Source organism: Pempheris klunzingeri, chromosome 6 (assembly GCF_042242105.1).
Source record: "Pempheris klunzingeri isolate RE-2024b chromosome 6, fPemKlu1.hap1, whole genome shotgun sequence".
NCBI classification, from domain to species: Eukaryota; Metazoa; Chordata; class Actinopteri; order Acropomatiformes; family Pempheridae; genus Pempheris; species Pempheris klunzingeri.
In genome coordinates, this window is record NC_092017.1 from 19,180,286 (window position 1) to 19,302,181 (window position 121,896).

At 41.0% G+C, this 121,896-nt stretch overlaps 2 protein-coding genes across 2 annotated transcripts; both read right to left on the reverse strand.

Annotated features, from left to right (window-relative positions):
- Positions 1-59,703: 59,703 nt before the first annotated feature.
- kdm4b (lysine (K)-specific demethylase 4B) lies at positions 59,704-108,349 on the reverse strand. Its single transcript, XM_070832392.1, is given in 24 exon segments — positions 59,704-61,886; positions 62,589-62,681; positions 64,101-64,220; positions 64,887-65,063; positions 65,252-65,440; positions 69,218-69,326; positions 69,528-69,583; positions 69,833-69,909; positions 72,170-72,374; positions 72,994-73,154; positions 74,180-74,300; positions 75,291-75,529; positions 76,427-76,674; positions 76,749-76,945; positions 83,457-83,594; positions 84,803-84,906; positions 91,166-91,215; positions 98,922-99,115; positions 99,637-99,751; positions 101,243-101,418; positions 103,080-103,475; positions 103,477-103,490; positions 108,257-108,292; positions 108,295-108,349. Coding segments are annotated over 24 exon segments (3,771 nt in total). The 3' UTR covers positions 59,704-61,385.
- Positions 108,350-108,905: 556 nt separating this feature from the next.
- uhrf1 (ubiquitin-like with PHD and ring finger domains 1) lies at positions 108,906-121,684 on the reverse strand. The gene is made up of 17 exons (XM_070832078.1): positions 121,618-121,684; positions 119,217-119,379; positions 118,787-119,053; positions 117,964-118,109; positions 116,280-116,495; positions 115,889-116,004; positions 115,479-115,665; positions 115,072-115,195; positions 114,493-114,600; positions 114,282-114,386; positions 113,585-113,691; positions 113,301-113,463; positions 112,938-113,075; positions 112,295-112,397; positions 111,873-112,021; positions 111,198-111,296; positions 108,906-110,748 (listed from the first exon to the last, which is right to left on the reverse strand). The coding sequence occupies exons 2-17, from the start codon at positions 119,367-119,369 to the stop codon at positions 110,602-110,604; spliced, it is 2,328 nt and encodes a 775-aa protein (XP_070688179.1). The 5' UTR covers positions 119,370-119,379; positions 121,618-121,684; the 3' UTR covers positions 108,906-110,601.
- Between the last annotated feature and the right edge of the window lie 212 nt (positions 121,685-121,896).

Sequence of the window (121,896 nt, forward strand, 5' to 3'; positions counted from 1 at the left end):
AAACAAACCCTCTAAAATGAATTTCCCTGCATACTTACATAAGCATGTGGGATTTCTACCACATGCCGCTGCACTGTACACATTTATATACACATGCTGTACACACTCCATTAATTAATCATTGCCTGCAATCTGTACCACTGCAGTTATAATTATGCTATCATTCATCATTTCATGAGTAACTGAGTCTAAATTGAAATAAACCCGTCGCTGTTGCTGTGTCTCGGCAAACATTCAAATTGGTGTCTTACCCAAACCCTAAAGGTCAGCTCAGTCCTTCTCACGGTACGATCAGAGAAGCAAAAATACATGCATGCTTGTTCTAATACTTTAAAAAGACTGCCTTGTATTCCAGACATGTTCTCTGCTGCTAGACAATGTAACTGCCTGGATCATTGTACATTCATTATGATAATGTTCTAATACACAGAACTGGAAAAGGTTAAGGCATGCAACACACCGCAGACATGAAATAAGCTTGTAGAATACCCATGACGGGTCAATACGTGAATCAGTGCATCAATCCTTCATCCTCTCTGTAATGTTTTCATATTTCGTGTGCATTGTAAGCATTCAGTGCAGCAACTTGTCCTGCTAAGGAAACCTAATTATCTCCCCTGGGATGCACGGAGTATGTCTGCATGTTAAGTTTCTGCTTAAATGTTGAATTAAACATAAATAGTGTAAATTAATCACATTTTCCATGTTGATATATTAATACAATTGCATATACAATTGATATTTTTTAGACTTTTTATAATTGTCCGCACTGATGTGGCAGAAATATTGTGTAATGTTTGTTTTAACACGTTCTTGTCTGCTGTTGTTATTGTACCATTCATGTGAACACTCATGTGAGCCCAATTTTGACGTTATTCATTTACATATTTTCTACTTAATATGTAAGGCTGTTGGAAATGTCAAAAGGGTTGTATTCATAACATCCATTTTCTCTTTTCTTATCTCATGCTCTTCTTCTATCTTGCCACTGCTTGCTACTGCAACAGCAGTTTCCCCACAGGGATCATTAAAGCTGCATAACTTCACACACTGGCAACCCTAAATAGTAATGAAAGGGAAAATGTTTGAAAAGTTTTTACTTCAGTACTGACATATCTTGTAACGTGATATACTGTAAGTAAACTGCACACAGGACAGTCATGGCAACCAGCAAGTGCCGAGAAATTCACCTCACATGACCCAGCATGCAAGTCGAGAAGTGTCCGCTATTCAGGTCTGCCAGTTATATCAAACTGTCCAAGCACACTGCAGTGAGCTTTCATGGCCATGGTAAGTCCCAAGGGAAGAACATGTGTCACCACCCACACTGTGAAAAGTAAGCTACAGTTTGTCACAGTAACTCAGACAGTGTAGACTGAGTTTGCAACACTGAATTAAGGCCGATTTGCTTCCTTTGCAATCATTGGCAGTGTGTGGTTTGTGTTTTATGAGGATGCAGAGCCAGGGAAAGCTGTTGTCAGACTCAGTGAGCAGTTGATTTACATGAAGCATTATATACCACAGTGGACCAAGCCTGAATCCTGTACATATATGATCTGGTTGTGTTTTGTTTAAGCCCAGAACCAGTTTGTCTGTGCAGCCTTGCACCAAACAGCTCTGTCTCCTAGAAATTATGTATATATACAATTAATTTAAATTTAACGCAAATACATTTTAAGGAGAGCATAATGCTGACCAATTTACCTTTTCTATTAACATAATGGAGAAATGTTTTTGATTAATCCAGCAGGCACATTGGAAAAGTGTTGATACGGAACATATCAGTGAAACGTTCACAGACAATGTATTTAATTTGTTTACTGTATTTCATTTCATATGTATTTCAGTTATTTTTCTATTTATTATTTTCTCCTTGGCCTTAACCAAAGTGCTTTCACTGCCTAAAGTTAATCACAGACTGGAGTCTGGATGTGAAAGCTTGACTCTGGTATGACAGCCCTGCACTGTGTTCACCCACCACCATGTGAACATAATCCAGGAATCAATCATCATTGTCAGCAAAACATTATTATGAAAACAGCTTAGTAATATACAAATGTAATTTCTATGAGACAGAGTTGCACCAAAGTATACCAAATGTATGTGTAAAAAAAAATCGCACTTTTCATTTCCACATTGCTATTTGAAGACACTTAGTATTTTGTGTATTTGTTTTTTTCTTTTCTTTTTCACTCTGCATGCAGAGAAGTTAGTAATGATGCTTGTGTCCACTGCAATATTTTTAACTGACAGGACATCTGTATTTTACATACAAAAAATAAACTTCCATCCCATCTCTGATGTGATAAAATAGATGCAGTATAAGCATTGTCTTAACACAAATTATTGAGGCTATACTATCACTGCCTCCACCCTTACTGGATTGGGCACCGGGCCTACTGTTCCTGAATCCACACTGCTCACCAAACCATAGCAAATTGTCCTGATTGGCCGACATGGAGAGGAAGTCAGGGCGCTTGGGTTGCTGCCTGATGCGATTTATTGCCCTGCACACAACAGACTAATGGCCCATTGGCATGGAGCAAAAAACGGCCGCTGCTGCTAATGAGGACTGTTTTCCAGACGAAGGTAGAGAGAGGAAGACCAGAAAAGAGGTGAGGACAGACAGCGACAAGTAGAGAAACAACATGGGCCGAAAGGGAGGGGGGGTGGCAGATGGAGTGAAGGGGTGACAGTGAGAACGAGAGACGGAGATGGTGACAATGTGCGGAAGAAGTGACAGAGACAGAAGTGAAGAGTGGGAGGAGAAAAGGAGAGAGGGGGCAGCCCGCACTGTGAGGAAGAGAGTGAAATAGAAATAACAAGGCAGTGTGGGATAGTAAAGCATCGCTGAGTAACATGCTATAATAATTCATTGACTCTCTGTATGAAGTGTATGTGATACAGGTCAGTTTGAAAGTCGGTATATCACAGAAATGCTCGGTTACTTTTGGAATTTTGAAGGTCAGCCTTTTTGCTGTCTTGCAGGGGGTGGTAATAATAACTTCTACTAAAATGGAGGAATACACCTTCCTGTAACTTCTTAAGTCGTCTTATCTAAGTTTTCATATTTACATTTTGTGTACTTTTTACAATCATCCACATCATTCGGGGACAGGCAGACTGTAGGGCCCACTGTAGAGGAGTATTTTCCTTGCTTTTACCTTTAACATTTTTACTCCTTTCTTAAAAGAAAATATAAAAATAATAATAAAAAAATATATATATATAGCCAGATCTTATTGTCTTACATTTAAAAGCTTATATAGAGACATAATACTTCATAGCTTCATGTATCAATACTTAACTTTAACTTTTTAAGATGGTAAAAGGCATCAATTATTCAGTAACAAAGATCAATTCATCAAACCTCTCCTGTAAAGAACATTTCCTTCTTCTTCCCAGTCTCTCCCTTCAAACACATTATAACGAACTCAAAACAAAACAAAGCAAAGCGTAGCCCGACTTGATTACAATCCCAGCATAAACCGGGGTCGCGTCAGCCAGGCAGAGTTTGCCATCAAATTAATGTGAAATAAGCACATCGGTAAGCTGGCAGCATACCCCAGGGAAGTAGACTAATCAGGTGCATCCAATGTTAGAACGTCGAACACTCGAGAGCTCCCACAGTAGGGGGGAAAAGTAAAGTAGGGGGAACAAAATCAGGATTTCAGAGATGGGAGTCGATATGTCCCTCTGTCCCTATTGGATGTTACGGCCAAGCTCAGGACTTCTGAAGAGCTGTGTGTAGTCATCAGGCCTGTAAATACTTCCGAACTGTAAGCTAGCTGCCTGCTGAACCACGATGCCTTGTTTTTTGTTTCTACATGTGTATAAAACTGGTGTGATGTGTGTGCGTGGCAGCACTGGAGTTGCTGGAACCTGGGTGACAGAGTTGAGGTGAGGAAAGGAAAATGAAGTTACAACAGGAGATAGGAGAAAATGGTAAAGAGCTAGGACAGATAAACACGGAAGAGAGGGTGGACAGTGCAAATGCAGGTGAAGAGAGGAAAAGTGCGGAAAAGGAAACGGAAGAAGCGAGAGGAACAAGAAAGACGGATCTCATAGCGTTAGAACAGTGTAGGCTGACTCCTGACAGCTCCCACTTAAATCGCATAGAGCACATGGTGAGTACCAATCTGACACAAGAGCAGAAGGACTTGTCCGTGCTGGTTTAAACACGTGTACTACATACACTGGTACACACACACACACACACACATTTATCAGTGTAGTTTGTGTGCAGTGTGGTAGCCATAGAGACCACAGACTTGTAACCAGAGGGTTTCCAGTTCAAATCTTTGCCTTTCCTACAGGGATGAAATACTCTGCCCACCTGCAGCACACCGCCTTTGTAAGGCTTTTAATTTCCAGCAGCTTCAGTGGAAGCTGCTCATCGGCTGCTGTGTGTCTGTACGCATGTGTGCTACCCACACAAAGAGAATTAAAAATGCATCCTAAAACACTACAGGATAAACAGCTACGGGAGATGTTCTTTGCACTTCCTGGTCAATTTTCTTGTTTGGTCTGTGTGGTTCTACAAAATTATTTTTGGGCATAATTATGGCACATTTGGTGGCATTTACATAATAAAAAAAAATACAATGCCTGCACTAGCTGTCATGGCACTTTTAAGAAGGTGGTCAACATATTTCGATACAAAAATAGAAAAATTGAAATAAATCAACCTACCCACATGTTTATCTTAGTCTTCAGTGTTTATTGAACATGTATATGTATGCCAAGTGATAGGTTGGCCTGGAATGTTTTCTCAAACTCCCTTAATCTTTTTTCAACTTTATGTTATCCCCCCCCCCCCCAAGTGTCTGACTAGATTGGCATGTCAATGGAGCAAAAGTTCCATTACTGGGGATTTATGACCATCCATAGGTCTGCCCTTGCATTGCAATGTGTTATCTTGTGTGTGTTGTGTTAAATTTAGATGCGTCACCTCAGGGAACACGATTGCTAGCTTGTTTGTGAACTATTGACATAAGGAAGTTTTCATGAGGGGTCAACTTTATCAGCCAGCAGACAGGTGTTATTTTAAGTTTGTGACTGTAACACCAGGCTAGCAGCAGGGCTGACCGCGATAATGCAGTGCGATCGTGATGTCTGTCTGTCTGTCTGTCTGATGCACCGCGGGTCTGTCCATACACTATCAGTGTGTGCTACAAGCTGTAACAAAAGAGTGAGAGTCAAAGCAAAGCCTCATACATAAGGAGAGATATTCTATTGAGAGAGATCTATACACACATTTAAACCCTGTAACGCAAATGGGATTCACAGAATAATACCACACAGCTCATACAGTTCAGTACTGTGCATAATTTCAACATTTCAAAATGGTCTGCTTTGAATATAAATATTCATCTGTTTCTCACTCTGTTCTCTCACTCAGAGAAATGTATCTCATCCTGTTGTATTGATTCTGCTGATGTAGTGTTTGTGTAATGTACAATATGTTCTATTCAGCTCAAATCAACAATCTGTTGATTTTATTTCTGAATTGTAATCTAATAATTGTGATTGACCAATGCCAGGAGGGGAAGACGAAACTCTGTGTTGATATTCTCTGCATATACACCTCTCAACATTTAAGGACAATATATTATCTTGCCCTGATTTGATGGATAGCTCTGACAGTTTGACTCTGCAACAAATCATTTAGGCTGGTTAAAGTCAGGCAGACAGGCAAGACAGGCCATCATTTAATCAATGCATCATGCTGCAATGGTGCATCATGAATCGGTATTTATCCTAGTTCTTATTTATCATACAGTGCCACGGGTTAATAGCTAAATCTAGCTGCCAAGGTGTCGGAAGATGAATTGCCTTTGTGCTCTCTTATCAGCAAATATGTGTAAAAGCACTTCTGACATAATCAGTAAGAAAAAAAAAAGACAAATCCTAACAAAATAGTTCATAATATTTTCTTTCTCTTCTATTTCTAGGCCCAGCTTTGTTCTCTGGACAATTACTTTATAATTTCACTAGAATAAAGTGTTCAAATGAAATCAGCATTTTCTGATTGAGTTAAGTCTTCTGAATTAGGCTACGATGTCAAGAGGTTGGCAAGTAATTGACTAGACTTGTCATCTGTAAGTGCTTTCAAATTTTAAACTAAATTCCTGGGGCTTGAAGGCAACATTTACTTAGCATTGTTGGGGATCCTTAATTTGCAAATAATAAATAGCAGGTAATTAATGCCTCTTTTTAAGCAGCAGAAGTGAAAATAAGAGTGAAAATTAAATTATCATCTTCAACATTTGTTTTGTCATGGGTTTAGAGAGATAAAGACAATTAGAGAGCAATCAGGAACAGGATGTTTTTTCTTGGGTAACTGTCATGTTTTTTCCAAATGGTGTGAAGGTTTTTAGGATGTCGGGCTTCGAAAATACTGCACATAGATGCCGTAAACTGGAAATAAAAAACTCCCCAGGGTCACATGTCCATGGACCCAACTAGATTTGGGCTAAGCCTTGAATGTTTACAATATGAGACTCCACTCCCGATGGTATGTGTAAAAGGTATGACGTGTTGGGGTATCAACCAAGTCCAATCTCTGTGTACTGCTGAAATGTAGTCTAATAGATAAGATTGAATCAGCCAAAAACAGTTTTGTTTAAAGCATGCATTTGTTTGCACAGTAAGGTATTGTTCTCACATATCAATGTATTGTCATGATGAGGCCTGTCCTCCTCTCTTCCACTCTCTTTCATTACCTACCCCCTAGATGCCTTCAGAGTCACCTGACCCTGCCCCCTCCCTGCACACCTGTAGGTCATCCCTGCAAGAAGCCACCTGTCCCTCATCAACTTCCAGTGTGAACACCGCCCACTTTCCCCCTCTCATTTTCCAGATTGTCAGTGTTGCTTAGCTGCCGTTGGGTTTCAGCCGCTCCTGCCTGTAACCTGCTCCAGTTCCTCCTCTTCTTCCTGTTTTAGTTCTAGAAAATCCTTCTCTATTGCTCATGCGAACACCTGCTGCCTGTCAGCAGCCTGCCTTCCTGCCTCTAAATATTTGTCCGGCTAATTGGACTGCCTTCAAAGATCCAGAGATCGTCAAAGATGCGATAATAAATAGCCATAAGAATAAATACAAGGAAAATATCTTAATATATAATAATAATATATAATAATCCGTGTCTAACACGTGTCTTTGCTCAGTGAGGCAGCGAGGGAAGCGAGGAGACAAATTAGCATAATGACAAGCACCCCTTGAGTCACTTTGAACTTGTTGACTTCTCCATAGCCCTCTAGTTCCTGTACTGTAAGCCTGTTGAGCGACCACTGATTTGAGTTAGGTAATCTGGGTCTTGTTGCTGGGTCCCAATACCTGAGGTGTACCCAAAAGAAAAATCATATCTGGAGATGATATTAGAAGCACTATTACCACCTAAAATTGATTGAAATAGTTTAACTAAAGTGGCTTGGATAAGGCAACGATGCTACTGATTTTTAATGTTTGAGGTTTATCTGGAGAATTACATGCTCCTCGATGAGATGTACAACCTCTAGACATGAAAAATCCTTCCATCACTTTCTATTTTCTTAAGTAGTGGAGTATTCCTGGATGCCTGTTTTGCCTCTGACGTTGGGTGTGGTCAGAAGTGTGCTTGGTTGCACCTGTAACCACACCCATCAGTTATGTCACAGCGACTTGGAGTACACCCGTACATCAGCGCATCAAAGTGAAATGGCACACTAAATCAAATCAAAAATCAAATCAGCAAAAACAGACACAGAGAAAAAAAAAATCGGTTTTGTGGCTAAACTAGAAGGCAGCCAAAGCACACAGCTGTTTAGCCACCAGTGCCCACATTACAGTCATCAGCACTGTTACCCGACAACCTTGATGAATCTAAATGAGTGTGTCTACCTTCAAAAGAAAAGGAGCACATTTGCTCCGGTTCCCTGGCAAGTTTCCTGGCAATTCAAGTAGTTTCCTTCAGTACACTTAAACATGTCGGGCCTCACACCTTCAACCTCTTCATTCTCTGGTTAATAGAAGCATCTTGCAGTGCCAGGCATATTTTAGAGCAATTACACAACAGACTAACAATGTTTCACATCACATATGAGGAGTGGAGGTTTGTTATGATCACGATCTTTTGGATTTACGGCCTCTTCTGTTGTTATCATCCTGTGTCTGAGCTGAGCAACTGATCCCAAGTCTGAGATCTTAGACACTCATCACAGCACATCACAGCATGGGACAACAGAAAACTCCCACTTCCATCTATTTTTTTCCTGCTTTCCCCCGCTCTTACCCCAAACTCACACTCCCCCCCTCACAAACACCCACACCTCTGCAAGCAGCAACCTATTAGCAGAACAAAAAACGTACATTATCCGTCCACCTGTTAGATTTGTCTGCAGGACCTGCAGAATATATATCTACTGTATATAAAGCATCCGCCTCCTCTCCCTTTTTGATTTTACTGGCTGTGCCCCGCAGTGGAAGGTCTCCAGGGTGTTAAGGTCCACGCAGGGAGTTATTCCCACAGCAGAGCCGCAGAGCGAGCTGTCACTGGCTCAGCAAACAGGAGGCACAGAGGCTAAACGCCTGTTCCTGCCAAGGGAACAAGGAAGCGGAGGAGAAAAACGATGGAGGGGAGCAAACGGCACATCACTGCCTCCATTTAAGTTGCAGGAAAAGAAGGATTTATACAACCCTTTGCTTTACGAAGGGCTGAAGAGGTAGCTACTGTACAAGCCTCACATTCCTCCATTCATCTTATCTCTGTTTTGTCTCTACTGTGCAGAGCCATTGCAAAGCTCCATCTTCATTGTATTTGTCTTTAAACAACTCTTCACTAATGCTTCAGTAGCTTCTTTTCCTGCTAAGAAAAATCATTCCTCTCCACTTCTCTTTGATCGAGCCAAAGTGCATTATTGTTCTAGTTTGGTAAAAACAATAATAACAATAACTGGGTCTCCCACATCAGTCTCTGCGTGTGTAATTGTAGCAGTGAAGTATTTCCAATATAAATCATAGCTGTGAGTAGAAACAGTACAAATTGTTAGTTTGGGTTTAACAATGCCACAGAATTGTTACTGTAAATAAAGAGTCTTTTATGCTTGTATTTACAGTAATGTGCAATCCCTCCATGATTAGGAAGGGTGTTAATGTTTGTGTATCTCAAAGCAAAGACTGAAGAGTGACACCCAGTGGCCACCTGTAAAAGTTTCTGCCCCACCACAGCTTCACAGGGAACTGTGAATTTTTACAGCAGTGTACCTGATGGCCCAATCACAGGGTACAATCCCATCTGTCAGGCCAGAATGATAGTTAAAAGATGCATAAATGTAGAGAGAGGTTAGTTACAGAGTCTGATCATACTAGCGCTGGCCCTTGCAAACCGACCGTGTCCTCATGTCATTCATGATTTAGTCATCTACTTGAATCTTTTTTTTGCACGTTCCTTCGTTTGCCAGCTATTTTCATCACTACCCCTCTGACGCAACAGCACAGCATCCATCTCGTCAGTTATTACCATCAGAAGTAACACATGAATTGAAATGGATGCGGTCGAATTCCTCGCTTTGATCTATTATTTCTAACCTTAAGTTGAGCTCACATTACTTAAGATCATTTATGCATGTTGCATGTGAGGAGAATCTTAACTTATTGGGCTTAAAGTACATGTGGTATGTAGAAGCTCTGGCTGCCAGACTTTTTGTATCCATAAATGTAAATGACCTTGGAATAATAGTTACACAGCTGTTCAAACAGAAGGGGAAAAGCACAGTTCAGTGCATCTTGTCTGTTTCAAGTTTTTAATAGTCTTCTGACAGTAGAGACTGAGACTTTAATACAGGTTTATGACAAATAATTTGACATCACAAAAACTGTGCTGCTCAAAACAAGACAAGGACAATCTGGATTTCCACTTTTTGTGTGGCAGCATTTTGGTTTTTTCCGTAAGGGAAGAAACCAGCAACAAGACAGCTGACAAGATAAAGAGAAACTTGCAAGAGAAACTTGCTTCAGAGTAAATCAAATATCAGGAATATTTGCATTGCAGCTATTTCTCTTTGCAGTGCATGTTTCATATCTGTAAACTTTAAGTGGTTGTGGTTTTAATTAGCATCAGTGAGGTCTTACAGTTTGTGAAACAGAAATTTTGTTTCATTTGTCTTCGTGGCGTCCACCACATATTAAAAGACAGATTCTGCTTCAAACATCGTGATCCTTGTTTATACTGTATCATTACATTCCCAACAGACGGGTGTCGCATGTACAATGCATCAACGATTCCTCCAATAATTTGTAAGATATTCATGAACTGAAGTTAAGTAAACAATACAAAATTCATTCTTAAGAAAACAAGTACAGTTTCACTTGTTTACCCCAAAGTGTTGCCTGGAGCACAGCTGTTTTGCATCGGCATGATGCGAGTACCTTTTGAGAGTGCTTGGTATTCTCCTGTCTTTTTGCTATCAACATATTTAAATAAATTAATATGATACACTAGTTTGAAGAAAAATCTATTGGAAATATCTGTCTTTGCACATCTCCTCTCTTTATTAAGTTATCCCAGTTTGCTTTTACCTCACTTTTCACCTTGCGTTTTTCCATCCAGATTGATTTTGTGCATCGAAAACAAGCTTGTTTCCCTTTTATCAACTTGTAACACCATAAACTTTTTCAGCTCTTTCCGTCTGTCTCACCTGCTCAGTATATGTGTTTATCTTCCTCACATTTATTTCATTTTGTGGGTATTTAAGTAGTATTAGTAGTAAGTGGTAGTAGTAGTATCCAGACTTAGAGTGTAACATTACAATAAGCCTTTGCAAAAGGTTGTTTTGTATTCTATAGTCTTTAATTTGATTATACTGCTCTTTCAACATTGGGACATGACCAGGATGTCTTAAAATGCAGATAACTGTGGTCCTATGCCATAAACACCTTTACCATATAGAATCAAGGGTTAAAAGTATAATAGCCTGAAACTGTAGCAGGTTGTTCAATGTCCCATGATCCTCTCTGTGTAGGACAATGTATTGGTTTCCATGTCATCTTTGATTTGCCTTGATAAGGCAAAATAAAGTGCTTTAGTTTTATCACTTTATTTTTCCTTCTTTCCATTTCTGTCTGTTTGCATCTTACTTTTGCATCCGTCTCCCCCCCACCCTCCCCCACGTTCTGACCTTCCAACCATGGAGAAACCTGGAAGCCATACCTCACAGGCACAGTGGAAGCCATCTGACACGCTCCATTACATTGTGCTTGTTCCAATTAAAGCTGACACCATTTGCTGTCAAGAGCATGGTGATACCCTGCAGAAAGGTAACCCAGCCCTGCTACCCCCGCTGCCCAGGGGGTTTAAGTGTTTCTAGATGTATATTGTGTTGTTACAAGAAGATCTATAATGTCAGATGGCGATATAAAGGTTAGACCTCCAAAGTTCTCCCTGTGGAAAAATGTGTGCTTAGCATATGTGCTCACAAATGTTTCAGATCAAAATGAGAAACTGATAATTTGGAAGCCTCCGAACATCGCAAAAAAGAATTGCAACTTTAAAACTAGAAAAGTGCACATTACCCCCGGCAGAGATAATGTGTGTAACTCAGGGTCAAATTGGTGATACTTTTGTATGCTGAACTGTTTTATTGAAATTTATTTCATCCTAAAATAAATGTCAACATCAAGAAAATGAACCACTCGAATGAACTGACTTATCAAGGGGGAAATGATGAATGTACTCAAAGCTAGAAATCTCACAATCTCCAAAAAACGATTTTTTTCTCCCAATCTGAAATGGCAAAAATATCAGTTGCACTGATCCCTCAATGGCTTCCTATTCACAAGACACAATGAAGATTAATATCAAGTTCTATAAAATGAGGCTAATAAAGCCATTTTGTGATGTGAGATGTGAAATTTAATTGAAAAAAGAAAAGATTTAATTAAAAAATAATTTAATATGAAAATCCTTCAAACAACACAACTGTGGATGATTAATAATCAGTGGCAAGCAATCAAACTAAAGGTTGATTTTCTTTAAATTTCATCTTAACTTACACATTTCAAGACAATGGGCCTTGTGCATGAATCATGACTTAAGAACTTTTTTGGCATGTATTAAAACTTGCTCAGTTCTTATCTGTTCTTAGGTAAGATCAGAAGTTAAGAGTGTCCTAGACCACACGTAAGCCGCTACGCAGAAAGGCCAACTTGCATTTTGTGCTATTATTTATTTATTGAATCATTTTAAATGTTTACACTTGCTTAAGATGGTTAGGTCTAGCCTAAATTACAACAAAATTGTACCAATATGTTCTCACACACACACACACACACACACACACACACACACACATACACCCAGTCACTAATTAATTATGACAGCACATGTCATTAATTAGGACTTTTCATGGTGTATAAAGTAGAACGAAGTGGCGGCCAACTGAGTGACCCGTAGCTCATGAGGCAGATCATCAATATCTGTGTGCCGTTTTGGAGTCTCAACTTAGACCAGAGACAAACAATTTAATTCCACTCCATTTTTTTTCTTTTTGCTGCCCTTAAGTGGAATTTCCATTCCTTTTTCCTTTATTTTCTTCTCTTGTCTGAGTTAAACATTAAAGTGCCATGTTGGTTAAATGGGTGGCGCACGCCACTTAAGTCTGCTGCCCTTACATGGATTTATTGGGGCACTTTCGTATGCTGATTGAGAACTGCCTGGCACGTGCACCAAATTTAAGACCTAACGCAATTCATCAACATACTCAGGTGGGTGTCAGTGCATGTTTCATGAATCCCACATTGGATTTTCTTATTTGCCTCTTATTACTTTAAGCAAAAACAAATATAAAAGAAAGTTGAGGAAAATATTGACACATTAGGCCCATTATTATCTGCTTAGAGAGAACTGTGTGGAGGTTTTAGCGGTTTTTAGCCAATACAAAGTATGTGACGCATAACTATGTACATAAATCATTGTGTCCCATGTGAGTCTTTGATACTTAGATAAAAGGTAAACACAATGTAAATGTATGTATTCTACTTTGTATGCATGTCCTGTATCGACTTTTTGACTTTCACTTTGTGATGCTTTTCTGTGAGGCTACTTTTAGAAAATTCGCCCATGATAACTGTTTACATAATTTGCTTTGACTGGAACTTTTCTCTGAACGTCTCATCAAGCAGAGTAATGTTAATGTACAGAATCAGGGGACAGTAGAGCCCCCATGGAAACTATCTGTTTGGCACTCAAAGCAATGAGGCTGAGAGAAAGTTAATCAGAAGGCCCCTCCTTTGATGAAATGACCCCAAGTAAAGTTGTGGAAAAGCTCAATATGTTTCCTCTGCAGTGGGCTGCAGTCCACCGACCACCCAGAACCAATCTGAGGCTTATGACGGTGGCAGGGGAGAAGATACATTAGGCCTCCCCCCAGTGGGTAATGAATGGAACTAATAGGAATAGGCAATCCTGGTCCACACCACTAATATATGTAGAAAATACTTGATGCAGCCTCTGTTGTTTTTTCCAAAGACATACTGTGAGGCCAGTTTTGAACACAACTTTCTAGTTCTTAAATGTAGCTGTTTTGATCTTAGAAATTTGTGTGACTACACCGGCAGTTACACCTGATGTGTACTTGGACTGTTTTTCTCCAATTGATCTTGCCGAATTGACCTCAATAATCTCCTCATCTAGATCGTCAACATGTCTCCTAGACCCCATTCCTACTGGACTACTTAAAGAGGTCCTGTCCCTAATTAACACGTCCTTACTGGATATGACAAATCAGTCTTTACTAACAGGCTATGTACCACAGTCCTATAAAGTAGCAGTAATTAAACCTCTCCTGAAAAAGCCTACTCTTGATTCAGGTGTGTTAGATAACTATAGACCTATATCCAACCTTCCCTTTCTCTCCAAGATCCTGGAGAAAGTTGTAGCTAATCAGCTGTGGAATTTTCTAAACTCTCATAGTCTATTTGAGGATTTTCAGTCAGGTTTTAGAGCGAACCACAGCACAGAGACAGCACTGGTGAAGGTTACAAACGACCTCCTTATGGCATCAGACAGAGGACTTCTCTCTGTCCTGGTCTTGTTAGACCTGAGTGCTGCTTTCGACACCATTGACCATCACATCCTGTTACAGAGACTGGAACAGTTCATTGGTATAAAAGGAACTGCATTAAGCTGGTTTAAGTCCTATTTATTAGATCGATTTCAGTTTGTACATATTAACAATGAATCCTCTGTCCACACTAAGGTTAGACATGGAGTTCCACAAGGTTCAGTGCTTGGACCAATACTCTTTATCTTATATATGCTTCCTCTGGGTAATATTATCAGGAAGCACTCCATTAATTTCCACTGTTATGCAGACGATACACAATTATATTTATCAATAAAGCCAGATGAACCCAATCAGTTGGCTAAACTTCAAATCTGCCTTAAGGACATAAAGTCCTGGATGAGCAGCAACTTTCTGCTGCTAAATTCAGATAAAACTGAAGTTATTTTGCTTGGCCCCAGACACCTCAGAGACAGCTTTTCTACTACCATAACTGCTCTGGACGGCATTAATCTGGCCTCCAGCTCCACTGTGAGGAATCTGGGAGTCTTATTTGATCAGGATTTGTCCTTTAACTCCCACATTAAACAGATTTCTAGAACTGCCTTTTTCCATCTACGTAATATTGCCAAAATCAGGCCCATCATATCCACTGATGATGCAGAAAAATTGGTCCATGCATTTCGTCGTTAAAGACTCTCCAGCTGGTCCAGAACGCTGCTGCTCGTGTTCTGACGAGAACTAAAAGAAGAGACCACATTTCTCCTGTACTGGCTTCTCTTCATTGCCTTCCAGTAAAATCTAGAATAGAGTTTAAAATCCTTCTCCTCACCTACAAGGCTCTTAAGGGTCAGGCCCCATCATATCTTAAAGAGCTTATAGTACCCTACTACCCTACTAGAACACTGCGCTCCCAGAATGCGGGTCTACTGGTGGTTCCCAAAGTCGCCAAAAGTAGTGCAGGAGGCAGAGCCTTCAGCTATCAGGCTCCTCTCCTGTGGAACCTCCTTCCAGTTTGGGTTCGGGGGGCAGACACCCTCTCTACATTTAAGAGTAGACTAAAAACCTTCCTTTTTGACAAAGCATATATTTAAGGGCTGGATCAGGCCTTAGACCAGCCCCTAGTTATGCTGCTATAGGCTTAGACTGCCGGGGGACTCCTATGGTGCACTGAGCTCCTCTATTCTCTATCCTCCTGTTCCTCTCCATCGTTATGTCTCATGTCAGCCAAATGTCTGCCTCTAACTTGCTATCTTCCCCGGAGCGTTTCTGTGCTTTCTCATCTCTCAGGTTCCTGTTGATCCTGTGGATCCTGGTCCTGGCCCTGCTGATGTGGTTCTCTGGTTCCTGTGGGTCCTGGACCCGGTCCCGCTGATGTGGTTCTCTGGTTCCTGTGGATCCTGGTCCTGGTTCTGCTGATGTGGTTCCCTGGTTCCTATGGATCCTGGTCCTGGTCCCGCTGATGTGGTTCTCCATCTGCCAATGGATCTGCGTCTGTCCAAGGCTACAGCCTGTCCGTTCTTGGGAGCTGGATCTCTCCTTCACTGTGGTGCTCCCGGAGGTTTCTCTTTTCCCACTGGGTTTTTTGAGTTTTTCCTTCCCGAAGAAGGAGGGTCATAAAGGGCAGGTGATGCCTCGGACAGATCCACCGGACTGATCCTTTGGCCTCATCGACTGCTGGACTCTTTATTAGATTGTTTGTTCGCTTACACTTGTTTATTTCAGTGAACTTTGTAAAGCACTATGAGACACTCTGTTGTGATATTGGGCTATACAAATAAAATTGAATTGAATTGAATTGAATTGAAAATTGAATTGAATTGACTGAAGATTAAATGAAAGTGTAACAGTTTTACATGGTTTGAGAAAAAGAAACAGACTGATAGAAAGATACATTATTTATATAATGAATAAGAATATTTTAAGCCACATTAGCAGTGGGGTTTCAGGGATGACAGTACCGTTTGGTCGGTTTACCACTTACAGTGGGGCAAAAAAGTATTTAGTCAGCCACCAATTGTGCTCCCACTTAAAAAGATGAGAGAGGCCTGTAATTTTCATCATAGGTAAACTTCAACTATGAGAGACAGAATGGGGGGGAAAGAATCCAGGAAATCACATTGTAGGATTTTTAATTAATTAATTGGTAAATTCCTTGGTAAAATAAGTATTTGGTCACCTACAAACAAGCAAGATTTCTGGCTCTCCCAGACCTGTAACGTCTTCTTTAAGAGGCTCCTCTGTCCTCCACTCGTTACCTGTATTAATGGCACCTGTTTGAACTCGTTATCAGTATAAAAGACACCTGTCCACAACCTCAAACAGTCACACTCCAAACTCCACTTTGGCCAAGACCAAAGAGCTGTCAAAGGACACCAGAAACAAAATTGTAGACCTGCACCAGGCTGGGAAGACTGGGAAGAATCTGCAATAGGTACGCAGCTTGGTGTGAAGAAATCAACTGTGGGAGCAATTATTAGAAAATGGAAGACATACAAGACCACTGATAATCTCCCTCGATCTGGGGCTCCACGCAAGATCTCACCCCGTGGGGTCAAAATGATCACAAGAACGGTGAGCAAAAATCCCAGAACCACACGGGGGGACCTAGTGAATGACCTGCAGAGAGCTGGGACCAAAATAACAAAGGCTACCATCAGTAACACACTACACCGCCAGGGACTCAAATCCTGCAGTGCCAGACGTGTCCCCCTGCTTAAGCCAGTACATGTCCAGGCCCGTCTGAAGTTTGCTAGAGAGCATTTGTATGATCCAGAAGAGGATTGGGAGAATGTCATATGGTCAGATGAAACCAAAATAGAACTATTTGGTAAAAACTCAACTTGTCGTGTTTGGAGGAGAAAGAATGCTGAGTTGCATCCAAAGAACACCATACCTACTGTGAAGCATGGGGGTGGAAACATTATGCTTTGGGGTTGTTTTTCTGCAAAGGGACCAGGACGACTGATCCGTGTAAAGGAAAGAATGAATGGGGCCATGTATCGTGAGATTTTGAGGGAAAACCTCCTTCCATCAGCAAGGGCATTGAAGATGAAACGTGGCTGGGTCTTTCAGCATGACAATGATCCCAAAGACACCGCCCGGGCAACGAAGGAGTGGCTTTGTAAGAAGCATTTCAAGGTCCTGGAGTGGCCTAGCCAGTCTCCAGATCTCAACCCCATGGAAAATCTTTGGAGGGAGTTGAAAGTCCGTGTTGCCCAGCGACAGCCCCAAAACATCACTGCTCTAGAGGAGATCTGCATGGAGGAATGGGCCAAAATACCAGCAACAGTGTGTGAAAACCTTGTGAAGACTTACAGAAAACGTTTGACCTCTGTCATTGCCAACAAAGGGTATATAACAAAGTATAGAGATGAACTTTTGTTATTGACCAAATACTTATTTTCCACCATAATTTGCAAATAAATTCTTTAAAAATCAGACAATGTGATTTTTCTCATTTTGTCTCATAGTTGAGGTATACCTATGATGAAAATTACAGGCCTCTCTCATCTTTTTAAGTGGGAGAACTTGCACAATTGGTGGCTGACTAAATACTTTTTTGCCCCACTGTATATATCTCAGATGATTAGCACAAAATTTGGCATTTTGACATTCATGGTTCCCAGAGGATGTATCCTAATGACTTTGACGATTCCTGACTTTTCACGTAGTGCTACCGTGAGTTTGACATTTGCGGTTTTGAGTGAAATGTCTCACAAACAATTACATCCATCACTGTGAAATTTGTCACAGACGTTCATGTTCTCCAGAGGATAAATGGTTAAAGCTTTAATAATCTTAACTTTTCATTAAACATCATCAACAGAAAAACAAAATTTTAATTTGTCCACTACTTTGGATTATGACTAAATACCTGTCTTTGGAGGAGGCACAATAGACGGTGGGAATGTTGGTGTATGGGATTATTACTTCACGGTGATCAATAAACAATCACATCATTTCAATTTAATTGAGCCCATGGGACTGGAGCTGACCAAAACAACTGTGAAACAAAATCCACATTACAGAGCTGGCCAGAAGTGATTTAATCAGATACTGGTTCCTAAATCATTATGTTTAATCTTTAAACTGAATTTGATGTTTTTATAATTTAACACTCTTTATGAATTGATTAGAATAAGTTTAATCCTATTGAAGTATTCTACCATATTTCACCATTTGAAAAAAATAAAATGATATGATTTATCCTGACACATTAATAAATCCTACTGGGAAACTTTTTTCTACCTTGTTCAACAATTCAAAACAAGATTAAATTATTTGTGCAGATGAATATTTCCTCTAGCGTGAAACTGAGATGCATAATATGCAGGCTCACGTCTAAGACATTTTCCTTGGGCCTTGGCCGTATGTCAGAGTGATGTAACAGGTCTGTATGTCAGGCAACTCAGTATCCACTATTTATGAAGGCTCATAAAAGGGAATATAGAAGTGTCAGTGACCATTTGTGTAGATGTTCTAATAGTTAGTCTGACTCAGCCTTTGACAAATGTATTCATGAAGCTCTTCTAATCACTGTGGGACCATGTGCTTTCAAGAGAACAAAGTTTATGAACACAGATTAAAATATTCAAATATGAAATGTGCGAAAGTCACCCTTTGCATTTATGGAGTATCATTCACAAACAAATCATTAAAAAGAATGAATATAGCAAATCTTTTGGATTAACGAATTGAGCTGAATGACTTTCATAAACGATCCATTCCAACCTTGTCTCCTAGAAATTACATTAATAAACAACTAATTTGCAACAGCAAGTATGCTTTGAGGGAAACATAATGCAGATTTTCGATTAACATGATGAGGAATTGTTGGAAATAAATGTACCTGGCAAGTTGGACAATGTTGCTACTAAATGTATCAGTAAAATGTTCACTGACAATGTATTTCATTTGTTTTCTGTATTATCTTTCATATTTATTTCATTTGTTTTCAGCCAAAACAACAATCTTTCCCAAAGTGCTTTTACTGCCTGAACTTGAATACAGCCCAGAAAATGGTTAACTGCCCTATTCCCTGTGACTCTGCCGCGGTGCATTAATGTAGTGATTCATTCACTCAAAGAAACATAGGTGAACATAATCCAGGTAGCGATTTTGTTAGAAAAGAAAAGCAAATTAGTTTTATACACGTTAACAAGTTAACTCTGAAGATATTTTTGATATCCATCCTGTAAGCTACAGTTACTCAACACAAGACTCAGTATGAGTTCACCATTATCAAAACACAAGGTATCAATCTACCCAACATTACCACATACATTACACACAATGGTTTGTCGGCTTAACAGCAGAGAAAAGTGGATGACAAAAGAACAAAAAAGAAACAGATGCTTAAATTTCCAGTTTTCAGTATGTACTGAACAATAATCTTATCTACATTTTAGAGAAAAACATCAAAATTAGAATCAAGGCACCAACGCAAGCACCCTCTACATTTCTTTTCTCAAAGATAAGCTGCAGTAAATAAAGCAGCATTAGGTCACATTGATTGCTTAGTGGTGCTTTAACGATTATTTGTTGAGATTTCCTGTGACATTAAACTCAAATGTAGGACTTCATGTGTATCACTGTGACACTCTGAAACAATGTTTTCTTACACTTGCTGAGGCGGCAGAACGGGCGACAGTCAACGGTGGAGAAATCAATTTCACTGACTAGGCTCACAAACAAAACATCATCAGTGGAGAAAATGGCTTTTTACAACCACTGCAAATTGTAAGCTTTTATAAATTTTGCAAACAAGACAAAGGTAATGTTGGTCGTAAACATTTAGCTCAGCATAACTGCTATTCGGAGGTGCAGTTTATGTGTTGGTGTGAAGCCAGTGTGTGTGTGTGTGTGTGTGTGTGTGTGTGTGTTGGGAGGGGTCTTTCAGTTCATAGTTTCTGGAGCTAATTCACCTTAACGACAGCCTTATTACACATCCAATATCTCTGTAAACTGAAATTAGATCATACTTGCTTTTATTTTTCTCTCGTATGAGTTTGGCTTACTGTTATAAAACCAGATCTTGTATTGCATTTCTGAATTTCATTGCAAAACTGCACACAAAGAAATGCTGGGTTGTTTTATCTAACCAATCGCAGTGTTTGATGCCATTTTACTGGGATTTTTCCAAGGAGTCGATTTCATGTAACTCAGCTGCTGGTTTGCCAGCCGCTCTTTGTCAGCTTTGTGGTCTTCTCTTTTGGGCTCACCTACAACTCAGGAAGGGGTACAACCTCCTTGTACATTTGAGGGAAAAGTAAAGTAAAAGAAAAGGGGTGCATACACTTACCTAAGTCACATACAAACTAAAAACGAGTGTGTCTGTGTAATATTATTTAATGCCACCATGTTGCAACTTTTGGTCACTGCGAAGCCACATAGCTTGATAGTTGTGTTTTGGACCAGCCAAAGAATCCCAACTGTCTATTAAAGGAAAAGCAATAATGTTGGATGTCAGCTCTCTTTGCAGAATGTTAATTTGAATCAGAACTGCACGCCATCCTCTGCTGAACCTTTAGACCAAAAGATGAGCTACCACGGGGGCCTGAAGCACAGCAGGTATGTCTATTTAGCGTGAATACTGCAGCCTGAGTCAGCTGTCTGTTTTTACCGCCCAGGAGAACCGTGAGTATTTACCACCACTGTTCTGCAGAGGGTGCCAGGGGAGCTAGCTGCAGGGCCGGGCAAAGGGTGGCAAATCTGAGCTGGTGTAGTGACGGGACACTGATGGTTGTTGTCTGTTTCCCTTGAATGAGCGGAGCACTGAAGAGAGGGCTGCGGTGGCCTCAGGGTGAGAGGAGCCAAGGACGATGCAGCTGTTGTCATTTGAGTTGGATTTAAGGTTCCAGCAACTGAGAGACACTCAGAGTAACACACGCCGGGAACACACAACCTGCCTCACGTCTGCGTGGCAGCTGCCACACTGAACTGCTGTGGCTTGCATGCATGTGTTGTCCACACAGACAGCTTGTCTGCTGCAGCACTGTCTGCCAGCCTGCCTATCTTTAATAATAATAATGATAATAACAATAAAGGAAGGGATTCTGTCTACAGAAATGCTACAGGGCTTTTACTTTGAGAGGGGAACAGGAAGTGTTTATTTTTTTCCATGTATGTGACATATTGTACAGATATGGACAATGATCTTGCTAATTTGATGTCAAAACATATTAGTTTCACTGTGTTTCTGCTGTGAACCGCGCATCACAGGAAAAATAGGTGAGACTCCCAGTCTCTAGATGAGCCGCATGTGGCTGCTCTAACCTGTTAACATGGACGCCGAAAATACACACAATAGGACTCTTATACAGTTTGTAATTGCCCTTTATATGTTGTTTTATGGTAAGAAACCTTTTAAATAAATGTTAACCTTGGTTTTAAAAAGAACCTGCTCAGAGGCCTGGGGCGCTTCTTCACTCACTCCTGGGAGGCGTTGTCAGCATTTTAAATGTCATCTTAAACATTACTAATATTTGTTTTTTAGTGTTTTCAACCAGGTACTTAATTTAATCTATTGAATTAGCTCAGCCACAGCACAAACCTTTCTGGCAAATTCCTTTTGTTAGTATGAAACAATACTTATTTTGACAATACTTATATTTCAGTAATCTATATTTATACATTTTCATATTTTTAGAATATTGTGTGGTAGAATTAATCCAGCATAGTCAATATGAACCAGCATTTGGATTGAATATTCAACAAATCTTGCAGCCACACAGCATTTTCACCCTCACTCAAGTATTTTTGTTACTTAAAAGGAAAACTGTTAATATTCAGTGTCTTTAACATTGGTAGGCACACACTCTCAATGGCATTCACCCTCAGGTCAGATCCTGTATGACGAGTGACTTTCATGTTAATGGGCTTTGTAAGAATTAAAACAGCTAAAAATAGATGCCATGAGTTTTATTTTGTTTGCAGGTCAGCGGCATTTATTTTGTGGTGGACTAACTGGTCAGCTGCAAACGTCTCATCTTCCAAGAAAATCCTTCAAAGCAATTAATGCCCTGGAAAGCATGAAAAGAGGAGCTCGTCAGTAAAACACGGACAGCATCCTTAAGGATGAGCTTTGAATAATGCAAGGCCACGGCCTCCATCAAAACGAGTTTTAATTGCATTTTTTTCCTTTTTTTTGGTGGTGTAGCTGTAGTTTGGAGAAAAAACAAATTTTCCCCAAATCCTTTTGAAATAACAAGAGGGTAGAATCAATCGCCTTCTACTTACAGGGAGGCGCAAGTGTGTGTCCACAATGTGTACATATAGTTTTGGCACATGTGAACCTGTGTCTTACTGTAAGTGCATTGAGTGTAATCATATGTTCCTATACTGGTCAACAGATAAAGGTCCCATAGCTTCTATCTGTCACCACAACGAAAGAGCAGAAATGTGACGGCTGACATGTTGCTCCCCATTTTTTACTCACATTACTTACACTGCCACAAAATGATCCCTCGGCTAACTTTCTTCTGACTGGCTACTTCTCTGAGCAGTGGTGGAAAGAAAAGTGAGGGGTAAAATCAGCAAATCAGTCCTCTGAGAAGTTCCTGTTTTCCTTCCTTCCCTACTGCTCTAACTCCCAGACTCCTGCCCTCCAGTTCTTCGCACAGAATGCTTTATAGCGAGTGCAACTTGTCTGTCACAGCAATTGCGTCTGAAGCAGACAAATGTGTCATGGGAGGTGGCACTAATGTTAATGTCTACAACTATGGGAACAGCTAACCAAGGGAACAAACAGAAGTGACCCCCCCCCCATCTCTGCAAAAACTGGGGGAAGAAGGAATTGCTGCTGCGTTGCTACTTCCTCACTATACCCACTGGAGATATGACTGAAGCTTGGTCGTCAGAGGGGGAGTTGAGTTAAGGGACAGGAATAGTAGAGAGATCAACAATACAGGGAACAAAATGATAAAATCAGAAGAAGAACCCTTTATCTTAGTCAGCTTACTGATATGTAAAGTAAGTTATTTGATGTTTAAACAAGAGACGTGAAGCCACATAAAGTGAACCGTTGATGATAGAACCACTTTACATTACATTGTCCCTAGAGAATGAATCCTACTCACTCTGGGGCTCCCCTGACTTTTCCTCCACCACATTCATAGGGTTGACATTTTTTGGATTGCAGTGAAATATCTCCACAAGTATCTGATGGATTGCCATAAAGGTTGGTGCAGTAAACTGTGGTCCCCAGAGGATTAATACTAGCGACTTTGGTTATACCTCGACTTTTTATCCAGCTCCATCAGCAGGTCAGAGTTTTTACTTCACCAGTGAAACATCTCAACATCTACAAGGTGGATTGGCATAAATGTTTGTGCAGACATTCATGGTTACCAGATGATGTATCTTCATGATTGTTGGGAAATTCTGACTTTTCCTTTTTGTGGTTTTGAGTGAAATGTCACAACAGCTACTCGATTGATTGCCATGAAATTTGGTACAGGCAGTCTGTATCCATACACATTAATTTTATTAATCCTGATTTTTCATCTAGTGCAACCATTGGGTCAGTTTTACCAATACTTCGATTTACAATCAAATACCTGCAAAACTAACGACACACCATTAACTTCAGCTTTGTTTTTCTACATTGTGTTTAGCACTAATAAGCTAATGCTTTGTTCTCATTGTGCTCGAAGCAGCGGCTGTACCAATAAGCTTTCAGTGCCCTTACAACGGATTGAGGACACAAGCCTATTCATTCAGATTTCTGAAATATAATCATAAGGGAAGAGAGAGCATTCCCACCAGGATGTCAGGCATTTAAAAAAGAACACGTGTCTAATTTGACGTCTGAAGTGGACAGAGCACTGATAACAGCCTAATAATTAACTCTCAAAAAGCACTCAACACTCAAAACAGTGGAGGACTGAGGATGAACTGCGTGAATGTCAAGTGGGGCATTAGATTAAAAAATCATTCCTGCATCCTTGACGGACACAGAGACGTAATCGTGCCCTGAGGGATGTCAGTCCTTCAGCAATGCATTGCGGTAAACTTTTATGAAAACATTTCCAACCATTTCCCCGTGTTTGCCGTCGCTGAGCGAATTCTCACTTGACATCTGAAATTGAGTACAGTCGAGGCAGGGATCAGCATAACGCAAACACTTGTGAGGAAAATAATGATCCAAAGAGTAAAAAGAGATCCGCACTAAGAGGAGAATTACAGCTCAGTATCACAAGTACGAGCTGATCAAGCTCTCGCTTTCCACTACACTACAGCTCTCCCCTCACAACAGGAGAGACACTTGAAATATGAATTCACTCCAGTGGTGTTCTCTTTATTTAGCCAACAGCAATAATATTTGAGTTACAAGAGATTTAATGGTTTATTGAGTTTTGTAATTTTCTCATTATACGTGACAATGGGGCAGCTAGCAAGGCATAGAAGTAAAAATCAATGTAGACAAAAATCTGAATAAAATTTCTGCAGTTGTAATTTTTTTCACAACAACCACAAAGATTATTAAAGATTAAAAAAAGTGACAAATAATTAGCCATAATAATACATAAGAATAATATGAGTGAAAGCAATGAAATATACTGTGATGCATGAATTTAAGATTGTGTTTATTTATTTAATTGCAGTGCTTTTCATCTTTACCTTTTCAGCAATACAAAATGGAATATCAGATTGTGTTTCTCCAAACTAAGGTTGTTGAAAATGTAATTAACAACACATAATGTCCTAAACAGAACAGGAAACAAGGAGGAAACTAAAGAGAAAATTCAACCCCTGAAGGAAATTAAAAATGCATTTTATGAAAACAAAGTTTTCCTCAATCTCGGAGGATCTCTAAGCATATCTAGTCAGGGAGCCAGTGTGTGTGTGTGTGTGTGTGTGTGTATGTGAGAGTGAATACATGAGAGCAGATGAGCAATGCTTCTTTCTTGGCACCTCTCAATCAGGGCTCTTCCAGAAATGTGACTCAACTGGACGGTAAAAAAAAAATAAAAAATCACATAAAAACACTCAAGTGGCAGAAGCAATCCCCCAAATCTGGCTCAGAAATCAGATTCACAGACACACATACACTGCAAGGAGTCCAAACATCTTAGTGAAGTATTGTTCATGGTGTGCGCTAATTACAGTAAGAAGATTGTTTGGAATCCACAAACAAAACAGTCGGGGAATAAATTTTTTAAAGTGTGATGATTAATGTATTTAAATAATATTTTTTAATTTTAAAACATTATGAATTTGCATTTTTTATGGTGATACATAATATCACATTTAGAGGTATTGACAGGATGCATGCTCCGTCTCTCCACAGATTTGAATTCAAAACTTAAAACTGTACAAAGTACATTGGATGATCACAAGTGAGCCAAACACAATCGTATTTTTCTGTTTCCCTGCTATGATTTTAAGCTTGACCTCTGGAGTCGACCAGCCGCTGTGTCCAGCAGATAAAACATTACTGTTTCCTGTTTTGTTTACAACCATCCCGCAGGACGTCTAAAAGCTCCGCTGGTGGAAAATGTGGTGGCTGATTATTCACAGTCACACTTCACCAGCTCCTCTCAGTAAGTGAGAGTGATCACATCGATACCACAGCCTCCAGGCTGTCGATATGCTCCTCTTCCCCAACACTTTTAAACACGGTAAAAACTGTTTGTTTCAACATGAAGCAATGAATGGATTCATTAATCTGCTAATTAAGTGATTTAACAATGTGTTAAGAGAGACTTTTATTGGGTTTAAAATTACAAATTGGAGCTGCACAAGACAGTTGTAATTTGTTAAACGAGATACAAGTCAAGTCAAGTCTCAAGTCCTCTGAATAATTCACTTCAATAATGCCTATTTAAGAAAGTCACTTGCAGATTAATTATTGTTATTAATTAAGTTTAATAGGAAATACTTAAAAACATGAGTTCAGTCAGCAACCTTGATGTTTAAAAACTAAATTTCTCAAATGCTAATGATGTTGACAGATGTTGTTTTTATTTTTTCATTAAGAGGACAGTGAAAATGTTGAGGTCATTATATCTGACATTGGAGATAGAACAACTGGGGCAGTAATGTAGTCTTGCATGGTTCGAAATGCAGAGAGATCACCAGAAGACAAATAGATGGTCAAAGACGGACGCTGAAGCCGGGGAAGAACACGGTTGAGTTTGGACAATCTTGTGATAAGAACCCTATGCAGGACCTTATACTGTACTAGTTTTTGGGTTACAGGTCGTGTAAAATATGTTAATGCTTATGCTTTGCCAATTAGTCAGCTGCCCATTTGTCTATTAGAAGAGATACAGTTGGGTTTGACTTCTGATGTTGCTGATACCTACTGTCTGTTTTTAATGCTTTCAGTTGAATGTACTGGAAGTAGAGAAGTCTAAGATCAAGGTATCACTAATTAGGTACTCTAGGTGCCCACTCTATTGCAATACTGGCAAAATAAATGGTTTATTGTTGATCAGGAACAGAGAATTATTCCGCGTTAACGTCTCTGAACAACACCTGTGCACAACAGCTTCTGTGCAGATGGAGCAGACAGTGTCCCAGCCTTCAGAGGCTTCGCTCGAGTCATTGGAGACGCCCTCCTCAAGGGCAAGTTGATGGGAACCGGTGGGGGAGAGGGGGCAGGGGCACTTCATTTTCCCAAAATAAGTCAAGCTTTCATTAATGCTAAATTATTCTGCATGAAAAGAAACTGTTTTTTACAGCATCGGCCCTGGTCTGAACAGGGCCCAGTGTGGCACCATCAGATCATCCTCAGCCCCTTTTCTAAACCAGTGGAGCACAAACGATGCTCTTACTGCCAAGATGTTTTAAGAGGGCAAAAAAAAAAAAGCTGGTTGTTGCTACTGTCGCTAGCAGACAGAGATGAGAACAAACCTGTTGTGACATGGACACATTTAGCACCAGGTAAAATGAGGATGATGCTGACATCAGGCCACAGCAGCTGAGGAAACCATTAATGGTGTTTGCTTGTTATGTCTTTGTGTTTCTCATCCCGCGGGTGAAATGTCCTCAACTGCCTCTGAATATTTTTGTGTGTGTGTGTGTGTGTGTGTGTGTGCGCAAAAGTGTGCGCGCCCTTTTATTTTCTCATAAAGCCCAGATGTCTGCCTGCCTTACTGTCCTCACATGGATGTAAAGATGAGAAACATTTTATCCATTTTCATTTCTGCCACACTACAAAAACAGAAAGATATATCTAATGCCAGGCTCACACTGCAGGAGGTTTAAAATCCTGACCAACTCTGAAATCAGTTTACATCACACACTTAAGGAGCATTTCCACAGCTGTTCTCTCTAATTTCAGACATGCACACGCTGCAATATCTGAAAATAATGGTGCATCACTAAGTACAGGATATGATGAAGATTATCGTGCCGGAGGGAACAATAGGCAACCTCACGCAATCTCGCAAAAAAGCAGAAGAAAAATGGAGACTAACTTGGTGCTTTGTAGTGAGATTTTAACTCGGTTAACAGTAGCATGCTAACATTAGCTTCAAGAGCTAAGATGTTAACAGTTGCTTGGTGATACCACGGGACTCCTGTTGCTCTTGGCACTCTATCCAGATTTTGATTTCTAGATATCAAACATGTTTGAAATTATCGGGAAAGCCCCAATGAGTCTGTGAGCAGATCTGGAGGGTTTAGATTGAATTGCTTGTTTTTTAAATTTCACTACAGATTGCTTTTAAACTGCTATTTTCAGAGTAAAACTAAAGTAAAAAGACAGATTCTCTTAAGTGTTACATGAAACCAAAATCCTAGTGAGAGATAGATGATATCTCTGGTTCTTCTGCATCCGTTTTGATCCTTTAAAATAAAAACTGTGCATCATGAGTCTGCCTATGTTATATGAGTTATATCAGCGGAATACTCTTTTGGTCTTGTCTGTGCTGCATCTTTCTACTTCACTTAGTTTGTGTCACAACCACAACAAAAGAATACAAAATAAAAGTAGGACATCAATATGCAAGGACATCATTCCATTAACACCCACCTCGACAGAGAGTTTGAGGGAGTTTGAGAGTTTCATCTGAGGAGGTCTAGTGTGTAGGCAGGTGGAGTTATAAAGAGGACGGAGGAAAAAAAACTATTTATAAGGCACCAAAATGGCTCCCGACTTCATTTATATATAAACCAGCCCTCACGCTGCACCACATACAAAATTGCAGCTGACCTGCAGTGGCCAGCTCACCTGTGACACCTGCAGTTTGAAAATGACAGCAGCTGGCAGCACCTGCACAGTTCAAGTCAGGTTCAGCAGAGACAGAGTGCATCATTTGATGATGTGATGCTGAGTTGTAAACTAGAATATTGTTGATGAAGTTATTTAGGTATGAAAATATGAAAGCCCCAAATGTAGAAATTGTAACTTTGATTAACAATTTGCTTTCTTTATTTTTGATCACTTTAATTTATAATAATAGTGGACATTGTGCATGTTTGCCTGTTGCACCTCTGGGCAGGGGGGGGGGTGTCACCGTGGCTTAGGGCAGCAAAATGGTCAGAGAAAACCTTTTCTCTGGCTGCAACTTCAACCCCCAAAACTTTGCTACAGATGATCTCATTAGTGTCTTGGCAACTCGTGGGACAAATTGTCCAGATAAGTCGATCCCCAATGCCGGGGAGAGGCACCGTGAAGCATCACTAGACATTTTAAAAAGCTCCCGTCTCATCCGGGTGAGTGCCTCGACAAATAGGGAGGAGAGGAACGACAGGGGAAAGAGATGGAGGTGAAGACAGAGGTGGCAGAGGAGGGGGAATCAGCCGGGCGGAATGGAAGCCCTGTCGAAGGTTAATGAGCAGAAAGATAATGTTTTAGCTCCAAATACGACCCTGTCACTATCTGGAACCCTGGCAAGAGGGATTATGGAAGGAGTGGAGTGTCAAGACAGTGAAGTGCATGAATGTGAGTGTGTGTTTGCCAGTGAACGCACCCTTGCATGTGTGCTTTTGTGTATGTTACCTTTACATTTAAGGCGTCTGGTTGACTCTTTTCTCTAGACAACTTTACCAGCAGATCCTTTCAAAATGAAATAAAAACTTCAGGACTTATGCTGTTCATTTTTTTCCCCCACAATTTATCTTCATATAGGCTACATTTATTCAGTTTGACAGCAATTTGAAGTACATGCACATTTTGACAAATTTGCTGACAAATTTTCACGGATCAGAGGCATGAATCGTGTAGTTTCACCAGATGATGTGACTAGGAGCAACCAGTACTGTCAGTTTTATTTTATGTTTTACTACATTTCTGCACCTCCAGTTAGCTGCAGTAAATTCTACCAACAGGCTTGTGCACTCTCAGATTACCAGACAGCAATAATACAGCATGCCTGCCATATTTTGTTGTCACTACACCTGCCATGACAAACACAGTTGGATATCGTGTTCCTAAACATTTATTCTGCTGTTGTCCTTTGTCTTACACTGTTGATTTGTCGTTTCAGAGCTTTCATTAGCTTTGTTCAGTCAGAAACGGACGCTTTGCAGCTGTGACACAGATCTCAGTCACGTCTGGTTTATCGTGCAGATGCACTGGAGAATTAACAGCGTGCAAATAAGACCGTAAAGACATGAAAAATCTAGACAGCTGAAAAAAAGATTGTTATGGTGCTGTAAATCAGTTCACAAATGAATAAATAATCATCTCAATAAGTAAAAGTGGCATATGAAGTATTCTGATCTTTTTCATCAATCTAAATACTCTGTTACAAGTAAAAGTCCTACTATCAACATTTAAAGCACTAAAGTATGAACAGCAAAATGTACTTTTGGTAGTATTAATTAAAATATATCAGTTTTATTAAGTTATAAAAGTTACATTTAAAAAAAGATAATATTTCCATCTAAAATGTAAATGTACAGTATAAAGTAGCATAAGTACTTTAAAACTGTATCCAAACGCAGTTCCTGAATGTAAGTATATGGTTCCATTCCACCACAGATAATTTATATAAATAAATCAAAATTGTAACAATGTTATTTGGCAGCCTAAATAACTCTGAAAAGAGATTTTTTTTGACCATGTAGTTTTTTTCCTCACTGCTGTTATTGGCTGAAGCAGTCTCCACGTCTTCAGGATATCTGATGGGAATTGATTGTTAGTGGAGCAGTAATTGCTTCTTGGCCCTTAACACATGACAGTGGGATTCATCTTATAATTCATGAACCTCCACAGAAAGAAGCTTCCTCTGTGTTTGACCTTCACTTTCACTCTGCCAGCCTCTCTGGACCCTGATAAAGAACCTGCCTGAACCTCTCGCTCAGGCATTTTCTTTCATGGACGCTGTTACCAGCTGCTTTGTCTGCTAAGTCTCATTGTTTTGCTCAGCAGCTCCATGTAAACTGTTTTCTTGGCCGTTTCTATGTTGCATCTCTCTTGCCATGTTAGCGCTTTCTTCTTCTTGGAGCTGTCTTTTTAATAGCTTTAGATTATTAACCTTTGCCCTGGCCGACTCTGTTGTCTGTTCTCAAAAGCTCAGTTAAGGATTTATTGAACTCCACTTAATGTTCTTCAAAGGTCACATTTTTGTAGTGTTCGCCGAGCTATGCTTTTTTGTTTAGCTCCAAATAGTAAAGTTTATATTTGGCTTTCTGAAAGTAACAGGCAATAGCAGAAGCCAGAGAACCGGCAATTTGGAGTTATTTTTGCCAACCAATTTCAGCCATCCACGGAGCAACAAGCATCCAACTTCATAACACACTGATCCTCCATAGAGAGAGAAACAGACAGGTGGAGGTAGACAGCGAGTAACAGGAGGCAGAATGAAAGCCAGCACAGGAGGAATAACAGGAAGAACTGATCATGTGTTTAGGAAGAGTCGAGGGGGTTCCGGGGTACAAAAAACAGAAAATGAGAGGATGGAAAATTGGACAAACGTACACACAAACAGAAAGCAGACAATTTCAGAAGGTTGTACAGACGTCTAATCGATTTCGTTTCCCTCATTCTCAGCTGAAGCAGCATACATACACACACACACACACACACACACACAGGGAATGACAGCAGGGTACATCATGAATACTGTAATTGAAGGAAACATCTCAGATGGCTCCAGCATGTTAATATTGAATAATCACTCTCTCATTTCTCTCTCTCACTCACACACACACACACACACACACACACACACAGTTTCTTTGACTCTCAGATTTATTGACAGAATGAAAATCAAGGCTGCTAAAAGAACAAATTAAGGGGTTGGAGAAGGAACACTTCCCCTGCGGGCGAGGGGACTTCAATTACAATGGAGAGCCGTGTTTGGCAAAAACGAAATAAATAAATAATCATAATCATAATTCAAAAAATATACAATAAAAATTGTCTGATGGATTTGCCGCTCGCCTCTCCCCAAGAATCAATTTGTCATATTCAGCAACGTACGTATACGAGAAGCAATCTATTTCACACTCTGAAAGAATTACTCATTTCCAATTTTCCTTGTTGACATTTGAGCCGTAGGGGTGGGGGGCACTGTTTGTGTGTATGCGTCTGTGTTTATGCGTGTGTGTGTGTGTGTGTGTACATAGCTGCAGTGTTGGGAACTTCACCTCCCTTCCTCAAATCTTTTTCTATTTCTGTTTCTGTCATCTTTACTTCTTTTTCACTTGCCTCCTCAGAGATACGCCACCCTATTCTCTCTCCAACACACACTCTTTTCTCCTTTCTCTGCCCACTGTGGTCCAGTGGGTGAGGTGTGGGTCAAACGGAGACAGTGCAAAAGACGGAGAAATGACAAAAGGACTCGTCCCACATCAGCAAACTGATCTGTGCACCAAAGTAAAACTCTTAGGCATCGTTTTCTGCAAGTGTTAGCGCAAGCGTTGGTTTTTGCTCACAGTTGAGCCTGATGAAGCAAAACAGGTTGTTCCTGCCAACAAAGTGCTGTAAAAGTATTGTTTTGGTTACTTCAAACACTGCAACAAACCAGAATGATATTTTTACTTCCAACCAGATCTAGAAATGTTGTGTGTTCAGTCTCAAAGAAGAGGACATAAACTCAAACACACAAATTTAGCTGATTTTGATTGCTGAGGGTAAAATATCTACTGTAAAAGTGGGGTTTTTTTGCCCTATAATCAAACTCCTGTCTGACGCTGTGTTGTAAAATTTGTTGTTTTCTGAAGGAGGAGTTTTATTTTGCCATAATCAGTCAGTCGTGACTGTAGTATCCATCCTGCTGATGAAAGTCAAATGTAACGTCCTAATACGCCTTGTTTTGTACCACAGTCCAAAAAATGTCCAAATTTGAGTAGTTGGAACCAGAAAATGTTACATTTTGGTTTTTAAAGTGTGACTAAAAAGGGTTATTTAAATGGTTCCCAAGATTATTGACTAATCAATTAATTAACTCAGCCAACTAATGAACTTGCAGCTCCAAAAGCTGATTCAGAGTCAACTTATGACAACCTGTGTATCGCATCCACGCTTGTTTCTATGTTGGTGGCTCTGGCAGAGGAAAGCGATACCCCTGTTCTCAGTCTCTCCCACAAAGCTCTGATGTGAAATGAGATCTGGAGAGCGGTTCTCTAAAGCAGCAAATGCTTTACATTTAAAGAGCAACTTAACACCCCCTGAAAATTTTGCTTTTGCTGACCTCCAGTGGTTTTACTTTTCACCTTACTGCAGTGATGGTGAGGTGTAGTGCAGGACCACGCCCATCAGAGATGTTGTGTGGAAGTAAAACAGAGGAAAACATTGTTTTTCAACCAGGTTGGGCTTTAAAGTGCAACTAAACTCTTTGTGTGAATTCCTCACATTTCTGTGGTCAAAAAATGACTGACTGGGCCTTTAATTCACATGCTGTCAGCATACTTAATTTGACTTCTGCCCTGAAAACGTCCTTACTCTTTTACTGTTTTGCTGACACAACAGACAATTGTTTACCTCTCATGACTTTCTCTCACATTATTTCCTTTCGTGTATCTCACATATTCTTTTTCCTGCGTACTGTCTGTCTCTTTCTCTCCCACACACTCTCCCTCCCTCTCTCCCTCTGCTCGGCTGCACCGCCAACTGGGGTCAATTAATCATCAAATACTATTTGCATATTTACAGTGGGGCTAAGCTAAGCTGATTACTAGTCCAATAGCCGCTGATTCAACGGGGCTTATGCTACGAAATAATGTGATGAGGATTTGGGGAAAACGGCTTTAGAGCGATCTGATTGGCTCTCATCCCTGAAAGCCTACATAACAGACGAGCGCATCATCAGTGACCTTCACAAAACACCTTGCTGTTGTCAAAACCTCACGACCGCAGATATCGATTCCATCCTCTCACCTTGCTTTCTCTCTCTCTCCTTTTGCCTGAGCTTTCTTTCATTCTGCCTCCACGTAAGGATCATAAAGGAACACACACTCTGGTTTGGGAAGATTGGTGTGTTGGTCAACTCTCCAGTCGAGTGACAAGTAAATAGAGCCACCGAAATCCAGTCCTTTCAGTGTGAAGGTCTTCTCGGGTCCACTTGGTCCCCATCCAAATTATACTCTAATCTGGTCTGTGTGTCAACCAAAGAGCAGACACGCCATGACACAGAGTGTGTATGTCTACGTACCCCTTCCCTTTCCACCATGACTGCTCATTACAGTAATTGGTTGTTGCTGTGTTGCCGTTCTCTCTCTATTTGGGTCTTTTCGAGTCAGGCATTTTTTGGATCAAGTCTAATTATTCTCAAGTCAATTTCAGACAAAAGCCCAGACTGTCCTTGTGTCCCTATCAGATTGTGTCTTTGTTTGACAATTAATTTATGTGCGTCGATTTTGGGAAGGTAGTCCAAAAAAGATGCCTCGGGTCGAAGTTGCATGTAAAATGCAAGTCACTGTGCAGCTGTGAAAGCAGCTGTTAGTTAGGTCGCGATCAAACCGGCTTGAGCAGCGTGTGAAGAAGCACAGCTCTCTCGTTTATTTTAGCTGAGTCCTGTGGCCCAATGAGCTTTTTTTTTTTTTTTTTTAAGACACAAAACTGCCATATCTGTATACATTTCATGCCATCTAAGCGATAAACTTCAGATTTTCTTACTCCTGAGATACTAATCACATGGTGCAGAACAGTGTCTGCTAATGAGCTAGCAATCTTTTCACATGTCAAGATAATCAAACGCTCCCTGTCACACATACAAATGCTGTCACCAGACATCACACGCGTGCAAATGAACTGTTTGTCATTGCAGATCTGTTTTCCACACGAGTATACACCCATACAGTCCAGTAGGGGTACACTGTCTGAACCAGATGTAGCTTTCCTCATCTGCCTCTCATCTCGGCTCCATTCTGCCCCTCAAACACCTCCTCACCCCTTGTCTTTACTCACCTCTACACCCCTCGAATCACCCTCTCCTTTTCTGATTTCCCTCACCCTCCTCCACCCTCTGTCCCTGCTTCATAAAATGGGGCGGGGAGAGGGGGGGTATTACGCTGGGATTAGGTCTCAGCCAGCTTTAATTCCACCTCCTGAAATGAGATCCATGCTGCAGCCAAAGAGAAGGCTGCTCACAGCCCTCATACACACACACACACACACACACACACATAAATACATACACAAAATCCAGGAATGTACCGTCCTCTTTTTATGTCTGTGTGTTTCTGTGTGTGATAGAAAAACCAAGTGTGAAGAGAAGAGTTGTCAAAGAAGAAACTATGGTTTGCAAATTAATTTGTATGAAGACTCATCAAACTCGCTCCACAATATTTCAGTCAAACTGTCAGATAATCTAATATGAACACATTTCACTTGACAGGCATTTTAAATGATCTTTTCATAACAATGATCACAGGAAGTGGACAATGAAGTGGCGTTTTCATCTTTTCTGTCACATTTATTTATTTTGTTCAAGTTCTTGAACAAACACTTTTTTTAAAAAATAGATTTTCTTAAACTGAAGAGATTCACCCACTACCACACCATATACTGTGTGTTTCTGCATGTTTGTGATAGAGAGAGTGGGTGTGGACGCATCAATGCAACGTTATCATGTGTGAACATGTGGAGTTTTACTGCCCCCTAGTGGCGACATACGGACAGAGAGTTGAGCAGTTTGTGTGAGAAAGGTGCTGCGAGATAAATTCAGGCAGAAGGGTTGTGTGCGCCAAACACATGAAGGAAAAAAAAAAAAGGACCGAAAGGATGCAGGTTCAGAAGAGTGGCAGAAAACAGCAGATAAACAGGGCACAGGCTCGGCCTCCGCAAACACACACACACACCGCCTCTCATTCAGTCGACAAATTCAAGACTGTGTTTCCTTGTGGCAGAAATTGTGAGTCCATCTAGTTTGAGAGACAGAGTGAGACTGACCTGTAGTTCAGGACATATTGATTGATTTTATCCTTGTTTATATGACTGCATGGTGAAGGTTAACAAGGAGAAGGGTAAAAAACATGCTGTATAGGTGGATGAGCGGGGACACTGATAGACAATAAGGACTGTGATTAAAAAACGTGTATGATTTAAATCTTTGGAACACTCTACTCATGTCCTCTTCTGTCCTGGGTAGTCATAAAACATAAAATATATTTCGAAAGACATAGAAAAAGAGACTAAAAGTCCATCTAAACAAGCCAGCGTGTCCGAGCGCAGTGTGAGGGAGCAGATGGAGGATAATAGCATTTTGACTTTCCATTTAAAGGATTAATACACAGCAGTGTTGCTGACCCTTTAACTTTGAGGGGCTGAGCAGCCAACACACACAGCACAGGACACAGGTCACAGATGTTCACATCTGCAACACACACACACACACACACACACACACATATATTCACTCATCCATTCATTCCTATAACTGGTTATTTGTGTTCAGGGCCATCCATTCAGCACTATTCTAGGCGTTAATTAAATGACAGCAGGTGCAGACATTTTGTAAAGGTTTATGGCACAGTGAAGTGCGTGCACAAAAGTTCTAAGTGTTGTGGTGAGGTGCCAAAAGAGCTGAACTCATCTGTATGCGGGTGTCTGCAGCACTTACACAGATACAGTGGCAAGAATCCAACTGATTGATATGAGTTTGCGGAACATTATGTTCTACCTGAGTCCAACAAGTTCCAATTAACATGCGACTACCAGTCTACCTTTACATGGTGCATCCCTGCGTGGGCACAAAGACTAAATGAGGAAAGCTCTCCAAGTCAGTGATTAAAAAAGAGATTAGTGCTACAACTAGCCCTTCAGAATTTTTTTATTTTTTATTTCTAATGTCATAGCATGGGAAATTTCTGATTTTCTGACTTTATTTTTATACATCACTGATGAGTGAAATTTTCCACGTGGAATTATAAATGACCCAATTTGAAGGTGTTTCCCCTTCTCGTATGTTATTTAATCAATGAGAAACCTGCAGGATTGCAACAGCATAGTGGTAAAACTGTTAAAGCAACTTATGTTATGAGCCAGAGGGGGAAGAGGTTAAACTCTGCAGCAGGTTGTGGAAAAGCAGCTGGAGGACACTTTGACAAAAGATGGAGGTACAGCAATTCCAGTTGTTTCTGTCTGCTTTTGGAGCCTCTCTCTACACTGGGGCTTCTTGCCATTGGTCCTTGTCAAGCGGTTTGTCGTGGTGGAGCAGCAGCCTGATTAGGTGCTAAGGTTGCCAGTTTGAGTTGTGAAGTACAGAGCAGAGAGCGAAGCCAACGGGCAACCTCTGCTTGCCGGGCCAAGAAGCAGCTACAGCTCTGGAGCTTCTATGTTGGCAGGCAAGAAAGCCAAGCTGTCTGTGAGTCTGTCTGGTCCTGATCTCTGGCAATTTGTTCACATGTCTACTTGTACGTGCTCATCTACAGTCCCGCTCATTCAGAGGCAAACATTACCTCAGGGTCACCTTTAACAGCTGTGGAGTTTGTTTGTGATTCTAAATCTACGAAACCATGTCTGTAATTTACAAAGTAAAAGTTGCAACACAAATATTACTGATGTCATGTATGATTAGGCAATGAAATTACAGTAAGCCTGGGTTACATGGATTCTATGAATCCCTTGTGCACGTGAATGCAACTTGAATCCCAAGTAGTCATGGCGGACTCCGCCACTAGCGATGAAACGTTACCAGAAGACTACCACATTGAGACGTAATAACAGAATGGAAGTGGAATGGAAATAACATTGACTTGTCATATTAATAATTGTTTCAAATACAGGTTTTGATTTCATTGAAGGGGTTACAAAAAAACTTGTTTCACTCAAATCACAAAAACATGTTTTCTCACCTATTCAATCGGTATCTAACCATGCACAATCTTTTTGCTTTTATGTACCATGGTTTTAAGGTATCTGTGTCTGAATTACACCCAACTACAATGGAGGAAAATGGAATTTAGTTTGCGCAATTCAAAGAATTTAAAAAGTCCACAAAAACTCTTGAAAATAGGGATGTGGTGATGTGTATACGCATAATGCCCCCCGCCTCTGGGGCTTATACCTACCTAAAGTGAATTAAAGATACAACCAGCAGCCACAGTACACACACCCACTATCCACTAGACAATTATTTCACTGAATACAGGAAGAAAGTTGATTAATGTGATAAAGAGTTATATATATATATATAGATATATAAATATTCTGAATTCTGCCTAAAATACAAACAGAAGAGCACAAATAAGATTACAGGACATTCATTTGTGGTTGTTATTGTACAATTTTCATCGTGCAACATTTGGTACTGGTTATACCGACTGAGTTTCTCCTTCACATTCACCTCTTGCGGTCGACTTTAAAGACAGTACAGGTAAGATTCCTTTCTCGATACAACGCTATCAAAGCAGCTGTGGTGGTGAGCAAAATTCAGCAAATCCCACAGCTTATCACTACCACTGTTTCTAAGCATGACTCTTAGTTTTAAACAGCAGAATATTCAGTGAGAAACAGCACCAACATTAAGCTGCTTTGTTCTTTCATAAGGCAGGATTTGGGAGGTTTGGGGTTGGATTTTCCATGAAAGCTGTAAATTCCTTTTTAGCGGGATGTTAAATAACATTTTCATTAGAGCAGAGAGGACGAGAACTGTGAGTGGCATTGCTAAACTGTTTCAAATGGTAAGAAGAGCTTCTGTGGTTGAAATGGTCTTGTGTTGTGGACTAGAAAAAGTAAAATTGTTTTCTGGCAATTAAGGTCACAGCAGTTCCCTCCTCATTCATCTGCTGCCACCTGAATCTCATTTCAGCTGTGCTGCATGAGATGAGGACATTACAAGTTCGCAAGAAGCTGCCAATTACTTGTTTTCTTAGAAAGAAACTACATGAAGTATAATGAAAGGTCCACAGTCTGTAATATTTAAAGTATGGTGCATAAACAGAGGGTCACATGTGCGTTGTTTTTATTGCTCCAGTGATGTTTTCCTTTCATTTGTCTGATTTCTAGTTCAGGGCTACAGCTGTTGCTCATCTTTCAATTATCATTTAGTTGATAAAATGCCAGAAAACAAGCAAAAAAATGGCATCAGAATCCAAGTTAATATCTTTAAACTACTTGCACCCATGAAAGTTGCAGTTTTTTCTGCTAAAGTCCTTACGAAGGGTAATCGATGATCAAAATTGTTGTAAATTAATTTTCGGATGATCCACTAATCAAGTAACTCAGTAAGCAGCTTATTATTTCAGCATTATTCCAGGGTTAAATCTCATTTTTCTAGTTCCACATCCACCAAGGGGCTCCAAGTAAGGATAATTACCTCATAGCTTTCACCTGTGGACAGGTTTTAAAAGCTCATGCGGCGTGAGGGTTTTCTGCTCATTTGCTGATGGCACTCCCTCCTGTGCAGATCTCATCACTTAGCCCCAGCGTTTGCCTTTCTTTTATTCTGTTATTTTTGCCTCACTGAGGGGGCCAAGCTTTCTTTATGAGTTAGGTTAATGCTTATGATCCATCCTTCGAGTGCTCAGTCCACGTCTGCCATGACTCTTACCAAACAACTCAACCACTTTTTTTTTTTTTTTAAACAAGCCTTAAGCAAGGCCAGACTAAATTAGCAGTGGTTGTCTGCAGTTTAAAAAAAAAGCAAATGTATCATGATTTAGGCAATGCACAACTCTTTATCAATTACAACCTTTATGATGTGGGTTATTAAGATTGTATATCCAAGGTCTCTTCATGAATCAATGAAACTTTCTGAGTGCTGAGTTTCTCCTCAGAAATAATCTTCAGCTACAGTCTGTATTTTTTAAACAGTTTCCATTTTTCTGAATGTTAATATGCCACAAACAGAAAAAATGTAATTAAATTTGATTACATTTTCCACAGATCAGCTGTGTTTGCCATCTGCTCTTGGATACCTGAGGAGGCTTTCAAGGCACCAGTTAGGACAGAGCCTCCAGATTGTATGAAATGCGTGAAAAGTTCTGAAATTTAACCAACTAAGGTGCTGTAAACATAGCACAGGAGTGAGCATCATAGCGGGGTTAACAGGAGGAGTCCACAGACTTGTCAATCATACAGCGTTTTATCAAACGTCTCGTCATTCACCTCTGTCACTGCTGCTGCACTCACTACAGCCAAACAGCATTCTGTCTCATCTTATCTTGTACTATATCGTCATGCAATTATAAAACAAGAACATAAACACACTTTTTTCCTGAATGAGAGCTCAACTCTGAGAACAAGGGAGCTAAACTTTAGAGAACCTTGCGGTTACACGTGCCAAAGATCAATCAGATTGAAGTGGAAGCGAATGTCCCTCAATCCATTTCACACTGAAATAAATGGGAAGAGAATTTCAGTCTGTGCCATCAGAGCGACAAATTACAATTACAGCACTGACTCATTAAGACCATTCTTTATCATTAATAAATTAGAGTTACAAAGAACAAGGTCATGCGGGGTGTCACTCACAGCATCTGAAGCACTGAATAATGAAGTTGTATCTAATTTCTCAGCGTGGCCACCTCTGAGGGTGGCATGACCAGAAAACATCCATCAAAAACATGTGAGAGAGACATGATAGCATCATACAGTTGCTGCAGATTTATCAGCTCATCAGCAGATTCATATTGTGAATCTCCCCGTTTCATCGCCCAAAAGGTGGCGACCTTTTGACTGTGGAGGCAGTCGGAGTGCACTGAACTCATTGTCTGCTTTGTGACATGGCACATTATCCAGCCGGAAGTAAGCATTAGAAGATGCACATGGTCAGCAACAGTACTATGTGGTATCGAAACCAAACTCCAACCCCACCACCAAATCAAGATTCTTCATACCAGGCAACGTTTTTCTATCCTCCACTGTCCAGTTTTGGTTTGATTGAGCCCAATGTAGCCTTAGTTTACTGTAGCCACCACATCTGGCACAAGCTGTCATTCCACCAAAGTTCTGATGTTTTCTTCTGAACAACCGACAACTGGTTCTCTCAACCATGTCTGCATGCTTTTATTGAGTTTACCGACTTGCTGGCACGTTGCATTGTTGCAAAGGGATTCATGCAGAAACAGCAACTGAAGATTATGTTTTGTTGATCTCCCTCCTGTTGACTCGACGGTGCATCAGTAGACGGTGACGATGTCAAACACACTCTTGATCAAAACCGAACTACTTACTGCCACTCTGTGTTTCAGAGGCAGTTTTCCCCTCATTTCAGGCTCTGAGCAGCATTTCTTTTGTGAGCATGAATTAACCTTTAAGTCCGACTCTCTTAAATCTGTTACCTTCAGGTTTGCCACAGTCTGTGGTTTGGAAACCTGCTGTGCTGCACATGGTGTCCGTGAGCTGAACTCATAACTGTTCATTCACTAGAAGTCTTATCGGACAGACAACAAAGTGACTGAAGCAAAGACTTGTAATCATAATCCTTTCGGACATTTAAAGTTTTTATAGAACTATTTGAAATTGAGTCATTTGTGAATAAAGTCGCCTTTTCTTGCAGACAGATGGTACTACTTTCTGTTCTGCGAGCAGGCCTCTGCAGCAGGCGATGAGCAGTGTCCTGCTCCACAGCTGGGAGGGACGAACAGCCAATTACATCTTCTTCCCCTCTTAAGTCCATTAATCACCTCATTACAAAGGCCTCCTTTCCCTTAAAGGAGAGTTCCGTCCTGTTATAACACTTTATCACATTAGCGTTTTAATTAAGAATTATGTCCCAGCATCTTGGTTTTAATTATCTGAATGCCCGGCTCCATTTGTAAAGTAACTGCGTGGTGACATGCAGCCGCAGCAGCCGGCACTGCAGGAGGGGCGTGGAGGGAAAACCGGCTGTGGCCTTTTTGTTGAGGTAATGAATTTAGCCTTAATGATGGAGGAATATGATCTGGAGCTTCCAGGCACTCTTACTTATTTGTAAGAGTGAACACTGATGCACTCAAAAGTAAAAGAGGGTTGTGAAGTATGTTGCATGTCACCTTGTGCTGCCAGACAAGTTTCTGACATGAAGTACTTAGATATGGTCAGCTTGACGCAAGGGCTGCTGTGGAGAGGATGTTCGGGGGTCTTTCATCTTTCTCACGTTTGTTTTGAAGAAGAAGGATAAGAGCTGTTATTCACAGGGAAGCTGATGAGGCTGCGGCATCTTTTGTTAAGGTGGTTTAGATCTTCCACACCACTCCGGCTGAACTTTGTTTCCCAAGCAACACATGCTCAGAAATTGATTAATTGTCAGTTAATGTGGCAAGAAAATAAGCTGAAAAATATCTCTTCATTTATACATTCAACCTTCTTTACTTATACAGGTCGTGTCCAATGAGAGCAAGCACAAAAGTAAGAATGAAAGATTTAGATAAATATTAAAATGTACAAAACGGCAAACAAAAGATAATGGAGAGAAACATGAATCAAACTGGCATTAAATAAAATGTGAACACAAGGGTATGGGATAAAGGCCTAGCTGACCTTAAAAAAAATCTATTTCCTCAAGTCTAAGCATTGTAGGCACAGCTGAGCTCTGGAGGACTCGGTTAGAACTGTCTAAAGAAATGCTATATGTCCTATAAGACTAATTTGAGAATCTCAAAGGTGACATGCTTTTATTTTGGGGGTCCTATGTGAATATATTTATATGCTGTAAAGTTCAAAAAACACTTTCTCATACTGGACATGGCTGCAGCAGCTGTTTTTCACCCTGTTTCTGACCACAGGACTCAGCAGGTACCACCAACCAACTCCCACATCAGCTCTAAGAAAGGGAAGCACATTAGCCAAGCAACATGCTAACTCCAAGTTCAACAGAACCTCTTAAAGTCTGAAGTCGGGTTACATACAACTGATATCAATCCATCCTTGAGCTTGAGCTTGAACATTTTGCGCGCTTCAACATCATATTACCAACCAAGCACTGGCAAGGGAACAACAATGGTGGACGGCGAGGTGGATTCAGGTACTGACAGCAAGCTGAAGGGTTGAAGGAGGTCACATGTTCAACAGGACAGCCTCTTACTACTTCCTGCATGCAAACACGCCAGGTTTACATACAAGAAACAGAGAGGATGGTCTTTTTTTTTTTTTTTCTTAGTTTGAGGGTCTCATTTTCTTTTATTAATTTGGCTAGTTTTAGGCCTGTCTTAGACTGTTGGCGTTTTGTTGTGGTGCGTTTGCTGTTTTGTGTAAATACAAAATTGCAAAAGTTTACCTTTAGCAAGTATTTTGTTAGTAGAAAGAAAAGGTATCAAAAGATTGTTTTGGCAATGATGCCAAAGCTCAGGTTTTTATTACTAAATCAAATATGGTAACATTTTAAGTTTTATTCATTAAAACTAAAGCTCCATTTGTTAACCAGAAAACAATTTTTCCTCCAGAGAAAACTCTCTTCTGATTGATCTGCCTTACTTCAGATTACAGATCAAATCATGTCCCTCTGCTGAAAAGAAATCTGTTTTTCTGACCAGACAAACTTGATGACACACGCTGACAAGATGTTGCAAAATGCCAATTAATTAACCAGCTTTGACAAAATATAACTGTAATAATCATAATAACTGTGATTAACTATATTTAGTTTTTCAAATCCATATGAAAATCCATATTCACAACACTAAATTAAAGTGGTCATGATTTATTGATTTAAAAGGCTCCACTGAGCACATTGGAGCTGAGGAGCTAACAGTGTGATGGTTACCACAAACTTAAGGCAAGAGTTAGTAATTACCAGAAGCTAGAAGATGTGACTGAATATTTCTAATCCTGTTTTTTATGCTGAAAGAGTGCAACTATTCAGCTGAGAAGCAACATAATCAGTTTTGATCAGCAAGATCAAACTAAAAACCGTAACTTGTCCTGGAAACTAACTCAAAGATCTGTGGCAGTGTTCCACTTTCACAGAGAAATGACTACAGAGTCTCTTGAAGCTGAAGTTCCTCCACATTTAAAGAGATGCTTGCTTACATTAACTCCTCAGATGTTTTTCATGATTTGAGATTAGGATTCCTACATACGAATAAACATGCTTATTGTTTTAGTCAGTTTTCAATTAGCAAGAAAAACAAAAGGCTGATCAGTGACGGGGGCTGAGGTTGGGGTGTTGGATGTGAGAATGATCCAGAGGTTCACACAGGATGCGACAGGGAGGAAGGGCTGATGAGGAGGTGTCGGTGCAGAGAGGGGTGGCTTCTGCCAGGGTGTATTTCTGTCAGACGTTTAAGGAGGGACAGCCAGTCGGATATGGTGAAGGTTGATGTCTCCATTCCCGGCTTCCGGCTGATCTGCTGCATCGTTTCTGCAGATGTAGCTTTCTGCACAGACTGACGTTCACAGTGGTTTCGATAACTGCTGGAGTCAAATCGCAAATCGATTTTGTGTATGGATCTGATGTTTCGTTTGGCAAAATGCGATCTACCATTTGAATGGGAGGCCACCTATGCTTTCAAAATGATGGATCTGGCTCCATTTTACACAGTTAATGCACCAAACATGGTGATTGTGTGTGTGTGTGTGTGTGTGTGTGTGTGTGTGTGTGTGTGTTGTGGGGACAAATCTGTGTACACAGTTGCTTTCTGTGGACTCTCCATAATGTAATTCATTACATTTTAGGGTGAGATTGGTCTATGTTTGGGGTCTAAGTCTCCAGGGAATGAATGCAAGTTAATGTAAAATATATAATCTGAGGCTCAATTTGTGTAGCAGTTGGCCAACTTTGGCTGATTGGTACACGTGCTGCTGTGTAATGCAGCTCAAAGTAACAGAGGAAGCTGGTCTGGGGAAACCAATGCCAGATGATCCAGCTTTTTTTATTTATTTTTTTTCAAATGCAATTTTCCTGAATTAGATCTTATGTTCTGGCGAAATTGATGTTCAAGCCTCTAACTTCTGTAGATGAGCTGCGTAGTCATCACCAGAGTGGGGTACTTCTTAGTCTGAAAATAGGGCTGTGTGGGCTACTTCAAAAATAAGTAACGCTGGTCAGAGTTGGAGGGAAAAAAATCAGTATCTGCTTTTGCCACAGAGGACATCGGTATCATCCAGCAATATGTTGTGTGGCAATTTGATTATGTGTGAGCACTCATCTCGTAAATTACGCTTTAGCATGTAGCTTGTACTACTGCCCCTGAAGCCTTTTTCACACATTCACTGCAAGTCACCAATGTGATGCTCAGACAGAAATGACTGCAAACAGATCAGAGAAATTGAGTAAAATAAGCATTTGTTTTACAACTGATGTATCTTACATGCTGTCCAATTCTGTTTATGCAGAACAACTGACATGGTTTAACACAACATTTTTCCCCATGGTGTGTGGTTGATGCTCTGGCACCCTCTGTTGGCCCACAGTCTGTCTGGGAAGCCCTGGAGGACGGAGAGATTTCATCTCCTGCTGACTCGGTCAAACGAACACATTTGGTTTCTAGAGCGCGCCACACACACACACACTACCATTTTCTCTGACACTGATTTTAATTCAGCTTTATTGAAATGAAATCCCCATTACGGCGGTGCAGGTGTGGCGTGCAAGGAAAGGAGGAAATCTCTCTCCGTCACTCTCTTGGGCCAGATAAGTCTGATCTACTTTGGCTTTTAGTTTCTTTTTTTCCCAGTGTTACAAATGCTTCTTTACATCGCTTTTATAATTTTGGTTTTCTCTTGTGTCTGGAAAGTGGTGTTATCGTGAGACTGGTGAGTGTGTGTCTATGAGGGGGGAAAGTTAGACTCCTCTAGGGTCAGATCTCACATTTGGAGGGCCTTTGAATGGAGGGTGTCTCGGGGGGCTGGATTAAAGGCGATTAGAAAATTACACGAATGGAAGCGTCCATATAAATATGAAAACGTTACGTTAGTGTACAGCAGGTGTTGATTTAGTTGTGAATCAAGGAGGACAAAAATAACTGCAATACGACTCACATTTCTCTATACAAATTCACTTGACTTTTCACACAGTCTGTACAGCAGAGGTTAATGTAAACTAAACTGTGGATCACTTTTCATTGCTTTTGTACAAAATGCACTTAGTGAGCACTCTTTCCTTGGCTCCTCAGCAATACAGCCTCCAAGACTGTTTTTAGTTTGATCTTGCTGATCAAAACTGATTATGTTGCTTCTCAGCTGAATAGTTGCACTCTTTAATACGTGCTTGAATCCTTTCATCTGTAAGTCATAATGTCTCATTGCTCCATTTCAACTGCCAAAAGCTGTCAGGCACATATACCATGAATATCATTACAGTAATATATATCTATTTATTATTTTTGACGTCCGCTAAATTGACAGGTGAAAGCTGAACTTCTTTCTCACAAACAATCACACATTATGTAAGTTGGCTGACAGGTGCTAGTAATGAGTATGGATTTCCCCAAACATTTTTATACAGTTTGACCACGACAACAACGCAACTATTTTTGGAGGAACCTGGCGAGGTGAATACTGAACAGGGGCGACTTCCTGCTCTAGGAAGAGGAGGAGTAAGGATCTGTGGTGTTGTAGTGAGTGGGAAGACAGCAGATAAGTATAAAGACATAGAGCTGTCCCACATGAAATACAGGCCACAGTTGTGGATCATGTGATTATGTGGCCTTACACTAGCAGAGGCTGGTCCTCAAGTGCAGCCTAATGTAAACCATGTTACAGTGTCTTCAATTATCCAGACATTCTGCAGGGAAAACGGGTAAGTACTCAGTCGGTACTGGAATTATTCATGTTACAGTATTCCAACTCCAGTAACACAGTTGAATTATATAAAGTCAATAAAACTCAGAATAAATAAAGTCAATGCATGTCTGAAACTCTTGCTTTAAGATATACATGAAGTACAGCACACTACATATATAGTAATATTATCTATTTATGAATTCCAATGAATGGGACAAGACGACTACCTTGTGCCGGCAGCAGAAGGACAGTTTTTACAACTTAACGAGGCCAGCAAGAGATCTGCAGCATGGTGACGGCAAATAGTGCTGTCACGGTGAGAGATAGCTGAGAGATCCAGAGCGCAACCTTAGAGGACAATGGCATTTTTCTGTCAGCATCTCTACAATAGTGTTGACTTCAGATGACCATGAAACTCTACAAGGTGCCATTTGAGAGAAACTGCAAGAGAGTGAAGGAGCTGCAGCACTTGCATGTCCAAGGAAAGCAAAGATGTGTTCTACGCCCAGTATAAGTTTTCCTTACTTATGACCTGTATATCTCTATCCATATATATATATATATACATACACACACACACACACACACATCTATATCTATCTATCTATATAAATATAAATAAATACACACACACACTGTATGTACTTATTGAAGTTGCAGAGCAGAACACAATATTTTCACTTTGCTGCAGTAAAACTGATATTGTTTATTGTACCATAGAAAATGGAGCTGGAAGGACATGAAATCCTTCACATCAATGTGTTTGTGGATGACATTGGTTTCAATCTGCCTTAAGGCAGGAGACATGGCTGAAATGTTTCAGGCCCTTGAGCCACAGTGGATTTGCCAGAGCAACATGGGGGCAATATCACTATATGTGCAGCAATATCTGACAAGGGTGAGTACATATATTCCCAGTATTGGCACATACAAGACAAAGAAACCCCTGATGTTCTTGGACCACCTCTACAAAGATCCCTCCCTGAGAATGACAGAGGTTTAGTAAAGCATGACCAGACAAATGTTGTATTTATTTGTGATAATATAAGCTTTCCCCACTCCTGAATCCAATTGAGGAATTTTCTGCACAGAGGTGGAAGGTGTATGATCATTCTTCAAAACCAAATGTCCGTGCTTACTGCAGTGGATGCTGCTTGTGATGATATCACAGCGGCATGCAAGAAGATTTTTCCCTGTTGATACAACAGGGAAAAATATCCAGTGTGATGTCAATGAAACTCTGTGGCCATAAGACAGGAGCACTCCTGCTGTACTGTGTTACAGCTTTAGGCTGTACGTTATTTTCCTTTTTGTATTGATGTACTTTTGTATTCTATGTTGTGTCAGTGTTTCTGTTTCCTGTTGTGTAAGACAATAACTTAACATGAATTAAAATACAGTAACAATTTCTATGAAAACTTGAGTGCAGTGTAAAACCTTGTACTGTTGAAAGCCGCATCTGGATAGTATTCAGTTTGCTACACAATAGCATTCTGTTTGCTACAGAAAAATATTATAGTTGGGTAAACATTCAAGGCCAGTGGAAAAACAAGACAAGGCTGAAATGTGGAAATGAGCACATTTCAAGGGTCTAGTAGTCTACCTACTACTGAGAAAACATCTAAATATTTTGGCCACCATTGTTTACTCAATGCCAAAGGAAGCTTTCATTCTGAGGGCATCAACTGAAGCATAAGTTAAATGTTTTGGGTGAGTTATGACCTTTTGCAGGCGAATCATGGAGTTGAGCTGTATAAGCTGTTTTGACAAATGCAGCAGAGCTTTGAGAATGTTTCAAGAAATAAGCCGAAGCAATTGAGGAAAAACTGTAATGTTTGTAATGTCAAAAATTATCCATGAACAATTAGTTTTTTCCTCTCAGAAATTGTAATGTTATCTGTTATTTTGAGCTGTCTAGTGTGAACATTGTGGGTTTGCTCTGGAGAAGGCTTGATTTTTCTTTCATGCTGCTTGCTCGTGAGTCAGTAGCGTTTTTCACTGCTGTTTTAAGGCACGTTGGTGGTTAGTGTCGAGACTGACAGAGGTTTGCAATGTTGCAATATTCAGCTGTATTTCTTCACCTGATGTCTCACCTCAAACTGACTGTTTTTAAAGACTTACATGTGGGTCTGAATCATGTTTTCTAGACAAATTTTGAAAGAGGGAGTGGAGTTGATTTCAGAGGAGAGAGGTGATATGGGATTTGGTTCATCTGCACGGAGCCACTTGTTTTAAATCCCACATCTGGATTGTGCCTGTTGTATACACAGCGTCCTCAGACCCAAACGCTCTATCACGTGTTCCAGAATAAAATTGACTTTCTCCACCACCATAATATCTCGGCAATGCAGAAGGCTCTGAAAAAGCATGTTGGACCGAAATATCGAGATAAAACTTACTAGAAGTACAATACATCAATTCAGAAGATATCCACACTCACAACGTAATGCTAACATTTTCAAAGATTTTGGCCCCATAATTAAAACCCTCTGGAGTCTTTCTTTTCATCTGTCAATACACTGAGCATGTTTTATTTATTTGTACTTGTCGACTTGTAGTTGTCCATGCACGTGCAAACACATGTATTGAACCAAAGTGTGCCGATATGTACCTTCTCCATATTTGGTGGCTACTAACACTTGTCTGAGTGTGTAGCTCCACTGGGGGAAACTGGACCAGTGATCTTAGTACAAAACACCTGGCAACAGCCCTGCAGGCAAAATCTGCACCTCACATTACGTCTGCCTGACATGTACCACCACAAAAACAATCAAACCCGCTGCAATGCTCTCAATATTCAAAAGCTCACTTCCTTCTTTGTTGTACAAAACCACACAGTCTCTTGTTTCTCTCTCCTTCACAACCTTCCAGAGCCTCCTCCCCTCTCTGTCTTCTTCTATGGTGGCTTCCTTCCTTGTGGCAGCTGAGCTCTGGATGCATAATTACCCTCAGCTTTGCAATCACACACCTCCCGGCCTCCTATCTGCATGCACCGAGATTCTCCCGTCTTGCTCAACACCCTACACTGCTGATCGCAACAGGAAATGGCAGTCATTAGGCAGGTGGAGGGAGTGAAACACACCATGCAGAGTTCAATCTGCTGAGCGCTCACGCATGAGGAACTGAAGCTTTTACCTGAAGTTGACTTTTAACTCTAGAAACAGGAATAGCTGTTTAGTTTGCCTCTCTGTCAGCAAAATATCCAAAAGTTCTAACATCAGATTCCTACTGAATTTTACGGATAGACGGGACTTGTGAGACTAAATAAATTATTGGATGCCATTGGAACGCCATTTTTACACTGAAAACAAACCGACTTAAACAGTGTCCTAACTTTGTTGTAACTATTTGCTACAGTACTCTATTTTAGTTTTAACAGTGGCTTATTAGGGTAAATTATGTGTAGGGTTGAATGGACTTCAAAGGGCATCGTGTAATGAAATGAAATGGTAAGAGAGATTATGTAAGCAATGTAAGCAATGCAATGTTAATATAAAAACAGGACACTAAAGTGCCCGAGAGTTGTCAATCAAAAGTTAGCCTCAGAAAAAAAACTGATTCTGATTTTAGGACAACCTGTAATCACTGGGCCCAAATATCAGCCCCACTTCAAAAGCCTGTGGTGTTGCTGATTTTGATGAAAGATGATGATAATAAACATAATCAGGTAGATGAATGACTTTCCTCTCAGAAACTTCACAGACAAATCTGGAAATACACACACACCCACACACACACTTTGTGCACTTAGCCAAACAAAAATTACCCAAATGTGCATTTGAAAAATAAACCCATTTAGAAGCAGCTGCAGAGCAGACACAGTGAAATTATGTTGTGACTTGCCTGCAAAGTAAAAATGATGAGCGTCCTCGTTTTGCAAGCTCAGCAGTTAAGAGTTTTACAAAAAAATAAATAACAGCAGCAGGGCCGGGATCTGCCGCAGTGAAATCTCTCCCTTCAAATGTAATTAAAAAACTTCTGGCAAAGGAATGAATTAAAGGCTCCCCGTTGCATTGATAACCCTGGCGTGCCAACAAGCAAGGGCTTTAACAGTCTCCTAATGGGCCCGCTAAACGGCCCTTTAATATGTTTTCTCCGTAAATGATCAAAACTCCTTTTCAGTAACCTCAATAATGATCTTTATCAGGGAGTGAAAGAGAAAATGTTCACAAAGGATGACAAAAAAAACCCACCAAAGGCGACGGCACTTGGATGGGCTAAAGGCTAATTGTGTCGGAAATGAGATTTTAAGCGGCTGAATTAGCAGAGGGTGCAGCGCGTGGCAGCTGAGAAATGGAAGGAAAATGGAGGGAAAATAAGCGCAGGTCACATACAGATAAGCACGCCGGCTCTGACTCTGTGTTTGTGCAGCTCTTTAAACCACACAGGACGCTGCCTGGTGATTAATTAGGCTGACTTAGAAGAGCAAACCCTGTCATTACTTAGCGTATTCATCCTTCATTTCAGTCATTTAGACACTCTTCTGCAGCAGTAAACTGCAGTAGCAATTTACAGTGAGTCACAGAGCGAGATTGGATTCACAGACCAGCAAATACGAGTCACTACAGCCTGACAACAGACGGAACAAAATATTCCGTAAAATGATTGAGTAGGTTTAAGAAGTGCACGGAAAAGAAGCATTACAACAAGACAGGAGTAGAGATACAGGAGAGACAGACGATACGAGGGAAGGAGAAGGAGATGTAATAGAGCGTCTTGAACAGATGAGTTTCCAGGTGAAAAGACGGAGTAATGTGAGTATTTAAATGATGGAGGGAGAGACAGGTTCGAGATGTGGAGAACAGTGTTTATTGCATAAGTAAGAGACTAAATATGATGTAGCATCTCCAGCTGTGCACTCAGCTCTGTCAGCGTGTGTGGTCGGCATGCAAATATGGGGTGATGGATGTATCTGGTCTGGTCTAAAGGGAACAAGCCAAAGAGGGGGAGGGGGAGGAGGCTGCGGTCGCTTGAAGACTAATGGGCCGATTAAGAGCTTCAAGGGGGCGGCCATTTATTTGTTGTGTGTGACTGGATGAAGATTCACTTCATTAATAAGGCCCGGCACTTACCAACATTGTTTTTTCTCCCTCTTGCTCTCCAACAAGCCTCTCTCCTTTTCAGTTAATTGTGTCTGGAGCAGGAGAAAACAAATGGAGACTTGTGAGACAGAAAAACAGCAGAAGAGCAGAAGAGCTGCGTCACCGAATCCAGACATTCAAAACAAAACGTTAACTTCCAAAATACAGGAAATCTTCCACGTTTGAAAAAGTAAACGTTCGCTCTCAAACACTGATGATTAATCAAAGTGTGACGCCTCTTTAGAACAATGCACAACCCAGAAGCAATGAATGCATGTAATGATGTGTGAGGTAAAGCCACTCGAATATCCGTTTCTCTCAGTTGTCTGAGCCGACTGCTCACTTCATCTTAATGACAAGTCACGGTGCACTTCCTGTAAATGGCCTAACTATCCATTAGAATCCATCTCCATCTTCTATTCACAAGCCTTTTAGTGGCATGTGAATGGTTATAACGTAGGGACGCAAGTGCAAACAGTAGCTAATAGCACAGCATAGAATAAAGAGTAGATAGAGATGATGAACCTGTACAGGCGTGCGAAAAAAAAAGCTTCCTTCAAAACAGACGCACTCCTCCTGAGACAAAGTGAAGTGTTCCATGAGGAGTGATGGTGAAGATGATGTCACTTTTTAAAAATAAGAGACTGGGATTGATATTTGGTATTCATGTTTTTAAAGGATTGTTCCTTGTACCATCCATACCAAAGGATGCAGTGTGTGTCAGACACCTTTCAGATGTAGTGTCCATTTTTTTTTTTTTAGATTACATGTGTCTACAATGTATCGTGCAACTTTGTGCTGGACGTCCTTCGTGCTCGCTTAATTACAATTCCAACTTTTCCGTCTGCTGGGTGTTTTCCCATCGGAATGCGGTACTTTCACCGCTGGTAAATTTGCACGGCCACAGTTGATTGTGGGAGTAATCTGCAGAAAATTCACCCAAAATAATCTATTAAGAAAAGACTTTCAAAAAAGCTAAGAATTTCAAGGTACGGTTTGTACAGCAGCTCGAACATGTAGCTAAGAAAAGTGACACCATACAGGTTACTGTAGGTATTAAGATCCAGTTCATGTTCTCATCTGGATTATAAAAAAGCTTTGGTTTAAGAAGCAGGTTTGGTTTAATGCTTGGTCACATGGTCTTGAGAGTGAACTATAGTGCAGTGCAGTGACACCTCTGACTTCCTAATTTAAAGGTTAAGACACCTGACTTTGGTGACGGAGGCTTGTGTTACTGGCCTATTCTTGGTTCTGCAGCTGGGTTTAAAATTATCATGACTGGAAACTCTGATGAAGCTCATGTTCTCGTCTAAACATCACATCCAATTATTCTCTTTGTGAGTGCCATGAACCTTAGAAAGGCCTCGTAGTCTGACGGCTTAACAGAGAGGCTGAAACATTCACTTCAAGATGTCACATTGGGTGCCACCCCCTCACCAACACAGACATCACCAATCTCCCCGTAAAAAGTGAAAAATGAATATGCTGTTGCTCTGCTAACATCTCTGCTTGATAAATGATCACACATACAGACCATCAGTGTCAACAACAGCACAGAAATAGAGCTAACTAGACACAAACAGCTGGGGAATTAACCTTTAAAATTCAGCCGACTGAAAGTCCTCTGTGTGTGTAGAGAAGTTCATAAAGATCAGCCACCTCCAACTTTTCAATCCAATCCCCTTGAAACAAGGGGCAGTGTTGATAGACTGAGCTCCACCAAGTCATTATGGTAATACTGCTCCAGTGATGTGATTTACTAGGCAGAAATGTAATAAAAGCTTAAGGCTATAATGGAGCCTGTCATATCAACCAGCTTGTCAACATAATTGCCACTTCCATCTGCAATTAGATCCCACTGCATTCACTGATTTCCATTTCCATGTGAGCCATTCAGCTGTCTGACAGTCATCCAGCAGGTTAGAGGTTTCAGTGTTGTCCCCAAGGACACTTTGGTGAGAGCAGACTCACACTGGCTGTCACAAACTTTGAACTTCACTAACAAAGACCACGCCAATAAAGTTGTCAATTTCGAAAGGTTTAGTGAGGAAGTACTGCTGAGTTGAAGCAGGTAGGATGGATGGAGGGTTGAGGGATGAAGGAGTGAGGGTAGAAGGATATATGTACATGAAACGTGTTGGCAGGCAACATCAAGACGGGAGGGAACCGGGGTGTGTAGCTTAAATACTTTTGTGCGGAAATGAGGTGGGAATGAGGCGTGGTCATTCATCCTGAGCCTTGTTATAAAACTTCATTTAGAGATGCATGTCCACCCAACACGGACCCCGACAGAAAGCCGCCCACCTTTGAGCCTGGTTCTGTTCAAGGTTTCTTCCTGTTAAAGGGGAGTTTTTCCTGCCACTGTTGCCTAATATAATATCTGATGCTTGCTCATGTGGGAATTCTTGAATCCTTCATTTTGAATTCCTGAATCGTTGGGTCTCTCTCTAAATTAAAGAGTTTGATCTAGACCTGCTCTTTATGGAAAGCATCTTGAGATAACACTGTTATGAATTGGTGCTATATAAATAAAGACTGATTGATGGGCGCATGCAGTTGCAAAAGCCTCTTGGTTACATTGCTGGATATCAAAAAAAATGCTAAAAGTTTCTTCCCCCTTTCCCAACTAAACCACAGATAGGTCAGCTTAAACTTTTGCCTTTGAAGTCCTCTTTCTCGTGTTTCTCCTTAGTTTTACCCCTGGCTGGGTTCAACTGAATAAAGAAATCAAATGCTGGAGTTGTTAAAGTAATTGCCAAGCTGGCACATCCCCAGTTCCTCTGCAAAGACACAGCGGGCACTTCAGAATGTTAATGACCACCCTGATCCAGAGAGGGCAATGCAGCCTTGGCATATGCACAGCTAGTAGTGGTACTCTGTGTGTGTGTGTGTGTGTGTGTGTGTGTGTGTGTGTCCATACCCACATTAATGAATTGTCCATAACATACAGATTTCTTGTTCATTCGGTGACCTTCTCTCTGTTGCCTTCTGTCCTCTTCTCGTTGGGCCTCTTCCAAAATGTGAAGCTCTGCACACTGAAGAGTCAAAGAGAATCCTGTTAGTGTCTGGACATGAAGGAAGGAAACACTGATGCTGTTAAAAAAGCTCCTTAAGATACCATTGTGTTGATCAGCGGAGTATTTTTATCCTGTGGCAAACGTGAACGATGTGATGTAAGACTTTAGCGAATGCGTCAGCGACCTAAAACAAGTTTCGATGTCAGCTCAGAGTCGAAGAGCAAGGGAAGAGCCAGTTTTGCCAAAGTGCAAGCTGCTCTTAGAGATTTATGGGATCATTTCCACTCAAAACAAATCATTTGCGAGCATCTAAGAAACTTGCTGGTATTACAGGCACCAGGCCAGGTAGTGAGGGTTACACAGGCTAGGAGGCACAGTGTAGCCAGTATACAAACACTGGATCAATAGAAAGAGGACCAAAATTAGCATCTTGCTCAGACCAGAGCTTGTTTGTGTACAATTGCATACCACTCTCAGTCACAGTCATTGCCATGATCTCATTTAAGTGCATCTGAAATAAATATCAAAACATTTCACAAATTAACAAATGACCCTCCGACAATACATATCATAAAACATCCTGTCAAAAATAAGTGCACATACATTCACCATATATTCCCCATACAGTTAACTCCCGTTCAACACTAATAGAAGACACACAGAACCTTTTGACTACATTACACTCACTCGTGCACTTAACAGCAGCAATATGGCGCGACCTGAGATGTGAAGCTAATTTGAACATGGCGTCTTTCCCGACACAACTTACTCACTGCTGGCTGGATAATATGCTTGACAGTCTATGGAGCACATTTTCTTATGTTACAGAAAACTAATGCCAATTATAAAGACTACTGTGTTAAACTGATACTCGTTAAAAAGAACGACTCAACATGGTGACGCAACTGTTAGCTACCAAACTGAAGCCTGCTAGCTTAAAGTACGCCTCTCAAAATGTCTGTAGTTTGATACACGCGTCTTCAAATCACCTTAAAAACATTTCAAACGACTAATACTACGTTCACATTAGACCCCGAGCCAAGCTAAACATAGAAAAAGAAAGTTTTGCGGTACCTGTGGATCAATAGAGGACTGGTCTCCATAGTGGATCCACGGTGGCACCACAGCACCGCCTGCTGACTAATAAGGGTATTACCTTGATGTAAAGACTGAGTAGGTTGGAATAGTTCAATAATTAATAAAAAAAATGAGGGGGTGTCTGTTTTAAATAAAAACTAAACATGTAGCATTTCCAACCTACCACACTGGAAATATAATCATAAGGCAATTTGATCTAAAATTATTCATGAATCGTTACACTGCAACCATCTGCAATCTTTGGAAAGCAGAGCCCATTAAACGCTTTAATGGAATAGGCCCCTAAATCAGTTCAGCCCACAGTGCTGCTTGAACTCTGAGAGCAGCATCACAGCTACAAGACATGCCAACCTGTGTGTGAACCCAAAGCTGGCTGAAGAGGGAGGTTGTTTTTGTTGGGGTTTTTTTTACATTTTACCACTATCCTGGTTGAAAGGACTGCTGTCTGCATCTGCAATGGGAGAGGAGGGAGCGAAAAGGAACAACACACACTGACCAGACCAAAGACACTTTGAAAGGGCACGACACAAACCTGACTGAAAACTAGTACACGTTAAAGCATTTCCACCATTTGTGGTTGTTGGCTTTGAAAGGCCCTCACACAGTTCTGTAAAAATCTGAGAATGTCCGAGTGACCCAGTGTGGGCTTTCCCATGTGTGCAAAATTAAGCAGAAAAAAATCTTAACTATTGAATACTGTTCTATACAATCATGGTCTTTGAGGCAGAAATGCATAGCACACACCATAAAACAATAAACAGTAATACAATGGAGCACTCTCCCTATCCAGATCAAATGCTTCATTAATTATGTCAACTTAATCCACATCTCATCCACGGTCACATGAAAATAAAAGTATACTTCCTTCACAGAGTAATTAATTCAGTTTCCAAAAATATGAAATGCAGATTTTATTTGGAGAGAGTTTCATGAGCTCTGAATGGTGGTTCCTGCTAATTATTCCATCTAAAAATAACTTGTGATGAGCCCAGCGAGGAAGCACAAAAACATACTTCCCTGCTGTGTGCTTAATGTGCAAATGTAGAATTCCTGCCAATGAGACACTGCAGCGAGGAATAAACAGCAGTGCTGCTGTTTGCACTGCCAGGTATTGAAAATACACTAACAATCTCTCCCTCTGAGGAGGAGGCGGAGGATCATGTCTTAAAAAGGCGATTACACGCCACAGACCCGCGGCAACCCTGGTGACCTTAATTAAGTTTCCCCACGCCTAAATTAATAAATGGGGAACAATAAAATCCCCCCCTGAAGGCCTTAATGGAAGGCATTTTAGCATTGTAAACTAAATGTCATGCTGAATCTGATATTCTCTTTAAAATGCAAAACCAGAGGGCTCAGTTCAGATAGACAACATTAAAATAGGTTGTGTTGGGTATGGACTTTTCAAAATATAAAGATGAAGCCGTTATGTTTAGGCTTGTATTAGAGTTGGTTAGGTAAAGGTTTGGGTGGTTAAAGTAATAAGAATGTTGGCAGGACTTCACAAGAACGAGAACTTCTGCATTTAGACCTCAGTGTCACATAGTTTATACTCCAGACATGTAAACACTCAAAATGAGGACCTGCGACTCGACTCTGAGGATTTGACTTAATCTGAGACAAAATTAAATAAGCTCCATGTGGTGGTTTTTGCATTTATTTATTTATTTTTTTTATCCCCAACTTGGACCAAAATGCTTTAAATCAGCTCTTTTAAATGACACACACCAAGACAACTAATTTCTCTCAGCTGGATGTAAACATTTTGAGATGGGTTCAAAAAATTGTTCACTGACACCAATGTCCACAAATTTCTGTCACCATGACACAATAATATTTTTATTTTCAACGCTACAAGTTAATAGTGTGATACTTAACATAGGAAGTGCACTATGGTCATAAGGGTCCTTCTTCTGTCATCTTCTTGATGTTCAGTCTTCAATAACTTTAAATTAATAACCACTATGAGATTCACGGAAACCAAACGCTAAGTTACACAAGAACAAATCTGGAGTACGAAGGGTTTGGATTCGGTGTGCAAGATGACAGATATTACCAGCATTATCTACTAAAAGTCACAGTCCCTTTCCATCTGACGCTCCTCCTGAGTGGGTAAAATGCTCTTGATTGGTCGATAATAAAAGAACCGTGTGATACGAGAGACTGTTAGACGTAGAAACGTGTCATTGCAGCCGCTGCTATGAAAAAACACCTGCTTTTCTGCAGCTTTGTCACATTCTATAATAATGATGTTGTTGAAATGAGAAATTACACACTCCCTGTAACCCTCTCTGCCACAATAACGGACAAGGCAAGTGTGTCCATGAATATATTTACATTGAAATCCTAAGTAATGCCTTTTTTAAATCAGTGTTGTTGGTTTTTTTTTAATTAAAAATGAATACACACAGGTTATAAATTGATCATGCAAATAACACAATTCCCTTCAACACCTCTTATTCCTGCACACACACAACCCAGTGCAAACAATAGCACTGGTTTTAAAAAGAGTTTGTTGGCATTACACATGAGCAAAGCAGAATATATACACCAAATTATGTAGGAGAACAGTTTTTGGATTAAAAATACATGTAAGAATCTGTCAGGTAAACATGACACTGGAGCCAGGAGGCAGAATAAAGGCTGGAAGTGGGAGAAAACAACTAGCCAGAAGCCGTCCAAACGTTAACCGGTTGCCTGACAACCTCACAGTCAGGTTCTATATACACAGATTATTATATTCTCAGAAAATATTATGGAATTAGTCAATGTAGAGATAAATGTGGGATAATCCATTTTCGTTTTCATTATTCTGCAGTTGGAATCATTTTTCACATACAGGGAAACTGCTCCTCTCTTGTATCGTCTCAAATAGCCCTGAATAATACTGACAGTTTCAGTAATAGTTAACGTAGTTAAAATCAAATATCATATCTGTAAAATAAAGATTTCAAGTTCAGCTTTTTCTTCACAGTCTGATGATCCCAGTCTGAATCTCCAAACTCATCATCATTCACGTCCTTGTCTGGTCTCCAGGTAACAGTCACTGTCTGTTCGATGTTTCCAAACAGAAAACGGTCCAGCTATTCAAATCACACACAGATTATGCCCATTTAAGCTGCATAGGCTTTATTTCAGCAGCATCACTGCCTAATGTTGATCCCTGTGCGGCAGTCAGAGCAGATTGTATGTCATTATCTGTACTGATGTAGGTCTTTTTACCTTTCTTACCATAACCACTTTTGTGGTTTCAGGACATCCATTCACCTGAATCGACACTTTGCAATTTCTTGTCCAAGTGTCTTGTTGTGCTGCAGTGGGATGTGCGAGTGCCTGGCGACATCAGCACTCTTTTTGGTGAGCTGCTCATTGAAATGCACTCCGGTCCCAGACAGCTTCCTAGCCCGTTTTATAAGCTCAGTCCTGCTCTTTCGATTCACAAAAATAACTATAACTGCAGGCTTATTTCTGCTCTCCTAATGGGGAAATGTATGACAAGCTGCAATGTGGCTGCTTTCAATGTGCATTTAAGCCTTTCAATGAACACTATATGAGTTATTGCAGAACTAACAGGGGTGCAATTACCAACAGACTCTGCTGTACATCTTCCGGATGATGATTCCCACATTTCCATTACAGGGGAATCATGCAAAGTGTGGCTGACAGGCCAGAGTCTAGCTAAAGAGATTGTAGTCCAGCACTGGAACGATATGTCATGATGTGTCTCCTGAGCTTTTTAAACATTTCTTACCTGGAAATATCATCAAGTCAGTGACGCACGGGCAAACACAATTTTAAGGTGGACAAATTTGATACCTTCCTAAAAAAAAATCTTCTTTCTAAATCAGGATGCTCTGACTGCGTAGGTATTGTTGGTGTCACAATAAAGAATAATTGATAAAAAAAAAACTCACCTCACTTTTTATCTGACTGATGTTTGGTTCTTGGGTCTCCAGTCGACTTATGATCGAGTCATCCATTTGTGAATATTATTCCACGTCACTGCCGCTTTTCTCCACGTCTTCAATCTTCTTATCCTTTTTCCGTGAAGGGATTTCACTTCATCCATAAAACGGGTTTCTTCACTTATGTCCTCCAACATAAAACTGAAGGGTCTGGAGATTTACAGGATTGTTACAACAGTGTGACGAAGCACTTTGATTTGTTAGTTATTTGATTCAACAGATTAGCCGAGACTAGACATTCCTATCTGGTTAGTTTGGCAATACCTCAGAAATGAGTTCTCAGAAAATTGACTGTATCTTGATAGAAACATGCTTATTTTGATTTTGACTATATTGATCATTTCTATCAACGCTGCCCATCCCTTGGTAGGACGTCTAATAATCAGAAGGTGTTAAAAGGTAAAGAGGAGACGTTTTCATCATATTTCCATCGTTAATCCAAGGATTTTGACCCAAACACTCCCCTTTTTAAATCTCTGAGCTACTGAACACAGAACACAGAAGAGCTGGTGACTAGCAACCCACTTTAATCCCTGTGAAACAAGATGCTCTTTCTGGATATCATTTGGATACAGGAACACGGATGTGTCCCAACAATGTAGCTGTGATGAAAGAAAGGAAGGGGGGGGGGGGGGTATATGTGTGACATTTACAATTCTGATTCACAACACACAAGGCCTGCGGTATTTACAAGGTGACAGTGTCAGAGTTGATCAGTAGTTTAATATGTCTGTAGCACCACTGTAGCACAAAATGGCTGTGTCCAGGAAAACAAAGTTGTAGTTATCAGTACAAACTGAGTAATAAGCCTCTGAAAGTCTGTCAAAAATTAAAATTTTGGATCGGCCTAGTTTGTGAATTCAGTTCAGAAAATGGACATAGAAAGGATACAGCAATAGAAAAAACAGACACCATTAATATACAATATTGATTTGGACGTACAATTTAAACCAAGAATGGTACAAAATATTTCCAGATTTTAGGGTTCCTACATATTTTCATTTTCCCAAATCTCAAAACGTTTTCATTTCACTTCATATTTTGGCCAGTTCACATGCTAACAGGAGAAATGTGACAGTAGACAAAAGATATCACTCAGTATGAGAGACAAACTGCTAACAGGAGCAAATATGACAACATAAGCGACAGATCGATGTGCTAATCATGACTGAGGAATATTTTTGATGCAGTTTTTTGGGCTCTTCTGCTCCCCCATTACTGTGTGAAGACTTGGATGTTAAAACTTAATTCATTTCCCACATGTAGGAACCCTGAGACAGTTTAAATGTGAAAAGTGGAGCCACTAAATGACCATTTAATCATGTCGATACATAAACGTCTCATCTGTTAACTACTGTGATACTTCACGAAAATTCAATGCATCCTGCAGACAAAATCTACTAGAGTTTGCATTCAACAGGTTTCTTCTATTACAAATAATTCTTTCAATATTTGACTAAGACATTTAAATACTGAGTTCCCCAATAATACATGTTTTATACCACATTAACCCCTGTGTAACCTCTTGACAATAAAACACCTTACTGAAAATATCCTGCAGATGGAAAATGTTACAATTCAGTTCCACCAGTTTCAAAGCCAGAAGTGGCTGGATTGAAAAATAGATATATTGTTGCTGGTTATTTGACTTAAAAAAGGAAAAAGAAGAGGGGGCCTCAATGCTGAGAGGCAGTCATAGTAATTAGCGTCCTGTACAAAGAATATGGGAGTGTGCTGTTATTGAATTAATGCAACGAGGTATGGAGTTGATACCACCCAGAGACGTATTCATATTAAGATGGAGGAGAAAAGCATAGCAGCGGATCGAAAAACGGAAAAAAGCAAAAAGGCTTAAAAAACAATATCATAATAACAATAAAATTATTGTTAAAAATAAAAAAACAACCTTGTCCTCTTTAGCTGCAGCTTCAGAGCAAGCTAAAGCACCACTGCAAATACATTAACTCAAAAATAGAAAAGTAACATGCATTAAAAGAGTGCTTGTGTGTGTGTGTGCGTGTGTGTGTGTGTGTGTGTGTGCGTGTGTGCCTTTTCCTGCTTCCGTCCTGAGCTCTCAGAGCCGGTGGAGGAAATGTTTTAGTTCATTAATACAGCACTCAGTAGAATCCACCTCCATTAGCTTACTTCCTATTGGCTCAGCCTCCACTGGCCGAGTAATAATTTAGTGGAGTCGGTTTTTAATACAGGGGTCCGGGGCCATCGTCCTGAGGGAAATGTGAATGGAGGAGGGTCTGCATGTAGGAAACGTAGCCGCTGCTCGGCGGGGGAGGGGACGAGGCGGACAGCAGGGGGTCGGAGTTCAACGTCGCCTCAAAGCGGGGCGACTGCGGGGTCAGCGTGGGGTCCGAGGCCAGGGCTGACTCCATTAGAGCATCGGTGACGGCGACGCTCATGTCCATTGGGGTCTCAGCGTCCATCTGAAGTCCGCTGGTTGAGGCGGGGGCGTCCCGCGGGGTCGTGATGGACTGGGACAGAGGTTCCGAGGTCGGTGGTGTACTAATACTGTGATGCTTTGCTGCTGGTGTTGATACCGGGGCGGTAGTTAAGGGGCAGGCGGGCTTAGTGGTTGTCTCCATGGGGGTTTGCGCGGGCGGGGTTGAGCTTGAGGGCAGGCGGCGGCGTTTGGCTGCTTTGGCTTCATCTGCTGATGAAACCTCCTCCTGCGTTACAGGTATGGCCTGAAAACAGGCAGGTTCAGGTCACACGGGGATTATCGGTAGAGTGTAGTTGCATCTAAAGTCACTCCCTATTTACTACACTTGGTGACAGCCATTTTATTTCTATTCATTCAAACTCCTGTGCCCAAGAACAAGTCGGTAGTTATGTTACCTCAGCTTGATTACACACACAACACATCTAACACCAGCAGAGTGTCTATGTCTAAGTTAGTTTAGATTGTGTTTGGTCTTTTTGTTATTGTTGTCATTTTCAGTGTAGAAAGTTTTACTCATATAATCTGTGAAATTTGTTGTGTGCAAAGGATTTAAAAAGTCATCAGAGCCTTCTTTTGATACAAATATTCATGGAAAGCTTTCTGGCATTTCAGAAATATACTGAGACTTTTTTTTTTTTTACCATATAAAACTGATATTTATGAAAACTAACAGCCCACACACAGGCCTTTATCCCCAGTGGGCTGCAAAGCTGTTTGTTTGAATAAATGGTTGTTTCATCTGCAACTACTTTGTCCGTTTATTGAACAATACAAGCTATTGTCTGGCTGCTCTTTCTCATCGTCTGTCTCTGCAACCGTTTCTAAAATCTACTGAGAAAAACGAAGCCAAATAACTGCCAAATGAAGGTGTCTTGTAATAATAAATGAGAGCCGTGCATGTGGTGTGCGAGCACGATAGAAAGCAGAATTTCAGTAATTTACTCACCAGCCTGGCTCGGACCCTCTTGGGCAGTTCTTGGTCTGGCTGATGGATCTCTGAGTGTTTAAGCATCAGCTGACTCTGGTCCTGAAACTCAACCTGGTAAGAAACAATGAAGCTTTGGATTAACCAACATTTGCAATTGTTTTTTTTTCTCCCGTGAGTAGAGAAGACAGTTGGGTACACATGGAGAAAAGTACAAACATGATATCCAAACACACTCACCTTGACCAGTAACAATTACTAAAAGCTACATCAGCATAACAGTACAGCGTTAGCATAGCCAAAGACGACACGTCCGTGTGTAGTGAGGAAAAGAGTTGCAGGGTGGCTTAGTGAGCAGAAACACAAAGTTGTGCCCAGAAAGTAGCAGTTGGACTTGCATGACAACCGGTTTCGTCACCAACCACTTGTTCTGTCAAAACTGTCCTTGACCGTGGCACTGAACCCCAAAGCTGCTCACTGACTAGACGGGAGCATCAGCTACACGTTTTAAACTTAAACGGACAAGGTCGAGGTTGTGGCCCTGACACAATGACCAGCTGGAGGCTTGTTAATTCATTGTAACAGCGCTCCTCATCTCTAACAGGACTCTCAATACTGCAGCCAGCGGGCTACGCGGGGACATGAAGGGGGAAAAGAGAAAGATGTGACTCTAAAAGATTCGCCGTCGGAGGAGGTGGAACAGAAAACTAAACAAACATTTCTTTCTAAGCTCATCCGTGTGCATGGGCCAAACGAGGTTCAATAGCTTGTTCGGCAGCTGATATTTAGGTTATTGTTTTGTGTGTTTGTGTCAGAAAAACAGATGTGCTCATGAAACCAGCGGCGTGGAAAAATCTAAGATTAACAACCACGCTTAACCTTGTCTGCTAATGCATTCCTGCATCTACGCGTTTAAGTGACTTTCAAGATGGCATCCCCTGACAGCAGTCCCAGAATCATCATCTCCAATTCTGCATTTTCCACTTTGTAAGCACTCTGCATATTTGCCCCATAAATTCCCCAGCATGCACCAGAGATGCTACATCTCTCCACTTTATGTTTTAATGCCACACTGTATCAAAATGCTCCGCCATGATGTACAAGGGCAGCCAATCTCTCCACGCGTTGATGAAAACCAGATTGGGGAACCAAACCACGGGGGGCAATTAGAGCGCCCTGTTACCAAAAGTTCACAGGTTCAATCCCTTCCTGTCACTCTGCAGAGAAGCATCAGACAAAGTGTAAATGATACACGCAGAGTACTCGTCTAACTTTTTTTTCTGCACCACATCTTAGTAAAACTGTATTAAGAAGTGTTATTTCCAGCTTGATGTGACTTCGGTCCACACACTACAGCTGGGAATTACACACACTGCTGCTTGCCCAGCAGGAATGTGATTGTTTTCTATTATTTTTTTCCACATACGTTTAACCTTTCAATTGTGTGAGTTACAGATCAAAACTATGAATCCGGAGTTTTGATCAGCTGTTCAAGGCCGTAAATGAGCGGATATCTAATAGTTTTTTCCTCACCTGGTAGAACTTGTGGGTGTGCTGTCTGACAAATGAAGCGTTGAGGACTTGACCCTCGGGTGTGCTGACCACGAGCAGCTCCCCCACCTCAGGAGGACCGCTACGCAGGCAGTCGTGACTCTGGAGGAGGAGCGGGAGGGAAAAGAAACGGGATGTAGACAAAGAGGAAGAAGATGGAGAGGAATAGAGAATGTGATGGAGGCAGAGAGAACAATGACAGAGAAAGTGCATTAAGAGATCTGAATGTGTCATTTTACTGAGCACTTTTAAAATGCTGATTAAGCCTTGATTTACTAAGAATACTACAAGAAACTGACCTGAGGCAGCTAACAGACAGATTCAACATACTGAATAAGGAGCTTTGAGTAATAAAGATTTTTTTCACAAGTCTTTTAGATATAGTTTTTCGTTCAACCTCTAATTCAGGTGTTATTAAAGTTATGTTTGTTGTAGAACATACGGCAGAAAGTCATTAAAAGGTTATTTGAAGTTACATTTCCTCATATTTTCATTTACAAAGACGCTCCAGCTACAAAAGCATTTCAGAATGGGATATTTCCTTCTTGCTTTAAAAAAGGAAATTAAATATCATATCTACAACTTGTACTCTCTTAATGAAAGAGTTTGGTCTAGACCTGCTCTTTTATGGAGAGTGTCTTGAGATAACATTTGTTATGAATTGGCGCTATACAAATAAAGATTGATTGATAGATACACACACACACACACACACACACACACACACACAGACAGGTAGTTGTGTAACTCAGCTGTAAGAACACTCACTAATATGTTTTCTGGGTGGAGGTTGTCACAATATGAGCCGTCATCGAAGTTGACCTCGTAGAAAGTCTGTGTTGCCATGCCGATGATGGTGCAGTGGTAGTACCAGCCATCGCTGCTGCGACCAATCACCTTCTGGCCCAGGTTCAGACCTTGTGGGCCTTTTGGTGCTGTTCGAGGCTGCAGGGGGAAAACCACAGAGAATGGTTGACTTGTGACTGAACTTCCTACTTAAAAGCTATTTTTCAATTGTACTTTGAGTGAACCTCCTGTCACATCAGACATGTCGAATGATGAACTGTTGAGGTGTTAATTTGACAAAAACACAGACCGCAACGTTTTGACTGCTTCTCTTGATTAGCATTTACCTTCGGGGGGACCCTTTTATGCTTGTTGCAGGTGACGGACACCACATACGGCCAGTCAGCCGGCGTCATCACTACTCCGGCGATTTGGCCGCAGGTGACGTGGAAGGAGGTGGCACAGTTCTCGTACGAGCACTGGATGCAGGCGCCGCAGTTCTGACTGGCACTCTTGTCATGGCAGAACACACACTTCTACGATGAAAACAGAAAATAAAGACTTTGGTTAGCAGGTTTGAGGCTGGAGACAAATTCTCCTTAATCTCTTAAGCTTATTTCTGTTTCACTGGATTGTCTTTCATGGATATTCAAAGATCACAAGAATGTTATTATGATCCTATGGTACACTTTGTTGCACATTACAGGCAGCTACAGGTTTCTTTCAAAGCCAGTGAATGTAAAAGTTTAGTTTATTCCAAAAGGAACGAGGAAACACTGGTGCTGACAATTACCAAGCCTCCTACAAAAGCAAATATCTCAGTCTAGTGTTACAGTGAACTGGCTGTTGCCACAGTGAAGATTTTATTTCTGTCATGAAAACCCAACTGTCCTACGGAGGCTGTTGGTATTGATTAAATAAATAAGTTAGTACCTGACCAACTAAACCCCACCCTGCTACTCTAAGACAGTTAAAACAAGGACACTTTCTCCACCCTTCTAGTCTGGCACATACTCAAACCGCTTGTAAGGCGTGTTTTCAGTTTTGAACGTAAAATGTTTGTGCAGTCATCAGTGTCAGTAGTGTGGTGAGACAGACTGGACTGAGGTAGATTCTCTACCAGCCTTTGCTGAAAATGTCAACACTTTTATGATAACACAACACATCCAAAACTGTCACCCGTCTTATCCTTTTGATGTCTTGCGTCACTTGTTCAACTCACACTCTTTCACAGTCATACAAGGAATTTGCTATTCGCCCATGGACCACTTTCCCTTTCAAATTCCTTCAATTCATCCCCACATCCTGAGTGTGAAATTACCACCAGCCAACCAAATCTTTGACTTTGGCCGGGAACCTCGTCTACTCTCCACTGAGACACTTTGACACGTACAAGCCTGAACACACAACGGCACAACCTTCCTTCTTCATTTTCAATCACTATGAATGCTTCAACCCCCCGTGTCTATCCCCCCATGTCTCTACCCTTACTTCCCTTCCCTTCCTTACATCCCTCATTTGTTCCTCGATTTGCTCAAAACGGAGACGACACAGGAGAGATGAAAAACTGGGATGCAACGAGAAAAGAGAATAACAGCATGTGAGGAAATTTGATCTGCATGTTATCTTCTCAAAACACCAGGGGAGGTGTGTTTGAAACATTATCTCCCTTCAAAAGCCTAATGGAAACATTTATCTATCAAGATTCCTGCTAAAGGAATAAATGTGATAAAAGGAAAGTGGAATTGTATATGTTTAGCTCATGAGAACATACTTTGATCTCACTCAGTCTATTACTCCCCAACTTTGACAGCCATCTGATCTTATGTGACTGGTTTCTTTCTGTCTACCTGTTTTTATTGTAATTATCTATCATCACACGCTATGTCTTCCCAGTCTCTTGCTCATTCTCCCTCCATCCTCCTCCTCCTCTTGACAAATCACACTACCAGCAGCTGTAGCGCAGCGCGTGGTCGATCAATAAAAAATAAAAATTCTTTATGAAGGTGCCAATACTTCATTTTTGTACCAGTGAAGGAAGAATGTACAACAGCTCTCAAAAGAGCTGTGCTGTGGGATATTTTCCACGCATGGTATACTTTTCCACTACTGAAGGACGTGATATGACACCAGCCTGAAAAAACTAAAGCACCAAGACACATTGGATGTATGTTCATTTGTCTATTTATACCTGATCCCACTTATTCTACTAATACTAACCTATTTTTCACCTATTTAAGCCTCTATTTGTAGAATTTCAAAATGTCTGAATTGGGCCATAAAGGCAAACTTTAGAACAGTAGTTTGGTTTAGAACATTGTTTTGGTTTGTGTTATACCAGGAGAATGGACCTGGACTGGTTGGTGGAAACAGTTTTAAGGATTCTATGATGATTTATTTAAACAGCTTGCGTTTTCAAGCTTGGGGTTGTTTTTTTCACAGAACAGAAATCGCAGTACCTCTAGGTGCAAGAAGCAACACTACCTTAGGGAACGTACACCTTTTCAGGATTTGTGCAGTGTTGCTGTGCCTGAGAAGTTCTGAAACAACTAAGACAAAAGTAGCTTGTGTGAAATCTCTATGTCCCTGAAACCTAAACGTTCAAAGATGGGGGGGTGGGGGGGGGGGTGGAAATACAGATTGCTGAACACGGTGCATTATTAACTGGTTTCAAGGGCGTGTGTTCACATTTGATCAGCCCAGTCATCTGGATTATTCGACCACAGAGCTTCTTCTCATGGCCTTTTAAGAAGAGATGGAGGAAACCTGCTTTGACAGCACTTGGATGCAAATGTCACCCAGCTTGTCTTTGATAGATTATTCAGAGAGAAGGGGAGGGAGGGGGGTGACATTATTTGTAGATTTGTGATAATGCACCAGCAGCACTACCATTGCCTGTGAAGTGGGATCAGGTGAAAAGGGGGGGGGGGCGAGACTGGGAAGGAGGAATGGAGAAAAAGAAAGATGGAAGGGAGGGAGGGAGGGAGGGGACGAGTTGTGTTCAAAGATGCAGCAGCAATAGGGAAATTGCCTTCTGCCCACGGGATCGATGCAGTTCATTTGGCGCAGTGAGAAATGACAGCTGATTATTCAGCCATTCCCCTCAGCACATATGTTTTACCCCATGTCCTCCACAGCTTGCAAAAACACGATCAATCCATCCACCGGGGAAGGAGGGAGGGTAACGGAGAAAGTGACAAATACAGAGGCAGTGAGCAGAAAAGACAGAAATACATTTAAATGTAGAAATGGCCGTAGGAGTGAGAGGAGGAGATCAGGGAAGACGAGCGAATTCTATGGCAATGAGACAAGACAAAAGTAGTGATTTTTTAGGTTTGAAATGACTGGTGGGTACAAAAAACTTTTGGAATTGGTCCAGTAGATCGCACCCACTGGCAGCCTAACCCGGGCAGCGAATGGGCTGTAGTGGCTGCTCTGTAATCCTTTTAGCGCTTTTAGTGGATGTGCTTTGATCGGACACAATTGCCCCAATCGAAGCATGTCCACTGAAAGTGCTCGTTTTTGCTACTGACAGGCTCAGATTGTTATTCCAAGTGTCTGACAACATTATGGAAAGGATCCCTACAGAAACAGACTTGTCAGATCCTTTTTGTTTAAGCAGAAACAGTCATTGTATCACGCAGTTCAAAAACCCATCACACTGCAGATGGTAATTTTAACTTGCAGAACATAGGAGTTACTGGTCTATTGCTACTTCAGTGGGTTAGATTGTTGGTGTTACTGTGTGTTGTGCAAATATTGTGTTTGATCCGAACTAAACCTTTAAAACACCAAAGTCACACAACACAGACAAACTAACTGATCAAGACAGTGGTAGACCAGCGACTCCTGTGTAAAATTCCTAATTTTGTCAATGGAGTCTGGTGGCTTTGAACCAAATGATACAACTGTTGTTTCTGGTTAAACAAAAAGGATCTTACAGGTCTATTTCTATAGGGATCATTTCTGCAATGTTGTCAGGCACTTAATATAATAATCTGCGTCTGCCCTAGGCAAAGACAGGAACTGTGAGTACAGTCACTGAGAACAGTGGACATATTTTGTTCTGCCGTAATTACCCGAAAGGATTACATTACAGTCACTGTAGCTCGTCTACTTCTTGGCTGACAATAGAGGTGACCTACTGGACCAATTCCAAACTTCTCTTTTACCTACTAGTCAACTTAAAATGTAAAAACAGGACCCTGGTTTAAAAAAAACCAGGAATAATCCTTGAGTTTAAATGTTAACCCCTGCCTGTCTGACATTAGTATGTATGAATTAACTTTTATTTTCTCTCTGCATGTATTTACCAGATTCTTGCGTGTTTCTGGAACAGCGCTGACGTCCACTGGCTCCCTGTCAATGACGTTGACAAAGCGAGCTTCAGCAACAGCAATGGCACAGATGACATGGACCCACCTGGTTACAGAGAGAGAGAGAGAGAGAGATCATACAAAAGTTTTTGGCTTGTGAAGATCCAACAGAGAGAGCACTATGAGACATACAAGGTTGATAACTTCACTGGGAAAAGTGTGAGGTTTTGTTATTTGTCACATCATTAGCAAATGTTGCACACATGAAGAAAACTGCCGCAATGAAAAACAAGCGTGTGCCACTAACCGGTTGTCTGTCGTCGTCTTCAAAGCTCCTCCCCTCAAGTTACACAGACAACACTCCTAAAAAACAGAAAGCAAATGAGGACTAAGTTTAGGTGGTGAGGAAAACAGAAGACACAGGGACAGAGAACTCAAACCTTGGCCCATTTAGTACCCTGGTTTGCTATCATAATGGCTGCTGAGGAACTGTGCACGGCGAAATGGTGGCTGTATTTCTTCAGACTCGTGTCTGTTTTTCTAGACTTGTGTCAGAACCCCAAATTGTATTTCTAAATTGTGTACTTTGCATAAACTATTGCTGCTACTCACCACTGTCCAGGCTCCTGCTGCACACCTGGAGCACATCCAGGAGTCACTGACAGAGTCTTGCTTTACACCATAACAACCTATAGGAGAGGAGAGATTAATGGCTTCACATGTCTTTCCCATAGCATTTAGCATTTGATGTTTACACAGCACTTTCTAGATCTGTGATTCACAAAGTGCGGGCCAACGGCAGCACTCAGAAACATTATGAGCAGCCCCTGAGCCTGACATGATTATGTTTTAATCATCTGGGGTCCATTTCAATACTTTCACTTTCAACAGTCTGCAGTATAATACACTGCTCGGCTACCGCATCAAACTGCACCCCCTTAACGACTGCCTGCCATCTTAGGAGTGACGACTTGGAGAAAGCTGCTGGTTGCATGGCAACAAGTGGCACCTTGTGAGTGTCACAGGAATTAAGTTCTGTCATCAATGCAAGTGTTGTTAGCCAAAGTCTCTCTGTCTGTCTCTCGATAAATGAAATGAAAATACATTTATTTTGTTTAATGTGTGCAGACCTCAATCATATACCTCTCCCTAAATTGGCACTCAGTCATCAACATTTTGACAACTAGGCTCCATGGCAACTTGAGTGAAGCTCTGGTATTAATCCAGTGTTTATCAAATACTTCCTAATCTTTATAATTGCGATGTTTTTTCGTGTCCTTTCCTGCAACACACCAAACCTGCTTGTTAACCAGATTGTCAGCACTTTCTATGTAATCTTTTGTCACCATCTCCAATTTTCTGGAGAATTACTTGTGAACCGAAAGGCTTGAGCTTTATGTTAACACCTACACAGTTCAGAATGATGTCGTTGATAGTTGAACGTCCACAACAAAAGAATGAAGAGCAAAGGGATGGAGCGCCGAGCGGGTGTTTTTGACAGGAGCTCTTTCTGCTTCATGTGTTCTTATCAATAACAGCGCTGCTTCCCCAGCTGAGCCCAGCTCATCCCTGGATGACTAATAAACTGCCCTTTTTGAAGGTGCACTCCAACTTTAGGGATAATAAGAACCCAAGAGGGTTGGTGTGGGTGTGTAAGTGTGTGTTACTGACTGAGCACGTGTGCACATGTCAGTGGTGGGATTTATCTGGATGTATGTGCTGCCTGACACGGAACATCCACATGTGCGGACATTTAAAAACTACTTTTTAACATATGCCACGAAATGAACAGACCTTTTGTCTAGGTAACTGATGTTAACATTTGGCAATGAGAAGTAGAGCCGAGCCAAAGAGATCCCAGGGCTGATTCACTACAAAGTTAACAAGCTGCCTGTCCTTTGACAAAAGCCATATGTCTTTTAAAAGTTAAAGTTGTGAAAAATGGTTGAGTGCAGCAAACAGGGTACATAAGAGCTGGGGAAGTTTATGGTGTGTTGCCTTACGAATGACCTTTACATTGCTTGAGCAGCCACTTGGCTAGTTTAACCTGAGTCAAGAGGAGTTTAACTAAGAACCCTGACTGAGAGGGGAAACAGGAGTTTATTGCACTGTCATCTTCTATGCTTCCTATTTTTCCTCCTATTCTAAGGGATCCAGTGATCATTTAAAAAAAGTTGTGAATAAAGAAGAGCAGCGAAATGCCCAATAGAGTCTCCCTTGTAAAGCTTGTCATTCCATTCATTTAGTGGCTTGTAGCTGGCTCAGACAAAATTCAGTGCGTTATAAATGAAATGCTGCAGTGAGCCCACAGCTGCTAGTCTCACAGGGGAACAGAAGCAAACATAACTTTTCTACAACAATAAGCAGAAAGCTAAAAACATCTCTTATTCTTTAAATCCACAAAACATTGTTAACCAACAGAGAACTTGTATATCAGTTATATCAGCGTTAAGCCCTATTTCATATCCATTCGATGTATTGCCTGCCTATGTATGTGGATCTTGTGGCATTAAGTGATGTTTGTCTGCTGCAATCATCCCATAATAGTTACATTTTATCAAAAAAATAAAATAAATAAATAGAAAAAAATAGAAAACTTCTAACGAGCAAACCTGAGGCTGCTCTCAGTGACAGTACTCACAGGTCCTGGAGCTACTTCAGTCTGAAAGCTGTAATTAAATACTCTTTGCTAGAAAGCCTGCTGCAGCTGCAAGAGTGTTGACTTTTCATTAACAGCATACAAACACTGCACTGTGCTCAGGTTTATTTTAACTGATCATCTTTCAAAAACATTTACATATGTAGGTTAAAGTCCATATTCTTGACTAGCGCAACTGCCCCCGAAGTGCTATTTGTTTGCAAACAGGGTTCAGCACACTATGTTTGGTCCCAGCGTTGCTCAAATACAGCCAGCATCCTGTCTTGCGGTGTTGAGGGTTTTGTACTTACTGGCATGAACCTGCATGTAACAAGAGGAACAGCAGACCAGAAGACTGTTTCCATCCTCTCCAATGTGACAGCTGGTGGGTGGAGGCTCAGTGTTGCCTGCACCAACGCTGAAGCACATCTCTGGGACCAGTGGACGAGTCAGACTGCCATGACAGGGAAGGGAGGCGCGCTGGCTTTCATTTCCAACAAAGACATCTTTGTGTGGCTGGAAAGGCCGGAGGAAAGGAGATACAGATACATAATACAGTTAGTGGATTGTGTCTATGTTGATTGTTGGTCAGCCAGTCAATGTTTGGAACGAACTGAAAGTAATAATCGTCCCCTTGTCCGTCCATCTCCCGCAACAAGAAGGTGAACATGAGAAGAACATTCCTGAATTTCCTCCGGAGATAAATAAAAGTATTTCTGATTCTGATTTCTGATCCTGATGAGCTCGTGTGTTGACACAATGGAATGAGGAAAACATGCAAGTTGCTCTCTCATATCAATCACGCATAATAAATACATGACAATAGTGGAATGAGATGGCATATCTCCTAATGAAAGCAACGCAAGCATGAGCATTTGGTCAGACAAGAGCATTTCAACCAACCAATCGATCTACCGAGCACAAGATGTCAGACCTATAAAAATAATTATACAAATGCTGGCATTTCTAGTTCTGATAGTTAATACCTAAACCACTGCTACTCAAACTACTGACTGACCATCACTAATAACACCAATAACCTGCTGAACTGCCTGTTTTTGGAACAGCTACTGCTATCACTGCCATTCCCACTTCACTGGCATGTGTGTGTTTCTGCTGCAGTGTGTGGCCGTACCTTTGTGTAGGGACAGAAGAGCGAGCAGACAGCACAGTGTGGCTGGAGTGCTGCCACAGCAGCATTGAAGGCCTTCTCTGCCAGGAAGTTGGGTGAGTGATTCTGCCACAGGTGCTCCTGTTTCTTCATGTCGCTGTCCAGCGGCATGGGGGAGGACAGTTCTGTGGGGGGAAAAAAACACATAAAATGCATGAAAGATGTGCTGCTCCAAAAGAAACAATCTGAAGTAAGTAGTGCGTAATTAAGAGATGTTGTAAGATTCATTATGGGTAATGATTTTACTTTTTCTATGAAATGCATGTGAAGCATTTCATAGGATCTTTTCAATAAGGGAACCCTGGCCAAGAGACAAAAATAGCACATTGTGTTTGAGACAACAACACCACCACTTCTGATATAATTGGCTGATGAGCAGTGAAGCCCCTGGAGCTACTGATCCAGACTGTTAAACCTGGACAGACGGCAGAAACAACTCTTCAGAAGCTTGCCATTTAACTCTCTTTTCTCCCTCCATCAGCCCTCTCCTCGTTCTCCTCCCACCCTTTTGAAGGACAAGCCCCGAGTCGGGTCCCCTGCTGCAGACTTGAAGTGACTTTGAAAGCAGGTAATTGGAAGTCATGATCCCCCGATCAATAAGTGTCAGTCAGAAAATAAAAAGAAAAATGCAGAAGGGAGGGGGGTCTTGATTTCATTATCCCCACGGGGAACTTTAGTCCTGTTTGTTTTTCTTCCTACAGATCGATAATCAAAACAAAAATGGTGTCATCTTCATTGTAAGTACAGTGATGAAGAGGAGAATGTGTGGGATGAATAATGACGGAGAGAGACGACAGAAAGGATGGTTATAGGTGACTAACTGTCTTTATCAGGGCTCAACTGGCATGGGCTTCTTTAAAAATCGCATGACCAAAATCTCAATCTTTAAATGAGTTATTAATCCTTGTATAATTCACTTGTTTGACCATATTTTTGTTCATGTCAAGGAGAAATTAAACAGCCTTTACAACACCTGACGGCGTGTTTCTCAACAGACGTCAAGATTTATCAAATTCTTGTAGGTAGATTTGCAGCTTCCCTTTTAACAGCAGGAAATATTTCAATACAAAAAGTACCAAGTTTAAAATGAGGATATGTTTAAAGTAAAATACACTCAAGGTTGAATAAATGTGAAGTGACAGATGCATACCTTTGTCACTGCTCGGATCTTGCTTGAGGATGGACAGAGGAGAACGCATGGGTGGCTTGCTGAGGGGGTGACGGCGACTCTTTTTGACCTCTGTTGGCATCTTCATCTTGGAGTAGCATGCCTGATGAAATGTTAGACTGTTTCATATCGTCTTTTTCCCATTTTATATTCTAACTTTCCAATATACAGCTGATTTAATAATAAATTAAAGATTTTAAATGCATTAAAAAGTGGACACTAATGTAGTAAATTGCTGTGGTCAAGTACGGAAATAATGGGAATACATTTGGAGATATAGGGGTCATTCACCGTATTTAGCATGTAAAATGCAGATCGAAACAACCCTTAATATCATCAATATCACCAAGAATATCATCAGCAGACATAATTGTAAACCCTTCAAATAGAAATGACAAAACAAAAACACATAAAATGTAAAGTATGCTATGAGGAAAGGTACCTTGAAAATTTGAGCTAACATGTAATATGTGCTTTGCTTTAAGCTACTATAGGCTTATTAACTGAAATATACAAAATATCGACTCCAGAACATCCGTCTTAACTGAGGAAGCGTTTAGTCCTTTGGCTCAGACAGTGCAGTAGTGGTGGTGATGTGTTGGGTGAATGGGAATACAAAGGGTTGTAATTTTACTTCCTAATTCCTATTTAATAGGATGCTGGAAAAGTGCACATGTGATGAAAGAGTGCATAATAATTAAATACATGGTAACAACTGAATTAAATGGTCATACATTTAACCAAAACATCCCATAAGATCTAGTATTGCTTTTTTTATGTGAATAAGTTTGCTATCAAAAAGGTAAAATTTTTTTATATTGAAATTGTAAAAAATTTCCCAAAGTCCCATCTTCTACTTTCTTAGGGAAATGTACTGACCCTCTGCAACCCTGCTCCTTCCTTACCTGCAACTGTGGCAGAAAACCAATTAAAATTCTAGAGCTTTGACTCTGTTTACAGAACAGCCAGCTTCATATTTGTGCAGTAAAAAGCAGATGTGGCTTGAAAATAATGAAAAGATGCTTCCCTGACACAATAATGTGTTGCACCTCAAAGAAGAAATCTAATTGACTTTGAGTTTGAAGAATCTAACCTGGGTAGCACTCACGTCTGCAGGGATGTCGCTCTGTCTCGGGGTGAGAGGGCTCCCCACCTCCAGATGACTGACCGTGGCGTTCTTTGATTTCTTTATGCCAGATGTAGCAAACTGCTCAAAGGCTTTCTCAAACCCAGTAATGGCGCTGTGGATGTTTGACATCTTCTTCTGCTTTTTCTGCTTCTTTTTCTCAATGTCCTCTGTGAAGTTCTGTGGTTTGGCCTCCAGTTCTTGTGCTGGCAAACGGGAAGGGGAAAAAAAGATGTTCAGAAGAATAGATATGACTCATAAAACCCTTTGTATGATTCTGTTTGATCGTAAATGTGCCCGTGTGCGACTGCAAGCATGTATGTGGGGGAGAAGAGAGCGACCTCGCTGTGCTGCGGCCTGTGTTCTGACACACCTGTTTGTAACAAGGAGGCTGTCGTTTGCACGTCTCTAACCTTAACTAGACAAACCAGGTTTTCCGTTTGCCATCACAGCTATAAGCTCTTCAATTTTGTTAAGTTTAGTGCATGTATTTTATGTATTTCCTGCCCTTGTGTGTTTCCCACGCCTGTGATAGTCAGCCCCACCCTGACTGTTTCCACTTGTGCTCCCTTCCCTGGTGTACATACTGTCTGCGTCTTCCCCTGTCTTGCGCCAGGTCGTCTTGTGCCATTGTGTCGAGCGTTCCAGCGTCCTCAGTCAGTGTTAGTATCTTGTTGAGAGTGTTACAGTCTAGTCAGGTTTGTATTTGTCAGAAAATTTTGTATATTTTTTTTGGTGCCTTGTCTTTGTTGATCTTGTTCAACAATAAACTGCACCTTTTTACCATCTGTTTGCCTCTTCTTGTGTGTGCTGCTGGTCGTAACAGAATGACAGCTGTTTGCATAACATGAATTAGCTCAGGCAGGAAGGTGAGTGTGTATCGATGTATCAACATTTGGGGGCCCACTTGTTAATAGGAAGCATTAAAGATCTATGGCAACAGAAAGATAATGTGTTAATGCTTTTATTGCATACAACTGACTGTACTGGGCAGCGGCTGTTTTTCGGTTGCCACAGCACATGCTCCAAGATAAAATCCCTGTTTTGTGTGTTTACACGCACACAAATAAAATGCAGTGTCTTACTGCTCTTATCGTCCTCACCTTCCGAAACTGGCGTCCCTGCTGCTTTAGCAGCGGCCTCAGCAGCCTCCTGCTCCTCTCGCTCCATGGCCTCCAGGGTCATCATGGCCTCTTTGGCTAGACGCTCCTCTCTCTCCTGCCTCCGCTGGGCTTCACGCTCCTCCACCTGACGCTGGTACTCGGTAGCATTCAGCTCAATGCCTTCCTCCGCCAGCACCTTCACTTCCTCCAGCTTGAGACGACGGACCTGTTTCATCTTTTGCATGGCCCTGAGGTGGGGCACAAAGGCCGGTGAATAATTCCATTCATGTATCAATTCAATTTATGTAGTTTGGTCTCTCACCTTCGCAGGAGGTTTGCTCGGTGGGTCACACGATGCTGCCTCCAGCTCTCCAGTTCAGGGCTGCTGAGCTCAGTGGCCTTAAGGTGGTCCAACAATGTAATGTCTTTGCCCTGCTTCCACAGCTCGTAGCGATCCGGTTGAAGGCAGCGCACAAACACGTCCATGGAGATCTTCACCATGTCCTTGCGACATGTACACTAGAGAGACACAGGCCCAGAAGGAAGACTGCTTTTAGAGCAGAGACTAGCTGCAGTATGGCATGAAGCAAACTATTTTCCACGATAAACAAAGCAGCGCAATCCTCCGCAATGGCATAATGTTGGTGCAGCAGGTGCTACAGATGACACTTTTAGTTACACTTCATAGATTTGACTGAAAGCTCTGCAGTGAGAGATCAAAGGAGGAGGTAACAGTCTGTGGCAAACGAATGGAGAAGCCCAAGAAACAGCATGGAAGAGGACGGTAACAAACAGCAGGGGAGAGTAACAGCAAAGAATACCAGAAATCAAACTTTACAAAGAGAGTTCTTGAATTCAACTAATGTGTGTTTCTTTAAAGAATCTTTGGTAATTCATATCATTAGATTTTTATGTATGACTACGGAGTTGCGCACTCTGCCAAGAACGTTCTCACAGCTGAAGAGGTTTTACTTTGTGCAATGAAAGTAGTAACCATTAACATGCTCTAATTCTGCATTTAATACGATGCGTGCAAATAGTATTAATTAAAGATCTGACACCTGATTTAACTTTAATGAGATACGCCATATGGAGGGAGACACATTTACAAAGCTACATTATTCAGCCAGCGTATAGGATCGAAAACTGTATTTGCTGTATTCATGAGTGTTTTTTGAATGATTGTGCACATTAATGGAGTGTGCGAAGAGAGCACGGTGTGTATGAACAAGTAAATAGAGTCAGGTTCGTGCACTTGGTTTAGAGTGCACATTTGGTTTTAAAGCAAAAGGCTGATCAGGGAAACTCAGGTGGAGAGACAGTTACTTGGCTGAAAAGGTTTAGATGACACATCATTCCATCTGTGAGTTATTAGGGTTCAGCTGGATAAACGTAACCCACACATCAGACAGGCCATCAGTGTATCGTGGAGCAGCCAATAGTTAGTGTCCCATGGGGTAATAAATTTGCATCCAGGAAAATATGGCAGTGAGTAAAATATGGCAGGTAATAAGACTTGTTGTAAATGTGGTAATGTGCAGATAGTTCAGAGGTAAATGTGAGTGATAGCTGCATCCTATAACCACTCACACCCCCAAGATGACTCCACAAACGTTCATGATAACATTGCAGGGCAATGAATCATTCTGCTGACTAGAGAAAGGAGGAGCTGTGGAGCAACAGACCTGTTAAATGAAACCACAGGGCCGAATATGAGTGAGGTGAAAATGGCAGCTACAGCAGAAAGAAGTGTGGGAATGAAGGAAACAAAAGGAGGGAGATGAAACAAACAAAGATGGGGGAGGAAAGAGAGATGAAAATATTTTCTTTTGTGCCTCGCTTGCTGTATTACATTCTGGCCTTATTATTTCCCGAGCTATACTGAGAGCTTTATGTTCAATTACTGGAAACACAGCAGCTCACCCTCCCCAGCAAAACAATATCCAGCCTACATCTCATCTAGACACCACTTGACAGATGAAACATTAAAATATGGTGTTGGAAGGGGGTGGAGGGTGTTGGTGTAGAAAGTAGGAGGGCAGAGAGGGGCAAGTGAGCAAGAGTACAGCTGATTGCTGCCATCACGAAACCTTTGGTAAAAACGACGACATGTCAGGAAAAAACAATTGCAAAAGTGCTATTTTCATTTGTAAAAGAATATAAAGGCTCATTTTATTTTCATGAAACTATTAAGAGGTTATGGAAATTGTTGCCAGCCTCAAGGGCCAGGATGAGTTACACTTTATTATCATATAAAAACTTAATTAGAGGAGGGAAACAGATTTGGAGATGCACAAGATTTAGAAAAACAAAAACTCACCCTGAGGCAGGCAGTCAATGAGCCCTGAAGTATACTTGGGCTCCTAATGAAGCTAAATTGTTGGAAGCGGAGAAAACCTAGAGCCTGGGGACTCTCTATGGATCGGCAAACTCGGTGGATGTGCCAAGTACTAACAAATAACAAAACAGGGTTTTATTCTGACCTGTGTGACCCGACCCACAGTGGCTGAAAAATTTCGATGACCTGAAGTACTTAATGCTATATCACTGATGAAGACAGAAAAAAGATTATCCTAACAATGAAGAATGATTGGAGAGGTAATAAAAAATTGTTAAGATGTAAAATGCTAACAGTACTGCACAGCAGGGCTGTATATCATCCAGCTGCTCATGCTGTTAAAACCTACTGTGAAATGAGACAAAAACTTATCTGACACACATTATTTGCTTGTCTGTTTCATAAATGTTTCGAAGGTTTTTTTACTGAGATGAACGCTGTAGAAGAAATACTGACAAAATTTAAATAACGACTAAATAGCTCTAATTTTTCTCACCCTCCCACCCATTTCTTTATCTCCCAATATAAAACTCTATTCAACACCAGCTGCTTAATATGCTGAATATAAAGGGGGAGATTTAAAGACAACAGTAAGCGATATGGAAATGTTAAGTATTAAGGGGTGTACGGTTTTCGCAGCTGTAGACCTGACTGTGTGCATATCCAACGCCATATACAGCACTGTACTGCTGCATCTGTCTAGTTTATGTTGCACCAAGTCTGTTGTAAATGTCAGCAATTTTTCAACTGTGATTAAACAGCACCCACTAATCTCAGTCTGTGGCCAAACGTCTCTCGTATGAACTAAAGACTTTCCTTGGTGGCGGTATGGACTGGGAATTACAGCGCTGGCCTTGAAACTGAAGGATTCGATGCATCCATACTTTAGACAAGCTTAACTGTCAATGATTGTGATAGGAACAGCAACTGTCACCAACATCAAGACATTGTGAATTCTCTTGATAAATTCAAGTCAGATCATTGGCTGTATTTGTTGCATGTGTGTGTGACATTATTTACTGTAAATCTCCAAGATGACGACACCAAACATGACTACTTGCCCTTGAAAACTCACTGGACAAATGTTGATAATCATTTTCTACTGCTAAGTTTGTATGGAAGATCTTTTCCATTTAATCTTTTCATGGTCTTTTGTGGAAACTTGGGCTTGATGCTGTGTTTTCTACAAAATCATACTCTTATCTGTTTAATTATGCAGTAGGCCTACCACAAAATGTAAAAAATGCATATTGTGTATTAGTTATCATGGACATCTGTTTAATAATGCAGTAAAACTACCACAAAACTAAAAGAATGCATTTTGTTTAATAGTTATCATGGACATAGGCTGCACATAAACAAAGTCTAATAAAAATTCAGCAGGCCCAATCACAGCATGTCTGGATTCGCCAAAACAAGACAAGTCTGCAAATAAAAATAGGCAGAGTGAGTCCTGTGCAATTCACTTTCAAGATGAAGAAGTGATGTGATTTAGTCTTGGAACTGGGAGGATGATTTCTGCTCCTCTCCCAGACAGAAAAATCACTGCAGAAGCCTTGGGGAACAGCAGCAAAGTGTGACTGAGCACCAAACGAACGGAGAGAGGCTTTCATTGAGAATACTAGAGACCCAGAACACAGAAATTGTTAACATTCAGCAAAATAATGGTGCAGCAGACATAACTATTTTCAGAAATAATCTGCAAGATCTTTTTTGCCACCCACTGTGCTTCAGCAGGCTCACTGCTAAGCTGTTTTCTACCAACTTGCCAAAACATTGCGCGTGTAGCACATAAATCAGTGTGGCCATCAGTGCAATGGCTTTCTTTTTCAGTGGTAAGTTATTTCCCTGTTTACTCCAATCAAACTAGTTTAACCGCTTACCAGAGAGATTTTCTCTAAGCTCTGGATGACACCTGATGACCAGATCAAGAAACATTCAGCTCAAAGGTTTTGTTAAAATTATACATGGTTCGAATGTGCCTGGTTATCTATTGTAACAGGACACAAAGTCAATAATGACTACACCCACCGCGTGCATCTACGTTGCGGAGCTGATCTCACACACTCCAGTTACTCTCAATCAATACTCTATACTCTAAATCGCACCAGAAGCGCCGCTGCACGTTTCAGCTATGTCCCCAGAAGCGACTCAGGCTCCGCTCTTCTAAGTATACACACCAGGTCTGTTTTGACAGAGGCCACGAATTGCAATTGTATATACCACCGCATCAATATTATTTTATAATCAGTGGCATCAGGCCAGACATCAACCGGACACCATAGACGATGAGAGGTTTGCCTTGGGTCTGGAAAAACACTTCAACTTTAACTATAACCTGCTGTCTGTAGCCTACAGCACAACAAAGTAGGAAACGCATACAAGAAACACATTTAAACCAGACAAAGAAAATTGTTGCTTATGTTAGAAGCACGAAAGTCATAAAAAAATGTCAAAAGTCAACTAATGAGCCTGGCAAGTGCTCTGTGTCTGAAACGCTCCCGGTGGGATTTAAAACCACGTAAAGGAAGGGAGAAAGCCGGACCGCAGCCAGAAGGCGACGCAGTCGTGCCAGGTGGGTTTTCAGTTTTTGTGGAGCCATGTCTGTTTGAAGTAATCTGACTGAGATGTTAAACCCCTGAACTACCAAAAAAGAAGATGAGATGGCTGGTACCTAATGCATAGTCAGGAAGGTTGAGGAGAAGGTTAATTAAGACTGCAACGTCAGTCAGAAACAACAGAAGTATAACTACATGCGCACACAGCACACAAGGACTGCTGACAGTAGGCCTGCTTTGACCGCAGGTGCGTGTTTGCTTAGTAAGTCGGACAGATGGGTCAGCAGTTGGGGAGCTTGTATTTAAGAAGACTGAGACATGAACCACGTCCAAGCTCACTCTCTCCTCCTCTCCGTCATGTGTTGGCAGTCCCCAAACAGTGACAAATTCTATCCCGAGCCCCATCGTTCACTGTCCTGTTTGGTGCTGACAGAATAAAGCTTGGTATGGGGAAGGCGAGCGAGTGAGGGGAGACCACCAAATGAGTTAACAGATGACTGCTTGAGCCGGAGACAGAGAAAGATGGGGAGACTTAAGTTAAAGACCAAGACAGAATGAGAGACTTTAATGTTGCCAAGAAAGTGCCTGGCATAGGCTTTGCAAAAGTGCTATATGCATAACACTTATTACTCAAATGGAATTGAAATGGAGAATGAATTTCTCACTGAAAATGCAGTTCAAAGTTATGTATGAGTGCATTACTTGAAGATAACTAAGGTATACCAGATGTTATTTCTGCTAAGATAAGGTGCCATTTTTGACAGCCATACTCGGTGGGACTAAATTTAAGAAGCATCGGTTGTTGGACAATCTGTGTATCCAAGCTACCACACTACCCCAAGAGAGTAGAAAAATCAAAAGACAAAGAGAAATGGGGAGAAAGAGATGGACTGGCAGAAAACGCCTGTCTCGTTGGCTGAGCTGCTCTCTTTCACAATCCTCCGACTATGTGCGGTGCTGCTCTGTCGATTTGTCGACTTGGATTAGCAGTGCAGAGTGGACCACTCTTCTTTATCAGACTGAGACAAGTGTAGTGGAGATGCTCCCTTGAGCACTGAGCTGGGTAGAGGGAAGACTGCTGGAGCCTGGACTACTGGTTCTTAAATTGCAAGTGGCCGCACGAGTAAAGCAGGAAGGCCGAAAATGAGAACGAAGGAGAGTGGAGGGAGATGTACTTCTGCAAACTGGCACCTCATAAATCTGACATGCAGCCAAGTAGAGAGAAAGCAGGGAAAGCAGCACACGCACATATATGTGTGAACACGCACACAATGGAGGAGAGAGGTAACTGAACAGGAAAATTGAGTGGAATGTATAGAAAAGAGACAAGGGGGGGGGGGGTTCTTTCAGAGGACATTGTAGTTGGGCTCCTGTCCACAACCAACCCATGCCCTGTCAATTTCATGCTCAGCAGCCCACAGGCAAAAAGGCAGTTTGCGTCAATGGAAGGATGCAAGGGTATGGTTAGTGTCGGTAACAGATGGTGTGCAGCAGACAACCAGACGCTGCTTTTATATTTCGATATGATCTATTGCTTCATCCCTTCAGAGAACTAAACAGCCAGAACAGGAAGGCTGCAAAGTTGCTGCTGAATCACACATCAGATCAAACCTCTTCAGATGGAGCGTATGCATTTGCCTGCAGGGTGTTTGTGTAATGATGACGATATTGGGGGTTTCAGTGAAGGTTTCCATATGTTTCATGCCAATAATTTACAATTTAGAGACAATATTGTTTTTGTCCCAGTCCCGATCAACTTGCCAATACCGCATCCAGACTGGCATTTAGCTGCCCATCGCCTCAAGTAGGCCTACATAAAAGTTAATAACACAATTTAGACATGCACAGTCAAAAATAGGCCCTTCTTTACATGTGTTGGGCTCCAAATAACAGGTAGGTACTAAAAGTTTGGGAATTTGTTAAATAGATGACGCCTGTCAGTGGCCGTGAATGGGCTATAATGGAATAAGTAATCCTTTGGGATCACCCATCAAAGTACAATCTAAGTGCATGGGAGCTGTTAGTATAATTGCTGTGACTTTAGTGTTCTCACACATCAGTTTGAATCCGAACTAACTATTAAATAGAGGTAAAATTCTGCGAGGTAAAATTACAGGTTCCTTGTCTCACTTACCTGGGTAGCCATCTTGCCATAGTCCACCCAGCGCAGGGTGGCAAAGTTTGTGGACTCTGCGCAGTTGAAACCATGGTTGAAGCCAGCATGGTAGCCATAAGGAAAGGTGACCATAAACTCCCCTTCATTCTGAGTTATCTGTTCATAGAGAGGAAAAAATGATTTACAAATGTCATAATATGTAGTAATTTTGCAATCTTAAATTTCCATCCTTATTCTGTTAACCTAATTCCAACCAATCAAATTAATTCATTTATTCAGTTCTCTGTCTGCTTCTATCTTTACATTTTTTTATTTATGACAACTCACATTTTACTGACCATTAAAGTAATATTTGATCAAATCCTAGAATATATTCTATTGTTACCTCAAGAGTCTCACATCTACAACCGCTGATTTTAGTTTAACTCCTCAAAAACAACTTTTGTCTAAACTTCTCTGACTTGCGAGCCAAATTTATTCAGCCTAACATGACTGCTGCTCCAAGTGTTGAGTGTCTTCCCATGAGCTCAATGTTATTCTGAGAATGTTTAAAAATGTGAGGACAAGTTAAGCACATTCTTTTTTAATGTGTTGCCCCAAAACTTAAGCCCTCTATGTCTGGCTGTGGAGCTCAACTTCTTTGTGAAGCCTGGATCCAGGCAATCAAGAGACACATCAAGCCAGACAAGGTGACAGGCAAGAGGGGAGAAACAGGGGTTGAGACTGAGAGTGGGAGATAAACTTCCTCATCTAAAGGCACTGGTTCAGATATCAAACGTCCCTTTTCTGCTCTTGGAGGAACGCAAGAAGGCGGTTTTATTTTTACACATGAATCGAGTGAGGTACTGTAGGTGTGTAACAAGTAACATGTTCACTGTGATAATGACGTCCTGAGGGGGGAGCGAGGAGATAAATCGGGTGGGGGGGACCCTCTGCTGACAGTGGAGAACCCTGTATGCCTGCTCTGTGCCAGTTTTTTCTCCAATCTTCCATTAATTTTTGCACTGTGAGGATTTATATTTGCCTACTGAATAGAGCAAAAACAGAAAGTTGAAAAAAAGCCAATTAATTTCTTATGACATACACAACGGAAGATAATTACATTACTCGTGCTGTATCATTACTACAGCCTGCAGCAGTTGTGATAGCTGCGTCAAAGCCGAGCCACTAACCTCCCTTGCGTTGTCATTCTTCATGGTTCATAATAAGCCTTTACACAAGCATCATGACTGTCGTTCATTACTGGCAAGTAAAAACATAGAAGCAATAAAACATAGTTTCCCCTATGCTGAGACCAAAATGACCGTTATTTTCACTACTAAATGTCCTTTCGTGGCATGCAACATGGAACAGTCGCCACTCACCCTGTCAAAAGGAATGCCATATTTCTTCAGGATCGATGGAGATATCAGGGTCATCTTGTGGCGAAGGAAGGCGTCACAACCTTGGGAGCTGCCAGGGAAGAAGCCTGCATGGTGTGACAGCAAACACGGGACATGTTTCACTGACAATTCAGATCTCAAATTGGTAAAACTATGCAAAACTAGAAGAGTGCACTAAGTAGAGTGCAGATCTCTGCAATGAAACAATACACCTAAACTGCTCTTTAGGGGCTAGAAAACTGGGAGAACAGCGTTTTGTGGGGATAATTTGCTGGACCCCACTGGGAGAACAACATTTTTCTGAACTGAGAAGTGATGGTTAAGGTTAGAGTAAGGGTCAAAAGTAAGTGTTTTTTAGTTACAGTATACATTGTGTCTATTGGTAAGTCCCCACAAAGATAGTGACACATGGTTTGTGGGGGTGTGTGTGTGTGGAGGCAACAAATTGTGGTCTCATAATTAAGCCCCAAAAAAATATAAGGAAACTGCTCACTTGCAACTACTATTACAACAAACATATAGGGTAAAGCACACCTGGAGAGCTGCTGAAACTTAGCTAAGTTAGATCTTGTGTCTCAATCCAACCAGCCCACTCTTGCAAACACAAGACCTGTAAAGGTGACCCGTGATCACACTGGCTTTGCTTATTGACACTGAACCAAGCAAAGCTGGCACAATGCCGGCCCAGTGATCTAGTGTGATCTGTAATACACACATTGTTGATCTCATTCTCTGCTCTGGGGGTAAGGCACTCTCAGACCTCATTGTCTCTCCGTTTCACTGACATTTTCGGTTGCTGTAGGTTAGCAGCTTCTCCGTTACTACCTCCGCTGCCAGCTTAAAAGTGGACAAACACTGCCCCCACCCCTCTGCGCCATTACATGATCATACGTTTTAAACAGTGAGGCAGAATAACACCGCAACATTTCCACCTTGAACGGGCCGCATATGAGGGGCTACAGGCTGCTTTGAGATCATAATATATCCCTCTGACATTTTGGGTTTTCAAAGCTCCAACTCTCTCTAAAACAAAGGCTCACTTTTGCTCTTGGAGACTCAAACAGTCCATGCATAATCAAACGCAAGAATTTCTCCTCCATCACTCACTCTCCCACTCTTTACTGTCTATACCCGCCAGTGCCGAAAAGGGGGGGGTCCATCCAAGCCTCCACCCGGTTAAACTTTAATGTGACTGACAGTATAATCGGCACCCATTTCATCCTTCATTTTCACTGCATTGTTTCAGCCTCTGTTCCACACTACAAAGCAAGAGAGGGAGAGAGGGCCTCTATTCTCTCATCACCAGCCTGCTTGTTGGAGCTGATAAAGGTGAATAATGTGCCGACAGAGCCCGGGTATTAATCCCCATTAAAATGCAGCTGGCTCTCTGAGCTCTCCGCAGGGTAATATTAACTTAAAGGCTTCATTCTGTCCTTTGAGTTTGAAAATTAAGTTCTTGCCCCTAACCCTACACCCTCCCTCCCCTCCCATCCCAGTCTCACCCCTGCCCAATAAGTCTGAAGCCATGCCTAAAATAATGCAGAGATGAGGGGCGATAAGAGCAACGGCTGTCGCAGTGTCGTATGTTCGGAGAGGAGTTTTCAAGTAAAAAGACCATTGTCCAAGTCCCATTAGGCATTCCTTCTACACTCATAACTGTCTTTTTAGGACCTCGTAAACAGTTGGGTACCTGTTTTGATGGTGGTTTTGATGGGTCAGTGGGTGCTTGTTAAATAACAATGGCATTGCTTTCCTCCCACTGCCAGCTGGTGTTATGGGAGGGAAACCCTCAACTTGGACCAGAGACTAAGTGTCAATCTTCTCTTTTCCAGGCTCAAAGTTTTTCAAAGTTTCCAAAACATCAAAAATCAATCTTCCACATAGGCACCAGCATTCAGCGCAGTAGAGATTTATTGTCGACAGCAAAGCCCGAGACCTGAACAAGATCAAATCCTGAACTGTCCTAACACTCAACGCCTGATCAATTCATACTAGATTAACTAGATCATTTAATTTGCACATCTTAATCAATGCATTATATTTACATTATGTGATATCTCAATATCTGATACCACATTTCCCCCCTTTGTGACTCTCAGGATCCATTATAAACAGGGAAAAATATACATTCTAGCAGCGATTTCATGGGGCATTTGATTTTGGCAAAAACATATTACACATTGCGAATTACATCCAGACTAGAGCAAGGGGGCATTACAACATAAGACACACTGAATTGTCCAAACTAGACGGTGAGCTGTTTTTTTGCTATCACAATTGAGCAAGCATGAATAAAATGATTGACCGTCACAATTTGTATCACACCATGAGTATGCTGATTACAGAGTTTACAAAACATCCAGTACCTAAGGATTTCCAGTGCCTAATGATTCTCCAGTGTCCAATGATTATGTGCGCTCATGTGCATGTATGGTGATATAGGAGTTTCCGCTCAGGTGAGGCAGGGCTGAGAGGAATTCCAAGTAGTCGGTAACAATCCACAACGGCTTCTGCATCAGCCAGTCGGCCAGCCAGCACACAATTCTGCACGTGGACTTGTATTAAGTTACCGTGACGACGCTGTACTCGCCACTGGCGTGACCACCGTCTGCTGAGCTCCTGAGTGTGGCAGCATACATGGGTGGTTGGTCACGAAGATTTTGGCGGAATTGGGCCACTGACATATCAGCCATGTGTGTTGCTATCTCCTTATTCATCTGCTCTAAGTGTTGGTACAGAAGCACATACGCCTAGTGGTTCTCTCGGGGAGGCTGAGCAGTTGATGACAACTCCGGATCCGCAGGCCACATTAACCAGATGTTGTTTGCCTCATGGTTGTTTCTCAGTGGTGACCAATTACTTGATCTTGGCATGGCCAGGGGAATCCATCCTCTGAGTTGGTGAAATATCCCTGACGGTCATGGCCTTGCGTCTCCCCATGGTCCTGATGCTGGTCTGTTGATGACTGGTACTGGTGGAACTAGTCTCTCGACGACTGGTGCTGGTGGAGCAGGTCTCACAATGACTGGTGCCAGTGGAACCCAAGGTCCTGGTGATGGTGGCCTCCTTGGATCTCTTGGGGCACCTACCCAGTGGTTTTCCTGAGCCCTCTGAAAATGCTGGGGTCAGCCCGGTGATTGGGACGGCCCCTGGCCCGCCTGTGGTGCTGCAGGTGCAGGGCTAGCAGGTCCCAGGCGACGAGCCCCGAGTTGTTGATTAGGGCCTGCAGGTGGGGGCAGGTCATCCTGCCACATGTCCTCACGATTGGCAGCCACGGCTGTCTAACAGAATGACATCATATTGACAACATGAGACCTTCCATCCAACCTTCAGGGTTCTTGGCATAGTCCTTGTACTGGATACCGTCCACCTATCCGTATTCTGAACGTATCTGTGTACTGACTATATTTTGCCCTACATGCTTATTCTTCCTTTGGTGCATAGGGGTGTACATGCATTCTCTGTAGGCATTATCAGGTTATACCTGTAGGTCAGTGAGGTTGTGGTTTGGTGCAAGATAAATCCTTTGTCTAAATTGTAGCTACTGGTTATCCAGTTAGTACACCATACTGAACAGCTCTAGGTTCACGTTGTTCGGTCTGAGGCTCTACTAGTCTGAGGGCTCCTCTTTTTAGCAAACTCTTATGTATTTGCAGATTGAACATTGCCCATCATTATTCCTTCTTTCTGACATTGTCTGTGGATGGGGTAAGTGGATATTTTTAGCATATTCTGACCTATTGTCAGCGTCTGGTCATATTTGATCTTACATATGTGAGCTCAATTACTTTGTTAAGTGGCATCTTTCCCTGCATTGCTGTCACTGTTTCTGTTGCTAGTTCACATTCTACCAATTGTTCCTGTTCTGTTTTTTTTTTTTTTAATTGAACTATTTAGGATGGCGAACATAGATACTCCCATTATTACTAAAATCGCCCCTATTTTCCACCTCTCAGTCTTCACTTCTTTCCTACTCGTCGGACTCCCACTCTCACTCCTCTGTCTCTCGATTAGTCTCTGTGACCGTCTCTCTCCTTGTGGTCCCTGTGGGGAGGCATCGCCGTCCCCTTGTCCCTCTTCTTGGCTAACTTCCAGTTGGGATGCATCGCCGTCCCTTTCTGGTCCGTGCTGCTGTCCTGCCTCTCCGCTTGGATCTCTTGCTCTGCAACAGTGGTTTAAATTAAACCAAACTTTCTTACCTTCGACTTTCAAGTCAGTTGGAGTTGCTAGACTTTAAAAGAACCTTCTTGTCTGAGCTGATCCCTCTTTCGTTTGAACCCTTTGACGTAGACCCAGTCACCTGGTTCAATTCTCTGCAGTTGGCTTGGGATGTCAGCCTTTCTGTCCTCTGTAGCAGTTTTCACCTGTTGAAATAATCTGGCTTTTTTTACTTCTTCGCTGAAGAAGCCTCTTGGATGGGAGGCGAAACGTCTTCAAGTACCTTCAACAAGTCCAGTTGACTTTTGCTCATCTCCAAAGGAATAACTATGACCTGGATGACTGAGAATCTTCACAGACAAAGTGTAAAATGAGATATTTGGTTACATTTTGGTTAAATTTTTTCACACTCATTTTGGTTGGTTATTTGGTTGGCATATTCCATCACACCTGTTATTTGATCAACACACCTGTTATACTAAGTCATTGCGTTACATATCTTGATCAATTCATACTAGATTAACTAGATCATTTAATTTGCGTATCTTAATCAATACTTAATCAATAAATTAAGTTCAATGCCAACATGATCAGTGATGAGAAATGTCTAGAGTGTGTATTTAAGGTTGGGGTTCATTGAATCAAATTGATTGATCCAGCATTGATTTCACTTTCAAATCAAAGCCCTTTTGAATCTCTTATCAAATCTATTTCGATCTAGGTGTAGTTTTCAATAATCTCATTGAAAATCCCCTTCAGTATAACAGAATGAACGGTACACAAAAATTAATTTCACCTTAAATCTATTTTGTACTTCAGCTACTTTGGAAACGTTTCACTGACTCAAGCTACTTGTTATGAATACTCGGCACTCAGATTTCAGTTGATAAGCTTCAAATAATAACAAGGTATTTGTCCCACTCAGCTGGGGAAGGCTAACCACTGAAAAGGCACTTCAAGCAGCACCAGTCTACCTGACAAACAATCTATGACAACTGATGGTTAAAATCTGCTTGCAGTTTGATATTTATGGCCATTACAACAACAACTATTAGGTGATTCTTCAGCAGGAAAGACTTCTTTATGTACCGTGACTTAAGTTGTCAATCTAATAAGCCTTTCTCAAAGCAAATATTTGACTTGTCGTCGCAGGAAAAGCACAAGTGAGCCAGTAAGTCCACATGAACAACATGGGAGCTGTGGGACTGAAACAACTATATAACGCAGAAGAATATAAAGTCTGCTGTGGAACTGATCTATTCTTATTATTGATCTATGCTATCCTTTGAAGAGATTGCTTGTCTGCCCCATGTCACATATTGTGCGTTACATATTCCAGCCACTCTGAGCCACTCCCAGTAAAAAGGAGGATACCAAGGTACACAGGCTATGCATTGGTGATTATTGATTTGTTCTCTGCTCATCACAACAGCAAGGACAAACACTGTGTCTATTTAATGTATTTTGGATTAGGCAACTGTCCATCATCAGCCTCTCATTTTATACCTCACTCTAAGGGCCATGCAATACAAGTTAATCCTCACTGATCAAAGCAGGGGACAGGAGGAGGAAAACACATCGAGTGGAAATAAAAGGGAGAGGTGCAAGGAGAGATCTTTTGTCAGAGAGAGGGGGAGATGTTGAAGGAACACTAAAGGCAGTGTGGTTACAGGCCATTTTGGCACATATGAAGACAATGTAGCAAGCAGCAACAGTCAATGCTTGGCTCAACACACAGTTCTGACTGACTGGGCTTTATGGCACCGGCTTTGAAGGTTTCCTCCAACTCATTCTGCAGATAATCATTCCTTACACCCGAGGTATGCAGAAGAGCATCTCTGAACACACAACACGTCGAACATTAAAGCAGATGGGCTCCAGACAGCATGTACTACACTATTCATTGTGAGGACCACTGTGTCGGCCAGACAGGAAACTGCAAAGGGTTGTTTATTGTGAGTGGTGGAGGTTTCATAACAGTGACGTGCATGCTATGCCAAAGACGATTGAGACGTGCTAGCGTGTATTCTGTGCATGTATTAAGTGTGTGCCGTGTGTATTATTTCATGCCGTCAGTCTGAACACTTACTCATTGACATAATGACAAACAGAATGCCAAGCAGGTGTGCAAGAGTAGAAAAAGTAAAAGTAAACACATTATAATTGAAAGCGTCATCAGTGCCATACCTTTTGCCAGCCTCTCTAGCCTCTTGCCGTGCTCAGGTGGAACAGCATACCTGCAGACAGAGAAGAAACATGATCAGTTAAGTGGAAGGTTGGCCTATTAGTAAGACTGTAAGGCTGTCTTATTACATTTTGACATTTGTAACAAAATCAAAAACAAGTTCTACCACACCTTATTCTCCAACCTATTTAATTCCATTTTCTAAATCTTCCTCTTCCACTTGCTCCAATATTTGTGTCTCCCTCTGAATATACTGCCATAATTTCTCTTCTGCTTTTGCCAAGAACTTCTAAAATGTGACCCATTATCTTAGATATTACCATTTTTGAAAGATTTTTACATCTTTGACCTATGAAGCCCATTGGATTTTTTCAAATAGAAGACCTTTTTGCAATCACAGGATTACGCAAGAAAAACTGCTGTAAAATTTGAAACTGTGTGCCTATCACATTGTAACTGGGCTCCCTTCTTAGAATTCAAGATATCACCATTTTCTTAATTGACTTCTTCCCATAAAATGTGTGTTGAAACTGTTATAGAAGCAGCTGTATCAAGTCAATGCAAAGATGCAGATAGATACAGGCGCGTGCTAGGTGTACAAATTGAGGCACTGGCAATGCTTTATCTTGGGTTAAAAATGTGTGTGTTTTGACGCATATTCACGAGCAGAAACGTGGAGGTGAGAGTAAAATGGCAAAACACATGATCAATCAAATCCCTGCAAAATAACAGGAAACAGAAACTTTAATTTAACTCTGGACATACCATTGGAGATAAAGCTAAGACAACAGTATCAATCACTGAAACACTGCCAGACATAACAGCATTGTTTAGATACTATAAACAGTTGTAATTTGAAGAGGAGAAGAAGGGGAAAAGGGAGAGTGTTGGAAAAGATTAAATGACCGGTGAAGGGCAGGACAAGGAGAAATTACTGTTTTGGGAGCGCTGGCTTATTTCACTGCCCTCAGCACTCACCGTTTTAAGAAATGAAATTACCCATGACGTACACCTCAAATGTTCCCTGCCCTTCTCTTTTACACATCCACACATTGTGCAAAACAATCATAAGTCTTATCAATGTTTATGTTGGTTTTGTGTTTGCTACCATGCCGCTCTGATCTGTTAGATTGTTTTGTCTGTCTTTGTCCACCACTGGTTTGTTTTCTGTGCAAATTAGCAGTTAAAACCCTGTCTTTATACAAATACAGGGCCCTTCTGTCACGGGTTCACTGTTGTCCCACAGGTAGAGCAAGATACTAGCATTACCAAGAAGTCAGTGCATGAAGTAGACACTGTGAAGTATGCACCATTACAATAAATGTCAGATGCTACATTTAGAAAGCCAGTTTATTTGTAAATCAAAGTGGAAGAAAGCCAGAAAAGCTCAAATCTGATCTGCTCATTTGTAAAGTTAACGCTCTTCATCATCCATGCAATTATTTCCTCTGGGCTGCTTAACCCTCCAGAGACCTCGAGCAATGAACTATGGGTGGAGAAAAAGCCTGCACATGCCCCTGCGTACTCAAGCCTCAACAACCACTTGGATGTTTGAAACACAAGGAGAAAGACAAGTGAAAATGGAAAAAGAAAGAACCAAGATGGAGAGATGGTGAGAAGCAGCAACACTTAAGGGGAGGCAGAAAAAGAATGAGCAAGAGCATAAGACAGAGAGAGGGGGGGAGGGAGGGAGAGATAAAAATAATAAACAGAAAGAAAGTAAAAGACAAAGTCAATTTCAGTCAGAGGTACACCGACATGGTGCAACACTGCCACCTGTAGACGAAAGCGTAGACCTTCAGAGAAGCGCAGTCTCTTCCAATGCTCATTATTCTAGCCGGGATCTACTCAAGTATCCTCAATCAGAGGCTCACGACTGAAGTCTTTCGTGCCATTTGGGATCAAGCAAGAAGCATTTGACAAGGAGAAAATGTATTGTAAAAATCAGGTTATTATCTCAGAGGTGTAACTGGCCTATTTTAGCGAGTAAATATGCATATACCCTCTCATTATTTCACCCTCATTCTCTTTCATTTGTGCATTTTGCTATGATAGGATGACATAATAGTAACTAAGCTGGTTATCAATTCAGAGTTGGCTTTTTTTTTCTGGGCAAAGGACATTAGACAAGAAGTAACTTCTGACCATTAGTGTTTCACTTTCCTGTTTAATTGAACACATTGCACAAACTGTCTTGGGTTCAGTTTTTTCTTACACCGCAGTCCAACAGGCACTGTAGGTGTCGATATAAGCTGATATAGCATTGCAACCTTCCTGTAGTTGCGTCTACTAAAACACAGTGCATGTTGTGTCATATGCTGTGCATTACATTTTACAACATGCTTGTCATGTTAGGTAGGACGTTACATTTGGACTCAGCCATACCAGGGGCATAAAACAAGATGGGTGTTAACCAATGCATGTTATTGTTTATGCTTAGCTAGGCTAAACACATCAGGGATATACCTCTGTTTTGAAAATGAAATTAATATTGATCTTCTCATCTAACTCTCTGGCAGACAGCAAATAAGTACATTTTTGAAAATGTAAGAGGATTCCTATAAAAGTTGTTTTTGTCCTTCGGAAGCATCACATTGCAGAGTTTTTTCTTTTGTGTAAATGTGTAAACATCAGAGCAGCCTGCACCAGAGAACATCCCTCAGATGATTCCCTTCTATCCCAGTATCAAACTAAACAAATCAGCCGATCAGCGTGTCTCCTCCTGCTCCCTCCCTCCTAAGGCCACAGTTGCCATGGCAGCAACACGTCTGTCACTCCGGTAGAGAGAAACACCACAAATAAAACACACCACAAATGAGGGCTTGAACTTTTCCAGCTTTCTGAAGAAAATGTTGACTTCCCTGTGGCGGGACAGTGTCCCTGGCAGGTGGAATTAAGCTGTCGTGTCAGATTGAGAAGCGACATAGCATTTGTTAGTGTATTTTACACCACTAAAGACATGTCGCATTCATGTGGATTCTTAATGTGTTGTGATTTTTAGTTTATTTCCACAAGTATGAAGAGGAACACTAATAATTGCTGTACTAAAATGGTGACAATGGTACAACTACATGCAATTCCAGGTGGTCACAATTGTCTTTACAAATACCTGATGAGCACTTGGAAGTAATTGTTTTGTCAAGATAAGTGTTAAATTTCTCTACAATCCAACAGCCACCTCTGAAGTTGAGTGCTTGATCAGTAACATGGGTCTCCAAGTCCCTCTGCTGTGCAATAAGCAGAAAATACATTTTTGGTATCCCGTTCCCACTTTATCCAATCAGGAGAGAGAACTCTACAAAGAGGCCATCCTCATGGTTAGGCAGCTCCGAGGAGCAGATTCCAGCGCCGAATACTAAAAACTACTGACGACGGGTGAAGAAAAGAAAGAGAGGAGATGGGGTCATGCAACACCCACATTTACATGGTGTGGCCTTTGATGACGGGATAAGGTGTGCTGGTGGATCTACCCAAACAGCCAACATTAATTTACAACTTCCTGGACACTCATATGTGGTGGACTTCAGCTTTGTGACATAGCAGCAAAGTTTGTTTGTTGGCTAGACAGCTAATATTAGCTGACAAATAAATGTTATGATTATAATGTTCACCTGTCCTTTCCTTTATCCGGTCACTAATAGGTAGCTGTAACTGGTTAAAATGCCATCTACCATCTAATCTGTATCATTAGTCCATAACTTCAGTCGATGGCTAACAAACTATATTTACTGCCCGTGTTTGCTTTATTGTACTACCTGACCTGCTGTTTTCCTCATACTGTTGTATGCTGTGCTGTGGGGCGCACTACTGCACATTCATGTGTTGTCAGAGGGGGAAGAGTGATGATGAGGAGAGGAGTGAGAGGGGTGCTAGTCTGCAGGAGCCGACAGGTAGTTAGTCGAAACGCAGATATCACTTACAGCCATTTCTGTTTTCAGAGAGATTAGAAAGAGATGTCAAGTGTTTTTGATCCAATGTGTATATCTGGAATTTCTGACAGCAACCGTATCTAATTGTCTACATTATCTACACGTATAAAACTCTGTATTGTACATGCATCTTCCTGTGTGTGTGCGTGTAAATATCTATTCGTTTTACACACACCGACACGTGTGCATCAGACAAGTGCATTCTCAAATCCTTAGATCTTACTTGAAACCTATTTAATGCAAACACTATGGGACCTGTAAAGGTGCCTGCAACTAGCAAACACTAAGTCAAAGCCCAGAATACTCCTCCCAATATGCAAACTGCAGTTAAAACCCAACTAATGCTCTGTGCAGATCTTCAGCTCTCCATCTCTATCCTCTGGGACAAAACTGTCAAACGAGAATGGTTCAAAACCATTGGACTACAGAGGGGGTTGAGAAATGATGGATTCATAATAAACTTCTCCCTTCCCAGGAAGTTGCAGCCGGGGTTCACTTCAAAATATCCCTTTCAGTTCTCTTTCGTCAGCCTTTCCCTACCTTCCCCTCACATGCTCCAAGGCTAATCTTTTATCTGACAGCAGATCTACTGTTGTGTGTTGGGGTAGAGGGGTGATTGAGAGGGTTTCAGCAATAAAAATAAAGAGAACAAGAATGATGGAGGGATAAAGGCAAGGAGAAAGTGACAGATTGCTAAGGCTGAGATCTTCTACACATCTGCCAGTGTGTGTGTGTGTGTGTGTGTGTGTGTGTGTATAGCAGTAGTAGTCGTTATGGTGGGGTCTGACTTTGATGGGAGCAGAGTTGCAGGGGGAATGGACTTAATTTCACAAACGGCTGCACTATGAGAAGAGAGGAAGTGAGAGCGTGTGTATGTGTGTGTGTGTGTGTGTGTGTTTTAAGGGGGCATGCTCTGTTTAACAGCCTGTAATTACCCCACCACACACAAGAGTAAAAGTGAAAATGATTCAATTTCAGAAAAATGAAGGTGGGAAGGCTTGGTGAGTACTGAGAGAGCGTGACAGAGAGAGAACAAAACCAAGCGAGAGAATTTAAAGAAAGCGAGGAGAAGAGAGGAAAAGAGAACTGAATAGTGTGCATGCATCCATCCATTTAAGAGCAAATTAGTCTTAACACATTGCAGGGAAGATGGTATGGATAAAAAAATAAGAGCAAGGTCAGATGCAAGAAATGTAATATGCATTCAATGTTTTGGACAACCGCAGACTCAGAAAAGTCAGATTACAGCTTTAACAAGCCATACAGGCAGTGAGACATGTACACAAATTATTTGTCTAGTTAATAACAAAGAAACTACCATATTTCCTCAAATAAAATCTGGTAGTCAAACAAAAACTAGGTCTCAACAAATAAAAGCCTGCCCCAAATAAAGGCCAGCGGAAAGCCGAGGTGGATAAACTCCTTATGCGTGATGTCCATCACTTTAATCTAAAAAAAATTAACTGTATAAAAGATGTCATTTTCAACACTTTGCTGTTCTTGATTACTCATTTTAAGTACTATTACCTACCACCTAAGTGGGACACAATATTGAAACATGTAGGCTTCATACTAAATACTACTAATGATCAAATATTAAAATCTGCCCCCTGCAGGTAAAGCAAATAAAGGGCCGGGTCGCGATCTGAAAAGCTTTATTTGTTTTTCTCAAAATTATTAGTCTGTCTTAAGGAAAACACACACTGATGGCCTCTACAGCACATCAGAACACCTGCACATAATGTTTTATGTGCAAAACAATTAAAACATTTACGCGGCCGTATTTCACATATGACTATGACAGGCGGAAGAGAAAGTAGTTCCTGCCAACTGGGTATCATTTAGACGAGATACCGATAGTGTAATTACTTTCCACTGTGTTGCTGTTAATGATAAACTACACATTTACTCCAAATTACTAAAACATCGATACACCAGATACACTCTGGTGTATACACCCCAGAAAAGCAGTATCACATCCTGACCGCTGTGTGGTATGTCTGATGTGTGCTTCGGGTGTCAACTAACATGCTCCAAATGGCATAATAGTGTAGGTGTTGTTTTTAACAAACAGAATGAAAAAACTAAGGGGAAAGTTATTTGAGGCAAGTTTGTGATTTGTACATGTAATCTGCAATCAGCGTTAAAGGCTTTTCATCAAGAAACCTGTCTGTAGGAGTCTAAATACACAAAATTCTGAGACTGTTGTCTTCTAGGCCATTGCTTCAATCACTGCAACAGTCATGTGTCTGGTTAAACTGTCCATGTGCAAGACAGTAGCACCCTACATGCCAATTTAACACTGCATCAGTTAAACATTTCTCCAGATTGGAGATTTGATACCAACTGTGGCCATCCAGGCTAACAAATAATGCAGGCATGAACCTGCACTGTGCTGTGTTAGCATGACACTGCCACCACTGAGCTGAACGCCGGAGTTAAAATCCCAGACTGACGAATGTCATTTTTATGTACACACACACACTGACGGCAAGTTGTAATGATACCTACCCGCTCTCGGTGAGAGGTGTGAAAGCAAGACAGATAGATGATTTTAATGAGATCACATCACAGAGAGGAGGAACTGGTAACATGCACACATACATCATACACCACTCCAGGAGGTGGACAGGAGAGGGAGAAAGGTGGAGGGGGAGCATGCTGTGACAAAAAGGAAGACAGGTGAGAGAGAGCAACCAGAGAGACAAACACACTCACACACACATAGATTATACTGTATTTCTGTATGCTCCAAGGATGAGTTGGTTTGGCTCACCACCTGCAGTGCCATGGATGGAAAAACAACATGAAGGTAAAAAGGGACTGCACGCACACGCACACACACACACACACACGCTCAGACACACAAAAATCAAGGGGCAGAAAAGCAAAAGAGTGTTTTTCCACAGGTACCAGGGACGACTTACAGAAACAGAGGGAAATGTAAAAGTAATGCAAAGAATGGAAAGCAAACCACTCAAACCACCGTTCATATCTAAAGAATAGCTGCTACAAATGGCTATCAGCAAACCGTCGAAGCATTTACAAGTGTGAAGATGACGATGACGCCTCAAAATTCACAACACTTGTGAAAATCAGGTCACAATGTACTGTTTTTCTTTTGCTCAACATTCTGCAGAAATGTGCTGCATAAACTGCGATTCTTGAGGAATCGGAGAGGAAATCATACCAGCTGGATATGGTAGAAAAGAGACAAACAGAACTTAATTCTAGCATTATTAATGAAATGCCTGTTGAAATAATCTACAGATTAAAACACAGTTCCTAAACAAAAGAGCGTCAAGCATGATCAAATATCTCAAAACATTATTTGCCAAATAAGGAGGAACCTCAGATGGTGAAACAACCAGTGAGTAGCCTCAGTGTCTGAGCACAACACGGCATCCTTAAAGGAGCACAAATAAACAGCATTAAAGTCGACACCAGAGAGCAGAGACTCCCAACAAGTCTCTAAGTAAAGTACTCAAAGATTGTGAATTGTGACTGATGTGGCTGGCAAAGAGCGGTGATGTCCCACCCTCTGCTCCTGGCCTGTCACAAGTACTTTGGACTCGTTCACGGAGATAAACGGGTTGAGGGCCCCTGACGTACAATACAAAGTAGATGAATAGCCGGATAGGAAGAACATGCACCACATGACCAGTGTGCTTTGATTATCAGCTTGTGTCAGCGTGTGTGTCTGCGCCACTTCTCCTGTGTCCACGATTGAGAGCGAGAAAGAGGAGAAACACCTCTACGACCAAGTTCCAACCGAAGTGCAACTCACAAAAGATCTTTTTAATACAAAGAAGAAAAAACAGTGACTAACCAGGACTTTGACTGTCCAAAGTGCAGATAGTTGATGCTGTAGAGGTCCATGTCCTCAGTGTGCCAGGCAAATGTGGTCTTCCACATGCCAAAATACAGGTAAGGAGTGTTGACGCCCTCGATGACAATGCCACACTCCTGCTCCACCATATCCAGCAGTGTGTTGAGATGGCCAATGTTCCACTCTTGAATGTCCTGAATGGTGACAACAGGCATTTTTTACGATTAGCATGTATACAGCAGTCCTCAGAGTCTCTTAATGGCCACCAGATGGTGCTGTAGTTAAAAACACAAATGTACTTGCTAGCTCTCTGATCATTAATCTGGTCGCCATGGTTTCTCTATTAGAGTAATGTATTAAAGTAAGACCATTTGGTGTGGAAACACTTTTTGATGCAGGCTAAAAACAGTATAATCAACAGTTCTCCATTAATTAATTTATTTAAAATATGTATCTCTACAGTGGATTAGTTAATCATTGTATCAGTCAATCAGTGTATTTTGGTTTAAGTTCCCAGGTCAAACAACCATATTTGTCATCCAGAAATTCAGAAAAATATCAATTAAAAAGGTCCACTGTTATTGAAAAGAGTTAAAATGCAGACATATGATGCAAAATTCAAAGTAAATCATTCCTCAAATAAATAAAACAATAGTCATGTCAATCGAAGCAAAATCTGCCCTAACCAAAGAGCAGCCACACACACAAACCTCACCTCATCATAGATGGAGCCACTGACATCAGCACCATAAATGGGTGACACAAATGTCAGGTTCTTCCAGTACTTCCTCTCTAGGTCATCAAAGTCTTTGTGCCGGGGAGTGCAGTACCTGAAAACAGCACAAGAACAGTCATGAGTCATATTGTAAGCAGTGAGCAGGCAGGGTGCCCTTTAACTAAACCCCCCATGTTAGCAGGCATCCAGTATTATGAAGAGACAATTTGTCAGTTTGAAATCACTGGACACTTCAGGATTACTTATTAATGCCGCCAACACCTATTACTTCTGGGACAGGGACGAGGACAATGTCAATGTTTTTAAATTTGGTGTATCAACAGTACTATTTTCTTCTTATTATACTCTCTATTAACAGTGGTATTTGGCATGTCCATCTCAAGAGAAAATCCTAAAATAAATATAGATATGTGGCATCAGGATTACAGGATACAGTTTTCTAGCAAATCCCATGAATAAAATGAATACACTTTTCGCTGGAATTGCAAAAGGGCCCCTCCATTACAGGGCAGGCTAGTGCAACATCAAAACTTGGGTGCTAATGTAAAGGAATATAAGATACTGAGCGAGTGAGCGACTTTAAGACAGTAGTATCCATGACAGGTCCACGACATCGAAACACTTGTACACAGCATACACAGGACTAAGTGAAGAAACTGATGTTGGCCCTTTTCTGTAGTACTACATAGATACTACATGTGGTCTGAGGACTATGTTGCTGTATTGTGTGTGTGTATATATATATATATATAATTATTATTATTATGTCTGTAAATCCATTTTTGTCATTTTGTTCTCAGTATTTTTTTAATATTATTCATTCCCTCTATACATTCTATGCAGCCATCTAGTGGTCATACTTAGCAATTGTGGCCTGTGGGTTCACTTGCTTTCTGCTCAGGTATTTGCAAAGGGAGAGGAAACTGTGTGCTGAGGTCAACAACCTGAAGAAGGCTATTTGTGCAGCTCTGTTTTAAAATACACAAGTATTACCTTGTGTGAAACTGTCTTTCACAGTTTCACCCTGAAGTAGTGAATAAAAGCTTTATACCTTTTTGTCAGAGGAGTGCCTTTTTGAACTTTTGTGCTCCTTTCCAACAGCACCTTAATTACATTTGTTTATCCAAGCAAAGCTTGGACAAAGCTTTTCTTTTAGGCAAATACAGAAGACACCAAAACAATCCTACACTAACAAGGCTTTATACAGTGAATATATAAAGCATTTTTAAGGTTTTATTATTGGTTTCTAACTTTGAATCAGTAGGAAAAGATGTATCCTGTAACATTAAGAAGACCCTTCAACACAGGGTTTCATGCCACTCATACACACAAGTGACACTGACAAAGATGAAGGCTTGCTGGAGAGTGTTTGGATAAGCAGAAAAAGTTATTACTTTTCCCATTTCACAGCCTTATTGATAAGTAGTCCTTAATCATTATGTATAGATTTGATTCATTACAAAAGTCTTTTAAAATGTTGTTTCATCAGACTCCGTCCTCTCTAATCACATGGTTGACGATGTTTACAAACTTAAAAAAGCAACCGCATTTATAAATAGGGCCTCAGAACTGGGCATCAACTTACTTCTTGCTGTTGGCCATCTTGCGGTACTCGCTCACGGTCATAGACTTCTTCTGAATGTTGTACTGAGTGAAGAGACCCGACTGTCCGGTCACTACCTGTGTGATGGGAGCTGGAATCACCATGTCCTCGATGCTGTCGTAGGACTTTCGCGGCTTCCAGCCCTTGGGGGGAATCACCTTGTGAAGGAGACGGATTGTGAGCACTTGAATTTTCATTCATTATGCTATGGAATCAGATTTGTGTCAAAAGTTTCAAGTAAAACTTATTAAAAGTCAATTAAAATAAATGGATTTGAGAGAGAAAAAAATTAACTCAAGCAAAAAATTATAACCTTCAAAATAAAAAATGTCTCTTGAAAACAAATAACTCTGTCTTTTATTTTGTTCAAGGATGTAGTTTTGCTCTCGCCCTCTCTCTCTTTTGGTTACGCTTCTGGCTTTTTCGTTTGCGCTGTCAGATTCTTTGTTTGAGTTTTGACACAAACCTATCTCGTGGGCGGGCTCTTTCAAGGGCGTGTTCCTATTGGCTGTTGAGTTTTTGATCGACATTCGTCATGCAAGGCATGCATGAAGAGGAAGCATAGGGGGGCGAATGAAAGATTCTTTCTCCCGCTTGGTGATTGTAAAAAGTTGAAAAAACCCAGGAGTCAATTCAAGCAAACAGGGGAACAACCTCCGGGTCACAGCCGTGTCGCTCAAAAACGCAACAGCCAATAGGAACGCGCCCTTGAAAGAGCCCGCCCACGCGATAGGTTTGTGTCAAAACTCAAACGAAAACGAAAAAGCCAGAAGCGTAACCAAAAGAGAGAGAGGGCGAGAGCAAAACTACATCCTTGAACAAAATAAAAGACAGTTATTTGTTTTCAAGAGACATTTTTTATTTTGAAGGTTATAATTTTTGCTTGAGTTCATTTTTTTCTCTCTCAAATCCATTTATTGTGATTGCCTTTTAATAAGTTTTGCTTGAAACTTTTGACACAAATCTGATTCCATATTACGCTGGCATTCAAATTAATTTTGACCTGCTGCCTCATGCAGCTTCATCTTCACACTTAATAAGAATCCCATCCAAGTCTTATTGTACGTTTTATCTTTTATGTTCATTATTTGACTCAACATTTCTTTCTGACAGTTTAAAGAGGAGGTAGACCACCCCCACCCCTAGCATTTTCTTATGGTTTTGTTGCACCGCTATTGCAAAGACAACCATACTGACATCCTCAAATATTCAGTAATCTGTCTGCTTATCAACTCCTTGGTTACAGAATATATTTAATTTTCACTGCTGCTCATTGTCAAAAGGCCATCACAAGAAAATTATCAAACTCTGATCTTGGTACTATGAAACAGATTGAAACATCTGGTTGTATTAATAAATACAGGTTGTGTTATTTACTGATGAAATGGAAAGAATACCATGTTGCTAATGGTTAATGCTATTGCTAGCAGAACCTCAATCTCAGCTCTATGATGAAGACAGGCTAAAACATTCTGTTGTATGAATAAGTAAGCAGGTTGTATTATTTACCGATTGAGAACAAGGAATGCTATAATATTAGTAACCTGTAACAACCATTGGTCAATACTGTTTGGTAGTTTTATCAATTAGTGCCAGATTGAGTAAGAATGGACAGTAGCTGCTGACCTCACCTATTAGACATTAGACCGTATTACAGGCCTGTGGAGGAGTGCATAAAATATATATATATATATATATATATATATATATATATATATATATATATATATATATATATATATATATGTATATATATATATGTGTGTGTGTGTGTGTGTGTGTGTGTGTGTGTGTGTGTGTGTGTGTGTGTTGTCTTTACCTTTGCCAGGCCAGCACGGTGAGCTCCTTGACTCTCCATGTAGACAATGTATTTGGCAAAGTCTTTGAACTCCTCCACGGTGGGCTGGAAGGTCATGATCTTACAGCTGGGGTTCTTGGTGCTGGCCGGCGGCGACAGAGGGGTCGGGGATGGCTCCGAACCTGGAACAACGCCTGGGTCTGCAGGCTGAGCGGGGGTGAGATCTGGAGCAGCATCATGTTCTGTGTCGGGGGTTTCAGCTATTGCCGGCTCCTTGGTAGGAATCTGGTCCTGGGCTGCGCTGGAGCCGAGAGCAGGAGGGGAGACTGGAGCAGGGTTAGAAGGTGAAGCTGGAGCAGGTTGAGGAGCCGCTGGCACCGTGTCCATGGGCATGTCGGTAGCCATTGGGTCTTTTAGGGGTTGCAGGTAAACCTGGAGGGGAGAGCATGTCAATCAGGGCATATTCAGTCTGTTTCAGCTTCAACCAAACTGCCAGGACTGTTTAGCTGACCAATCTGGGAACAGCTGCAGGATGTAATATGTAAAGAATATGTAAAGGTCTTTTCAGACAGGGAACAACTGATGCGCCTAATAATTCATTTTCAGACAGGTAGGGAGGCGCTGAGCAAACTGGCAGGCTTGTCTGTCTATTCAATTGAGGAGCACAGTGAGACCCCGCAGATCCATGCAAGTGTCACTTAACATCTTAGAGGACCTTAAGTGTTCAGTGGGTTAAGCATCTAGACGTTTACAAAGGAGTGTTGAGTGAGCAAGTAGCTGTCTAGCCATAACAGAAGAATCTGGTATATTGTTCTTAGTTTCTATTTGTCTTCAGTGTTCATGGAGACAAAATGGAAATCATGACCTTCTTTATTGTAAAGCTGAAATGATCAGTCAATCAACAGAAAAGGCAACTACAAAGACAACTGATGAGTAATTTATCTAGCAAAAACACCAAACAGTGATTAGCTATCTCAATTTCAAGAATTTCCTTAAAATAGTCATAGAGAGTGCACTGTCTGCTTCAAAGGGCTCTGCAATGTGCCTGAAGGCATCTACCATAGTTGGATGTGGTACTAACAAACCACACCCAACACCAAAGCTGAGTGTGCTTAACCCCAGCTCGAAGCAATAAAATGCTACCCGATTGCTCACGACACATAACACCAGCAACCTCATGGAACACTTCAGAGGAGTCCAGTTGTTTTGCTGTAAGTGCTTTAACTCAAGTACAAATGTTGGGTACGAACATGTGATAATCTCACAGAATAATGATATGTTGCTGGAGATTAAACTACCCAACAGCATAAAGTGGATAAAATGAATACAACCATAAACCTCTACAGCAGTACAATGCAACGTACATGTAGCAGTAATACTGCGTAATGATGCGAAGCAACCGAGAGTAGAAAGTATGATTTTGAGAAGAAACCATTTATTTAAAACTTTAAAATGCCACATGCACGCAAGCAGTACTTCTGTGTGAAAAAGGCCTCAGCAGAACCAAACACCGAAGAGCAAGAGAGGACTTTAGTGTCAAAGAGGAGCAGTGTGTCTGTTGTATGGACATATTTTGGGTTTAAGATATTAGGGCTGACATCTTCTGGTCGGCTGGTTGATTGGCTGGTCAATGTGCTCTTTTTTCCGACCAAACTGTCACTGGTCAGAAAATTGCTTGTGTTACTTTCTTGAGGAGAAGATCAATCTCAATCCATTATTTACATGTATTTATTATGCTGTGATACTGTAACAAGCCATTAGTGGACCTATCGACTGGTTGTAGCGTAGGCAGAATTTCAGTTGACTTTTTCCTTTGGTTGATTACAGCCCTAAAGACGACGCTTGGCAGACTCAGGTGTTGGATCAAAAACTTAGAAATGATTTACAGGAACATTGTGTGCAATAGTCCACTTTCTCTCTCCGTCTCTCAAACACCAAGTAGCACCCATGTGCTGTTTCTGTCCATGTCTCAGTCCTGAAAATTGTGCTACTATAATGCATAAAATTGGCAAATTGCTGGTCAGGTCAGGTTTGGGTGGATGATTTACACATATTTCTGTGGGTCGTGCAGTGCAGATTAGCTCTCATAATCATTTTTGAATCTCATTAAAAACGGTGACCTGCGCATCACTACTTGCTACCGCAGCTACGACAAGGCAACACTACACATCTGTTCACGGGAAAAAAAGCATCTGAGGTCGTGTATGACGACTGTACGGGTAATAACCCGACTACCAGTGTGGCAAGTAGGCCGACTACCATCTGGCAGGGATCACTGACTGAAATGTTTGAGAGCATAACTAACTGCAAAGGACACTCAAAAACGGCAGTGAGAAATTATCACAGCAATCACAGCAATGCTCCTTATACACTGAAGTCTTTTTTCTAAGAAGTCACTAGAGTCAAACTAGGTTTACAACGCTTGAAGTTATCAATTCTTTACTGTAATTGAAGGTTTCTACAATTCAACAGCTAAATAAAAATATGTTATTTGCATTAGTACATCTAATTTCTTCATAGCACGCCATCTGTGTCCAATGTTGACTTGGTCATGCTATAGAATGATTTATTGTGTATAGTTAATAATACATGAGATAAGGCCCTTAAAAGCTACAATCACAATGTTGATCTACAAAGATCGCAATTGGATTATTTTCCCATACTGTTCAGCCCTGCCTAGCACCAGTTTAACATTTATCATGAATTATCTCCTGTAATCTGGTGATGTCAGACAGTGATATTCTGTGAGAAAAATCACATGACCCTCATCACCAGCAGACGGGCAGCAGACCTTTTAGAACCAAATGATAATGCAAACTAGAAAAGCCCATAAAGTAAACCGGAAACTGAACACTATGTGATGTTTGCTTGGATGTTGCAAAGGATCTGTCCTGTGGTTATTCATTTGTGCAATAGAACTTAAACTGCAATTAAATTAACGTTTCCATTTCAGATTTCTATCCCTAATCCTAATATTAATACTACTAGCAACTACTGCTTGAATGAAAGTTTTGCATGAATTGCAGGAGCTCTAAGGTTTGTGTTTGTCCAACCAGCCACAGTAAAGTACAGCAAACTTTACCCAGACAGCTCCAAAGCCACTTCAAAGAACTAGCTCAAGAGAGCCAACAACCATGGATCAGGAATTTAAATTTAGAAATTAAACAATTCGCCAATTTATCTATAAGTTCTTGTATAATTTCAGTAATTTTTTTTTTCCAAGCACAACCACCATCCATTCTCCGGCTTCAGCTTCTCCAATGAGGATTTACAGCTTTTCTGTTTTATATTGTAATTGACTAAATATCTTTGGGTTTTATTGGTCCAACAAATAAAGAAATAAGAACATATACTGAGCTGCTCTGGGAAACATGTGAAAGCCATTATTACTACTTTCTGAGACTAAACAATTATATAAATAATTAAGATTAAGTGAGAGTTGCCTTATTAAAAATATAGCTCAGCCTTGGTCAGAAAGAAAACAGCTACACTTTCTTTTTTCTGGATTCTGCTTAAAATAAAAAAAAAAACAACAACTGACAAACCTCTTTAAAAAATACAGTGTGGAAATTATAGTACGCTTGTAAAATCTGGGCTTAGGGCATGCAGGACAATGCGCTAAGCTGTTCAGAAGATGTAATCATCAAATCAAAACATTATCAAAAATTGTCAAAGTGCTTATTTACATTTTTCTGTCTAACGTTGGGCAGCATATCATCATTTAAACATGAGTTTGGCAAACCCATATAGGTTTGATCCAACAGTTACTATTATCAACTGAATCAGAGCATATAAGAGATAACAGGAGAGCAGTTAATTATTTTTCAAATATTTCCCATCACCAAACAAACAGGTGACATGAAGTTAACGGTTTGTTTCACGCAAACAGGTGACAAGACGTTATCTGTCTGAAGATGAACTTAAATGACACAGACACTATCAACCACACAGGTGCCAGGTTTTCAATGGCTGACCCAAGCTGCAATAAATGTGCCACTTTTAGTGTTTCTCTATCTGACAGTATAGATGGATTCAATCATGATTGATTGATCACGTAGATTAACATGTCAGAGAGATACTATTTCTAGCTAAAACAAACACGCTCACAGAAAACATATCGGTACATCCCTCAATATGCATTTCACGTGTATGCAGCTTTTCCAGGCACAACCAAAAACCACGTGCCCTCAGGCTTAAATGGCCATGAATATGACGTGTCTACTACCAGGCAAAACAAATGGGCACAAATCAACAAGTCATTTGAATTAGGAACAAACACCCTGTAGTGTGGGAAACATGCAAGCTCAGCTGTGAGCTTAAAATATCAGGTTTCAAGCAGCTGAATGAAAAGAGGAGTTAGGTATGACTTGATGAATTTTAGTATGTGACACTTAAAATAAATAAATAGTAAATAAATCCCACTCCAACACAGCACTGTTTCCTTATCAGTGACTGTATGTATTCAGAAATACATGGCTCTTCATAAACCGCCCCAGCTGACAATTTGTAATTTGACTTACACATTTAATAGTCACTCATCCAAACATCTGAAAGGTTATTTCGGAAGCAAGGTCCCTCTTTCTCAGCGGGACTGACTAATTCACGAACATGATGGGAGGCCACATGACCCCCAGCTGTCTAACCACAACAAAAAGGGGCCTACACAGACCCTTTAAGTACAGCTGGGCCTAACATTAATGTCTATATCACAGCACGCTGCCCTCTACGATGCAAACTAACATGCTGAAGCTCAAAATGCATCTGTCCCCATGATAGCTAATTCATTTAATAGGCTTCATGACTCGGTTTAAATGGAGCAGCTACTGCAGGCGACGGTGGCTCTGCACAACTAACATTACCTGTTAGCATGTCATCTAAGAAGACAGTGAACAATAAACTGCAGCTGAAGCGCTTCAAAATGACTAAAAGGTGGAACTCACATTAACGTTTAAACAGCTCTATTTAAGTTATACACACACGCAGCACCAATGGTTCTTTTTAAAACAGAGCTACACTTTACCTTGTCCTAACGTTTGGCTATGTATTCCTAGCTAACGCTGGCTAGCTCCTAGCTAGCTACTTCCATATCTGCATTTAGAAAAAACAAAACACCGCGACGACAGACACCACTCATCAGAATAACACGAGAATACGGTCTCCACAGTTCAATAAAATGAATTCCGTTTGGGAAATATTACCTCCTGCGGCGACGTACAGTCCTCTCCCTAAATTTGCTCAATCGATCTGGTATCGTTTTGTAAAATTTCTCTGGATCGATTTTCCTCTAGCATTAGCTAGCTGAGGCTAATCGGCGTCACGCCCACCTCAGAATCTACTCCGTTTAATTGGATGATAGAACTCTTGGTTACGAACCCGACGATGTAATTGGTTCATTCGGCTATTGACACACAAATTGACCAATGAGAACAGACGCTCAAGCACTCGTCCTTCTAGGAGCTCGTACTCGTACACTGTGCACGTCACGCACGTAGACACGGCCGGGCTCGCCAGAGGCTGTTCTGCTCAGTTCACCATGACAAAAGTAAAACACCCTCAGGTCTTTTTAAACTATTTCAGTCATTAGATTCTTCGGCTCTAAATTACTAATCCATTTTCTCTGAGTATTGGTGTTTGAGCAACTTTCTAACTTTAAAAGAAGAATGAAATTTGAGATCTCCTCTGTACTTTAACTCTCATTTGAAAACTCTTAAAATAATTTCATCTTCACCTGTCTTGAAGGTCAAACGTCAAGGAGAAGCATATTCATTACAAGTAAAATTTCCTCAATACCAAGTCCCATCCCCTAAAAGAAAAAAAATCATGACAAAATGCCTAGTTTTCACTTTTTTTAATTGAATAACACTGAAAATGTATTGACAAATCTTTGCACCAAACATGTGCAAGCAATTCTAAAACTACATATCAAAACTAAAATGGACTAAAAAAAAAAAAAAAATTATACAATTTCTGAAAATATACATTTCCCAGTCTATGCAAATCTTTGTCTCTCATCAAAACTCAAAGTGCTGGCATGTGGATGGACAGTCACACACTGCTGTTAAAACACCAAATATTCATAAGAGACAATGGCAAACGTGTAACAAAATCAGTTAATTTAGCTGACTGAATATCAAGTTTCAGGAGCAGTGTGGGGAATTTCCTCAACATTTCAAATTTATGCAAGCATTTTGGTTTTTAAATGAGGTCTGGTATTACAAATGACCACGAGACACAAAAATCTGATCAAACAGACCCCCCTCCCCAGCAAAGATGGCAGTAATAGATTATAAAAAGATGAAAAAAGTACAATATTTCAACTTTAGCCAAAAAAAAAACACAAATACATTTCTAGTCTCAATTAGGTTCGAGTGTCAGGGACAAATGTCTAAAGAGCTAGATAGATGGGAGTTCTACATTACACTCTTTGTTAAGCACTTTCGTTTCTTTGGACTTTAATAAAGTGAACATTTTAAAAACGGGAAATCCAAATCAACGCCACGGAGTATAATGACTTTAAGAATCTATCGTGTTCAGCTTTCAAGGTTCTCAAATTCATAGTAACTTTTTAATCAACTTTCACAAACCTCATATACAGATATAAAGCACGGTGTGAAAATATTTGAGGAACCGATACACATTTGATGACATCGGTACCCGACAAGACACTTCCTCTCAGACTGCTGAAGAGCAGGAAAACAACGTAAATGGTTCAGTTTGTGCTTGTGCGTCAGGTCTCATCTACAGTCGGGGGAGCAGCTTCAATTCCAGAAGGCCTCTTTTCTCAAAAGAAGGCTTTGTTCACTTGTCATATTAGCGCAGTTTTAAATCATCGGATGCCAGGGACGAACAAGAAGCGTCACATAAGGAATTCTGTCAGGACAATATTTTCTTAATAGTTTGTCTATTTTTGTCTAGTCTTCTCAACTGATTTCATATGACAGGAAATCAAGCGGAGTTTGTAAACACAAACAGAGCGAGGCGGAGATTAAAGGAAGAAGTACAGACAAGTATAGGAAATACCGCTAACTCCGTGATCAGATTTTAAGAAACTGCACTAAAATGATGACCAATGACAGCCCAAGTTAACGGCAGACCAGATAAGACCCAGATTCCAATAATAGTCTCAAACAAAAACAAAAAATCTCCAAACAAAACGGGCAAACGGCTAAAACACTTCTGACTTAATGTTCTTTTAAGGAGTGCTAAACATGGAGGGATGTAGTTAAAAGTAACAAACATTTTACATTATGGATAACATTAGCATTAGTTAATGGGGGAAAAAAAAAAAAAAAAAAAAAAAAAAAATCAAGGTTGAAGGCATTAACGGAGTAATGATATAGTTACAAAGGAATTTTCAGTTTAATCACTAACATATCGTGGCAGATCTGAGGTGAAGAATGTAGCACTGAACTCAACAAAAATTGTCGTTTTATAAATCATAAAAAATATATTAAGAGAAACTGATTCTTTATTGCCTCTAATGAAAATTCCCCTTACAGTTTACATCACGCTTCCTCGCAGGCTGAGCAGGCAGAACCGATGATCATCGCCCGTTGCTGTACCCTGGGAAAAACTGAGTTAGAATGTCTTGCAGGCTTTTGTTGACAGTCATGGAGTAGTTTTTGCCCAGGTCGTGCCTGCAGGCCGGACAGGTGTACACCTCTGCTTTGAAGGACCGCTGAAGGCATTCCTGCAGCAAAAACAAAAAAAAGGAAACGGCAGCTTTTAATTCTCAGTTAGACACGTTACTCCCATTGTTCCACATCATCATGAGATTTCAAGATTCATTTTATCAACCGTCTTGCAAGTTTATTACATTGCCCAGAATGCCATTTGACAGCTCCAGTGATGCTGGCATCTTTTAGGTCATATCATTCATCAGAAGCACCCCTCTGTTTGTGGATAGGCATTACTGAATAACTGCATACAATGAAATTAAGTTTTAAAAAGAGGATTTTTCCAATGTTTGCACCTTGTATTTTAAAGATGTGCATCTGACAGCCCATCTATTTAAGTGCAATGTATTGGAACAGTAGAGCATCCATGAAGTCCTGTTTGTGACTCTTCTTGCACCTTCTACTGAGCAGTAACTATCAGGGATCCCAAAGTTTGGGACAATGATTGGACAAGGTTTCTTACCCTGCAGACATTGTGTTGGCACTCTGTGGTGATGGGTTGATAGACCACTTCTTGGCAGCAAATGCAGAGGAAAACTTCTTCAACTTTGTTTAAGAATTTCTGCAGAAGAGAAAAAATAAAAAATAAAAAAAATCACATGAGAAGACATCACAGACTGTTGTCACTGAGCTGTCCACGGCTGAAGGTTTAAAGCAGTGCTCAGCCAACACACACAGCCTTCTTCCATTTCATGTTTTAGAAGTGTGAGATTTCATGAGCACCTCAGTTATCATTCACAAGAATTTATAACATACTCCTCTTTCGATCCTAATAAAAAAAACACCCATCTGGAGACAACTAGTTCAGACTCTTGGTTTCTGGTAACAGACAAATCCATGTGTTGGACAGATTTGTTTCCTCCCCTCACTTGAAATCATATCAATGCGCTGTATTAAGTATTGGTGTCGTAAATCTGTTATGCTGTTCAACTCTACAATCGCTCATTATTTGTCACCACAAAGAATCATTGACTCAGTATTAAAATTAAATGTGTTGATGCGGTTTTGAAATTCCAAGTTGGATCCATGGCTTTTTTTTGTTCCCGCCTGCATACAAACAGGACCCAACAAACAGACCTAGTTTCCGCTGAACATGAGCTTTAATATTTAAAAACCCTGCTGGTGCAACGGTCCTCACCGGTCCAAGTGACAGTGACGCCATGGCTTCATCCCACAGCTTCTTGTTTAGCTCGTCACCCTTGATGAGGCCTTTCTGCTCCTTGGTAAGCTTGTACACTTCTACCTTTATTTTCTTGGGAGTCTTGGCTGGTGAGGTCTTGGAGGATTCTGGACAGACAGAAGAACACTAAATAGTTATGGGGCGTAAAGGTGGATGCTTAGATTTCTACACAGAGGAAAACAACATCAATTTGCCACCTGTACCCAGGTATGATGATCGCACCTACTGGCAATATCATTTTTGTTGTCCAAAGCACACCCAATCTGTAGCACTGAGGTGATTTACAGGAGTGTTGTGTGAACCCATGTGGAATACTAGGTAAAAAGTTTTTTTTTTTGTTTTTTTTTTAAAAGTCCCATCCACCCACACACACAACTTACCGCTACCCTGAGATTTTCTCTTCCTCTTTGCCTTGCTGGGTGTCGCCGCTTCCTCCTCCACTTCATTTTTGTTCTCTTTCTCTTTCTGATAACCAGCAGGATACTGGAACAAGATTGAGTCCATTTAACTGAAGTTATGCCATTACTAAAAGCACAGCTACTGTGTGCATGCTTATTAACATGTCCTTTAGCAGGTCTGAACAAACATTAACCATGGAACAACTGGAAAAAACATCAACATGCTTGTACTTCAACATGCTAAATGCAAGTGTACATAAAGTGAGTGTAGTGTTGAGAAACCACTAACATTGGCATGTTGGTCCAGATTTGAACATTTTAGATCAATGTCTCAATAAAGATGATATCTTAGGTATTTTTCCCTTCAATTTAATTTTCATTCATATAACAATGTTTTGTATTCACAAATCTAAGCAAAATTTAAAGAATGCTTGAGTAATAAAAAGGAGGTCATATAGAAGTTTATTTCAGTCAAAATTGCATTAGAAGGTATAGTTAGTTTTAAATTGTAATAGCTGTATTGTCATTCTAAAGGGGACCTTATTAGATCACTGCAAAAAGGACTGGCAAGTTGTGTACAGGAAAACACTCTTTGTACAATGAAAGTCTGAACGATCAGCTCTACCTGCATGGTGAGGCCGAGCTTCTTGATGCGGTCCTTGCCATCTCTGGTCCATGGTGCCGGTTCATCATCATCACGCTTCAGCAGATACCGCCACACGAGGAAGCCAGACTTACCCTTGTCTGGCCAGTACTTCACCACCTGCAGGAAGACGACGCCAAGTAAAACTACAGATAGATGTTCAAACTTTTGAGATTAAGCTAACCAATGCGTTCAATTCCTTTATTTTAGCAGATCTTTGCCATTGAATCTCCCAATTTATCATTAACTGTCACATCCCATGGTCGACAGTTCAGTAGTTTACATTATTGTTATGTTTGACAACTCCAAAGCACCAACAGAAAGCCGTCAAATGTTACCCCATACCTTATATATCCCATCATATCTGTTTCCTTCCTCAGGGGAGTATTTACTGTGCTTGCGACCCTTGCAGCTGCGCACAACTCTGACCGATTTGCCTTCCTTCCAGTTCTTGGCCTCTGCTCCGTTTTTGTCGTTGACTGGGACATTGCAGTTGAGAGCCAGTGCCCTGTTGAGAACCAGAGAAAACAATTTGGATTTGCACAATTTAAAAAAAAAAAAAAAAAAAAAAAAATAGAAAATTTAGAAATCCTGTTCCATATATTGTATATTGTGTCCTTCTGTCATACCGGTTCATGTGGGTAAGCGTTTGATCACATGATTGCTCAGCAGTCCTCTTGTTTCCAGAAAGATCTCGGCCCCCAGAACCAGTGTAAGTGAACTCATTACCATCATCCTACAATTCAAGACAAATGACACAGGTTAAAACTACAGGAAAGGTTTGGCAGCAGGTTTCAAATGCTTGGTTACTTTAATAAAAACATGGGTTTCACAACGTAATCAGACAACTATTCTTACATTATACATAATTTACAGGAAATTAAATAATGTTAATGCTTTAAAGATCTCTCAAGTAATTCGACATGGTCCACAATGCCCTGAAAATAAGCATTAAGCAGCACTTTCACTCATGCTTCTCTGCGCTGGACCATCTGCTGTCCTGGGACCCAACTGTCTCTCCCCCGTGACTGTCTGTGCCTCAATCTTTAGAGCCTCAGATTGTCTCTCCTCCTCGGTGTCCATGTTGTCCCCGTCTCTCTCTCTCCGTGTGTGTGTGTGTGTGTGTGTGTGTGTTTCCTTTCTCCTATCTGTATGAATGGTGTGCTTGTGCAGTCTGTCCTCTGTCCAGTTCTCCATGGAGGAGAAGGATGTGAGGCTCTGGTCTTATCCACTGATGTCAGTTGGAGTTTACTTTAAACCTCATTACCGTCACCACCTTTTATATTACTATCATTAAAAAAAAAAAAGAATAAATAAACAGCATACCACATCATCCTCATAGCCTCCAGCCAGGACCAGAGAGTAGGCACCATCATTGCTCCTGCCGTGAATTCCAGCTACGTGTGGCCTGTGGACGCCAGATTCACTGACCTAGAAAAGCCAAAGAACTGAAACATCATTGCGGGCCACTGCACTACGCATGTTCAAACAACTTCTTCAGCAGCACTAATTGAACTCTCCAGCTGCGTGGTCTGACCTGCACTCTGAACTTCCACAGGGAGCCGACGGGGATGCCAGGGATTGGGCCGTAGTGGTTGGACGGGACGATGGTGCACTGCTTTGTTCGACCAACACAGGCCATTCCCTGGAAGGCAGAAGTATAATGTATTAGAAAACTTTGTTTTTTGGACAGCTGTCAGACTCTACAACCAGCACTGCTCCCAGTAGACCACACTGTACCAAATCTAACAATAACGGAACTATAATGTACACCAGCTGTGCAATATATTTATTCATCTTTTTACCTCACTTCCCAATGTGTAATACTTTCTAATATCCCCCCCCCTTTTTTTTTTTTTTAAATATTCCCACTATGTACATTATATTGTTTCTATTTTTATACTTCCTGTGTCTTAGCTGTACATATTTTTTAAAATCTCCTCCTGTCTGCTGTGACATTGTAGATTTCCCCATCATGGGACTAATAAAAGGAATATCTTATCTCTTACCAGCGTCAATATAAAAAAATCATCATGACAAAAAGAACCTTGGTAAAAAAGTATTCATTGTTGGTCATTTAAACAATTGTAAGCAAAGAAACTGTGTCAGCACTCACCTTGCCCCAGTCCCTCTGGCTGGAGGAGCTGGCCGAAGCCATCTTAGCTTTCTTCTTGCTCTCCTTCAGCTTCTCTCCAGCCAACACAACCTCACTGGCGTCATTCCGACAACCTGGGCAATACCTGAGACAGTATGACGAGTAGAGTAAAGGTCAAGTCAATCTCAGCGTACGAATAACACATGATGATCAAAAGGATGAAGATAATTTTAAAAAGAGCAGCATCATTCAAGCCAATATTTAGTGCATTTGAAAAATCTCTTATCAAATACAAGTCACATATGCCACAAAAATGATATGGTCACACATTTATCATCAACCTGTGACAGGTAATTTTTTTAGCTTAAACAGTAGAATATTTGAATGCATTTAATGAATTGTGGAATTGCATATCTGGAGCTACTGACCAGTCCTCATCCTCTGGGATGGAGGTGAGCGGAGGGTTCAGGCAGTAAGTGTGATAGGCCATGTCACATTCATCACACAGCAACTGTTTGTCGGGATCCTGCTTGATGCCGCAGATATGGCAATTACACCACTGACAGTTCTTTTTGGGATCATCCTTACAGTGCTTGCACTCAGGTCCATTTGATCCTGAGAACAGACATTTCATTAAATTATTTATTCAAATTTCATTGCACACCATTTGCAGTAAAAGGTGGGACATGGCAGGTTTCATATGTCCCAAACAACATTGACTATTCACACGGACAGGATTCAAAACCAAAATACTGATGTTTAACAAGCCAAACTTTCTCAATGTCAACAGCCACTAACACACAACTTTACAATTTTGCACAATCATCTATAAACCTACTTTTTAGTGGACTCTCAGATCCAGCTAGGAGGTCACCCGGAGAACCAGGCTCCTCAATTTTGTAGATTTCAGTCAGGAACATGATCCGGCAGTCATTAAGAGAGTCACCAGCATCACTGCAAACAAAGATACAAGCTGTCAAAGTGTCCTGCAATAATTAATACTAAAATGAAAGTAATATACTTTTTAAAACTACAATCAAAAGAGACAAATAGCCATTTCCCTTCACCACAGCAGGAAATTACCGTTTGCCCACCTGCTACTGTGGCACACAAACGCCCAAAACGCGTTGATATCGATTAAAACATTTTTTTTAAATGTGACAGTTGTCCTTACTGTGTGCTGTTGTAAAATGCAGTAATTAAATATCTTCATGCAGCCAAGCACTTACCCAAGGATAATCTTGGCATAGATCTCTCGCTGGGTGCGTGTCTCCCTCCTCCTCTGGATCTCGGCGTCGTACCAATAGCCGCGCTCCTTGGGGTCGTCTGGGTTGTAGTTGACCATAACGATCATTCCTGGCTCCAGCTGGTGCCACTGGTACACGGTACGGGCCCGCGGACGAACATCCTTGACCAGCAACTGAATTACCCCGTTTTCTGGGTAGCTGTGATCATAAATGTGACACCATATCAGTTTGCAGTTCAGAGGCAGGCCACACACCACCACAGGTGCTTCCTACACTTGCATGATGCCGTAACTGAATGTACAAAATTATGTTTGAGCGGTGAGGATCAAGTAATGGTGCAGCAGCTTTGAACAACATCACCACTCAGGAAGACTTGGTGTGGTGACCAAGAGGACGACAGGTGTAGCACCGCCATCACATCAGCGTCGCCGGCGCCACTTTGGCCCTTGAGCAAGGCCCTTAACCCCCCCCCTAAGATCGCTCCCCGGGCGCCTTGTATGGCTGCCCTCTGTTCATATGCATGTGCATGAGTGTGGGGCATGTGTTTGTACATATGATGGGTTAAATACAGAGAACTAATTTCAAGTTGTAAAGTGTGCTGTGAAGTATGCTGTACAAAAATTGACCATTAAAAGAAGAAAAAAAAAAAAAAAAAATTAATGTCCCCACCCAACACTAACGCACTTACAAGTTCACCAACACAAGCGCGCCTTTCAGGGAGGGGAAGGCCAGACACACTACAGAAACCCAAGTGCTTCAGCTGTCAGAGCTACGCACTCGTGACAACTTCTAATTTAGTTCAATGTCAATTTTAGTTCCACAGTGAAGATTTCAATGGCAATGCCGTCGCCTGAATAAATATCCAAGTCTGTAAATGTGATAGTGTGCCATCCTGTTAAGTCTTTTATGTGAAGCTGCATCAGAGTGATAGCTTTACATTGGTAGTAGATCAAGAGCAGCTTATTTATGAAAGTGAACGTCAAGTTGCATAACTCTCGGTAGGGTCTTAAACTGTAAATATGTGAATTAAAGACATAGAAGGCATAGATGCACAGTAGATAAGGTGGCAGTGTTTTGAGGGAATACCAGTTCCTTGTAATTTGTCCTGAATCACTGAGCAGAATTAATATTCTCACGAGCAAAGTCACAATGGGATAGACCCTGGGTGTTCTGTCAAAATGGCAACCTGAATAACCTCCGGAGCAGGTTAGGCCATATGCTAATGTACAACTGTGTCTTCCGTATCGACTCTTTCCACCTGACAATTACATTGATAACAGATGGAAGGTACTACTATTTCAACTTTAATGTTGCATATTAAGTACAACACTGGCATTCCATGAAGCTCACTTATTAGTCGAAAAAGTGTTTATTAAAAAAAAAAAAGACTCACTGCACCTGAAAGAGTAGAAAGCGATATTACCAAGAATGGGAAATGGAGAAACGTTAAAATGAACTTAATCTGTATACATTCTCCCCTTTCCCAGTCTGTTCTTTTGAAAGAAAAACACCAAAAACAAATCAAAACTTCCACATTTCAGGTGGTTGGTAAATGTATATAAAAAAAAAAAAATTTAAAAAAACTGTTCTTTTATGTGAATATACCAACAGCCGTCAAATGTCTATTCAAATCTATTCACTGACTGAATAGAAAAGGTGTTCTTACTCTTCATATTTAACATGGTACAGGATCTCCTCTTGTTCCTCAGCGGCCTCGTCTTTAGGTGTCTTTGTCGTCTTGGTAACATTCACGATCTGGGCCTCAAACCATGCCCCCATGTTCAGGTCTCTTGCATCCACCAGCTCATTGATCTTCAGACACAGAGACGAGAGGCAGTTAGCAAGATCTTCAAAGACATTTTTACAGCACAGTTAGAAACAAAGTGCATAGAAGAAGCTGGATGGGGAAACGGAGATTGCCTCACAGCATCTATATTTTGTACATTTATGCAAGTGTTTGCACAATGAACAAATTCAGGCTCAGGTTATGCTTGAAAAACAAGTAGTACACACAATGTGTTCTGTGATCGCCTTGGAAATCAAATGCAGTTATAGTTGTTCTCAACAGCTAGAAGTATAACGGCAGGATATTTCGTGCGAGAGCATCCCACAGTATACCCATTTATTTATACCCTCCCTGTTAATAAAGTGGCCTATTCAAGTGTGACCACGACCAACTGTAGAGTGACACACAGAGAGATGATTACAATCATCTGGAGGTTTTACAGGGCTACAGATGTTGCTAAAGGCAACAATACAAAGAACTTTCTATAATCACCTCAAAATTAAATATGTCTAAAGGTCTAGGAATTTTCTTTGATGCAGTCCGACATGTTAAACCCACACTGGTGGCTGATCTAATTGGGTCAGCATGCGTCATTTGATTGTGCTTCACAATCTGTGAAACATTACAGCCACCCATACTACACAGAAGCATTTGATTTCACCTTTCACTGTAAAACAAAAGTAATCACGAAATAAAAACACACCTTGTAAAACCCAAACCCCGGATCGACGAGCTCCTGGGTGTTTGTCTGGGCAGAGGTGCCGGCGGTCTGACCCTCCACCTCGCCGTGAGTTGAGCTCTTGTCAGACTCGCTCTGGGTTGAGCCACAACCGGAATCAGAGTCTGAGAGCTCAGCTTCTTTGTCCTTGCTTTTGACAACATCAACAGGGGGCATCTTTTGCCTTACAAGCAGCTGCACTATGTCGTTAAGACCCACGTTGTAGTCGAATATGGTATGGCCATCCTCCATCTGATATAAAACAAAAATATGACATGGTTAAAAAAAAAAAAAAAAAAAAAAAAGACAGGAAAGCAACATCTTGTAGTTTTTGTTTGTTTCAGTGAAGAAGCGGTAACATCCCTCCAAAATTTAACGGTCACCTGAGGCTGAAAATACATAACTCTCGCCTCACCTGCTTGCCGCGGTAAAATAGCCTCTGCCTCTCCGGCTCCACCTTGAAGAGCTCCATGATTTTGACACGCAGATCGTCCACCTTGGTGAGTTTGGACAGGGAATCCACCCGGTGGGTTTCCTTCCCATCCATTGTGCGCACTTGAATCCACATTGCAGCTGCCCTGTATGAACAGCAAAACAATGACCCATTATAGCCACAGCAATTAGTACAATTATTTTACTGTTTTATAATGCAAGTACTCACAGTAATCACACTTGTTTAATGAATAATTTGAGGGAATACATTTTCAACTGTCATCAGTGATTGGAAGCTAGCCGATTTTGTTTGTCAACAGCCTGAGCAGCAATAATATTTGTCAACTATTCGTTTGTATTCAAGTTCAAATGCTTAGGCAAAAACATTTTTTAACAAAAGTAATTCAGAAATATACAGATTATGATCAATCAATATCATTGTACAGCACACCACTTAAACCTTTGGTCTGTGAATTGTTCAATATCTTTGATTTTGGCATTTTCTGCAATTACATAAACTGTGCAATAATTCACATCCCATTCCACCTCACCCTGTTGTTGTTTTTTGTAATTATTGTGTATATAATTGTTTCTTTGTGTATATAGGTTTTTCCTCTGTATATATTATATTATTGATATTTAATTTTCTATTTCTTTTAACTGTGTGCTTTTGTCTGTCCCCTTTGAGCTGCTGTAACAGCAAACTTTCCCCACTGAGGGATCAATAAACGATATCTAATTAGTATAGACATTTTTAAAAGGCTAGTTTGTTTTGCAACAAAATAACTTGTTTTCCTACTAAGTATTAATAGAGGAAAATTATATCTGTTATTGTTGGTCTTTATTAAGACTCAAACCAAATTTATGACATACAATGTCTGAAAGCAGATGAAAATCATTTCGAAACTGTTCACACAAAGCAATGACTCTCTTGCAAGTTATCCACTATTATTTTGACATTTAAATTGATTAATTCTGGGATTACCACTTTAATTCAACACGCTCTTGCTCTTAAGGCACTATTGTGTTTACATCTACTTTAGTGTGCATGCATTTTCTCTTGTGCACCAGGTCAAAGACACGTTTTCTTTGAATGGACAAAGATTAACTAGTTCTGTACCTGCAACTGTGACTACTGACGCCATGTTGACACCGAGGCTGCATTTAGAATAAATGTTATCCTCCTTTTTTCACCTTTCAATCCACACAAACTACACATTAACACCCTAGATTAAGTCTTTGTGAAAGCAGTGTATGGACATCTTCAGGGCATGAAGTCCCTGCCAAATTCGCCATTAAAAACGTTAGGCCTTCCTCTTTATGCTCTAAATCAAACCAGTTTTAGTCAAAGAATGAACTAAATGTCGCTCAGATGCAGAAGTATGATTGTGCCAGTCGTCGGTCCTTGTATTGTACTGCTGTCAGCACTGGGCTGTCACTTCAACAGAGTATCAGAAAGGGAGGGAACAAGCTGATTTAAATACAGTGCGGGAAACTGAGCTGCAGGCCACTCCCAGTTCTTTTAAAAGCAAGCACATCCGGACGGGAGGGAGCGCTAGCAAACAATGTGCCTTCGCTCTCCGACAATAAAACACACCGAAATACTGCCTTATTCGTAGTTTGGGGTCGATTATTTGACTATTAAAGCGGCATTTTGCGCGTATAGACAGTGCTTTGTTCCGTCTTGGTTGTGAGCACCGAGCTCGACGGCCGCTTGGCTTTTACTTTTGCGCTCTCAGCTGAGGTCTTGTTCGCTCTGCTGGCTCCAAATAAACCAGGGGGGGAAAAAACACGAGTAATAACATGGAAAATAAACAATCACCTCCCACCTAAGATGCATCGTTTCATCGACCCCATTCATTTTTCTCAACTTGCAGACAAAAACATGAGCTAATTCATCACAAGCCAATGCGGAAAAAAACAGGAAAATAATCAGTTGGAGGTTAGCGTATTTGTTTTGCTTGACGGGATGCGGCAAAGTGGCAAAGGTGGTTGAAATTTCACCATGTGCAGCACATTATATAACTACACCCCAGATAAACAACACAGGATAACAGCTCAAGTTCATCACCCACCCATCAATGCTTAGCTACAGCAAACCACGTTACAACTTATTGTTAGAGAGCTTTCAACTGGGATGTTTCCAAATAAGACATCGGAGCACATTTAACAGCATGAAAACTGTCCCAGCGATTTAAAAATGAGACCAATTTTTAATTTTACATTTAACAGGTTTAAGGAAGTTGGTGTAGGAGCTTAAGTCAAACTGAAACGAGGTAGGACTTTGTCAAGTTAGCTAACCATAGTAAGCTAGCTACTGAGTGGAGATATCAATGAGGACAATGTTAAAAGTTGTTAAAACATGAGCAAAAAAACTGCTTTACCTGTTTGTTCGTCCAAGTGAAAACAAGAAATTGACGTTTAAGTAGCAATGCACACGTTTTCCCCAAATAACTTCAATGCAAGGTTTGCACGACCAACTCTATGCCTTGTTGGAGAGTGATCAATGAGTTATTCTTCAAGACTTTCATATCCCGCCTGCTCCACAAATGCTGCTTACCTATTGGCCGAGCGCCTCTAAGTAGATGGAGCTGATTGGCTGCCAGAGGTGTCAATCTAGAATGTGACTGGAGCTTAGCCTCAGCGCGCGAAACGACATTCTC

Coding starts and splice junctions, on each gene's coding strand:
- uhrf1 (XM_070832078.1), bottom strand. CDS start 119,369: ATGTGGATTCAAGTGCGCACAATGGATGGGAAGGAAACCCACCGGGTG. Junction 119,054..119,216: donor TATTTTACCGCGGCAAGCAG/GTGAGGCGAGAG, acceptor GTTTTATATCAG/ATGGAGGATGGCCATACCAT. Junction 118,110..118,786: donor CGGGGTTTGGGTTTTACAAG/GTGTGTTTTTAT, acceptor CTGTGTCTGAAG/ATCAATGAGCTGGTGGATGC.